At 40.5% G+C, this 144,179-nt stretch overlaps 2 protein-coding genes across 3 annotated transcripts; both read left to right on the top strand.

Annotated features, from left to right (window-relative positions):
- Positions 1-56,228: 56,228 nt before the first annotated feature.
- On the top strand, positions 56,229-116,736 carry OSBPL8 (oxysterol binding protein like 8). Of its 2 annotated transcripts, XM_059816250.1 has the most exons (23): positions 56,229-56,270; positions 61,756-61,792; positions 65,186-65,323; positions 87,082-87,152; positions 91,536-91,616; positions 92,473-92,574; positions 93,812-94,015; positions 98,574-98,658; positions 99,819-99,990; positions 103,623-103,857; positions 105,246-105,430; positions 106,208-106,289; positions 106,991-107,089; positions 107,530-107,626; positions 107,974-108,072; positions 109,527-109,624; positions 110,998-111,087; positions 111,667-111,803; positions 112,015-112,200; positions 114,687-114,774; positions 115,178-115,280; positions 115,886-115,991; positions 116,238-116,736. In XM_059816250.1, exons 1-23 carry the CDS (start codon positions 56,229-56,231, stop codon positions 116,371-116,373), a joined length of 2,673 nt encoding a protein of 890 aa, XP_059672233.1. In that variant the 3' UTR covers positions 116,374-116,736. The 2 variants fall into 2 exon arrangements, with proteins under 2 accessions (XP_059672233.1, XP_059672234.1); XM_059816251.1 differs by lacking the exons at positions 56,229-56,270; positions 61,756-61,792; positions 65,186-65,323 and adding an exon at positions 78,968-79,109.
- A 4,097-nt stretch (positions 116,737-120,833) lies between these two features.
- On the top strand, positions 120,834-123,081 carry BBS10 (Bardet-Biedl syndrome 10). The gene is made up of 2 exons (XM_059816148.1): positions 120,834-121,018; positions 121,098-123,081. Exons 1-2 carry the CDS (start codon positions 120,834-120,836, stop codon positions 123,052-123,054), a joined length of 2,142 nt encoding a protein of 713 aa, XP_059672131.1. The 3' UTR covers positions 123,055-123,081.
- The last annotated feature ends 21,098 nt before the right edge of the window (positions 123,082-144,179 follow it).

Here is a 144,179-nt window from a genome sequence, read left to right as displayed (position 1 = left end):
CATCCCCCCCATCCCAACACAAGAAACTATCCCCCGCAATTCTCCACTCCCCCTGCACCTTGCAGAGAGCTCGACTGTGCTTGCAGCTTCAGTTCTGAGCAACAGAGAGGATAGCTGGCCATCTTGCAGATACTTATGCCCAGAAGACACAGTGAATTCACTTTCACCCTTCCTCCTCCTCTTTATTCCCAGATTGCACAACAGTAAATTGCTTTTCATTTGCTGGGTCAGCTGCTCTGACAAACAAGTAGATGAAAATGGAGTCAAGGCTCTGCCCTCTGCCCAGCCACACATATCATATTAAGAACTTGAACATTCAGGTGTCAGGTCCTGGTGGCATCCTTAAGGTTGTACCTGAGTTTCTCATTTCCCAGCACAAGTATATGGCTTCAATCACAGTCTAACCGTGAGTCTAACCCTAATCTGCAGGGCTCTGAAGCCATTAATTCCTGCTGTCTGCCTGCCAGCTCCCAGAAGCACCAACACACAGCAGAAGGCTCCAAATGTTGCTCTTGCTGTCAGTGAAAGCAGCAAAATCTTCTGGGGCATATTAGTGCTGCTGTAGGTGAGAAGGCAACAGATGGAAAATAGGTTTAGAAGCTCTGGGGACATCTGTGATGCTCCAGGGACTGCAGATGGCTGGGAACAATCACAGTAAAAGCAGCAGTAAAATTATTCAGGGCCTCTTACCTTACTAGAGCCAAAAGAGCGACTTGGCCACCTTTTAAACAATGCCCATGACAGATGGTTGAATATCTATCTATTCAGAAGTTGCTAATACAGGGAAATATGATGGCAAACCCTGAATTCTGCTAATCCACAAATTCTAAACCTGCACAAAAGATACACAGTAAGGTTCACTCAGAAACCAAAAAGCATAAATAAAACCTACACATATGTAGAGATGAATTAGTACTTCCTTACCCTTATCTAAAATGGCTTATTAGAAGAACAAGAAAAATATGAGAGCTGATTTTTTAAGTGACTTTCTCTCTGTTTCCCTGACCTTGATTTTGAAAAGAATGCATGAATTCATGCAGAATCACACTGCATTCAATCCTCTCCTACTACCTTCATGAAGGGGGGAGAAAAAGTTCTTGAATCTCCATCTATTTTAAATTCTGCTTGTATTAAGAGAACAGAGACAGAAGCACTACCTTTCGTTGCAGGGTTGGGCTACAATTTGAGGAAGACACAGAAGCTGATAGGAGAGCAGGGGACAGTGCTCTACTTGCTGAGTTATGCCATCAATTCTAATGATTGACTTGCAAAATAGGACACCATATAAGAAAGGTGAAAGAACTAGACCCTGAAAAAAAAGTATTTGACCACATATTTCTGTAGTTGAAAAACATTTTATTTATTTATCATAAAAATCAAGCAACACAGAAAGAGATGACTTTGGCACAAGTTACATGAGTACCTGATAAATAGTTGCCGTTCCCAGTGGCTCAGGAAACCCTTCCAACCTGGGTTATTCTATGAAGTTTCTAAACCCTCAAACAACAATTTCAACAACAAAATGGAAATTACAGACAAATGTCTTGTATGATGAAGGACAGCTGTTCTTACTTTGCAGAGTTTCACCTCTCCAAACCCAGGTGTGTTCTGTGGTACTGTGACTCCTCATTTTGTGAGCGGAGATGAAAGAACTCCACTTAGGAAATTAGTGTAATGGTTTCAGTAGTTAAGTCAGAATAAAATAAGAATTTAAACACTTAAATCCACCTAATACAGTAGGAATATGTTAGAAAAAATGAAGATCTATCCTACTTCTACAGGTTACTCCTGCACATAGTTGTTTACAAGGAAGATAGTAGGCCTAAGTCTATTTTGCAACTTTAGATTTGTACCAGTACAGTTATAATGGCTGAACACCTTAAAATAAATAAAAATTTAAAAAAATCAAACCTACCTAATCTACCATTTTAACAAGAATGAGTGGTTATTGTTAGCAAACCCAAAATGCAGCATTTAGTAGAAGATGAGATCTCAGGAGTTATTTCGAAGTTTAGCTAAAAGAACATATTTAGATAAAGAGTTCATGCTTACAGTCCATCTTCCTAGCCATGATTCTAAGTCTTTATTGTACCTGAGCACCTAATAAAGACAAAGTAATAAAAAAAATACATCCTTATCTCTTGAGGGCATTGTACCCAATTTGCAGGTAGAAAGCTGAAAAGCTGACTGATGAGTGACTTGCCAAAAGACATACAGAGAATATCTGTATCGATGCCTGGAGTTTAAACCTTGCTGCCTTCCCTACCAGCTCCTTCACCACATAGTGGTGAATAAGAAATTAAGTAACACCTGTAGCAAAATTTTATTTCCTTACATTGTTTAAATAATTTACTAGAGTAAGTAACACAGCAAAGTATCATAAAAGCAGCCATATGGGGTCAGATCAAAGGTCTATCTAGCTCAGTATCCTACCTCCAGCAGTGGCTGAAAATAGATGTTGAGAAGTGTTGCACCCAGAAGGGTTCAGATCATTGGAAAAGTTCAGACTCAAAAGCTGAAATATCCTTCTACGCAGCACATTTTCTTATCTGATCTCCCTAAACGGCATGTCAATGCTATGTGGAAAAACTCTGTCCGTGGGCTTTCATACATATTATGGACAGGCTATGGCATTTCAGCTCTCATTTAAACCTGAGCTGCATGGACTACAGCTAGCAGTCCTGACAGGTAACTTCCAAATCTCTTCCAGCAGCTTTTGTTATCTACTGAACTCCTAACTCCACCAGATTTTTTGGGAATCTGCAAGTCAAAAAAGGCTGGAGATTGCTTCTTTCATTCTTCTTGCTGTTGCCTGTTTGTAGCTGAGAAAATCCTACCATCTGCTGGAGAGAAGAAAATATGCTCTGGTTCCTGCAGCTGTAACTATTCTTCATCATCCTGCACCTCTTGTGTTCGTTTCATCATTGTTTCAGCACCTTTTTTGTTTTAAGCAAGTTGATGGTTTAATTATCCTGTGTACACAACGATTTGGCTAAGTCATTTTGTGTGCTTACACATGCTGATATCTCAGATGTTCACTCTGTTCTATTCAGCAACTCCCACTGATGTTTCACAATGAGACAAACAGCCTCATAATAATTAGAAGCTTCATGGAGGAAAAAACCCCTTACTTCATATTTTTATTACTTCTTGAGGTATAAGGGGACTTAATCTAGTATGTTTCTGAAAAGCAGGCTTTTCATGCTGACTAGAACAGAATATAAGCAAATTAACCCAATAGTAGCACTCCAATCCAGTACAGTGCTTTACTTGTCACTTTTCAATTTCCCACTAGGTTACTCCTAGGAAGCAAGACTAACAATCCTACCCATGCCTTTGTCTGGGAACAGAAATTACTTGAGTCAGCTTTTCAAATCCTGGCCAATATTGCAGGTGGACTGAGCTGCTTGAGCAAAGCACTTGTCACAGCAGATACTTTTTCATACTTTAGAGGCCATCTAAGCATGAGAACAAAGAGAAGCCTCTGCACTCCATAACCTGCTGCAAGGTTTGCCCACCATTTCTTCTTAAAGCACACAGCAAATGCAGCCTTGACCCATGCACTACCTGTCCCTTGCAGCGAAAGGAATGCTGTGGAAGACTTAACGTGGTCTGACTGCTTTTGGGGAACAAGACATCTTACCCAGAATCCAGCTCTCCAGAATCTGTTTCAACATAGTTCAGGTTATCTGAAGAAAGAATACATTATGGCAACCCCCCTTGTCTGTGTTAATGCATTAAATTCCACAGCTTTATTAAAGAAAACAGAAGGCTGCCATATTTGCCATTCCTAGCACATGGTGTTTACATCCTACTTTAAACACAGGGCACGGGTTCTTACATGCAAGTATGCATACATGCCTACAAGTTTGTTCATGCATCCTGGCTCCAACTGCCAGGGGTTTCGTGGATGCACTGGTAGGAGCCAGAGCAATAGTTACGGCCCTCTTAGACTTTTCCAGTCGCACCATCCTGACTCCCACAGCAAGCCCAAGAGCAAAGACACCAGGAATGCATTCTCAGATGGGCCTTCTGGGGTCACTTGGAGCTTGGCTGTATCACAGACATTTATTCCAACTGTATCTGCGCATTTACCTATGTAAATCCTGATGGTATTTTCTCTTCCAGCTAACCCTAGCTTTTGTGCCACTATGCAGCATAACAAAAAACAGCAGGAAGCCAGGCAGACGGAGAAGTTTTTTCCCCCATTCTCCCTCAGTTTCACTACTTAGGCCCAAAATGTAACCCCAAAGTCTGACATACATCTATTTAGACTCCCAATTTTTAAACACTATTTATAATGACATATTATGCAAGAGTCTAAATTTTCTATGACTCTGTAAGTCACAGGTTTTTTTTTTAAAAATAATTTTATTCATTCTACCATGTGTATAGCAAGGAAACCAAAAGCAAAGTGACCCATATTTTAAACACTGTTATTCTGCTTTGGGTGTATGCAGTAACACCATCACAAGAAACAGAATGATTTATGGCCTAATACGTAGCTGTCTGCATTATGAAACAGTAAAACAAAAAAGAGCACATAAAAATCCAGGAAGGTAGCGAAAGTGTCTTTGATCTCATATATTATTTATCTTTTCAAGTACATAAACAAAACAGTAGGTTTCGCTCTGGATTCTGTGCATCTTATACCTAGAATAATAATACAAAACCCTGTAAAAGGACCCTTGTCTAACAAGCCAAAGTTCTTCCTATGAAAAGGCAAAAATCCATCCAGCCTACAGCTGGTCCTTGTTGGAGTGGGAGACGGACCCGGAGTAACGATGGAATCTCAATATGAGTATAGTCGTTCTCCCCTTTATTCAAGCTTATAGAGTATATATAGACAGATGCCAAGAACACGCGTCCGCAACAGTTGTATGATTGGCTTACAGCCTCTGTTCACGCGCCAGGGCGGCGAGTGAGATTGGTACAGTGCTCTTGTGCACGCACAAGAGCATTTCTCCTCTTCGCAGATGTAGCTCCTTCTTCTTGTTTACCATTCCACTGTCTCTTATCACAACAGGCTTTCAAGGACAGTTAACGGTTTCCTCTGAGCCTTCCCCCTCATCAGAGACTGGGTTGCTCATGGGAATCAGATCGTGTCCCTTGTTACTAAGCCATTCCTCCACAGGTCCCTCCTGGACAGCCAGCAAAAGTGAAAGAAAAGACGAGTTCCGCAGTATATCCAAAGACTGAATAATCTAACTCCAACAGATCATCGAGTTCCCAGGGAATTTTCTACGTCAGGAAAGTCAAGTGTAGCCGACAGGGAACGAGGGCTCTGGGAGATTTTATTATAAAGCTACAGCCTGGAGTGGTGGTTGCCTCCACTAATTTCTGTTCTGTGCAGTTAGAGCAATCCAGCAGTTAGCATAAACTTCAGCCTGACGAGAATGTGTTGGGTGTTAGGCAGGACATTTTTCTTGTTATAAGCTTATTTCCAGTGGTGTAGATTATAATTTCCTTCGTCATACAACCAGAAAGAAATATAATGCTGGAATCTTTTGATGCTTTAGGTTCTAATGGAACCTTCTCATCTGAAGCCACATATAGAGTTCAAAAAAAATGCTAGAAAAATATTTGTTTGCACCAAAATCTGTCCCTTGGTGTGTCTAAGGCAGGCTAAACAGGAACATCATAGATTTTCTCACGGAGTGTCAGAAAGCAACCTTGTAAATAATTTAAATTGCATATATCTAGTTATGAGATGCTACTGTATTGCAAGGAGATGCAGGAAAGATGTAGAAATAAAAAACCTGGAAGAATTAGAACAGCTAATTCTTATGATGTTTCAGTAACAAAGAGTGAGGATAGAAAATACATGCTAGAATCTTGTCTGCCTATTACTTCAGCTAAATTATAACTTAAGTTGGTTTATCTAATGTAACACCCCTATACAGACATCCATGTTATTTTATCAGTTATTTGTTTGGATAACCAGCTTGAGAAAAATCAACATAAAACAACTTAGGGCTGCCTACATATTGACCCGCACTGGTATAATTAAACAATTTCTAAAAATGTAATTGAATTCTGTGCATGGGTAAGACTTGAAATGTCTCACTGGGTAGTGCTTGATCAAAATAGCAAAAAATACCTCCGGGGAATCCACTGATATCACTGCCATCATTCTGGAAACCAAGTTTAGAGAAAAATGCATTTTTTCTCATAGGCTTCTGAATGAAATGACTGTAAGCATATCCTTGTTTTATAGCTGTTTCATAGCTCTTGCTCCTTGAGACACCTAGGAAACTCAACACCACTCAGGTTTATGCATGCAGGGCCACACATCCCCAAAAACTGACATTAGAACATCAGTGTTTGAGAAACACAGTAGGAGCCAGGAAATGACCAAGAGAAAGATGCCTGTGCTGATTAGTTTCATCGCCTGTGTGTGGCAAGATGCAGTCTTCACCCAGTACGATTACTCTTTCAGATCAGGACTCCTGCCTGACACAGCAGAAGAGGATAAGCAAACAATGAGCAACAGTAAGTAAACAACAGGTGCCCTCAGAGATCAAAACAGGGATATTTTTAAAGGTAACATATGCTAGTAATAACATTCAGACACTGGAAACATTCATTCAGTTTCCAAATCATGTTCAAAAGGTCACCATCATTAAAAATTTGTAAAGCTTTTTAAGTAGAAAAAATGCACCCATCAGCAGAAATGAGAATTCTCACCTGAGCCTATCCTTACCAAATCAACAAGTTAGAGTCACTATCTCTCACAGCCACTCTGCTTAGGCTTGCTCCATCTATAGGTGTCTTCCCCTCACCCTCAAGCTTTTTTCCTCCCAAGCCCTAAGGGTTTCTGGTTCACCCTATTTTTTTCCTATAGCCTTTTGTCTCTTACACTGCATCATCCCATAGTGGTCCCTGTCTGCAGCTGAGATGATTTTATGTTCTTCCTTCACCTGGTGTCCTGCACCCTCACCCCCAGTAAAAATTTCCTTGAACAAAACTCAACATGTAGCACAACCAATCTGCATTTAATGCCATTTATTCTAGATGTGATTGTAGAAATCCAAGCCAAAGCCCAAAATACTTAACAAGCAGCATGGAAATAGCTTCCTATTGCCATCAACAGAGTAAGAAGCTGTAAATTCTTTTTGTCTGACGGTATGTTATTTATAGTAAGCAGGCAAGCACAGGGGTGACTGCAAGTGACTCCAGGCCAAACAGAATGACGGTGAAATCTGTCAGGATATGAGGTCGTCATCACTCCCTCTCACTGTAAAGCACAGAAAAATAGGGAATGAGGATTTCCTGCCTAATACCCCAGGCTTTCAAATAGCCTGTTCTCTACCTTGATAAGAGTACAAAATAAAGCAGGCATTTCTTCCTGCAATGGAGCGATCAGCAAAATGCTGAGGCATGGGTTTTCCTGAGGGTTAAGTGCAGTGTCTTGTGCTTTTTGGCAAAACCCTTTGCAGTTTGGAATGAGTTTCGCTGCTACCTCCTAATGAGTTATAATGCCCAAGATGCTGAAAGAAATGGCAGGCAGATGGAGCTTGTGATTTATGCATCGTCGGGAACAGAGAATAAGAGTCTTTATAGGAGCCATCTGCAAGCTTTATACACTGATCCTACAGTCCATTCATTATATTTTGGCTTGACACCAACAAGAGGATCTTTCAGTACACAAGCAGCAGTGAACTATAGTGAAAGTGTAGCAAGATCAGTTGTAATGAAGATTTTAAGCTCCCTGGGAAGAGTAGCTTACCTCAGTCTTTTGCTGAAGAAGAAAGCTCCAGCAGAAGACACCCTAATGTATCGCTCCCAGACATACTAGTCTTTTCAGGGTGAAGTTTTCTTATGTTTGAGAAACAAAGTCATAAATCCTGGCATGCTTATCCTCTAACTTTCATCAAATCCTTTGACTTTCTACTTCAATATTTCCATCTATGAAAAAAGAGGATACTTTATTTATCTCATATAGATATCATGAGGACATTTTTATATTTCTATATTGCTTTTAACATGCAAAAGCACTCTACAGTGCATATTACTTTGAAAGGCCACCAGCCCACACTTTAGAACATATGAAGCACGTGTTTCAAACCTGTTTTCCTTATGCAAGGAAATCCATTTGTATGGATCCAAATTGTAGTAATTCAGACAAGTCTCACGCTGTACCAAAACACTGTGTTATTTACACTTGGAGGTCAGGTCTCCCTCCTATGAACAGACACTGTTCATGCTTTAGAAAATACTCAATTAAAAGTGAAATTAGAAAAAGATATAAACATTAGTTTTAATTTAACAGTGTGCTGATGTATTAGAACTAGAAAATAATAATCAAATGAGATCTTCTGAGTGCTCAGGAGTGTTTTAAGGTTCTTTCTGTCGATCCACACAGCATTGTCACGAAGGATGAGGAAAAGGCTGAGGTACTTAATGCCTTCTTTGCCTCAGTCTTTAACAGCCACACCGGGTATCCTCAGGGTATCCGTCCCCCTGAGCTGGATGACAGGGATGGAGGGCAAAATAGGCTCCCTGTGATCCAGGAGGAAGCAGTTAACGACCTGCTATGCCACCTGGACACTCATAAGTCTATGGGGCCTGATGGCATCCACCCAAGGGTGCTGAGGGAGCTGGCGGAGGAGCTTGCCAAGCCGCTCTCCATCATTTATCAACAGTCCTGGTCAACGGGGGAGGTCCCGGATGACTGGAGGCTTGCCAACGTGACGCCCATCTACAAGAAGGGTCGGAAGGAGGATCCGGGGAACTACAGGCCTGTCAGCCTGACCTCGGTGCCGGGGAAGGTTATGGAGAGGCTCATCTTGAGGGCGCTCACGGGACACGTGCAGGTTACCCAAGGGATCAGGCCAAGCCAGCACGGGTTCAGGAAAGGCAGGTCCTGCTTGACCAACCTGATCTCCTTCTATGACCAGGTGACCCGCCTAGTGGATGAGGGGAAGGCTGTTGATGTTGTCTACCTGGACTTCAGCAAAGCCTTTGACACTGTTCCCCACAGTATTCTCCTAGAGAAGCTGGCGGCCTGTGGTTTAGACAGGTACACTCTTCGCTGGGTAAAAAACTGGCTGGATGGCCGAGCCCAGAGGGTTGTGGTGAATGGAGTGAAATCCAGCTGGCGGCCGGTCACAAGCGGAGTCCCCCAGGGCTCGGTTTTGGGACCGGTCTTGTTTAATGTCTTCATTGATGATCTGGATGAGGGGATAGAGTGCTCGCTCAGCAAGTTTGCAGACGACACCAAGTTGGGAGGGAGTGTTGATCTGCTTGAGGGTAGGAAGGCTCTGCAGAGGGATCTGGACAGGCTGGATCGATGGGCTGAGGCCAACCGGATGAAGTTCAATAAGGCCAAGTGCCGGGTTCTACACTTCGGCCACAACAACCCCAGGCAACGCTACAGGCTTGGGGATGAGTGGCTGGAAAGTTCCCCTGCAGAAAAGGACCTGGGGGTGTTGATCGACAGCCGGCTGAATATGAGCCAGCAGTGTGCCCAGGTGGCCAAGAAGGCCAACGGCATCCTGGCTTGTATCAGAAATGGTGTGGCCAGCAGGAGCAGGGAGGTGATCGTGCCTCTGTACTCGGCTCTGGTGAGGCCGCACCTCGAATACTGTGTTCAGTTTTGGGCCCCTCACTACAAGAAGGATATTGAGGTGCTGGAGCGTGTCCAGAGAAGGGCGACGAAGCTGGTGAGGGGTCTGGAACACAAGACTTATGAGGAGCGGCTGAGGGAGCTGGGGTTGTTTAGCCTGGAGAAGAGGAGGCTGAGGGGAGACCTTATCGCTCTCTACAACTACCTGAAAGGGGGTTGCAGAGAGGTGGGTGTTGGTCTCTTCTCCCAAGTGACTAGTGACAGGACTAGAGGAAATGGCCTCAAGTTGCGACAGGGGAGGTTCAGGCTAGACATTAGGAAAAAGTTCTTCACTGAGAGAGTGGTGAAACACTGGAATAGGCTGCCCAGGGAGGTGGTAGAGTCACCCTCCCTGGAGGTATTCAAGGAGCGTGTGGATGTGGCATTGTGGGATGTAGCTTGATGGACATGGTGCTGTGTGGTGTTGGGTGGGTTGTGGCTTGTTATTGTTGTTGTGTGGCGTGGATTTTGTGGGTTTTTTTTTTTTTTTTTTCTTTTTCTTTCTTTTCTTTTGTGGGTTTTTTGATGTTGTGTGTTTTTTTTTTTGTGGTTTTTTTTTTTTTTTTTTTTTTTTTTTCCCCCAGGTTGGACTCGATGATCTTACAGGTCTTTTCCAACCGTACTGATTCTGTGATTCTGTGAAATTTGTCATGACATTCTTCCCAAAAAGTAGTTTCTTAATAACTACCTTTTTACATGGAAAAAGTATAAAGGGTAAAAAGAGTATAAAGGAGAAATCTCATGGCATTCAGATAAGGGTAAAATCCTGGCCCCACTGAATTTAATCAGGAGTTTGATAGGGCTCCTTTTTAGCACTCTGGGATGGAAAGTTTTGACAACATTCTTTTGTTATCCCTCAGACCCTGGCCCATGGATCTGGGTAAGGGTAAGCAATATGAAGTTCTGGACTTAAAATAGAAAGAGGACTATTGCGGTGCATCCATATGGCTCTTGAAAACTACAGGCTGGAAAGCACTGAAACACATGTGAAAATTTATCACAGACACATTTTGCCCCATAATTCAGTACACAAAGGGAGGGCCCAGAGCTAAAGCACCTCTTCACTGATGTAGACAAATCTTCAGTGATGTCTTGAAAAATCCTGAGTAAGCTGGGACAGTCTTGACATTGAGGAAATGAGTTCCAGGAAGTTTTGTCTAAATCTAGACATTGTGGCATTAAGATACCAACTTAGCAAGAAAAAAACCCAACATATACTTTTAGTACTAATGGCAAACTGCTTTTGAGATTGTCCTTCACCCGAGGTCTCTGCAAGTAATGCAAAAGAGGGAAAAAGCTTTGTGGCTCTGGGGCTTTAGATTAAGATCACTTAAGAAGGCAAGGCATTTTTCCAACCAGTCACCACCCTCACCCTAGTGTTTTCTGTAGTATGTGATTTGCAGAGATAGAAGAAAGCGGGTCATGCAAGAACTTCTCAAGAAAAAACTTAGGACTTCTGGGGACAAAAATAAACTTAGCTACCACTTGATTACATAATTTTTTACAAGTGAGTGCCCTAACAGGGGCAGAGTACCTGGAAGTATTCTGCCTTGATTTTGGTTTGCACCCCATGGAGCCATACATTGCAAAGAGGTTTAGTAAGAGGCAGTCTCTACCCCGTCATCAATAGGCTGGTGGCTGCTTTTAGCAAACACAGGAGTTGTACCTGATGGAAGACAGAGGAAGGTATTTAGAGGCGGAATCATGCAATTACACCTGGATTTGTTCTGGATGTAATTAGTAGCATTTCAGAATTTTTCAGTTTAAAATTTTTTAAAAGCAACATTTTCTTTTTAGAATTTTTTGCATGTATATGACTAGTGGTATCAACAATTCTACCAACAGCCTGCCTAGCCATTTTTGCAGTACTGTATAAACCCACAGATCTACCAGAAGAAAAAGGTGTTTAAGTCCTCTGTTACAGTTGGGGACATTGTGGGAGATGCTGCTGGGGACATGCAGCCCCAGGGAGGCCTGAGGGGAAGGAGTGAGAAGGGAAGAGTGGCAGACAGCAGCCATCACGCACCGACCACCACCTCCCCCTGGGATGACTGAGTGTGACCCGCAGGGAAACAGGGGACTAGGACAGGAGCAAGAGAGATGTTTGGCCAAAGTGGACCCTGGGGAAGGAAAGGTATTTCTTAAAGTGTTTAATTATGTTCTCTCTTTTTTTCACCCAATATCCAAATCAGTGATCAGAAGTTGGTGCTAACCGGCAGTAAATTAACTAAAAATTCCCTGAGTTGAGAGTGTTCTGCCTGTAACAGGATGAAGAGAAAAAACCCCAAACCCAGCCATCTCCCCTCCTTGCAATTCCTGGAAGTTCAGAACTGCTCCCCCCCCCCCCCCCCCTTTTTTTATTAATCCTACTAATGGGCTGGTTTTGCTGAGACTCACAGGTGGGGTACCTATCTGCAGTTAGTCTCTTCCCCTCCCACTTGTGCAGCCCTGACCTTCATTGTCCCACTGTCACACAGGCTCTCTCTGTTCCTCTCATTTGCTTTCAAGTCTCACCTCCACATTTTTTCTTCTGTGCCTATTCGTATGCCTCCTTCTGCTGTTGTTTTTTATTCTGTACTTCACAGCTGTATCATTTGTATGAAGTACTGCATGAACTGCAGGACAAAACACATTCTCCTAACAGGCAGTGCTCTTCCTAGGAGCATGGGGAGTGCTGGGGAAGGGGCAGGTGGTTTTAGTCCCACTCATAGTTACACTGCAATGATCACTCCACTGACTTAACAGAATCCTACCCATAAAGGCAGGATCATGCTCAGGACCACTACAATTTATTAGAAGTAATCATCTAGGTTCAGATTCAGCCAATTTTAGTGATGAGAAGCATTACTTAATGGAGTTATTTATTAACTTAAAACTTTCATGAAAAAAAATCAGGGAAATTCTGTTTTTCAGCTTTCTGAATGCAATAAGCTTGAATCTGCACCCATCCGCACTGGTGCAACTCAACCGGAAGAGGTGATTTCATTTCTGTGGTATAGAAGTATCACAGAGCAGAATTAGATCAGAAATACACACTGGAGAATAATGTAATAAAGTGTCCAACAGCAGTGGGGTTTTTAATCATATGTTTTCATGGCTATTGAAGACAACTGAAACTGTGCAAATGCTTTCTTTTAGCAAATAAACACCGTGCACAGGCTGGACTTCATGAAGTTGCCTTTACATAAGCAAGAAATGATTAATGAATGTTTTTTAACATTTCTATTGAACATAGTCACGTTTGTTCAAAACGAGGAATACTGTACTGTTGTTCTATGTGGGATTTTGTAGCTCCACCTGCCAGGCAGATATACCCAGTCTTCCTCTGTATCTTTTCCATTCCTCCCTCTCTTGGAAAATTTTTATTACTAGAAATTGGCTTCAGTTATGTTAGCAAAATACCTAAATTCAACAAAATAGTTAAGCAGATTGCAGCCTTCTTCCATCTTAGTTACCTAGGGCTAAATTAAGACTGGGGGATTCCTACATGTCTTCCTGTTTTCCATTGGACTTTGTTGTGGAGAAATTATTAAGCACTCTGAACTGTTATAAAGACTTAATAATTTACATTTATTTGCATCAGGGACATGTAATTCTCTCTGTTTTATATTAAGCATTTACTAAATCATTGCACCACATGACACAAAACTAATTTGAGAAAAAAACCCCAAACAATTCTTTAATTCCAACTGAAGTAAAAACCTCCAGTGAACTCTAGATGATTAACATCATTTTTAGTTTCCCTAAACCTTAAGCCAGCCCTATCCATTGCCAAGCAAAAGATGCTTCACCTAAACATGATCAAAACATAACTGCTGTAAAAGTCAGTAGGGACTAGAGAGAATTATATGCACAGAATTTGGAATGGAGCACAACTATGCAATGATTTCTTCTTTAAATCATTTGAAGACATTTCCTAACCAACTGAACATTAACTACTAGTCACTTGAAAAGTAATTGCTGGACACAATTCTGAAAGCAATTGGTCCTATTAGTCACTGACGATCTCTCTTTGAGTAGATACACCTTTAATATCAAACACATACAAAAGCAGTAGAAAAAAAAAAAATACTGATTCTAGCTTTCCTGTTTTCTCAAAAGAAAAATTACCCATACAGGCAAGCTGATTACCAAACAATACAGAGACTGATACTGCTGATTAACACAGCATAAGTATTACCCATTAGACCTACTACTATAATTAGCAATAATAACAACTCAGCTAAGAAAGGTCAGTTTGGAACCATCACTGAGGGACTAAACACTATCAACTTCCTGAATGCCTGATTTCCAGATATCACCTTGACCCACATGGATACCGAAATACCATTCATAAAGTAGGAGTTCCTTTCAGGAGGGAGTAGCATTTTTTGTCCTGTCAATAAACTTCATGGACCACCTTAGTAGCAAGAGCATTTAACAACTTCATTAGATTTTTGTATACTATTGGAAACTTTCAGAAGATTTTTGGTTTTAATCTGCTAGTCAGATGATTTAACTATGAATCTCAATGCCCTTTTTGGAAGGACTCTCTACTGAAGCTAAACAATAATTTCAATTTACAGCCTACTCCTGGACTCTCACTTGTTCAAAAATCTGTTTTTCACAGCGACACCTGCCCAGTATGCTACTTGTACAAGACTAATTTCATTTCAGTTTGGGTTGCTGCTTTCCATACTTTAAATTTAAAGACAAAGGAAAATTAAAGCCGGCATAACTATCACTACTAAAAAACTTTCACATTAGTTTCAATAGAGAACATGGAATTAAGGATACTACCATGTTACCTTTAACCCTTTTCTAAAACCCACAGGAGCCACTGACACCTTCTCTGTTTTTCAAACCAGAGCATTAAGGATAGATTGTATCCCTACCTTACAGATGTTGTGTTTAGACTGTATCTTCATACTTACTAAGGCATTACTAAATTTAAGACATATCACATAGACCTCCTCCAATTCAGAAAGTTCCTCAAATAGAGATTAGCGTAATTTGACATGATTTGTTCTGGTTTATTAAGGCCGGCTGTTGCTCATTACCTCGTTATCTTCCAGTGCTTACACATAAATAATTTAACCTTGTCTATTTCTGGGAAGTGAAATTGAGCTAAGTGTAATTCCCTTGGTTGTTGTCTTTTCCCTTTCCATCCTTTCAAAAATGGCCACTGTGATTTCCATTTTGCAGGCCTCTAGAATTCCCCTGATCCTTAATGATGTATATTACCTTCTGCAAATAAATAAAAGGCTCAGGTCTCCTGGACTGTGGCTCATGGGCAAGTTTCGTGACAACTGTACTCATACAGGTGAAACCTAAAAGGAAAAGACAGTTCAGATATTTCATGAGACAGAAATGCAGAGCCATCTAGGCAACTTGTAACTAGATCTGTAGACAGCAAGGTTACAGCAGAGAGGAATGACAAGAAGTTTCCTGTAGCTGGAGCAATGGTGAGTATACACATCATATTTCATTTGTGATGTTTATAGCTATTAAACATATGCCAAAACAAAGGGCATAGCTCTCAACTTATCAAGATCAGCCTGTCAAGGTCCAGATGTGAGATACTGGTCTTTAACATATCAAGAAAGTAACAAAAACATGGTGAAGAATGAAAAATAGCATTGCGTAACATGGAAAGGACCTAAAACACATGGGATTTGTTGCTTTTACATAGTTTTCTATGCGTCAGTCTTTCTTATGACAGAAATAAAGTGTCAGATAACACAAGGAGCTGTGTGGTACAAGAGCTAAAATAGATAGAATTGCCTGAGTTGCCTTTCCCTGATCAGAAAATGTTTCATGAGCTTCTGACAGGCTGGAGACCACACAATCATAACACACATTTGCAGAGGTGGATGGAGTCTTGATTCAGTTGCTCTACTGCTAAATAAAAATCTTAACAAGACTCTGAGACATGCCTGTGCTTTGCACTGAATTAATGAATGCTTGTCTGTGAGAGGAAAATCAAATGTGACAGTAGACTTTTTTTGGCAAAATCCCCCAAGCACTGACTGATTCACCCTGAACAGTGAATATATAAGTTTTGTTTTCAGTAATCACGTGCTAGACACCAAGCATTTACAAGCTAAATGAACTTAGCTGTCTACCAAGAAAATGAAGGAACTGAGACATGGTCAACCCTGCTTCAGGTTAAGATGAGGTCTGCAAATAGAATATGCTTTGAGGATTATGCATTAAGGAAATACAATATAAAGACATAAAACTACATAAAGGGTATGAATCAAGCTAGCCATCAAGGGTCAAGAGGGAGGCTTACAGCAAGACGCAAGCTTTAATTTGTGATCTGCTAAGGATCAATTGCAGTTGCTGCTTGAACTGAAGCCTTGATCTCAAAAGCCAGTCACAAGGGGACCATACCCATAGCTGTCATGGTCTAGCTGAATGGACTTACTTAGCCAGCTACTCATAATAGGTCTGAGAGAAGGGAGGGCCTGGACTCACTCTGAGTTAAAAGCACTCGCTTTTGCCCAAATGTAGGCCATAGAACGGTATTGCATCCAATATAGTAGACAGCTATTGAAAAAATAGGTGGAAAGAATCATCCCAGGGAACAAAAAGAACCACAAAAGGAGACTGACAAGAGAGCCTTGGTAAAAAGCCTATTATGGAGGGACCAGCAGATACTGCCCACTGACTTGAAAAGGGAACAGAAAGAAGCCTCACAGCTATGGAGGTCCCTTCCCCCTCCCATGAGTAGGTTATCTCCTTTTGGAAGAAAGGCTTATGACTTTTGAGTATGTTTTCTTCTATTTTGTATAAGAGTCCACAATGAGAAGGAAAACACAAAGAACATGTCAGCAAGAAGTTCTGGAAAAGAAGGTTCAACCTGGAGCACCTTGACCTCTATGTGCTCATCATGTCTTCCTTCCTTCCTGTAAAATTGACATGTGGTGGAGGAATTGCGCCAATGGGTTAGCCCCAGCCAGGAGCTCAGCACCACACAGCCGCTTGCTCACTCCCCCCCAGTGGGATGTGGAGAGAATCGGAAGGGTAAAAGTGAAAAAACTCATGGATTGAGATAAAGACAGTTTAATAGGTAAAGCAAAAGCTGTGTATGCAAGCAAAGCAAAATAAGCAATTCATTCACTTCTTCCCATCAGCAGACAGGTGTTCAGCCATGTCCAGGAAAGCAGGGCTCCATCATGCGGTCGCTTCAGAAGACAGACGCCATAACTCCTAATGTTCCCCCTCCCTCCTTTGACCCCCAGCTTTTATTGCAGAGTGTGATGTCTTATGGTGTGGGATATGCCTTGGTCAGTTGGGGTCAGCTGTCCCAGCTGTGTCCCCTCCCAACTTCTTGTGCACCCCAAGCCCACTCACTGGCAGGGCAGCGTGAGAAGCAGAAAAGGCCTTGACATTGTTTTAAGCACTACTCAGCAACAGCTAAAATATTGTTGTGTTATCAAGACTGTTTTGGTCACAAATCCAAAACATAGCCCCATTGGAGCTACTATGAAGAAAATTAACTCTCCCAGCCAAAACCGGTACACAATGGTGCTCCAGCAATCCCATAGATCTCTGTAAAAGATGCTGCCTTACACTCTTGACAAGCCATGCAAGTATGGAGTAAGTGCTGGACCACTTACATTTCTCCCACTCTAACATCCGACCACTTGGAGTCAGCGGGTGGCAGATAAGCAAGGGGCTTAACTGTAAGCTTTAAAAGAACAAACATTAGCATCAGATGGGAGTCCCTGATCACAGTATCCATCTGAAAACACAGGGATGACAGCAGTCAGGCAGGTGGGATAGTCTGTGCAGAAGACCACCACCATGTAGTCCTCCATGTGTGGTCCTGGCCACCAGCTTTTTTGTCATGGCTCATTGCCTTTACAATGAAATGGTGCTTCTGCAGTAAATGTTCTATGAAGAAATCCAGTTGTGATGGCCTGATCACTGTGATGATCCTGGTCCTGGACTAGCAGAAGACTGACACCACAAAGTCTTGACAAAAAAATACCCTTGGAAGCAGGGGAGTTGACTTTGACCAGACACTACAGATGCATGTGCAGCACCCGCAAGAATCCCATTCTGTCAGCATCGGCTAACAGGTTGAGAAGAATTTAGATTGATAGCAGCCTTACAGTTCAGCAACCCACTTTGGTTTTCTGTGATACCATTACAAGGACTAGAAGTTTCTCCCTCTGCAGTGAGTATCTCATATTTTAAGAACTTTGATTACTTCATTAGCGAGGATCTTTTTTGATTTCTCACTGAAAAACTCAGTTTACTTATTTAGATGGGGGCATGTGTGATATTAAACATTTAACTATTTTTAGGCAGAGGAAGAATTATTTACATTTCCACCTAGGAGCAACTGCCAATGATATGCAAGGGTGCAGAACCAGCCCCGTACTCTTCAACTGCAAAGTTCAGATCTGGATTCATTAATGCCCGTGTATTCTTGGCCTAACAGGTTCTGGTCAATATTGCTGTCGAGCAGATATATGCTAAAGAAGTGCACTGGGGCCTTTCACCTTCTCCCTCTTTGTTCCCTTCCTCCCCTTCAAGACCCTGGCCAGTCTGAACTTCCCAAAACAAAAACAAGTATTTCAAACCTGGGGAAGAGCTAGCCTGATGGTGGCCCTTAGGCCTGATGCATCTGGTATCTGCAGAGAGACTTATAATGAAGGGTTATGAAATGCATTATTTGCAAGGGTTATTTCAAACCCTGGAAAGTGCTGGCTTTCTATATGACATGAATATTTGACATCCTTTATGTACCTTTACCCTTTAGTACAAGAGTGGATGCATTTTTGTTACCCATTTCTTCACAATACTAAATACTAACACAAAGAGTTCTGAGGAAACTGACTGCAAAGGTATGTAAGGGAAGTAGCAGGTGAAACAGGTGCATTGGGTCTCCTTGCTGCCAAGAACTTCCTCTTAGGAGGATTACTGGATTAAAATCCTACTGATACAGCTAAATATAATCTTATCAATCTTAGTTCACTGTACATGAGAAATGTGAGGTTCTCTACACGGAAGTTGGAGGCTAAAAAGAGACATATGGGAAGAAGGAGCTTTTCCAAGACAGCAGAGGAGCTGATACAGCAGATATTTAAAGAGGACTTGTTAGACAAGAGCATACTGGAAACTGCAAAAACGACAAACCAGACCAGGGCTAAGAATACTTGAATACTGGGGATGCAAAAGAATAAAAATATGCTGGTGCTTGAAAAATGCCTGAGTTGAATTAAAAATCCTGTAACATCATCTCCTAAATAACTAAATATGATGCAGAAGAGCAGGACTGACATATTTCATAGAGAAAAGCTTAGATCTGAAGGAAGGAGGAATGTACATAATGGCATTCTAGAGTGCCAGTGCCTGTGACGGAATGAGTAGTTCTGGCATCTTATAAAATAAAAATGTGATCTAACAGTGGAGAAATAAGTTTGGAATTTTTTTTATGTTAGTCCAATGAGTGAATGGAGTAAATTATGGATTACTGTGTGCAAAAGTAATGTCATAAGGATAGCTGTCATAACTGTGAACAAACTGAAGACAATGAGAATTACTGTGATGTAAATTGGAAATACATCAGATACTTGTAACACAGCTTTTTGAATCAGAGTTGAAATGTTGCCATCTTGTTTCTAATTTCAATTAGTTCAACCACGCTGACTTCAAATCAGAAACTCAAACCATTATTAGTAATGTCAGTAGTTTTAAAATGTCAAAACATTTATTCTAAAATAACTATGTGTTACCAAACTCCATGATAAAGAGGGTACTACTAAACGTTGTCTTCTATCATGAACAATGTACTTACAACCAAATAATAACACATTTTAATTAAAATTTTAATTTTACTAATGTCGCAAAGCAGATAATTTCTCCAAAACAGAACAGGGCAACACAGTGAAGCAAGAAGTGTTCAGCGGCCGCAGAGCTGACTGCTCTACAAGCAGTGCTAACGCTCTCCTGCAGAGGGCAACGCAGGACCTCCGAAACTGGTTTTCTTTCCGTAAGAAGAGGCTAAAACCATTTTAGGTGAACATTCAACTAAAAAGCCTTTTGCTGTTCTGCCCAACCCCAGGTGCTTTTTAATTATAACCAAGTTTTGTTAATTATAACTAAAAGCCCAATTTTGAATTTTATTATAAAAATTTTTTTCACGCTAAGAACAAAAGCCTCAATTCTTTTTGAGATGTGGGAAGCTGAAACTTCCATGAAGAGCAAGAAAAGGGCAGCTTCCCTGAAAACATAATGCTGTTGATATCTTTCATAGCAATGTTTTTAATACAACATCTTTAGTTTATTTCTGCTCTTTTTTTTTCTTTCTAATTTTCAGAGCTATCTACACTTGCAGATGTAGCAGGAAGCTATAATATACACTTCAGAGAAACTGAAAAAAAAAAAAAGAGAGATACAGAAGGCTCCTTTGCCAGGACTGCATAATTCTCACTTTACTTCAGACCCTCCTGTTGCTTTTAGTCTTTCTCTATTTTCCTTTACCAGTAAAGCCCCATGTGGTATTTGTTACCACTAGATAATAAGATAACACCTAGCAGGATTACAATGAATAACCTTCTGGTGACTCTGCAAGTATGTTATCTGAGAATAATGCAAATTTCTTATCTCCTTTTCTGAACAGAACTTGTTTGTATTCCTATAGCATCTACAGGCCCTAATCATAGCCCACAAAGATACATAAAACCACAAAACAAAACACTCTACCATTTTGTCCTTCACCTTCAACTCTAAAGTACTATCTTGCTTTCTGAACATGCAGTAAAGAACACAGAAACTTAGGAAGGAACTGTGAGATGGTAGCACTGTCCTAAGCTCCCACACTCTAGCCTGCAGCTGAAGCTCATGTCTAGCATACAGCATATAGTTCTTCTGCTTACCATTTCACCCATCCTTTTGCAAGAGTTGAGTCAGGAAAGAGCAGCTGTAGGTAACTGAGGTGAAAGGCTTGCTTCAATATATTATTACAGATTTTATCCTGTCAGGAAAAAAGGGGGTAGATGAACTCTTTGAGGGTCCTGAGTGCACTAACAAGCCTTAGTGGCTCTGAGCAGCCTCACCTGCAGCTTGTTCTCACACCCATGGGCCCAGGAGCTCTATTTAAGCTCAGCCGTGGGTCTTCAGTTCTCACCTGAGCTGTATTAAAAGAGTACTGCTTTCCAGTTCAGTTGTGTCTGTACTATAGCAACTCCCAATCTGGGCCTCAACCTGTGGACTGACTTCCTAGCTTGACTTTAGTCTGGTCTTACTGCTGTGGCACTGCCTTGGTGGTTGCTGGACCTGATCTTAACCATGACTGAGGGAATTTGCTCCTGGCTTCACCTTGGACCTCTCTCTTCAACATGATACTGCCTTATGGACCCTTGGCTGAATGTAATCTCTGTCTCCAGGTCTGTTCTGCTTAGGTGCTGTGAGAGTGGGTGCTGAGGTCCCTGCCCTGCCAGCTAAGTTATCTACTTTGGCTCCCAGCTCACTTCCCCTTAGGGAACAATCCTTTTTTTGCTGCTCCTTGAGAACCTCAAACATCAGGTCCACCCTGAGGCTACCCGAATCCCTGCTATTTTAAAGGGGGTGGAAATATGCTCTAATGAAAAGCCTATTTCAAAGCTGGAACAGAGCTGCTCCCCTTTCACACAACAGTTTCCACATCCTTTTCCTGACGCTCACATTAATGGGGTTGGTAGCTGTAGCCTTCCTACAGGAAAAATAGATAATTCTTTCCCTGCGATCTGTGGGCCTCTTGTTGTTTTATACCTGGTTGCAGATACATACAATGCAGGCAAATGCTTTCCCTAGTCCATGTATTTGTGGTGACAAGTATTTCTTCCACCTGACAGCCGTAATGAGTGAGGTACAAATTCCTACTACTCATCAGTGCTCTGGGTCCTTAACTCTGAAAACATGATCCTTTGTGGTCATTTTCGCTATAAGAAGTCCTTTAATGCAAAATTTCTGACATAATTCAGCTTTGTGCAACCTATGAAAACATCAGCATTTATGTGATTCAGTTTAAGCCACTGTGAGCAGAGGCCTGAGCTTGTCTATAAACCATTGCTCTTTTGGTGTGCTGCCAGCCTCCCCCTTCTATCACAGACAGGAATACAGGAACTCTATAAAGCTAGGAAAGCGCTCTTAAGGAATGAGTAATAGGAGTATACTGGTGACCTCCAGGAGAAGCAAAAAGTGTAGTATGAATTCACCTGGCATACTCACCAAGTGAACCAATTCTCACCTGCCCACAACTGCCTGGTATCACACACTTTGTACATCTGAAGCTGTGACCCGTCCACGGGTGTTCAGCATGACTTGAAGAACTCCATGTTTTTTATGGAACTCTCAAAGTGTGAAAGTGAGAAATATGGTGTCCTTGAAAATAGCTTTAAAAGAATTGCTCTGCCATGTGGCAAGACATGAATGAGTCATGAATTGCACACATGAGCAGGACTGCCTCCCAAAGCTAGACTCAGTCCGCTTGCTAGAACACGACCAGTCTGTGAGTTAAACCTCTACAGTGAGAATGTCTGCATGTGTAACTCTTGTCAGGGTGCATTATCTCATTCCAGGGCCCTCCTTTGGGGAGAAATTTTGTTTAATTATAGAAGGCTGTGTACAAAGAAACGTCGTACCTAGTGGTGAAAACAAAATGGTTCTCTGTACTTTTCAACATTTTATACCTCATTGCTGAGAAGAAGTGGTGATCTTCCGCAGTCAGGAATATACACATATCTTTCTACAGAAGCATTAAAAAGAAAAAAGTACTGAGGAAAGAATACTCAGCCTTTTAATTAACTCAGCTTATTCAAGGAGCAGAATGAAAAGGTTGTGAGAGGAACATTAGCCCAAGATAATGGACTCCTAGCGACACCGCTACATAATTGAGGTACAACAGATAATTCTATGAAAAATAGATTGAGCTAGGCGGCTTATTTTCAGAGTTGGAAACATTAATCCTTCGACAACTTTCTGCGTCATTAGTTAGCAGGTCAGGGCTGAAGGTGCCAAAAGTTTTCTGAATGTACTGACAGTACTTTCCCTTGAAGTAAGTGGAAAGAAGATGCTCTCCATTTCCAAAAGTTATTCAGCATTTTGCAACTGTTGTCAGTGATGTCAAGTAGCAGGTGATGAAAACCTGAGGTACACAGTGATTTTATTTTGAATATGGTAACATATGTAAGCTGCTCACAGTGGTTTCGTATTACCAAGGACATGTTTAAAACTGCTAGGAGGGGGCACATTTTGAGATTAAAAAACCCCCCAAAGCGGGGTTCCCGTTGGTATGTTAATTGGTGACCATCTCTCTTGCTGATTTACGGGCATCGTTCACAGCAGATTTTATTTCCACTCTTAGTACTTTTTGGCTGCCTAAGTTATTTCTTAAAACCACACTTGATGATTAATACAATGCTGCCGTGCTATTTATGACTGTACTTTTTCCAGCACTCTGCGCAGTTCACAGTTTCTATTCGAAGGAGTCATGCCGCTTGAAAGAAAGGGGTTTTCTTTTCTAAGAAGTACAGCTCCAACACTGTGAACTTCAGCGGTCCCTCCCAGCGAGGCCTCCCTCCCAGTGTCCCCCAAATGTTCTGGTTTTGCCCGTCGGATTATACTGCGTCTTTTGTTCCCTGTGGAACGACCTCCGACCCTCGTTCCCCCCTCAGCCCAGCCACAGCTCCAGAGCCGTTACGCCTTCCGCAGCCTCCGCCCCATCACCTTTCTTCCTTTACCCCCCTGTACCGATCGGTAGCCCGCTCACCCGCCCCTGCAGTAAACCGCGTCCCACCCCCAGCGCCGTTTTCGTTCCGCCGTTCCACCACCTCCCCCGCCTTCAGGGGGCCGCCTCAGGCCCCCGCGCCCAGGCAGCGCTAACGGCCGCCCGCCGCGGGGGGCGCACGCGCCACCCCTCAGCCCAGGGGGCGGTCCCGCTGCTGGCCGCCGGCGGGGCGGGGCGCGCCTGCGCTCGCGCCCGCCGCGGCGGATGAGCGGATCAAGCGGCGACCGGGCGCCGCGTAGGGGGAGCGGGGCGCGCGCGCGCGCCTGAGGGAAGGAGCGGTAGGTGCCGCGCGCGGCAGGCGGAGCTCGCGGCGGGGAGGGGTCCCGGCCGCCGCCCACCCTCGCACCCGCACCCGGGCTGCCCCGCCCCGCCCTGCCTCGCCTCCCGCCGGACCTGGCTGCGGGGTGAGGTGAGAGAAAGCCCGGCGGGAACCGCCTCCCTGCCGGTGGGAGGGTGGGGGTCCCCCGCCCCGCCGGGCCCTGCGCCGGAGTCCCCGCCCGTGCCGCAGCGGCGGGTCCGGAGCGCGGGACAGCGCCGCAGCCGCCGCGGCCAGGGGCGCGGGGCGGTCGTGATGCCGTTCAGGTCCCCGCCGGTGCTGCGCTGCCGGCGGTGGCCGGAGGCGGTGGCCTGGCGTCACGGCGTGTCGCCGTGTGCCGCCTCCCCGCGGGCTGCTGGGCGGGAAGGGGCTTCTGGGACCCCCCCCAGGGTCTCCGGTAGCGGCTCGGCCTTGCTCCCAGCTGGGGGGGTGGTTGTTGCTGAGCTCCGGGACCGCTCCGCGCTGGCGGCGTCCGGGCGCTGGGAAGCGGAGCTCCCTCCCTGCACGCCGCAGTCGGGCTGGGTGGTGCGGCCGAGGCGTAGCGGTGTTTCAAAGCTCGGTTTTGTTGTTGACGGATAGCGCGCCTCCGTGGAGCCGTGCCTCTCGGCTTAGGACGTTTGAGCCGTTTCACGATCGACTTGTTTTTATTAATTGCCATGCTTACACCTTGGGCCCACGAGGATCCACAAGCCACGGTTTGAAAACAGTCGGGTTAAGTACCGAATGCAGTTAAAATTTAGCTCCTTTGATTGTCGGTAACCTCCTTCCCCTCGCACTGGGAAAATAATCTTCTGATGTAGCAATGCCCTGGGGAATGCAACCTAAATCCCTATTATTGTCACTAGTCTCTCATTGCTGCCAGCCGCTCTTCTATATCTTTATTAGCAGATCTTATAAATGCCTCAATTCCGAAAGAGTGCAATCACGTTTTGTCTAAAGGCATTTTGCTTAATGTACTCGGTGATAAATCAGATGAGCTTCAGACGTTGGCTTGAAATAATAGTTTTCGTAAATTGTGTGTTATAGAAATGCTATCTAGAATTCCTTTTCTGAAAGGAAGAAAGCCATCAATTCCTCTGTGTCACTGAAGACGTTTCTAACATGAGATATTGCTGCTTGTGAACTACTGTCCAAACAAAACAGAGTTCTTGGTACTGAGGACAGGAAACCTTTTAAAACTGCTGATTTTCATCTGGAAGTTTTCTTAACTTCAATCATTTCAACTTAATCACAAGAAACATAAATCTATTTGATCCACTAAGTATTACACAGTTGAGGCCCTGCTGATGCTTGTTTAATATCAACCTAATTTTTGAAGTTTTGAAAAGGCAGTAGTTGATACTGAGTTGTTAGTCCACAGCAAATGTTAGGGGCAGAAGGAGAGGTATGTATGGAGTGTTGCTCCCTGCTTCTCTTTGTTAGGTCTGTTCTTCAGTTGGTGAGAGTTTACAGTTGATACAATACTGGTCTTAAATGAAGGGGAAAAAAGGAGAAGAACGTGATTTCACTTGTCAGCTGTATAGTAGCTGTAGAAGAGACTGGTGAAATTCTCTGTGTGCTGTTTCACTTTAGAGTTCCCTGCAAACTTCTGAGGATGTTTGTTGTTTTAGACATGCACTAGTTTTTCATCAAAACTTCTGAGCTTTGAAGTAATTTGTTTTGTGAATATATGCCTTTCTAAAACTGCTACAGAGCCCTCCTTTCCAGAGGCTGATTTAATGCAGTCTGCTTCGAAATTGAAACTAGCTGCAAAGAGAGAGATGTGTGATTGTGGTCACTTGTGGGCTCTTTGGCTTCTTTTTTCTGTTGTTGTGGAGTTGTGAAGATGTTGTAAGTAAACTCAATTTGTCGAGACTGATATAGTTTAGACCTAGCAATGAATAGATCTTTTTCCTACTTTCATCATGGGTCAGGCAAAGACCTCCTTCTAAACATGCTGCTCTCTCAAATTACTTAAAAACTGACTTTTCAGTAAAGGGCCATCCAGCTTGTATTTCTGCCGCAAGCGTGAATTTGTGGGGTACTTCAGACTCTGTTTTATAAATGCTTGTTAAAGCTTGTTAACTTTGCAACATGAGAAAATTCCTCTTCATGTTGTAGGAGACAATGCTGGACTTACACACTTTTTACAGGGAACTGAAGCAGGACAGAAAGTTGGACTGATGTGCTCCTGTTCTTTCATTACTGCTTACTTTATTATCTTGGGAGTTTACTCCAAAGGGAAGTAAAATGCTGAAATTAATAGAAAGTAATTTTTGGGGAAAAGAGGTTTATTGAAGATTGCTTTTTTTAGATTGCAATTTTTTTTTAAATTCTGTTGAAGTGATCAAGAAGGGTCTTAGGTGATGCAGTACTTATCCTTTTTCTTTTGTCTGCTGTCATGCTTTCAACGAAATGTTTGTGCAATTACCTAGTACAAGGAACTATGCATGTCTTGTATTCTGTGAAGTTGTGTTCCAGCCCCCTCTCCGCCCAGTAAATCTTTGTATAGAGCACTCAGTCAAGTTTTAATAAACTGTCAAGTCAGTTATTAGGCTTTCATCTCTTCACTGACTACTGTTTTACCGCCTGCCCCCCTCTGCATTTCCCACATCTTCTGTTTCCTGAAGCCTGCAGGGGAGTTTTCTAAGGGTTTTTTCTCCCTTATCCTTCCCCGTGCTGTGAAATTTCTGTCACTTTAGGCTGTCAAATAACTTATCTGTTAGTCTCTTGGGTTTCTGTTTCAGAACAGAAAATGAATTTGTTAGTGGCATGCAATTTCTGCATATAGTTAAAACTTCCCAATGGGCCAAGCAGTGTGGTTTTGGTTTTTGTTTGGTTGTTTTTTTTAATGAATCTACATCAAGCTCTGGGTTACTCAAATTTATGATTAAACATGGAAGAGCAACTTCTAGTGTTCAATGAACCAGAGAATGTGAACAAAGACAGAGAAAGACCTTCAGTGAAAAAATAGTGACAGCTGTTTTCTGGGAAACAGGATAGTCTTACTAGCTAAAAGTGTGGGTTTTTCTTCTGTGTTTGTACTGCTTCTATCACATTGCACATACTGAAGTTGATGATTTTTTTCCCCAAACTGTAATGTGTAAATCTTGGTCGGGTAAATTGTGGTTCATAATACAAGTATGCTGTTAATGAAGCTCTTGCTTCTATGGCAGATGTACTGTTGAGGAGGAGGGGAGCAGTAGCTGAAAGCTTTTTGAGGTGGGTATTTATACAGTCCCTGTTCTTACAGGAAATGAAACAGCATAATTCTTCACCTAGGCTGTTTCGGTGAATTGATGAGGAAGTAAAATACTGCTTCTAAATGTCAAACAATTCAACAAACAAACAAAAAACCCCACAACAACAAAAAGGTTTTCCCAAAGGCTTTGATTAATTTTAGAGAACTGTTTCTGCATTTTGCTTGAGTGATTTCTTTTGCTGTTGTCTTATGTTTTGGGTAAAGTTGATAACCTCTCTGTTTAGCCTGTCAATAGTTTCCTTCCCTCCCTCTGCTGCCTACAGCTCTTCCACTAATACAGTGTGGAGAGTCATGCTCAGAGTTTACAGCTGGAGCGATGTAGTGGGCTTTGTAAGCCCCTTGCTTCTGTTGAAAACATGTGAGCAAATATTGAGACTAGTGTGACTTGCACAAGTTTTCTAGATGTTGGAAGGTCTAATTGTAACCAGAAAGTAGAAAAAATAAGTTGTTTACTTTGAAAAATTAACACTCACTTTCATGGTATTGGGAATTAGTAGAGGAGATATATTGTTGCTTTTTTGTGGATTTATTTTGACACTGGACTTGAAGAATCTGCATCATTTTGGGGATGTTTTTATAAATTAACTTCTGATCAAGGAGATCGTTTCTCCGCCTAAGAAACTCCATGAATTTAGACACAGTAGAAGCAGCTCTGTGTAGCTTTATCTTAAAACAAACACTTGGCCAGCTTGTGGGAACAGCAAGTTAAACGGTTTTCTGGTAATTTGTCTCAACTAATTCATTTTTGTAATTTCATACCATAGGAGAGAGACTTAGTGGAGCTTGATGTTTTGAGGACTGGCAATGACTTTTAAAAGGAAGGCGTATGTGCGGTGTTGAACCCCATAAACTGAGCGAGTGATATTTAGGAAACAGTGCTCATAATAGGGCACTGATTAGCAGCTGATACGTTAGTCAGAATTGTTTTATTCAAAGTAACTGGTTCTGGATTGTACACAGTTGAAATCCGGTGCAGTATTTTGCTATGTTTGTTATAAAACAGTGTTTTATTCCATCTGTACTCTACAACAAGAAAATCTGTTGCTGATGTAATGTATATAGTAGCATAAGAAGCCTCTTCAGAGCAGCTAAAACCGTTTGACAGATGGCAAGAGGCATTTGGGAAGCGAGATTTTCGTTTTGAGGAGCTAGCTTGGACTTCTGGTGTTAGGAGAGGAGTAAATAAAGCTCATTTTCTTCACACTCTTAATTGTGGATGTGAGGTTTTATCTCCATTTGTTTCCTCAGCACAGGGTGCAGCACTGGTCCTTCATCCACTAAAAATGCTACATCTGTCTCTTTGGAAATTCTTAAGGTTCCAGTGACTTTGACACAATATGGGAATGTGTGTATCTGATCTTGCTTTTTTTTTTTTTTTTATTCAATCATTCTTTCATCCAGTTGAAAGCATTCTCGTTGCATCTAAACTTGGGCTAGTTCATATGCTACATGTATGCTCATACGTTTTCTGGTGCAATAATCCTGTCACCCAGTGTTTGTGTTGTAGTACTGCAGAAGCTGTTAGTATGACTATTCAGTTGAGATAAGGGAAAACAGCTTGTTTCTTCCAGAGTTATCTTTTGCTTGTCTGCAAACAGAAGTCATAGTATTTTCAAGGTTATTTTAAAAGACCAGCAGGTTGCTTTTTAAAAGGCTTGGACTTGGAAGTGCAGCTGCATTACTGGTCATTTAAGCATGTGAAAAAATATTTTTATTGTATTTAGTGTTCTTGCACAACTTAGGGAAGCATGCATGTTATAGGTGACTCTTTTGATTGACGGTTTTGGCGATTTAACGAATTATGCATCAGAAGAAAATAGGTTGGTTTTAATATTCATGTGTTTAAAGCTGGTAGTAAGCAGGTGTCTAGTAAACTGAGTTGGGTACTTGACTGTGGCTTGGGCTTTACTTACCTTACGAATGCTTTATTTATCTTAGGAATAGCTTTAATAAATTAAAATATACTTTTCATCTCTCCTTTCCCCTCCAAAGTAACGAATAACACCTGTAAATGATTTACTTGGTTCTTCAAATGGCAGTAGCATCATTCCAAATCTGCCTTTGTCTCATGTACAGTAGGTCTTTTTCTAAGTACCTACAGAGGGCCTCATCTCATCTCAGTGGCTGGCATATTTTTCCTCAAAAACATGTTCTTTAGATGTTTTATTTCTTATAGATGATTTGGAGAGTTAAGGCAAACAGCTTATTATTTGTAACTAGATGATGCTACTTAGAAAGAGCATTATATTGTCGATATGAGATTTGTGTGGTAAATTATAGGTTCAGTTGGTGTCTAGTTCATGAATTATAAAAGATTACTGGCTGTATTCTAAAGGAGAGACGTGGCATTTTAAGATTCATGAAACACTTATTGACAAGTACACAGCAAATTGCTTTGCTTGAAATTTTACATGGATTTTTTCTAATTGCTATTAAGACATGTAGTAAAAAGGATGCTTTTACAGGCAAAGTGAGTACTATTTTAGGTAAAACATAGGCAGCGTTTGCTTAAGTACTGCAATGACTGATCTCATTTTTTTAGTTAATATATTTAGATTTTATGGTCTTGCAGTCTTTGTGAGTTTAAAAATAGTATGATGATGCTGTAAATCTGTGATTAGATACTCCTCAAGTGGCACTGAATTAAAAAACATGTTTACTTGAAAACTTAGCTTCCCTTGTCTAGTTGCAGTATAGTGGAAAAGATCACTCAGTATGAAGATATGTGGTGATGAATATAAGCTCTTTTCAGTACTAAATAGTGTATTTTTTCTGTATTCTTGCACGTTTAATTCTGATGTAAATACCTGCTTATGGGCCACTGTGTTTTCTTTGAAGTAGGCCATAGCATGGGAGAGCCTCCATGGTCTGTTTCTGCAGGTGATACAAATACTGTAGAGTGGATGCCTGGAGTTAGGGGAAAATACTGCTCTCAGTCACGCAAAACTTTTGAAATAAATCCCCGTCAGTTTGTCACCCCCTGCGCAAGCAGTTTCTTCCAGACCTGTCTTGGAGGTGGCTGCCTGAGTACTGCTTGCAGCATGCTCCTCCGTGCATGAGAAAGTGTGGTGGAAAGGAGCAGGGTAGGAGTCTTGTTCCTTGTGCGGTGGGACGCTGGCGCTGCCAAGAGGAGGAGGCAGTTTGTTCGCGGTGGAGGTTTTAGTGTAACTCTTTAATGCTGCATAAAGCAAATACTGTTCTTAAACACAGAAGGGATGGCTAGGATATTATTTAGATGTTAAACCAGTGAGTCTGCATACACTGCAGTTCGTTGTTTTGCAACTGTGCGAGTAGAATTCTGCAGCGCCATACTGTACCAGGAGAGTGGGTTTACCATTGTTTGTCACTGGAGAACTAGTCTAAGAGAAGGACTACAGCCTGAAAACAAATATTTAATGTGGCTGTAGAAGATCACCAGTCTCCTTCCTTGCGTGACTTTACCTTTGTCGATAACAGCTCCATTATAAGGCTTTTGATGTAAGCAGTTTCTTTTGCATAATTGAGAGCTCTCGTGATGTTTCTTTCAGTATTTTTTCCAGTGGAAAGCAATCACAAGAACAAGTTTATTCATGTCTCTGAACTGAACCAAGCCAGTTTAGATATCCATTTAGAGTGCTGCAATCGACTGCATAATGCATGGAAAATGTTTTGGTTGAAACAAATGTACTGTGACTTAATGCATATAATGCAGTGTATGTTACTTGAGTCTGAGTCCGAGTGTGAACGATTTAACTTTTTCTTCTCCCTAATCCCCATCCTCACATGTGTAGCATGAAAATGAGGCAGCTCATTTGCTTGATGGATTCATTTATTTCTTCTTTCTTAGGCAGTTTACCATTGGTGTATCTCCCAACTTGTAGACAGGCACAGATAATCTTTTTGCTTCTTGTATAGGAAGATGGCAGTAGTGCCGACTCCTTGCCTGCTGAATGTGAAGCTGCATTTGCGTGTGTGCTTTCCTGAACGCTGACTCTATGGAGTTACAACTGGGAGCTAGTCTAAATGTAATTTCTAGGAGTGATGCTGGGTGGACGTGGTGTGGATGCCTGGGGAGGCTTTGTTTCAGGCTTTGGTCATTTCCAGGTGAAGAGAGCCTGTGAAGTCAACCAAGTGCTATGGAAAGTGGACCTCTTTTCACCTGAGTTGGTGGATGTATAATTTCATTTATTTGGAATAAGTCACGTGCCCTGATATGACTAATGCCAGTGTTACCCTGTTTTTTCACAAGTCTTGGAAGCTGCTGCATTGCTCTTTTTGAGGGACTATTAGACACTCAAGATTACTGGATTTTTTTACAAATAAGACTAAGTAACTTTAAAAAAAGGATATGTACTTGAAACAACTTGATTTTATTAATGTATAGTCCATGTATAAATATGGAATACAGTATCTGAAGACATCAGGTTGGTAACTAAGGGAAGTATTAACTTTTTCTAATATACTAGTCCTACAAATACAGGAGTAGTCCTGAGTTGAAATGTTAACATGATGAAAACAACAAGAGTTGAAGAAAAGTGGCACAGCTATTGCTCCTTTCAGCAAACAATTTTTGAGTAATTACTAATATGTTTAATCCAAGTCTAGAGGAAACAAAGTTTGTATAGAAGCTGAAGCAGAATTAAAATAACAAAAAGCTTAAAAATGAGTTGTTGAAGACCTCAAATAATAGCTAGTCTGATTGGGAGGAAGAACTGCAGAGGAAAAGTTCTGTAGACTTGGGTCAGAAACAGGCATCAACTCAGTTTGAATTGTTACTAATAGCTCGGTTTCTTCCAGACAACATTGGCACATTAGAGGTAGTGTGCACCAGCTAAATTTCGTAAATGGTCTTTGCACTGTAAACCTGGGGCAAATGCAGTGAAAATTTGGCTTTGACTAGTCTCTGTGGGTTTGTTGCATACACTATATGGTTGACATACATTTATTCTGAGTATAGTATACTGGGTTCTATCTAATTTTGGATAACATTTTAAATTTTGCTTGTATGAGCTGTACAGTTGAGTAACTGGTTATGCTGTAGCAGAAGTTAATGTAGAAATGCTCTCTTCCCTTAATGCTCATTCTTCTTAATGCTTTCTTCCCCCTTTGGGAGGACTAGAGAGAGGTCTGTGCATGAGAAGAAGTCATTTAGGTGTTGTATTGGGGAGGCAAGATCCAAGGTCTACAAGAAGAAATTTCAGGATAGTGTTTAGAGTTGTGTGATTTCCAGCTCTCTAGATGCCTGACCATTAGTAATTCTCTGAATAAGGTGTGTGTTCTTCTGCGATTTCCATTTCTTATGGGGAGAGTTTACAATGCTCTGTGCTTCTCTGTGGTATTAACTCCCCCCCCCCCCCCCCCCCCCCCCATACTCTTGTGCAATTCAGGTCATGTCATGAAAGTTACGGTAATGTGGAGGAGGAGGGCAGAACGAGGATTGAGGAAGGCTGTTAAATTCTTAAATGAAGCAGCAGGTAGGATTAATTCGGTGTGACTGAACATCTGGCCGTACTTCTTGTAGCTTGACGTCTAACATACTTAAGGTGGATGTACTGTACACATCACTAATGGAGGAGTATCTTTTGTGAGTGAAGATGACTTGCATCACTTTCCTAACCTAATGGCATCTACTCTGGCAGTGTTGAGGTGGCCTTTTTGCTTCTCTTCCATCCATTTTTCTGTGTAAGCAGGATGGTGAGGGCCTTCTGCTTGTCAGTTTTATTGAGGAAAAAGCATCTGGGATTACTGTTTTTCCTTGTGATATATGACCTGTCTACTTTCTCCTGCAATTCCAGCTACACTACCTGTTCCAATTTCATTGGTTACTTACCATCTTTCTCCTGCCTTGGTCTCCTACACAGATCACAGTTAAATTGCTGCAGGGAATTTTCTGTCTCATTTCTTGTAACTCTAGGCACTGTCTGACTAATCATGGCTTTAGCTGTTTTCAGAAGATTATAGTTTTAAAAGAGGGCATGATCAAACCTTGTATTCCCTCCAGATAGCTCAGACACTGCGGAGGACTACTAGCTGGGGGAGGGGATTGGATTTTTTGGTTTTTTTGAAGCAATATGCTCGCCTATGTTATATATATATATATATGTTACTTGCAGTCCTTCATGTTACTTGCAGTCTCCTTAAGAGTCTTCTTGTATGGATAAGCAAAGCAACTTTGATTAATCTGTATGATGCAGATTGTAGGCTTTGAAGGTACCTCTTTGCTTTGATTAGTGCCTTTTAAAAAAAATAATCTAAATTGAGCCTGCACAATACATGAGAAGAAGCTGCAATTCTAAGCCAGTAATTCTAGCTTCAAAAATTACAGTAAAGATTTTGCTAGGCTGTCTATTATGACCTGTTAGAGGCTGAAAGATTCAGGTAACAGTACATACTTCCTGTACTGAAATTACAATTTTGTAATGTTTCTTTTGTGATCAAATGAAAATCTCATCAGTAATTAAAATGTAGTCTTTGCGATTGTAGAGAAGCCAATAAGCTAACACTTGAATCTTGGTTTGTATGCAGAGTTAAGGACCCCACACTTATCTACCTATGAAGATTTACTGCTTGCTGTTTTTAAAAACAGCGTCTTGATTCTTAGGGTTGTAGTTACACTTAACTGTCACTTAACCTGTGCTGCCTAGAAAAGGGACTGAATAAATCTTAATGCAAACAACTACATTAAAATACCACTGATAGAAAATCATCAGGGGAAAACACAGACCTAAGGCCTGTGATATTTACAAGCAAAAAAAACCCGCTACACAAATGCTGATCTAGTTGAATAACGCACAAAATTGCTGAGTGTAAGGAGAGGTTTTAAGATAGATTTTTTTTTTTTAAATCATCAACAAGAATGAATGTTCTCCCTTGATGAAAAAAGTTCTCCTTTCATTAAAAAAAAGCCTGCTGAGGCAAAGAAGCACTGAGTAGAAAGCTTATACATGCTAATCAAGGTAGAAGACAGAATGGAGAGCAATGAGCTGCCCTATAAAATGAGGGGAAAAACTGGTGGAAAAACAAACCTGAGAGAGTGTACAGATGCGTCTGTACCATGTCAACTACTTGAATTAAATATTAACTATACGTGCTTACTGTCAATGTTTTAAACAACAGTGCTTGGTATTCCTCTCTATGTGTAACAAGAATATTTTCTTTTAAGCTTAATAATCAGCTCCGTTTGGTTCTCAACTTGGAACAGGAAAACATGCTTTCTTTTTATGTAAACTAAGAACCGGTGTAAGGAAATGAGGCCTGTGGTGTGAGAGAGTTTGGTTTTGGGTGGTTCTGCTTTGTTTTTTTTTTTTAAATTTGTAGAAGACTTCTGTTCTGGTCACTGTCATCTCAGATAACAGGTTACAAATCATGCTACTTTGGTTTTCAGAGGCATGTTCTTCTTGAATTAAAACAAGCTTTAGTACTTTTTCCCCTGTTTTTGGCATATAAACAATAATTGTCTTCAGTAAACTTTAAAAAGTTGTCCTTGTATATCTTATTGTTGATTTTACTTTCTTCCCAAACAGAGCTTGATTTATATTGAAAAGAAGATTAAAGATCTGATAGGTGGTCATTATTTTCAAGCATAATAAATCAGTGAATGTATGTTGTAGCATTTATTGAGTATAAATATTTATTTTTTGTTGACAAAAAGTGACTGGAACAGAATTTTTATGCATAATTTTTGACTATGTATTTTATTAATTATCAAATTATATTTGATTCCTCTTTATGAAATGAAGAAAACTGTTTGCTTTTTGCTTATCTTAAGCCACTTTTCTCTGTGACTGACAGATTGTTTTTGTAAATAGAACCTGCTTAAGAACAGGACTTGTGGTATCTTGTACTGTAAATACACTGAAATAACTTCAGTTTTATTAGTTGTCATATAAGCAGCATAGATAGATCGGGGCATGAATGGAATTAAGGCAGAAGTCAATGTTCAGCTGTACTGTTTTGGTTGCTTTATTCTGTGAAAGCTTCCAAGTATCACCTGTAGTCTTTCGTTCAAAAAGAGAAGAAATTACTTATCTTTATCTCCTATATAGATTAAATATTTGCCCATAGGAAGCTCAGAAAAATATATTGCTCTACTTATCTTCCTGCATTGTAGTTCTTCTTTGTTCCCTTATGTGGATTTATTTCTGAACTCTGTTCCTTAATTATTCTGTATAGTAAGTTGTGGAGTTCTCCTTCATCTTATTACAGGTACAAGAATTCATTATGCCTCTGAAATTCTTACCAGCTTGACAATTCTCATGCTTTCAGTCTAACACATTTGTTCCTCAGCAGAACTTGCAACAGTAACTTGTGCATCAGGTTATTGGAGATCAGGCAGAAAAACTATACTACTGAATGGGTTAGTCTGCTTTTAGGAAAAGAGACAAGTAGCTCTTCTGTAACACTGTGGTCACTTGGTATTGCTGAGCAGCAGCGGGAGGCTCAGGCCTCTCAAACCTCCGGTTCTTCTGGGTTTTGTTTTTAATTTTAAAATTCAGGAAGCTAAGGCTTGTTGCCTTTGAAGTAAATAGTGTAAAGGGTACCTTGATTGTGTATTGTTTGTGAGAACTATAGACTAAAGACAATGAGTTTTTAATTTTTTTAAAAAATTCTGAATAGGGAGTATAGTCTAGCAGTTGACCTTTTGTGAAGTTAGCATGTACAAAAGCATTTGTGCTGGCAGGGATGGTAGAGGAAAGGGAAACTAGACTGATAGAGACCTGATGTTACTCTCAATGTATAGTGTCCAGAAGTGATAGCTGAAACATGTCTGATATTGCACATGAGTCTGGACTATATTCATTGTAGGCATGTTTGTAGACATTTTTGTGGGTTTAAAAAAATGCTTGTATTTCCAGTGTTTAACAATCAATTTCATTTCAACAGTGGGGTTTTTTTTAACTGTTAGTTTCTTGTAGGTGATTAAAATGTAAACTGCTTGCTTCGCAGGTATTTCTATCTTAAAAATGCGCAGACTTAAGAAGCTTGGGTTGTCTGTCTTGCAAGATGAGTAGCATCTGTGGTGATTCATACAGCTTTAAGGTGTTGGAGGAAGTATTGTAGAAGCCAGCTCCTGATTCATAGAATGATTTTCTGAATATAGTTTAGTGCCTTGATAGAGGTGCTGTTTGAATTTGAGCCTCTGTCTGTGAATTCTTGGATGGAGGGAAGGAAAAGAGGTGTTTTTTGGTTGATGTTTGGTTTTTTTGTCAGGGAGCAGCTGGTGTTTTCATGACTTGTAACTTGCTATAGCTGACCTTCTGCAGCAGGGCAGCCCAGACAGAAGAAATTATTCTACAATAGTGACAGAATTGCTAGACAAGTTTCATGTCGGTGAGAACTTGGAGAAGGACCTGAGTGAGGGAAGGTGTGTGTATGTTATAGGGGTTTTAACTTGTCATCTGAAAGCCCTCACTGAATCCTCACCCCCTTCTCCAGTATCAAGGGTCCCAGGAGTTGAGTCTTGGAGAAGAGATTCTATTACCACTTAAGGGTGTGGTAGGTGCAGTTTTCCAACTTCACTCAGCATCTGCCCTCTTCTTGTGACACAATGTTGCTGTTGCCATCCATATAGAATGAAAGCCTACTTTAGCTCGTGGGGCTTACTCTCCATTCTATTACAGGATCCCATTTGCTTGAAACTTATTCTGAGTTTTTAAAAAAAACAGAATTTTTTTATTTCCATGTTTGTCCTGTTGTAGCCATCTTTTAGACAATTGCTCTGTGTTATTAACTGTTTCAGTTATATTTTTCTGACACTTTTAAATGCCTTTTCTCCTTCCCAGCTTTATTCTCAGGTTTCTGCTTGGATAACCATGTTGTTCAGCATCACACACAGCTACCTTGCCTTACCGTCTTCTTCCATGTCCATAATAGTTTTACCTTTAGCTCCATGCACCTCTCTTCTTCTTTCACTTAAGCATATAGTAGCATATTTGTTTTTCTTCTTGGCTGCTGTCCTACCTGTCTTAGCAACTCAGAAACCTAGTAGCGTTCTTCTCTGTTCTGCTTTTCTTTACTTTCTCTGGAGAAAAATACAGGTGTTCACTGATTGGCGCTTGCCAACATACATGCATGTTTTGCTGTTGTGAAATTTTAAATGTCTCTGCTTGAATCCTGTGCATGGCAATCTTTGCTGCTTAACTTGCAAAGATCATGCTATTGTAACAGTGTGGGAGAAGCTGCAGTGCAGCTGCTTATGTCAGCAAGTGTCTCCTCCCCCCCCCCCCCCCCCCCCCCAAACAAATTGCTACAAGTGTAAGCTGTACAAGCAAAAATAGTAACACCCTACTCCTCCCAGTGCAGTGTCCAGGGAGGTTGTTATCAGTATAAATGTATCTTCTAGGACCAACACTTAAAGGAGCCCTGCTACTGATACTCTGGTGGAATGCAGTGATATCAGTCTGCTCTCCATTGCAGCCTTGGACTTTGTTATGTTCGCAGACTTAACGAAGATGCAGTGTTGTTGTGTGTTGGCTTCTGCTCCTCCTTAATCACCATTTCTGATGTCTCATGCCTATTGTAGTTCTCAGCAAATGTTTTGCTGAGTAGCAAAGACAGTAATTTTGATCTTAAGAGAAGCAGGCTGTCCTTCCTCATAGGAAATGGAGATGCTAGTCTTTTATAAATTTTGATTTGTGAGCAATACAAAGAGAAGCTTGCATGTTCCCTGTCCCGGGAGAACCTGTTTGAGCTAGTGTTTATGTACTTAGCTTTTGATGCATAATGAGGCTGACAGCTGGGAGAAAGTTTTTAGCTGGGGGAGCACTGAAATTGCTGTTGAGGTGATTTCTAAAACTATTGACTTGTTAGTGATTGAGCCGGTTTTCTACTCATGAAATAAATATGAACCCACCATGATGGTGGCGTGGAATATTTGTAGTTGTGCTCTTCATTCAATCTGCTTCTGACACATGCAGCAGAATCTGTAAGAGCTGTAGCAACAGGGTGTAGCATACTTCGCTTTTTGCAAAGAACTCCAGTTAAAATTTTAGGAAGAAAGGTAATTACAGGTCAAGGCAATATATACCTGAATGCATGTCACTTATATTTTCCAGCAGTGAGTGGTGGTCCATTTTTGTGAAGCTCATGCCATGTGTGTCATGAAGTGGACAAAGTCACCTTTCAGACAAATGTAACTGCTTCTGGGAGGTTCTGCATGGAAAGCATGTTGCTGAAAGACTAGAGCCATCTTAAAGAAAGGAGTTGGAGAGCTTAGTGTGAAACTTGGGCATTTGCTGTGCGAGCCAGTATTTTCTGGAAAGTCTGTGCCTTATTCAAGGTAAATTGGAAGCCCAGAGGATCCAGATGTACCCTGCTACATTAGAATAGCACTTTCTAGTCAGGAATTTGAGGTTATTATAGAAAACTTATTCTTATTTTGGTCAGCTGAAGTAAAATGTCTGAGTGTGCTCAAATCTCATACACAGGAACAGTTTATTGTGAGTCTGTGTTTTAAGGATGTTATCTCACCTGCAGTAACTTAAAATTTTTGTTTAATTGGCATTATGCTACATGTCTTTAGCTAGGCAGCTGAGAAGGGACCAAGGTTTTGTTTTTCAAGTTAATGCATCTTGCATACTTTCTTATTACATACGATATGTTCTCCAAATGCTTAAACTGACTTTACAGTATATTCTGTGTATTGCACTACTTAGCCCCAGGTTAAGGAAGAGAGCTGAGCTGTGTAAAATACTGCCATCTACAGCACAACCATGTGCAATAGCTGTCATGCGTAACTTGACAGCTATCAAGATAACTCCTTATATGAGTTAAATGCTTGAAATATGTCTTAACTTGACATGAAGATGATTCTGACTTCTAGCCACATAATAAAGGGGCTGTTTTCAAAATTAATAGCTGATTCAAGCTTGTCTAAATACCTGAAGCAGTTATATTGTGTATATTTGAAAAGAAATTTTAAAAATAAATAAAAAACCCCCACAAATTAATGCCACTCTGAACTCCAATAGTGAATGAATTAAGTTATACTAAGATATAACACGTAGATCACTGGAGACAAAATTCTCATGCTGAAACTGAGTATTAACTATAAAATGGTGATAATCAGGTCAAATTCACTAGAGAATCAGAAATCACTTTACCTACTTTTCTTTCTGTTGAAAAAGAAAAGTTGTGTTTCTACCTAGTGTTTTAACTGGAACAAAGCCCCATGAATTTATTTGCTCTGACACTAAACACTAATAATTACGATTAATATGAAGGAATAGATGCAACAAGAAACAATAAACACATCCAGATTTTTCTTCTGTTGTCACGATGTGACAGCCTCCTATACCAAATAGCATGGAAAAATTGTAATGTAATTAAAAGAGCAGAGTTTCATACCTGGTTTAAAATCTTTTAGTATAATATGAATTTCAAGCTCAAATGGGAAAGTGTGGAAACCAGGAATGATCGTAATTTACTTTTAAGCAAAGCTACAGAGTGTTTTTGGTCTGCACCTGTGACAGTATTTGTCACGCAAAATGGCTCTTGTTCAGAGTCTGGATACTCTGAAGGGCTCTTGTAAGTGGCTGGACATTGGTCTACTATCATCTTTTGTTCCTTTCATTATAGTCACACCCTTAAGTAATCTTCCATTCCCTTTGTTATTCAGTGGTGTGGTAATAGAATAACATTGTGATTGCCCCAGTTGCAACAAACCAAGGGGTTGAAAAGAACCCTGATCATCATCTAGAGATCCACATGCATCTGAATTTCATGGCAGGTCAACAAGATTTTTTTTTCTTTTGTAAGAGGAAATATGATACCCATTGCAAAGTTGCTAAAAATGTTTTTGTCTCAACAAGGAAGAAAAATTTCATGTTCAACAAAATGTTTTAGAAGTTCAGAACCATTTTTGATCAGTTTAGAGCACTTTGTGTGTCTAGACTGGAATGCTGCCACTCTTAGAGATATTCTTGAAAATGGGCAATTGTTTGCAGTTTTGTGGTGTAGTTTGTGGTGTGGTCGATTACAGAGATTATCTCCAAGGATACTCTACCACTTTTAAATGTGCTTTTATATTTTTTAATGAGGTTTTCAATATGTAGGCGTTTGGCTGTGAGGTCTGTCTGAAGCCTTACCTTGCAATTAAGTATTGTAGCCCAGGATTTACCATGCTTTTCACATCTAGGAAAGAAGCAGTTAGAGAGAAAAATGAGAATTCCAGGTCCATCTGCCAGTGTAGTTGTTCTGCTAATTTAAAAATGGCAACCATAGGAAAAAGAAGGTTTGGCAACATAAATTTTAAGTAGCTTTCCTTGTCAATAGTCAATCCAGAAGGCAGAATGAATAAGGGTACTTTACTGGGGGAGAACGAAGTTAAGCTCTGTGAATGTGAACTGTGCCGTGCAAGCTGAGAATGAATTCTGGCTGGTGTTGGTACGATTAATATCTATTGTTATAGATAAGCATGAAAAGGCAAAATCAAACTTCATAGCCTACCTATGTTAATGAAAATCGTAACCAAGAAAACTCTCCAAACCAAATGGTAGTTTAGAAAGCCAACATCGGTTTATTGCAGCGCTGGGTGCATGGGGGGGGGGATATATTTTTCTTCCTAGCATGCACACCCAGCTGAAATCATGACAAGTATTTAAACAGTTAACAAAGTTATGCCTACTGGTCCCACCCCTTAACTAACTATTGGTTAGTACCTTTCTTACTTCATCTTGAAGATACAGTTCTCTTTTAATTCACTACGCATGCTCAGAGAGTAGGGGGCTTATTTGGGTTGGGGGCTTTTCAAGCTAGGAGGTGTGGTTTTTAACATTATAACGAGGTAGGTCAGCCTTAGGACACCCATTTGGGGCATTTTACTGACTTTGCTGTTTGGTATGTAAATGATACCAAGTCTCAAGGTTGTATATCAGTCATTATCAGGAGACCCAGAAGCTTCTCCAAGGTGCTATATCTTAGTATATTGTTTACCTTGAGATAAACAACATCAACATAACCCAATACAGCCAGTCACCGCAGCCAGCCTGTTTCTAGGAAAACTAATGCATATTTCAGTTTATGTGACACAGGATCTTCTTAACTTATCTGTACAAAGTCTGCCCACAAGCGGTCTGTTCTTTGTATACAAGCTGAATTGTTTAAGTCTTTGGTATCACCTAGCTAATCTTTATCCTTTGTTTCTATGCCTATTTTTTTCTGTTAAACCTTCAGTTTTGTTAGGATCAGAGAGTTCCCTTCATCAAACTTAAATGTTTCAGGGTCTTCATGGAGAATTGAAGAATTCTTCAGTTCTTGTTAAAATGTGATTTGTTTATGAATTATGATTTTTACTAAAACAACTAACAGGTCCTTGAAGGTGTCTAAGGAGACAATTGTGCTTTGCTTTTTTTTTACTTGAATGCAGTATGCCATTCTCCATTCCCAAAGTGGATAGACTGCTTAGCATTTTAATTGGTTTTCAAGCTGAATTCAGCTTTAATGTTCAAAGCCAAAGACAGGGTTATGAAGTTAATTATACTTATCAACATTTGGAAACAGTCGATTCTCATTGTATGTGAAGAGTTGGCACAGTGCTTTTCTCATGGGGGGGGGGAGAGTGGCTTATTCATGATGTAACTGGAATGCTTGTGTACTTGGTTAGGTGGTTTTGATGGATAAGCTTCTCAGTTTTTACAGTTTGGTGGTTATAAATGGCATTGATATATCCAAGTGGCTATTCACTTAAAATCTGGATTTTATGAAGTTAATAGCACTCCTGGAGTTACCAGGTCTTAATTTCATATTCCATGTGTGTTGCAGACAATCTGGATATGAAGAAGCTTAAGTTATGAATGTCACAGACTTTCTAAAAGGTATCATGGGAGTGTAAAACGTGCTATTGCAGTAAGAACTACTAGCTTATCATATTTTTTCTCAAGTTGTGATTATTAGGAGAGGGCAGCTCATCCTCCTCTGAATTCCATTGAGGGCTGCAAAATGAAAGAACAAAATCCTTTCTTATGGGAGAGATTATGCATGCTCAGGTGTTTTTGAGAATAAGGGGCTCTGCACACCTGTTGCTTTCATTGAAATCAGTATCACATGTGCTTTTGCTTGACAATTTTGGAAAAAAAACCCAAACCAACAAACCTTTATTCTCCTACATGTTCATTATGAGACTTCTTGGAGTAATGAAAGCTTTTAAAAGTTAAAGCCTCTAGTTTTAAGTACAGTGTACCTGCTGAAGTTCACTGGTATATCTGTGACCACTGGTTTTGGATATTCAGTCTGGGCACTCAGTTAATAATGGATTGAAAATGCAGGACATGAGATGTCTCCAGTTGCCCCTTTTAGCATAGCAATGGTTGGAAACATGTAGTGCCAGTTATTCTTACAGCTACTCCTGCAAGAAATCTAAACAGGTACATTCAGTTTCCCTCCTTCTGACATACCAGTGTGGTGTGTGAAAATGAGCGTCAGAGATGGGATGTGCCCCAGGAAGTGGACGCTTGGCTGTGAGTAAGTTGGGGCATACATTTTTGTTCAGTTACAGCTCTGAGACCTGAGCTATTGCTGCCTAGCTCCATTTACATCATGAAGTATGGAAATTAGTGTTTCATTCTTTTCCTGAGTGCTAGGCTTTGAAATACGTGTGTAAGCTGCTTTCAAGGGAGTAAAATGTGTAGCGTGGTACTTAGAGGTGTAGCTAACTGCTGTGGCAGAGATACAGGGTATTGAATTGCTTTATGCTACTATTATCTTGGTAGTTAAGCTAGTGTTATCTTGGTATTGTGTGTGATTTTAAATATGAAAGTAAACTATAAAATGCTGTTGAACTGATAAGTCTTGTCAGTTTTGGTGACAATACTGGAATGAGGTAATGCTGTGAAGGGAAGGATGTAGTTTTTATCTTTTAAAAAATACATTCTCTCTTGGAAGTGTTCTTTCCCTCATTTAGTGTAAAAACACCAACTGAATTTGCTGGAGCTCACAAGCATTGCATCCTTCCTTCCAGGCATTTGTGTCTGTCTTCTGTCTGTCCCTGGGTTCCCAAACTGTGTGATGTCTCTCGCAACCTACACCATGCTGTTCTGACTTCCCTTAACTAGCTGAGTAGTGAGGGAATGGATAGAAGATGGTGGGGAAGCAGGATTCAAAACTTCGTATCACACAGTCCTATGGGATTGCACTGCTGAGAGGATACTGTTCACCTTAAATCACACGCTCAAGCTATCTGATGGCCCTGTTAACTTGTTTTATGGGAAAGAGAATTCCCAATACTTGAAGTAGACTGGGTGGAAGGGCAGGAGGAGGTGCCTTGTCCGTTCAGTATTTGTTTGGCCCTGAATGGAATAATTCTTTGTCCATGACACTAGTTTTTTTCTCTCCTTGTTTTCTTGTCTGAAACATTTCAGAGAACTTCCAAGGAAGTGTCAAGACTTTGTTTTCCTGGCTGTGCTGTATGAAGTGACCTTTACAACCACTCCCTGGTTGTGAAGGAACAGAACCCTATTATCCGAACCATGACACATACTTTTTTTTCTGCGTGAATGACTTCAGTATCTTCTCTATTGGTCCCTGAAGCAGAATGTTAAATGTACCCTGATAACGTGGGGTTCTTGCTACTGAGAATGTTGGTATCTCCTCACAATACCAGGAGCAAAAAGGATTCTACTCTTCAGAAATGGGATAGCTTTGGGAACAAATATGTTTAACTCCTGTGCTTGAGCACTGGCTTTGAGCTGTGAAAGGCTTGGCTTCTATTTTCAGCTCTGGCAAAAATTATTTTCATAAGTTGCTTGTTTATTGTTGCAAATAGTAACTTACATTAGGCAGTGATATTGAGCTGATTTCTGAGGGTTGTGAATTGCGGGTAAGTTGTCACTTGATGATGCTTGTATCTCTTCCATAGCTGCTTGTTGTGGCAGGCTAGGTGCTTCTCATCACCCACAGAAATGTCATGGGGCAGCATGTAATTTGTTGAATAGAAATGGGTGGGGAGACGACAGGTCTAGTACTAGGTCACTTGCCAAGTCTGTAATGTGACAATATTTTACAGTTCCTGTAGATCAGGTTATAGTCTTTAAATGCTCTTGGTTCATCCTGTTAAACTAAAAGCTATATGAGATTCTTGCAACAGTTCCAAATCAAAGTTACTCAGCAGTTATTCAGTAGCTTCAGAAAGATAAGTTTGGATGTTTAATGCTAAAAGCACTAGTCCTTGTTAAGCCTGTACAAAGGCTATTTGAAATATTTGTTCATGACTTAAAAAAAACCCACAAAAAATCCCCTCTTCCCAATACCCCCCATAAAAATCCAAAACAAACAAAAAAACCCAAACAAAAAACAACCCCCCAAAAAACCTGTGAAGATCCTGAATTGCAAACATGTAGAATAGCACTGACACCTAAAAAACCAGAATTTAGGTGCATCAGCTCATTTTAATTAGGCAAGCACTAACATGAAAAAACTAAACTTGGCATAAACAATGGAAATCTAAATTAGACTTTCTAAATGTTTTTAATAAACCATGATGTGTAAGCCAGATACTATCACTGCCTGTTTGAACCTGCTGCTACTTTAAGTTAGAATTTCTAGGGTTTTTCCCTATTGCAATAGGCTTCTCTGACCTTTTGTTCTTAAATTCTCTACAGATATCCTGTATCTTGAAATTATGGAAACTGCCTTCTAACACTAGCCAAAAGAAATACAAATGAAGGCCATCTCTTACGTCATCACCTCTATTTTAGTATCAAGAAGAGACACTGCTGCCAAGATAAGAAAACTAAATTATACAGGAGAATAAACATTAGGTTCTTGTTTGAAATATCCACCATGTTTAATAGAAAGTCCATTTCATAAAAACCTCTCAAACACAATATAACTGTATTGCAGCTAAGCACAGCTCGACTGAGACTTGTTTGTCTGTGTTAAGTTGTCTTTCATGCTTTTAATCTTAGAACTTGCATTGATTTTTCTATTTTATGTATCTCAGGTTAGAACAGAAATTAGGATTGTAGTTACTCTCTTAGCTGAGCCCCTGTCAAGTGTGTTCATGGTTCTTACAGGACCTAGAGAGGTAATCTTGGCTCTTACTTTGGTGAAACTAAGCCATTGGGGTATAGAAAAATTATTCTGTACTGGTAGGTCTTTGGGAGCTCTGGATGAGGAAAGATGGTCTATTTTATTCACTTCACATTAATTCTATTCCTCAACAGTGCTTGCTAACAAAAAAACTATGTTAGCACTGTTAGACCTTTGGAAGCCTGTAGTCTGGTGTTATTTTGAAATGATGGCTGTTAAATGGCATCACACTCAGAATTTGTATCCTTGTATTCTTCTTGGGCAGGTCTTAGTGAGTCACCTAAGTCACATTGTGAAGTTGTTTTTTTCAGGGCATGGAACCAACTGCCCCCCCGCCCCTTATGAAACTTAAGGTGTCCTTTCAACAGGTATGAAAATTTAAAAGAGCTGTTAAGGTGTATTTCACCTCTTTAAAATGAGTTAGCCATTCTTTTCAGTTCTGAGAAGCAGCGAAACACACAGTGCAAAGGAAAGATTAAAAACCTAGTAGAATTGCCACGTGGAAAATTCATCCTTTGCACTGGCTCGATCTTGAAGGTATATTATTCGTTTTTTGAATTTGGATTTCTTCTTTTTGTTGTAGATGTGCATTAAGATGATTCTCTTCCCCTTCAACTCTGGTCAACAGTAACTGTATATATTGCTTTGAACTTGAGAACCCTTGTCACATTTGAATCAAATTGAACTTGGTAGCATACAGATACAGAACAAAAGGATAGTTTGTACTCAAGGGAGTTTGCAGTCAAACACTGACAGTTACTGGTTGAGTTAAGAGATACAGTAAGAAAAATAAAGATCGGTATCTGCTTTGGTCAGTTATTGTAACTTCTGGGAAGGCTGTGGTGGAATCTCATGTGAGACCAAAAATCTGATGCTGTAGGTCACTTCTAGTCACCTCCTTACACATTTCTGCTCTTTTGAAGCTGTGTGGGTTTGGAGGTTTTATGGGGGGGTTGTTTTTTGAGTATGGTCTCTCCTACATATTTTGAGCTTTGACCTTTACGGCTGGGTGATTCAGAGGGTACATACACCCATGACCGTGGTATTAATTTGAATTTGCTTTAGTTGCTTTGGATCTGTGTCCATTGTCAAGCAATGTGCTGAGGAAGATTTGATCACTTCTGAGGAGGACAGTCATCCTATTCCTCCAGGTGTCTGTAACTCCTGCAAAGATTAGGGAGAGACAGTAGATGAGAAAACAGGGTAGCTCTCCTTAAGCAGAGGTTTGTGTAGTGTTTTGGACATGGACTTGGAAAAATGTTCTTGTCCATCCCCCAGCAGTAGAGACTTAAAACATAAATGGTATTGTAGCATAAGTAGTATGTGCTCTAATGTCTTAGATAGTTGCTTGGTATTCATACTAAAACTGCAAATTGTTTTTAAACTCTTAGTAACCAAAATGTTTTACAATGACTGTCTGACCAGGTACATATTCTGAAATTGTGACAAGCTGGAATCTTGCCTGTGTTTGCTTAAGTCAGCTCAGAGAGAAGTGATATAGAAAATGAACTGCAATAGCTTTTGATGTGGCAATGATCTGTCTGCATGATGGTGCCTATCTGTCCAAGCAAAGTCACTGCAGCTTCTGAGATAGCTTAAACTACTGTGAAGTTTCTGTAGCTTTTTACTTTATTTGCAATAGGTAAAGAGCGCTCATCTAGTCACATAACTTCATCTGGCAGTTGGTAATTAATTGATCTGCAATAGTATGATTACTTGCAATCATTATATATAATCTTAGAGTAGCTCTCTGAAACTTTATTCCTTATGAAGTCGATTGTATTCTTGACCTGCCTGTGAGACTTAAAATATTTCTGTATCTATGATTATATTACAACCAAGGTGTTTAGAGGGTTTCATCATTGAAGATAGTATTCTGCATCATTTGAAGTATTAAAGTAGACTTCAAGCATCACCTTCTTGAGGCTTTTTCAGCACAATGAGTTAGTTCTTATATGCCTAAAGTGTTTTTCATAGGCTTGAAATAGTAGGTGTCCTTTTTCTTTTTTTCCTTTTTAATGCTTTGACTCTGTATTTGACAGTAATGTCTATCAAGGGGAAAAGAGAAAAAATGTTCCCTTTAGGAAAAGCAAGGTTGGATTTCGTTTCGGAAAGTTCCATGCGGAGGAAGTCCAGATCTATCTCGTGTCTCCAGATGGCAAGTGATTCCACTTTGGCATCAGAAACGGAAGGAATTGTTCTGCCACCTATCCATCTTGTCTGTGGAAACATCTCTGCTGACTTATCTTACTTTTTCATTTCAGAAAAACCTTCAACAATAACATTGCTTTTCCTTTTGCCTCGACTTGAGACCTTCACTTCCTGCAGTAGTTTCCAATTAATGTTGGGCAAGTCTGTAGCTGTAGACATAGTCCATGCTTACACAGGTTGTTATGGTTGGAACAGAGGTGGGTTAAGAGGTGTCCCTCAGCTGTTCTTTACCACTGCTGTGGCAGATCTGCAAGAAGAAAGGCAGATGTAAAATCCCATGGCCTAGCTCAGTATAAATGATCTGCATTTTGAGAGTGTCTGTTTAAAATAATTTGCAATAGTGGGGGTCCCTCTGACAGAAGAGGGTTAGGGAGCACCTGTGCAAGCAGGCCTGCAGGCAGGTCTGAAAGGCAGCAGCTGCAGTGGGGAGGGTGGAGGCAAGGACCAGGTGTAGAGGACTAGTAATCTCTTAACCCCTTTCAGCTGTGTCACACTGCAACTTCATACAGCTGCCAGAATGAGAGATAAGAAGCCACAGGGAGTACCAGCTGGCCTTTCATCACAGAACAACTTCTTTTTTTTACTCTGAGATACTAATAGGAGCATCTTGGCTTCTAATGCAAACCTCTAGATAAACATGAGTTGACTAGATATATGGGGTGGGTGTGTGTGTGAGGCTATTAGTAGTACCTTTACAGTTGTGAAAGAAAAATTCTAATGCTGTTAGAAGAAAGGCAAGATACCCTGACTTTAAATTATTAAATTTGTCATCTTGCTTTTTTAAACCTTTTTTAGCTTGTCATCTTTGGGCAGGAAAAATACAAGGCCCAAATAGCGAATGTGCCCTTAAGTCACAGGGCGGAGTTCTGAAAGGAAAACAGTTTGCAATGTGTCTAACCACTTAGTTTGAGTACATCTTTTTTTTCTTCAAACGAAGGCTGTCATTGATCAGTTTAACCTTGTATAAGGTTCTGTAAAGTCAGTTTGGCATCCACTTGGTTGTTTTACTGGTTGGTACTGCAGCATCTTGAAATGTAAAAATAAAATGCTAGATTTGGCAATGTAAGGTTTGAGTAAATCTTCTTTCCCTACTTCATCACAACAAAGGAAAAAAAACCAAAACAAATAAAACTTCTGAATATTTTATGAAGCTTCATAGGTTCTCTCTGGTTCAAGCTTAAAGGTAAAAAAAAAAAAAATTAATGATTTATTGCCTCTTTTGTTCTTATGCTCAAAAGTTAGGCTGAGCCCTGGGTAAAATTGGCATGTGGAGGCAAAGTGGATAATGCTTCAGGTAACTGGGCACGCTTAGGTGAGGAAATAGCCCTTTTTACCATTAAGACCAACAACTTGTTTGAATCATGGGAGCAGTCTTGCGAAATATACATCATTGGGGAGCTTTGAAGTGCATTTCAATGGCCAAAGGGCTCCAGAACACTTGGAACTTGAGCTTTTTGAGAGGATGTTGGGTTTTCGTACCTGGAGGTGACTCTTACCACCCCTTCTGTACTCCTTCATTTTTATCAGGACAAGTTTGCCTGTGGGACACCTGTTTAAGGTAGTAATTACCAAGTTGCAGTGGGTATTCAGAAGTTTGCTATCCTTTTCTTGGCATTCGTTGCCATCTATCACTCTCAAAAGATAGCTGAGATATCTGCACTATGCTTCTACTTTTCAAGTTTTTTCTAGATGAGAGATGTTTTCAAGTCTTGTTCTTAAGCACTTCAACTTTCCTTGGTGTTTTTGGTGGTTTGGCCTTTTTTTTGTTTTTCCCTTCTGAAAACAGCAATACAGAAACAGAGGAAACAGCTTTCTTTGCATGTGGACTGTTTATTCAGGAAATGAGAAGGCAGGTGATGAAACTCAGCATGGAACGAAGTGTTTCATAAGGGTGTTTTTGGTGGCTGATGGCATTAAGTGATCACAGTATACTCAGGGAACATACGTGAGGCAGTTGTTGAATCTGGTTGTGGTTATACCTGTAGCAGATTTTTGAGCATTCAAACATTGCAGGTCAGAGTTAACATAACTATGCAGTCAGTCATCTATGACTTCTCCTATATTGTTACTGGTTTTGTCAAGCTCTCCTGTTTGGCCTAACTTCACAGTAGAAGGAATTGAGCCTAGAGATTTATTCAGCTCTCAAATTTATAGAATTGCAGAACAAAAACTCTTCCTAGTTTTTCCGAGTTCTTGTTAGCATGTGTGAGATGCTTAGTTTGAGAGTTGATGAAAATCTGTGATTTCTTTGTTTACTGGATCTTTTGCTGAATCATTTGACCCTGTTGGCTCCGCTCCATTTTCACTAGTAACTCAGCCTCAGTTCCCTCTTTCTTGGAACTGGTCTCAACAAACACGCAGTCTTTGGCATGCAGTGACATTATGTCATATGCAAGAAGCTGGCCTGATCTGTAGCTTGTTAATGAAATGTACTTCGTGTGTGGACTCATGAACTGAGAGAGATGATCTGTGGCCTCACACTACAACCAGGGGCTGTACTTCCTCTGGTGTACTGGATTCAGAGACCCTCGAAAGTAAGGCATGTACTTTGATTACCTTCTGTGCTATTGCTGCATGGAGCAAAGGGAAAGTGCCTTCACCCTGTCATATAATTGCTGAATGACACTTAGAGTATTTGAGAGCCTTAGTTTGATCATCCTAGTTAAATTTAGGATTTAACTTCCTTTCATCTCTTAAAACTCATCCCATCCCTGTTAGCTCTTAATTTTTATGAAACTTGTTGTTCCTTATATTTTTTAGCACTTAAATACCTTTCTCAAGGGTATTACCTTAAACTTCCTTATGGTCTTTGCTGAACTGAATGCACTGATAATCACACCTGAGAATTGCTTACCTAGGGGTCACCTGGTGATCCTGGCAGACAACAAGTTGAACATGAGCCAGCAATGTGCCCTTGCCACAAAGAAGGTGAGTGAGTCTAATGCATCCTTGGATGCATTAGACAGAGCATTGCCAGCAGGTCAAGGGTAGTGATCCTTCCCATCCACTCAGCGCTGGTGAGGCCACACCTTGAGTGCTGGGTCCAGTGAAGGGCCACGAAGATGATCAAGGGGCTGGATCATCTCTTGTATGAGGAAAGGCTGAGAGAGATGGGACTGTTCAGCTTGGAGAAGAGAAGGCTCAGGGGGATCTCATCAATGTGTATAAATAACTGAAAGGAGGGTGTAAAGGTGACAGAGCCAGGCTCTTCCCAGTGGTGCCCAGTGACAGGAAAAGAGGCAATGGGCACAAACTGAAATGTAGGAGGTTCCCTCTGAAGATCAGGAAATACTTATTTACTGTGAGGGTGACCAAACACCGTCACAGGTTGCCCAGAGAGGTTGTGTAGTCTTCATCCTTAGAGATACTCAAAAGCTGCCTAAACACCCTCCTGCAAAAGGGGGGTTGGACAAGATGACCTCTAGAAGTCCCTTCCTACCTCAACTATTCGTTATTCCTTGTGGAATAGCATTTCTCTGGTATTGTTGTGACTCTGCTTTCCAGCAAGGACTTAAGTGAATTTTTACCCTTCTTGATGCCACTGTAAACAACTAGGTTTCCTTTCTGCTACTGTGCCTCGCCTATGCTCGTTGCCACATTGATCTTTAAAGTCAATGTATTATACCTGTGTCATCTTAAAGAAATGTACAATATACTATTATCTGATACCTATCTTGGGCAATTTAAGTGCATTACCTTATTTTAGGCCTTAAGAAAAGCAGGCAGGCGTCCAGCAGAGCTTAGCAGGTCAGTTTTGGAGGTCAGAGCCCTGGAGAACTCTTCCCCTTTGGAAAGGCTGCATCAGCATACAGTAGCCATTTCACCTTGCACTTGGTGCACCCTGTTAGCAGGTCACAGGTGAGGCTGTATCTTGCCTATGAGGTGTGATGCTGGAGTGTAAGAAGGTGCTCTGATGCTATAACAGATCACAGAACAGTATCACAGTGCAAATGCCATATCTAATGACAGTAGGTGATAGTACTTAAGGAGAAAGCTAAAACCTGCCTATATAATAGAGTATGCAGGTGTTCAGGTAACTTGGTTCATCGATTAAACAGAAAACGTATTAGATTCAGGGGTCATCTCTACCACTTTCACTTTGTGGCTGCACCTTGGCTGAAATTCATGAACTCGTGGGGGGGGACAGTGAGGATACCGGAGGTAGCATAGCAAGCATCTTAGCCATGAGATCAAGCAAAGACTCTTGATGAAATTCTCCAAATTTAGTGAAGTGTTTGAACTTCTGTGGGAGAAGGGGAAGAAGAGTCCTTTTGTGTGTTGAATTATGGTTTTAATGTTAGAAACATACTTCCAATAGGGTATTACTGCCATGGAGTCAGGTTTAAACTCTCTAATATGCCTGGGTCAAGTTACATATTTGGTGAGGAGCCTTTCTTATGCTGGAGGAAAAAAGGGCTTGTCTTTCCCGATAACCCCTTTATTCAGTTAAATGAACATATCCCTACAATAAAAATTGTTATAATCTGGTTAACATATGGAATTTATAAGTCAATACAGAACACTGCCAAATCCACTTGTCTGTAAAGGTGTGAATAAAGGCATGCTGCCACAGACACTTCTGACACGGCCAAAGCATCTGGCTTCTGCTGCTTTTGCACTGTAACCTGTCCAACTACACCTCAGAGAGTATCATGTAATATTATAGAATCACAGAATCATTTAGGTTGGAAAAGACCTTTAAGATCATCAAGTGCAACCGTTAACCTAACATTACCCCGTCTACCACTAAACTGTGTCCCTAAGCACCTCATCCACATGTCTTTTGAATACTTCCAGGGATGGTGACTCAACCACCTCCCTGGGCAGCCTGTTCCAGTGCTTGATAACCATTTTGGTGAAGAAATTTTTCCAAATATCCAATCTAAACCTCCCCTGGTGCAACTTGAGGCCATTTCCTCTTGTCCTATTACTTGTCGCTTGGGAGAGGAGATGAACACCCACCCCTCTACAACCTCCTTTCAGGTAGTTGTAGAGAGCAATAAGGTCTCCCCTCAGCCTCCTCTTCTGCAGATTAAACAACCCCAGTTCCCTCAGCCGCTCCTCAGAAGACTTGTGCTCCAGACCCCTCACCAGCTTCGTCGCCCTTCTCTGGACACGCTCCAGCACATCAATGTCCTTCTTGGAGTGAGGGGCCCAAAACTGAACACAGTATTCAAGGTGTGGCCTCACCAGCGCCGAGTACAGGGGGATGATCACTTCCCTAGTCCTGCTGGCCACACTTTCTGATACAGGCCAGGATGCCGTTGGCCTTCTTGGCCACCTGGGCACACTGCTGGCTCATGTTCTGCTGGCTGTCGACCAACACCCCCAGGTCCTTTTCTGCAGGGCAGCTTTCCAGACAGTGGTCCCCAAGCCTGTAGCGTTGCATGGGGTTGTTGTAACCCAAGTGCAGGACGTGAGGCATACTCTTACAGCTTTTGAGATTTTTTTTTTTTTTTTGAAGTGTGGGTGTTAGGAAGAGGTAGGAAGTCACGTAAGACATTTGAGTACGCATATGTATAGATAGTTAGATAAAATTCGGTTCACACAGGGTAGTAGCTTTCATTGATGCATGCTGTCCTTTGCTTCGAAGAGACCCAAGCAGGATTTTCCTATTCTTAAGGTGCAGCTAGCTGAAAACCAGACTGGTACAAAATCTATCAATGGCTGATGCAATCTGCTAAAATAAATTAAGATGAAGTACAGATGTTAACAGCACAGGTTGTTGATCATGTGATAAGTAGGATGCATTTCTCTTCTACTTCAAATATATGCTGAGCCAATCACCCTAGATCCTCTTCACAGTTGGAGAGAAATAGCTTATTATATGGCATGATTTGTCCAATTGGTACAGCTGCTTTAAAATGAGGAATACCTTTCTACGTGCCTGTTTGTATCCATTGTTTATAAAAGGAACATAGGTGATTAGCTGGGATGCCATCATATAATTGTTTTCAAATAATTTCAGTTTGCGTGTGCCCTTCTGAACATTTAAACTCTTAAGAGTTGTGATTGTGAAGTAGGAAGATCTCTTAATTAAAGCCCCGAACGAACCAACCAGGCAGACAACCAAATTGCAAACACTTGTGAATTTGGAGAGAGCAGCAAAGGCATGTCATAAATCTCCTCCAAAAACTGAAAAGATGTTAATTTAATTTTGGGGTTGTGTCTTCAGATCTAATATAGCTGAAGTAGAAAAGAGCTCACTTACTCATGGAAGCACACCTCATAATAACCTGGCTGCATTTACAAATAAGTAAATAAATTGCCCTTCCCTACATTGATCAGAAAGTTGTTTCAAAGCCTTGGGGCTTGGATTGTTGGAAGCATTCTGTAATTTTCAAAATAAATCTGTTCTCCAGGTTTATACTTAATTTGACTTTTTGGCAATATCCTTTTGCTGAGAGATCCCTTTTCCCTTCTTGGTATTTATTTTGGCATATTTCAGAAGCAGTATTGTTCACTTTCAGCCTTTATTTTGCCAAGAAAGATATGCCAAGCTGGCTGTCTACTCATAAACTAACAATGTGGGGGAAGGTAGTCCTTGACCATTTCTGCAACTGCTTTACTCTGCATGTCTGTTCAAGCATGAGCAGGCAGAATTTTCTCCCTCCGTCTCCCAGATACCTTCTCTGCAGTCTTTGAGACCCTGCTGGATTATGAGTTTCCTGCGGACCATGGATGACCGTGACTGCTAAGAATTAGATATTAGGGTACCTGTCTGATGATACTACTCTTGAGACTGAGATAAGGAAGGATGTAGTGGCTGGGGTCACATGAACAAACAGAGGAGCAGAATACACTAGGAGTGTTGACAATAAAAATTAAGAGTTAAAAAATGTCTGTTAAAAATAGAGATGGGTTTGAAACTGTTCTAGAGTGAATGTTCCTGTGTCAGGAAAGATCTGTTTATTTGGATAACTGGGTATGGTTGCGAGTTTGTGTAACTAAAAAGGCTGACTAACTGCTTTAAATATCAGCGTATACATCTGTTTGCAATGCCACTCATTTTTCATCCTGTTTAAGAGAGTTTAGTGTTTCCATAAATTGAACATGTATGCAGCCTGGTGTTGCTGAATTGACTGCTAATAATAGAACCTAAAATGGGTGTGGAGGGGAGAGATGACAAGGAGCAGTCTCCAAGAGACATTACCCAATTCTGCATCCCCGTCACAGTGCCTGCCGCCTTGGGAAACAGAGCTTCTGGGGTGAATTCTTTTTTCTGTGGTAATGCCATCTTTCATTTTATTAATGCAAATTAATCGCTTATACTCATCTCCCTTCAGATGTCTGCTGTTTCTAATTTACATGAAAACATCTAGCTATACACTTCTCAGTTATGTGCCACCTTGGTAATTACTCAAGTACTTGAGTAAGATCCTCATTGGTTCTTTGAACTGAGTCATAGGGAGTTATAAACTTTGCAGTTTCTTTAGCACACAGTCTTTTTGTTAAACTTTTTATTAATGCTTCCTTTTTTGTTTTAGTGGCATATATTATGGTAACTTGCTGTCTTCCTTAAGGGTTTTTTAATTCTAACGTGCTTTACATAGTACAAGAACAAAAAATATGGTAATGAAAACATTGAAAGCAGTTGAACAAATGGTTGTTCTTTATAGTGAGATTTGTTTTCATGAGCATGTATTTCCTGAGGGAGGCTTTGAACCACAAGATCTTGTTGTGTACTCTCCCAGTCCTCTCCCTGCCCTTCTCCTGTCCTCCTGCACACAGGATGCTCCTCAGGCTCCCTGGAGGGGCTGTGATGCCTCCTCCCACCTCACCTCTCTGTCCTCTGTTAATCTGTTTCTGCTAAAGCTTGAGCTGAAGCCATAGCTTGATGTACATACTCTAAGCACAATATGCTAATACCATAGCTTAAAAGAAGTCACCATCTCCATGCTACCCCTGCTCTTGCACAAGTGTTGGTTTAGCAATCTGGTTTGTAACTTAGCTTCTTCCTGCCCCTTCACCCCACCCAAGACAAAAAGGAAAAAAAAAATCCTTGGGCTAATTCTCTGATCAAACACTTGCTCTCGCTGGAAGGAAGGGCAGTGTGAGCATGGCTTCATGGAGTGTAGGACCGCAGGGTTTTCTCCCTGTAGGATGCTGGCTTTACTGTTTTGAACAGGTCAGCTTACAGCCAGTCGTGTCTGCTTGTATCTTCTGCTGATGGGGACCTTGGAGAAAGAAGCAGACCAATGGACTGTAGATAGGCATCTCTGCAGGCATCCCATCCTGATCTGATTCCCTCTTCAAATCCATGAAATGAATGAACGGTTAAGACATGCTTTTTCCACCAAGTTTTCCTTGATTTCAGACTGTTTTCTTGACTCACTAGTGACTTCAAATGTCATGTGAATACTAAGTTTTATTTTAGCTTTCCTTCTCTAGCAAAAAAGTAAATAGGAAATGTCTAGAGAATGAGGCATTGCTTTCTGGCCGTGTGTGGTGACCACCAGCTGAGTGCCCGCTCTGCCACAGAGCTTGCGCAAATGATTTAATTTCTGTGTCTCTGTTCCACAGAGCAAAACGTGGCTGTTTCTGGAGTTATGCTGGGAAGCCCTAAACTCTGACTGCTCCAGAAAAGCTTTTACATACCAAAACAGCTTGTGTGCACACGTGCCTGCAGGACGGGAGTGGTATGCTGCTGGGGACTCTGGAACAAGGGGGAAATACAGGGCAAAAACTGTGGGTTTCTTTTTTTTTTTTTTTTTTTGGCTTGCGTTCTTCCAGCATAGCTCTTCCTTATTTCATGCAAGCATGGTTAAAAGTAAACACTTGCCTCTGTGAGTAGCTTTTGTTTTGGCCATTTTACTTGAAACTACCCTCTCCCTTCATTCCTAAAAGGTTGATTTTTTTTTTTTTTATGGGTAACGTGCATGTTTTGCAAGGAACTGTAATATACACAGTTTGCAATAGGAGACTATTTACCCTCTTAAAACATAGAGGAGAGAAAGTGTGTCTCTTTAGTGGATTTCAGATGTTGGGAGTGAATTATTGTATTTTTCTTCCCCACTCCAGGATCACGAGTAGCAGGATGGAAGAACTCTAACTGACGGAGAGACAGACAACACGCCCTTTCAGCATGGAGACCATTCCGATTAATGGGGAACTTGATAGAAATTCAGTGAGTAACTTAAATGTGGCTTCATGTAATCAGATGAATGTGAAGATGCTTTTGCAGGAAAAGGATTAAACAGCTTGAGTCTGTTCTAGTTTTGAGTCTGTTCTAGTTTTGTTTGAATTGATACTTTTCTGGTGAATGCATTTGGAATATCATGTAGTATCACCCATTATTTGCTAGATTGTCATGGCAAGAGGGCTGAATGTCAAGAAACATTCGGCTCTTGGATTTGATCCTTGGTGTCTGTTGAGTCCCAAAAGAAAAAGGTAGTCCTCTCATTCTTACTAATTGGGACTTTAACAGTTAGTGACTATGGAAAAAAGAAAAAAATAATGTATTTCTTGGTGGAATGAGGAGCTGAAAAGGCAGCAGGAGTGATAATTATATGTTATCAGCATAATTTCAGGTGTAAGAGTAGGTAACGTGCTGATTATAAAATTTCTGAAGTAGTGAAAATAGCAGCTCTTTCTTTCTAAGCACAATTTAAAACCAGGAAAGGCTATTGGGTACTATGACACTTAATCATCATCGTAATGTTGAAATTATTTAAGAATTTCATTTTTCCACAAGCGGTGTTGTATGGAAGCACTGTAATAGCTGAAGCAGGAAATGATTTTTAGTTTCCAAAGCTGCTTTCTGATACAAAGCACTGCCTCCCAGAGGCAAAATAGGATATTTTTTCTGTAACTGAGGTGAAGCTCAGGCTTAACACTTCATTACTGACCAACTTTATTTGTGATGGTTCAAGTACTACATGGAGCAATTAATTCGATCTAGTGTTTTATTACTGTTTTTATCTTAAGTGATGAGTTTGGAGATAAGCTATTTTGCAGTGCATTGGCTTTTTTCTGTAATAAACACATTCACTGGTTTGTTGTAGGGCCAGTGCATCTATATCCCAGGCGCAACTTACGATAAGTATCATCTGTCAACTGTGCAATAGGTTAATTTCTTTTTAAAAATCCTGTCAATTCAGTTGCTGTGCTCCTTGTTTCCTAAAATAAAAAAAAATTTGCCAGTTTACAAAAAACTTGAAAGTAACTTGATATGTGCTAGTTTTCTTTTTGTAACGTGCCTTCACAATAGCATAATTTTAAGAAGGTATCTTGAAATGAGGCTCTCTATGTTTTTCCAAGTCTGCTTCAGAACAATGCTGAGTGTAAGGATAGATTTGCCTTTCATCCTATGTGCTTAGGCACCTGAAGTGTCATCTCAGAATAATATTTTTTTTAACTGATGGTATATTGTGATTGTCTATTCTAAGCATTTCTTACCAAATATCATTTAGTGGGGTAATTGTCTATCTTAATTGCAATTACAATGTGAAGTTTTGTGTGTTGCACTACAGCTGGTAAAAACGTTTTTGAAAGCTTATCTGTGAGTCTAATATACTTGGTCTAGTGCACACCATAGTAAAATATTGAAACTGACATATTAAAAAAAAGGCAAGCATATATTTTAAGAGAGATTGGACCCAGTAATTCTGGAGACCTCGAGTGTATACAAATCCTGACACTTCCCAGAATTTTAAATTTTTTGAAGGGTCATGTTTGAGATCGTTCAGTATTCCAGACTTCTAGCTGCAGTCTGATTATTTTTTTTAAGTTCTATTTGTCTGATTAAAAGTCATTAAATACATGAGTTGCAAACATGCATGAAGAACACCGATCAACATTTTACTACACAGTGTAAGTCATTTGTGGGGTTTCTAGGAGGTACCTGCAAAAGCCCTTTTTAGAGATGTCAGCTTTCTAATGTGTTTTTGGCTTGCATGCAAAGAAAAACAGAGGAGGAGGTCATGGAACTTAACATTGTGGGCTTTTCTTTCCAGAATCAGTCTAGGGAAAAAAGTCTTACATGAAATGCTTTTCCTGTCTAATAACTAGTATACAGTGTAATAATTATATACAGTGTATATAAACTGTATCTGTATATAATATAATATATCTGTATATAAACTGTATCTGAACACAAAACAGATATAAACTGTATCTGAACACAAATTTTATGACAGTTCGGCAAACTATTTTTGTAGTCTGGCACCATTAAAGCAGTGCAAAATACTAGACTCTTTGGTTTGAGTTCTTGTTTGAGAACAGTCTTTGCCTATTTTTCTACAATATAATAGTTTAATTTAAACAAGCCTCGCTGCCCTGGAACTCAGAACATTACATGGGAATGTTTGGTGTAAACCATTCCTTCTCTAAATGATTTTTTTAGAAAACTTTCAGTTGGCTCTAATTTTTACCAAAACATGTATTTCATAAATACATTGCCTTTCATATAACTTTTACAGTCAGTCCTTGCTATTTAAATACATCAGCAGACATAAAAGTACCTTTTTTCCTTGAAGCATAGAATAGAGGTCCTTCTTACTGATTAGCTGTGCAGGTTGGGTTAGTGGTCCTGAATTTAAATGTAACATGATTAATCTTAGTGATTTATGCGTATTAGAGACTGCTCTCAGGAAAAGTCTGTCTTCAGAAGGGTGAAAACTCTAACTCGGCTTTAAAATATGCATTTATACTCCTATTAAGAATTTAGCTGTAGGTTTAGATTGTAAATCTAGTAAGTATTTTTAGCAAACTTATCTTTTGTAGTGTGAGATTCAGACATGGTAGCATGACACACATTTTTCCTTTTACCCTAATCTTCAACAGGAAAAGGATTTTGTTTTATAGGACAAGTTGGCAGATACAATTTTAGGTTTAGCAGCTGTTGTTACAAGCTTTATTTCCGAGAAATGAATGTCTAAAAATAGTACTTTTCTGAAGCACAGAGCTGCTTTTGTATGCAAATAGAATTATGGCTGCTGTCTCATGGGATGCTTTATATTGCTGGCTTTATACCTTAGTCTTAATCTAAAACCTTTTTGGGAGAAGGGCTAGGTTTTGTATGTTTTGGTAGGAACATTTTTAACTAAATCTGCCTCAGCAGAATCTAAGTCAACCACGTAGTGTTGAGAACCTCCCTTGTCAAAGCACTTTTTCTGTAATCTGTAATCAGAGTCATCAATTAAATAAATGTGAAAATAAGGGTAGGCTGTGTCTCTCGAAATAAGTGTATGTTGCTCTTAATTTTGTATATTTAGAATAAAAACTGTGGGAGGTGATGGACAGGAATGCCCTGAGGGCATTCTTTTCAGAGAAAACATTGAAATAGTAAAACTGTGGTGTTTTGTTCCCTTAGGGGTTTGAATCCCCGATCTGCAGTGATATGAATTGCAGATTATGGAGGTGCAATAGGCTATTGGAACACGAAGAGGTCTTTCTGGCAAAAGTAGTCTTATTTCAGTACCTTAACATCTTGCATCAATATTTAGAAATAGATATTCTGCAGGTTTTAGGTAAATACATAGGTCCACATAGTTCTAATGAAGCGAGGGGGTTGACCAGCAACAGAGGCAGTTTGGTGTATGAACAGAATGTCTTTAGGAGAAGATCAGGGACAGAGTTAGACAGTCTTGTGTTTCAGCCTCTGGTGTAGGAGCTGTTTGTACCAGTTCATAGGATTAACCATGCAATGCTAAAATATTTACATAAAAAGCCCCTGCGTCGTCTCGGGTGACAGGTTGCCCTGCTCTATGGTGTCATGTTGTGTCTTGGTCAAGGCTGCTTGAGAGGCAGGCAGTGAGACGGGACCTGCTGCTGTGCTTTTTCACTCTTTCTTCAATGCATAAGTATGCACTGTGAGTGAACATACTGTCTGAGTCTCAGAAACTTCTGATCCTATATGTCTGTTAACAATTTATTTTTCCAGTTCTCTTCTCTTGCTTCCCAACTTTTAGCGTGAAGTAAACCAGATCAGTGCTGAATAGTGGTGTTCCCAGTCCTTCAGTCGGTTGCTGGATCTCTGTACAGTTATCCTTTATCTTGCTCTCTTGTTAGTCACTATTCTCTTGAATCTAAAACCAGCACAGGGTAATACAGTTCCAGTCCAAACACAAAGTGTTTCCTAGTCTGCAGTATATTACCTGTACATTAAAAAGAAATACTTTGCCTTGAAAACTGTTGAATTCTTGAATGCGTTTCATGTCCTGGTACCTAAACCTGTGTGGTAAGTTCATGGGTTCCCTTAAGAGTGTTTCACTCTTTGACCTAAACCTAGTCTCTGACAGCAATAGAAGGTTGTTTACCAAGTGCACTTATAATTTATTTCAGCTTCTCTTGTTTAATCAAGTCCTTTTCCAGAAAGTGCAAAATTATGAAAGAAGAGTTCCCTTACTTTTCCAGTGATGTGTACTGCAATTGCAGTGTTCTTATTGCAGTATTTACATTTGCACATTGCAGTGTCAATTTAACACCCCTAAGCAGCTGTGAGGGATATAAAAATCTGTGTTTTGAGCTCAGGACTGTAAGACAAGACTCCTGCTTGCTAAGATTTTTATTTTTCTTTTTTGTTTCCTGATAACAGAGAGGCAAGATTGGATCCTCTTTAAAGCAGGGCAAGGATTTCTCTCCTTTATGGAGCAGAAGTTTTTTGTTTGGGGTACAGAAGATACAGCATGTCTGGATTTATTTTTATTTTTAAGGAGGAGGTGTTCATGCTGATCACTATGCTTGTTTTCTCCTCCTTTTCTGTTATTCATGAGTTTCAAAGGTAGTAAATACTTTAAGATCTAGGTGGAACTTATCCTACATCTGTACACGGCTGAGCACAGTGGGATCTTGGCCCCAGTTGTGGCCTTGGGTGGCAATGATTTATAAAAGATTCCAGGTCAAATGTCAGAAAGGAGTACAGACTATTACTATACTATACTCTCCTGTAGCGCCTGTATTTGATGCATTCAGTGGGACAGAGGTAATTTTTTATACAACTCGATCCTTTGGAAATACTTTGCTATAAAATGTCCCTTAAATTTAAAACCGCACTGATTGTCTTGCATCCTAAGCAATTCAAAATATTACCTGTGTTTGCAGATGAACTAAATCTGTGGCTTCTAAGTTTGTGTTTGTGTGCAAAAGCAGTTGGATTTGGGTCTGGCATTAGTGGGTGCTTGCACATTACTGATCGCTTAAAAGTTTCTGTCTTTCCAAAACACCTGTCTGGAAGTGGAGCCATTTTGGAAACAAATTTTGTATTATTTCAGCTTTCTTCAGAGCTTTAGTCTTCTGAAAACATTCCAGCTAAAAATTTCTTAAAATACATCATGTTTCAAGTCATATGAGCACTAAATTGCTGATGGAGAGGTTCCACTCAGAATTAGCAGTTGGGGCAGTTCCTGTTTACTAACCTTATACAATGATGGCTTCTAATAATGGCTTCTCTATAAGCATATTTGTCAGTTTTGTTGCTTCAACTTTTCCAAACTGCTAAGTCTCTTGAAATCTTGCCTTTGGTATTGAGGTGCGTGTTGTATTTTAGTTATAAACTAACACTGTTTTCATTGTCTTTCTTTCCTCCTGCTGCTGCTTTTGTGCACTTGCTTCTTCCTGGCCTGGATTTTTTTGTTTGCTGCTCTTCGTTCTTCAATTGTATGTGTACACAGCATCATGGTGATAACAGAGACTCTCATGGACCGTCAAGTAAGTGACTCCCCTCTCCTACAATATATTTGCATGTATGTTCATAATAGTTAGCCTATATCTTTCCATATAGGCTACTGGGCTAAATACCAGGTTTTCTTCTGTATTGTAATTGAGAAGCTGAAGTACAATGAAAATTTACTGTTGGAAAAGTATTTCACCTGGCATACTACTCATCTAAATGTTTCCCTACATTAAACTTCTTTTTTTGTGTGTGTGTGAAAAGTTTATTCTTCACCTCTCTCAGTTGTGGCTAGAAAAAAATAAATCTTGTAAATTGCTTATCTGGAAGAGAAGAAGATATATTTATCAGTTTGAAATGAAACCTTGAAATGTTGTTGTAGTATAGATAATAAAGACATGGAAATAATGGTTCAGAAACAGTTTTATTTTTGAGCTTATCTATTTATAGTGCTATATGGTTCACTTAATTTCAGTAAATTTATATCTTCAGAAATGAACAGGTGTATATACTGTAATACTCAAATAAGGATTGGATTGGTGATAGGGAAAACTTCAGTGTGTGTATATATGTGTGTGTACACAGCCAAAGACTTAGTAGTGCCATTGGTTCACAGGCATTAGTATGATCATATGATTAGCAGAATAATTTTGCCTGAGATTAAAAGTTTGCGTATGTGGGGAAGGGAGTGGTGCAGGCACAAATTCTTTTTGGTGAGAAATAAGTGCAGAAGCAATGGTCTTAGCTGATATTGCTTATTATAGACATTAAAAAATACTGCGGAATTGAATTATAATAAACCTTTTCCTCTATCTGATGTCCTTGTACTATTTTTAAGAATGTAGGCACTTTCACATGCTCTTTATAGAAACAGCAGAACTGGGAATCTGCCACTTCAGATTTTTTTTTTTTGTGGCTTTATCAGATTAAATAAATTGGCTGCAAAGACCCCAATTTGTGTTTCTTCTGATGCATGAATCTTAGTGACAAACTATGTATTAGTAATTTGATGGCTAGTATGAGGAAGTTGAACAAAGTATGTATTATCAACTCTAGTAGTTCTGTTGGTATTGAAATGTGCCCTCCAAAGAGTCGCGAGGAGGGTTTGATATTTACTAATTGAGGTTTCTTCTCTGAAATAACCCTCTACTCATCTTCAGGGAGGTAGATGGTATAGGTTTAAACTCAGTCAGGTAAAGGAAGGGAAGAATGGACGTTGTCTTCCTCTCGGATGAGTGCTCTGAAGCCTGAGTGAAAATCTATAAATAAATCACCACTTTGAGGCCTTTGAGTGGAAGGAATGGTTGGCAATGCTATTGTATGTCGTGTTGGACATATTGAGCATATGCCTACCAAATCCATCTTTCAAGTTGCGGAGTTGGAATGCGAAACCTAAGAAGAATTAGAATCATAGATTTGTTTGAGTTGGAAGGGACCTTTTAAAGTTCATCTGGTCCAAACCCCCTGCTGTGGGGAGGGACATCTTCCACTAGATCACATTGCTCAAAGCGCCATCCAGCCCGACCTTGATCACTTCCAGGGATGGGGCATCCACAACTTCTTTGGGGAACCTGTTCCAGTGTCTCACCATCCTCATCGTAAAAAAAGACTTCTTTCGTATGTCCAGTCTAAATCTATCCTCTTGCAGTTTAAAACCATTGCCCCTTCTCCTGTCACTACAGGCCTTGGTAAAAAGTATTTCTCAGTCTTTCTTATAAGCCCCCTATATATATTGAAAGGCTGCAATAAGGTCTCCCCAGAGCCTTCTCTTCTTCAGGCTGAACAACCCCAACTCTCTCACCTTTCTTCATAGGAGAGATGTTCCAGCCCTCTGATCATTTCCATAGGTGAGGTGTTCCTCAGGAACATTTTAAAAGAAGGGGCTGGCTGGGGGCATCCATGGAGCAAGGTGGGCTGTGAAATCCCATCCCTGTGAAGCTAAATGGCCAGTGGCTCTTCAAGAGCAGCTTTCAGCGAGTTGATTGAAAGTTGGTGCTACTTCAGTGCATCTGAAACTTTTTTAAAACAAGTGAGTATAGCTCACTGCCCTTGCAGAGACCCATTTTGTGCAAGCCTGTGAAGGAGCTGTTTTCTAGCCCCCTCTTATTTTTCATTTCAGATACCAGACCTTTTGTGGTCCAGTCCCTTCCCAAGACTTCAGCAACTGCCCTGCTGCCCCCTTTTCCCTTACTTGTAGCTGCAGGACAATAAAAAGCTAGTTTGGTGGTACTACAAGAAGAGCAAAGTCAGTCACTACTTCAAAGTATTGGCCTTCTGGCACTGACAGACTTGAAGCCTGAACTGGTAAAATGAGCTCTTTGCCTCCCTTATCCATCTCCTCATGCAATTTTCCTGAGCAGCAGTCTGCATAGGGTATAGTTTGTCTGGAGCAGAGCTTTAGATGGCTTATCAGATGTAGAAAAATAGCACAGGTGGGTATCCTGGCATCCTTGCGTTTTTCATAATGCCTTGTGTTTATGCTAGGCTTTGCTGAAAAAATGTTTCTGTTACTGTAATGATAATAGAAATAAAGCTACGAGGAGGGCCTCTGTACTTTGCAGATTCCATACAGAAAATAGAACTTGGTTTTTTTTACACTAGATCTTATGCTGAACTTTTAAAACTGTTTGAGGAAAGCTTGGGAACTCTTAAAATGAGCCATGTTGTAAGTTCCAGTCTTCTAGGTAGGCTCTTCTTTAGTAAGCATCTTTTGTTTCCCCCTCTGATCTGTTTTTGTCAGTATATCTACTTCCACAGGACAGATGTAACTGAGTCAGCCATTCTTCCACTATCAAAAAAGGTACAGTTTTGCTGTGTGCAGCTTAAGGAAATGTACAGACCCCATGAACAGGATGGCTGGCCAGGTGATCTTACAAATAGCTACAAGACATCAAACATCATCTTTCAGACTGATAAGGTTCAAGGAGAGTAACTCTTCTGCTTTAAACCTTTCCCTTGACAGAGTCTATACATGATCTTTATTAATAAGTTTATTAAGTTTCTTGTGATGTACGTACATATGTTCATCTTCGCTTTCTGGTATGGTGGCACAGCTTGATCTGGCAAACTGTTTCCTGGGTTGGCTGTGTTGTGGCTAGTTAAACCAAGAACTATCATAAAAGTAGCGAAGAAAGCAGGATTTCAGAAGTCAAGTAACAGCTCAGTGCTGTATCTGTATCCAGTAGTAGCCTTTCGTACCTCCTCATAGTTTTTGTTTTCATCTTCTGCCTCATGTCTTAGACCAGTCTTGTCGGCTCCTTTCTGCCATCCCCTCCAAAGCAAATCTCTGTTTGAAATCCTCATTTTCTAGAATGAAAAATTTTGCAAGACAGGATTTGAATACCAGTTTCATAAATAGCAGTGAAGTTGTTAATAGAAATCTATGCACAAGCACATAACATCATTGAATGAGCATCCATTTTGTATTTCAGCAGTGGTAACAAACAGCGATGAATCACAGCTTTTAACTCCAGGAAAAATGAGCCAGCGCCAGGGCAAAGAAGCCTATTTTACTCCAACGAAAGAGTTACTCCAACCATCTCTCAGCCCAGGAACTGCCCACAGCCATGGTAAGACAAAGCCATTTTTTACAGAGGTTTTAAAGAACTTAAATGCTGACATTAATTATCTGTTCCAAATGTTGGTTCAAACCCACTGCCTTTTACAGTAAAGAGGTAAGTAAGAAAGCATATTGAAATATTGTATGTAATTGTTTGTATCCTTATATGTTAATCTGAAAGAGAAAAAAATGCGTTACGTAGTGCACTACTTTATTAAAGCATGCCATGATGTGTGGGAGAACAGTCCATGTGATGTAAATCATCTGTGTGTAATCCTGTAACCAATGGTTACGTTAATGTCTCAGGTATTTAAGTTGTGTCTTTACGCAAAAGTGTTATGATATACCACCTCAAAAGTGTTACGATATACCACCTAAGCCTGGAACCTTTGTGTAAAGATCTTTTAACAATTACTTCTACTGAAAGATCCTTCTCTTTAGGAACGGGGCGGGGGGGAAAAAGTCACAGCACTACTTTTTGCCAGCTTTGAAACAGTCCCTCTGCTTTGCTAAGCGTATTGAAAACAAGCTCTCAGTGGATCCATGTGAACTGATTGGATGCAAAGTGAAGCTCATCAGTAGACCTGACATGTTGATAGTCTGTTTAAAAAAACAAAACCAAAAACCAAGCCATAGTTGCTTCCTTGTGCTTATTTGCATTTGAAACTGCTTGTGTTGTCCTATTGCCTAGGATATCATTAGACATGTTTGTTACAGTGTGTGGAGTCCTTAGTGAAAACTTCAGGGTTTTTTTATTAATTTCTCTCTCCTTTTACTCTTGGCAGCCATGCTAGTCATCTATACTTCCTTTAGTTCTTGCCATGAGTAGTGTTCCTGAGAATTTTTTTTTTTGTATGAGCCTCCCTAACTCCCATAGTTTGCTTTGTCAAAGCAAATTTTATTAGTCCGTCAGAGTAATAGAGGCAGTTTCTCACGTAATTTTGAATCATTTTCCTGTTTTCCCATTCAGTACCGTTCAGATAAGAAAAAAAACGTTGAAACCAAAGATAGTTGTTACCATGTGGAATCTGGTAGTCTTTTAGTGGATTTTAAGAATTATTATGGTAGTTTTTTCAGTGCTACCCACAGCTAGCTCTGGTATGTTTTTCTAAAAGCTCCTGTTACCTCACTGGAACAGCACTTGATGTTCTCTGGCTTGCGTTGTGCTTAATCTGAAATGATTTTCTGTAGAATATACATATATAACTTGTTCATAATTTTTATTATGTTTAAAGAAATTTTTGGTTATTCTCTCTATGCACTGTTTTGTATCCCTTACTAAACAAATGTTGTAGTTATATAAGTATATTTGAATATTGTAGTAAAGTCTTCCTTTTAACGTTGCTATGCCCACTACTTTGTAAAGGCAAATTGTTGTGCTTTTTTAAGGGCTTTCACTCACAGGAAAGCCATTAAAATGGGCTTGAAAATCACTAAGACTTGGTTGTACTGCATCAAACTCCTTGCAGGTATTAAGTCTTCTCTTCTGATTTTTTTCATCTGATTATTTCAGGGTGTATATAAGTGATTTTAAGCTGTTTAAATGTATCTGTGCCTTTTTTACCATCAGTCATCACTGACTTAGTCTTCTAGGAGCTCTATTAGAAATGAGGCAAGGAATGAAACAAGGAATTTGGCTTGTGGTCAATTTCATTAGTGAGAAGGTATCATGGGGGCTAGGCTTCAGCAACCTTTAATTACTAACTTCTAGCCTATCTGCAACTCGGGAGGTGCAGGTTTGATTTTTATGGAGGCACTTGACCCACATTTAGAAATTGGGTGGTTATTCTGTGGTAGTTATTCCTACAGGGAAATTACAGTGCTGGTGAAAATGTCAGCTTACTACATATGGAAGAGATGCTGTGCAAGCCTGAATAATACGAAGTAGAACAGAGTTTAAAGTGATGGAGTACTTGAGGCTGACTGTTGTAACTGAAATCTAATTATCAAAGGTCTTTACAATATACCTGTAGTATTGTATGATGAGAATATGCGGAAATATAGGAAGTGTTTAGTATTTAAAGTGTTTAGTATGTAAAGGCATTTAATATGAACTAAATGGAGACACTTTTAGTCACTGGCATCTGATGGGTAATGTAAATAAACAATTCAAAAGCATGCTAGGCGCAGGATAGAAGAGAATCAAAACAGAAAAATGTATGACACAGTCTACAAAGAACTGATTAAATGTATATGAAGGGGAGTTGTGACATGGGTACTTGGCTTTTGTCGCTGGACAGTTGGATGATGTTGGATGCTATTTGGCCACCATTTCCTAAGTTATGTTTCCTGCTGCCTGACTAAAAGACCCTGTGTAGCAAAGCCAGTTTTGTATAGAGCTTGTGGTTAAAAATAGATTAGTTGGAATGAAACGAAACCTGTGATGAGGCAGTCTTCAGAGCAACCAGCACTTTGGTGTCAGTGGGTAAACACTACCACATGTGCCAGATTCTTTGGCTGGCCAGCAGCAGTCCAGGCATGCTCAGTGCCCATCACTTGGAAAATCTACTAGAACAAGCTTGATTTGTGTCTTCAGCATGTGTTTTAGGTAAAATCCTTTAGGTAAAATCCTAATTACAAGTATTACAGATATGATTAAAAGTAGATGAGAACTTGAGTCTTAATATGAGGGAGTGGAGGTAAATATTTAACATCTCTTTGGGCCATTGGCTTCCTATTTAGAACCAAGGGTGAACTATGTAATGTGTCATTGTGAAGTTGTAAGTGGTAAGTATTTCATGATTTTAAGTGCTCCTGTGTATAAGTACTGGGTTTTCATTATGTAACCATAGCTCTGGATTTCAGAAAGCTTCTATGTTCCTGTACTTGGTTTCTTAGTTTAAAACATGACTTCTTCCTTGCTCCTTTCACTCTTGTGAGATGGAACTTAGTATATCGTCTGAGCCAGAGATGGGGATCTTCTTTTTAGAGCCCAGTGCAGATCTGTTTTATGAATGTAGAGTACAGCTTCATCTGGCAGCATCGTCTAGTGATTGTTCAGCAAAAGTCTGTTTATACTGTCATTGTTCTGCATAATGTTTGCAGGAAGAAGTTTCACCTTCTTATTTTACATAATGTTTTTGAGATTCTTGAGGATATGCTGTCCTTTATTCTGAGGCTGAAGACTAGCTTATCTTTTAGGCTACAGACTGGCCTTTAAAGGTGTGGAGCTCAGACTCACGTCCATAGAAAGCTTCAGTAAGGTTGTTTAACAGAAATGTATTAGAAAAACTGATGGTAGGGATTATGCTTGTTTATTATGCTCACCAGTTTACATAGCCAGTTCAGTATTTTAGTGTTGAAGGCTAACTCAGCTGTATATAGCATTGGTCCTGAGATGGACTTTTAATTATTGTGGATTTAATTTATTTCTACCTTGCCTATCATTAGTTAAATAGAGTGTCAGAGTAAGTCAAACCTGATCATAATGCTGCAGTTACAATTTGTTCTATAAAATAAATTTATTGAGCCTCCAAACGTCAGTGGCTTTAAGTTGGAGAATACCAGAATCGAAGTGCCATCTACTGCAAAAGCTGCTAACACTCGGATGTGTTGAGGTTCAAGAGCCATCAAAATAAACCTAGAAACTAGCTTTTTGCATCCACAGTGTGCAAGAAAGGATTTAATAAAGGCACTAAGTTGGCTTAACTAGACAACCTTTCATGTTCTGTGTGGTACCACCATTTCTAGAGAGCCAGCAATACAACTTTTAATGGGAGCTCTAAGCTCAACTACACAAAGGAAAGCTTTCCAATTATGGAGCTTCTCAGCATCGTAACTCAGGAACTCCTTGTGAAAGTGGCCTTGAGCAGCTCCACATTGAGTTGATTTTGAAAACTTTTACTGGTTTTCCTCACTTTTCATTGTATATGTTTAAGAAAGCAGTTTCTAGACTCTTTGACTCAACAGCTCACTCAAATGCATTACTTCGCTTCTCAAATCAGGGTGGGAAATGATCAAACAGGGATAAAGGTTTGGCAAGAATTTGCAAGATCAAACTTTCTGAAGGAAATTTTTCTTCTTTCCCCACATACAGTCTTTAATTCTAACTTTAGAAGTCTTTAACTGTCCTTTCATAACATCTGCCAAGTTAGTACTGTCTCTAACTTGTTAATGTTATATATTGTATGTGAATGTTGCCTTCAGGTATGTTTTCTGTTCAGATTGTGTTGGTTTTCTTCTGCCTTATCTACTAGGCAATGAAACCTTCCTACTTCTCCGTGCTTTGAACATGCTAAATGGTCGTACTGTGTTTTTTGCTAAATATTTTATTTAGAATTGTCAGACTTGGAATTGGACCTAAATTATTCAGTAGCCTTTTGATGGAAACTTTAATGGGTTTGGGGAGTTAGCTTCTGCTGTAAAGCTTTGCTTATGTTTGTGGGATGGTGTGTTTTCAGGTTCTAGTGAGGTAGCGTGGCCTTGCCAACTCACCAAGACCATGTTTTTCTAAGTGTAGTGCATATAGATGTTAGAACTGCTAAAACATCTTTCAATTCTAGCAGTTGACACATAGATTGAACAATGTTAATTTAGCTCATTTTCTGTGTTTGCACTCTTTAGTTAAAAATGTTATTAAACATTAGTGGGCAAACTACTAAACTTTTTTCAAGCTTATTTTTGGGTTTTTACTTTTTTTAACCTACCGTAAGTGTAACCAAAAAGAATCATTGACAAAACTATTTTATTATAGTTAAAAAATGAACATGAAAAATACCGAGTCCAAGACTGCTTTTTCAAAAGGTGTACAGCGGAACTCTGCTTGCTGATGTAAGCTGTTTACCTAGTTACACAAATTATCCCTGGTAAATTGGATTCTTGTAAATCTTGTTAACTCAGACTTACATCGGGATACTGCTTTATTTGTTTGATAAAATGGATTGATTTAGAAATAGTGATCACTTAAAATTTGGGAAAAAATCAGAAGTCTCCTCAGAGAGGGTTTTAAATATTTTCTAACTTACAAATATGCTGTTAAGACGTATTTCAAACTTTCTATAAAAACAGCATAAATGCTTAAATGATAATAAGCTGTACTTGTGGTAAAGAGAGAAATCTAGCTAAGATAGTAATATAAAATATTCTGTAATAGCATGTTTGAAAATGTCTGACTTCTCTTTTTTTACCAGTATTCATATTGTCTGTTTATGTCTTATGTTTATTTAACGAGAGTTTGGGCTGCTATTCTTTGTGTGCCTTTGAGTATATGTTACAAAGTATACATGATTAAATGCTTTTCTAGTTTTTCCACTTGCTAGTAATTTACATATATGTTTATTTGCTCAGGAGATAATCTCTGAGTTTATTTTTTAAGAGTATGAGAAGGTGAAAATCCATATAAAGAAGAATGGAAACCTCAACAACATTCATTATAGAAAGATTTTGCCATTTTAGATTTTTGTGACTTTGAATGAGGACTTCCGATTTACAAGTGGCATTAATGGTAGCATCATCCATACTTAAACAGGAACAAATGGCAGTGGTGCTTGTGTTGACAGTATTGTATTTGATACTTTAAGGCTGGCAACTCAGCAGGTAACGCATTACGATTTTGGAGCTCTAGTTTCTGTATTTCCTGTGGAGAACAGTGACCTGTGCAGATAAGCTTGATTAAGATAAGATTGACTGATTCAGCCCTCAGTATTTTTCCTATCTTTATCCAAAGCACTGATGAGATGCAGATGGGGTGAAAATGTGAGTAGTATCTGGGAAAAGTGTGTTAGGGTGATAAAGATTAAGGAGGAGATATTCTACAGTAATGTAAATCTTTGAGCTAAATTAACAGCATCTTGTCTTGTTTTGTTTTTTTTTTTAAGTCAGCTCATCAAGTAAAGGTAAGCAGTGAATGTGTGTGCCCAGAAGGAGCTTGAGATAAGAAACAGGCTCTGCCCTTCCTTTCCAGTAGAGTAGTAGTAGCTGTTAATTCAGTTTGCAATATGATGAAAATGTATTCTGTATTACATGACTGAGAAACAAAAGTGGCTTAGGTGCAGGGAGGTGGATTGACAGTAGAAGCAGAATTATAGGTTTGCCAGTAATGATGATGTTCACAATGAATAGGAGGAAGGAGAGGAGGTGGAGACTTAAGAGCATTTTTGGCTGTGCTGAGCTTGTATGAAAGGCTGTTTGCTCCAGACTAGACATCTAAAGGACATACTATGATTTTAATCTGTAGGATGCTGCATTTGGGGAGAAACTACAAATTTAACTATTTTTGCATGTGAGAAAAGCTGGAGAGTGAAAAATAGATGTTTTCAAGCACTAGGTCCTAAAGAACACTTACGAACTGCTGAAGGGATGAGATGCCTTCAGCATGATGGGACGATAATGACCAAGAAAATGCAAGACTTGGACACTGCTGTCTACCCGAGACAGCTAACACTTTAAAGGTGATTTGTTGTAGACCTGTACAACTTGCAGCCTTTAAAAAAGTTTTGTTTCAGGTGTTTGGCTCAGTTGACAGCAATGGCAGCACATTTTGTTTGTCCGGGTGGTAAGAAATATCTGGAGCTCCTGACTTGTCATCTCTGTTCTGGCTCACTCGTAGCCAGTGTGCAAGAAGCTCTGGAGATGTAGCACACATCTTCTTTCACCAGCTGTTAGGGGAGAGAGAGATTACTGTGGTCCAGTGGAAGGAAAGATGCAGCCCTCTGTCAGTGAACTCAAAGCCTTTTCAAAGTCCTAACAATTCTTCCTGAGATGGGCACTTGGCTTCAGTGTTTTGGCCAAGTTTCTGCTGGGAGGTTGTGAGAGCTTGTTCGTTCATGTGGGCGAACAAGACTGAAGCCGCAGCAGAGAGGCGCTGCGTTGGATCTGGAGAGAGAAATCCTGCATGCCTGTGGTTATAGCAGATGCATGCACTGAGCATGAGGGAGGCTGTAACTCCACTGGTAGAATACTGATCACTGCTTAAATGCCAGCCTCCTGCTTTTCTTTCAACTAGCACTTTCAGTGTGTTAATATTTCTTTTCAATAATGGTATTTGGCTTGCATAGGGTAAAATCTTGCCAATCTGTCTGGTTCCAAATCAATCTGTTTCCTGGGTAGTGGGGTTATATCTAATCTTTGATAATGATTTCTGTTTTTCTTTTCATGTTTCCTTTGATTTTACTCTCTACATCTAGACAGACTTAGTCATGGAAGGAACTTCATGCAGTCTCCTGTTTACCTCCACTATATCTGTCCTTTGAATACAGAAGCTAAAGAATGGCTAAATAATGTATCTTGACACAGTAAGAGCAACTTACTGCTAAGCAGGTCATGCTTTTTTACCTCAATTCATCTTTCCATAAGTCTGTTTCACTGTCTCAGCACTAGAGAAGAAATTACTAAAGGGCTTGTTGAGGCTCTCTGACAAGCTTTTTTTTTTTTTTGACACTTCCATATTAACAGTAAATATTACTTCTGAAGTCAGGCACTTTCTCTCTAGAGTAAGTGTGTCTAATGTCTTAGAAAAATGTTAATGCTTTTGCTTTCTCCTGCCACATGGGAATTCTGCTAAAACCTTGCAAGACCTGGCACTTGGAGAGTCATGGTCTCTCTTCCTGTATTCTTGGGAGGTGTTTTAATTTGTCTCGCCTTGTCTTTTGATGATGAGGAAGTATTTTGTAATCAGCAGTGTATAGAAGCCATGTGGCCTGGTTGTTCTTGAGGTAGTTCTGGATTAATAGCAGTTGTACTGCTGCAGGAACCTGACCCTAGTGACATGGATGGTCACTTTTAAGTTTTGTGATGGAGCGTACCTCATGGAGGTGAAGCTCCAGTTCTGCAAAATTACCTCTACAATTACCTGAAAGGGGGTTGCAGAGAGGTGGGTATTGGTCTCTTCTCCCAGGTGACTAGCGACAGGACAAGAGGAAATGGCCTCAAGTTGTGCCAGAGGAGGTTTAGGCTGGATGTTAGGAAAAATTTCTTTCCTGAGAGAGTGGTGAAGCCCTGGAATAGGCTGCCCAGGGAAGTGGTGGAGTCACCATCACTGGAGGTGTTCAAGGAACGTGTGGACGAGGCATTGTGGGACATGGTTTAGTGGGCATGGTGGTATTGGGTTGATGGTGGGACTTGATGATCTTACAGGTCTTTTCCAACCTTAGTGATTCTGTTATTCTGCAAAAACTGTGTAACTTATTTGGAATAGCTTTAGTGATGCTTGTCTCAAATGGGATATGAGTGAGGTTCTAGTCACAGTAATCAAGGAAGGAGTTTGACCCCTAAATAATCTGGTTTTAGCTTGTGTTACCAGACTGAATTTCTTGTGAAATGTTTTAAGTTCTGCTGTGTGTGGTTAGTCTCCTGAATCTATTATCTTGACCTCCTGCTTTCTTACTGTAATGCATACTCTGGCACATTCCTGTCTGCAAGTCATTGTGTGTTTATTAAAACTTGCCATTTCTGAAATGCTACTCCACCCAGTATTTGTGGCTTGGGTAAATTGTATGTACTCCTTTCTGTGTGGGTTATAGCTTTAGGAAAGCGTGGTACTGGGTTTGAAAGGCACAGCAGGGCTGATTACTGTGAAGCTTCTCGAGCAAGTTCTCTTTCTCCATGACAATCTCCGCAGAGCTGGCCTACTTGAACCTGAACTGTGACCTTAAGAATTTCATAAGGGCTGAGATGAAAACTGTTGAAACCTGAGCAGTGAGCAAGCCTATTTACTTTGGGTGGGAGGAGCTGAGCAGGAGTATTAGCAAGCGACAAGGTGCAGCCAAGTACAGTTGCCAAGAGAGCACTGGGAGCCTTAGTGTTCATTCACAACTGCTCTCAGGCGTGCCTCTGGAATTACTCCTCAGCTAAACTGCGCTCGACTTGGAAATGCCGGAGAACAGAAGAATATTTGGTGAAAGAAACTTGCCACTGTAAACTACTGACAGAACTTGTAGCGTCATGGTTCAGATGTCTTTTTTCTGAATCAAATATTGGTGTCTGAAGGCAAGTATACCTTTAATACCCTTTTTGTTAAATAGGAGAACACCACTTTCACTTAAAGTCCATGTGCAAAAATCAGGTGTTGGATAAAACTCATTTATAGGTAGGATAGTTTAGCAGTTTGCTTTTTCTGTTTTCTGTGTATCACGAAGAATGTATACTGCATGTAGAGAATTATTTATGACCTTTTCTTCTGTTGGACTGGGGGCAGAATTCTACTGGAAAACATAGCTTTGTTGAGATGTCAGGGCAAATTATTGTCAGACTTGAAGGGCAAGTCTGAAAAGCTTCTGTCTTCTCTGCTACACCATCAGTTTTCCTTCCTCCTTCTTCTCCCTTTAGCTTTCTTAGAGTTTGGTTTTAAAAGGGTTTTTAGTTTTCCTTGTATACCTCTAAGGGGAAAAGGAATATTTTTTTAATTTGCATCATTAGATATACTCTTAGTTGTATTATTGCATCATTATCAGTTTGTATAACATGTTCATTATTTTAAGATTCTAAAATCTACATAAAAAGGATTACTACATTTAAAACTCCTCAGGTGGATAGTTCAGAATATATTTAATTTGAGTTCAATTTCCATGCTTGGAATTGATACCTGTACAGTTCAGAGAGGTCTTTTTTGATAAGCCAATGTTTTTTTCAGCTGTAAATATTTTTTAATTGGAGAAATGTTTTAAAACTAAAACAGGGCTTGGTCAAAAATGTTTGTGCACTGTTGGAATTGCACATGTCTTCTATTTGCCTTTGTTTTTTGTACTGAGATTTAAGTTTCGCCCCAGGCAATATCCTGGAAGAATGTCTTAAGCACGGGATTATGATTTTTTTTTTTCAGCCAGCATTTACTACTGAAGAAGTCCTAATTGAGTAGCTGATATGAGAAATGCATTCTGTCCTTTAGAAAATGTATACAACAGATGAGTTTTCCTCCTCTAAAGAGGTGTTCAACAGATTGACTGAGAATGGATTCTCCCCACCCTCCCCCCAATAGAGGAACTAAATATTTCAGTCATGTTTTTTTCTTATCCCTACTGATTTAGATATTATATAAAACATAGAAACCAGGAGACTTTTTCTCCCTTTCAGTGGCATATTTAGTATAGTGCCTGCTTTCATAAAGTACTTAACTTTTGTTATGAGGGATCTTATTTTTTCATGTGCAGGTACACTGTGGCACACACCTGATGCATTTAGGCTAGAGTGCAGATACTTTCCTGTTTATGCAGGCTTTTCAGCTATGGCTGAATTCTGCAGCTGGACTTGGCTGTAGTTCTATTTGTGAGTATTTTGAAACTGTGTAAACTTCCAAGCTATGTATGTTAGTGCATTTTCTATCAATTATTAAAGCACTGGGAACTGATATCAAAAGGACAGAAGGCTTCCTGGGACATTAGTCTAAGGTGACCTAATGAATGACACTAATTCCAGTTTTATCAGTAGATTGGCCTATTCTGTCTGAATTTATTTCTGGGGAGGGGAGAATAGGAAAAAGGACTTTTTTTGTGCGTGTGTGTGTCTAATATATGGTGACTAATGAAGCACACTGTAACAAAGTGCATTGTCATGTACAGAACATGCAAATAAAAGAGCTTCCAACTACTTAAAAGTACCTCTGTGTCCTTTGAGGAAGCAAATTTATTGCAAGGAATTAAAAGGGCTTCTAAGAGCTTTGGGTGCTGAGTGTGCGGAGAGCAGAAACCCCTTTAATATCACAGGCTGATGCTCAAGAGTTACAATAAACTTTAGCCTAGAATCACACCATGGAGAAGAATGCTCATTTTTATTAAATGGTACAGATTCCTTTTGATCTAACAGCCTTGCAGTTGTGTGTCCAGCAATGTATACTGCTTTGAAGTAGTTGAAGCAAATGAGCATGTGTATACAAGTATTAGCAGGCATAATAAATCAGAAGCTGTTGAAAAGTTGGAGAACTAGTGAATTTTTACAGCCAAACCATGTAATTAACTGTTTTACCACTGCAGGTTTAAGTGAAATATGAAGATGACTTGGTGGGGGGGAGGGAGATGAAGGAGGAAGCTTAAATTAGATTTTTTCTTTTCCCCCTCCTTTGCGGTGGTGAGACAGTCATATTCTGGCAAAAGACACAGAGTCTGTTGAGTTAAAGGAGAAGGTACTTAGAATAGGTAGCTAACGGCTTCCTTTTTTGGGAGATAACATTTCATTTCCCCTCTCTGAAGCTATCTTTATTGAAATTCTTAATTTTGTCTACCCAAAGATTTTAATTTCACTTCTAAATGGAGAAAAGAGCATAGGAAGGAGAAAGACGTTTTTAATCTGTTCTCATTTATAGTTTGGCTACATGAACAGTGTCAAGGGACCTGAGAGACCATGGAGAGAAATAAGGGAAAAACATTCAGGATTACGTTGTTTCCTCAAACCCCTGGATGTCTAGCCACTTTTTAGTAAAATGAGCATAACGTGGCAGAGAAGGCTGTTGTGGAAGAACCTGGTAGGCTGGCAGAGTCATGCTTAGTAGTGGCTTCAGAACTGGCTGGCACAGCAGCTGGAGGCAGATGCAGACAAAGCGGTGTGGGTGGCTGATGGTGGAGCCTCCCTTTAGTCTGTGCGACCCTGCTGTTACTGTACAGGACATGGAAACGTCCTGATACCAGTGTCAGCAGAGTGTTCCAGGGCAGGGTCATAGCCCTGACTCTGAAACACGAGATAACAGATCCATTAACTGGGCAAGATAGGTCTGTAATGAGAGGATATAGTTCCTTCTGTGTGTAAGGGGAGTTTTTTTCCTCCAGCTTTCTTGTGATTAGAAAAAATGAAATGGGTATTCTGAAGAGATTTGGGCCAAGGTAGTTTGCTCTGTTTCATAGTGAAGAAGACAGATTTGGAGAAGTGATGTGGAACTCTGTTTATTTAAAAAAAAAAAATTAAGAAAAAAGTGGTGTTCTCCCTCCTTGCATTTTTCTACTCATTGCCCCACCATTCCATTGCTTACTTTTTTCAGCTGCTTTTTCTGTTCCTTCTGGGACATCGGGACAAGGACTGCTTCAGCTGAGGGAAGTATGAGACACAGTAATGGCTAAATGGAGACAGGCCTGAACACAAGACATGCTCATCCAGTTTCTCCCCCTCCCTGCGCCCAAGTGATTAGAGTTTTTAATTTCTTGTACAAGAGAAGTGAATGTTATGTATCACATATAACGGTTTTTATTGATGGCTCATATTTATTTTTTTCTGTTACATCTTTTTTCCTTGGCATGTATTGGGGCATTAGTCTGTTAAAAGGCATGAAGAAATTCTAGTGATTCATAGGATCCTGGAAGCTACTATGTTTCTTTACCAGAAAAATTACTTCCAGTGTTTTCTGTATGTGTCTTGGTGTATGTATCTATAGATACTAATGCACATACACTCTGCACAGTTAAAACCTTTCATAGGGGTTATAAAATACTTCAGTCTGCTGTATTACTCTTGAGCCAATATGGACTGAAATTACTGAGCTGCGAATAGTAAGTACACTTCTTTGCATAAGCAGCTGGAGTAAACAGTGTTATTTGAGGATTAATCAAATTCACACTACCATTGATTTAATTTGTGGGATGTGTTTCATATCCCACAAGAAGAGGAGACCTCTATTATGGAGTAAGGGAGAACACAAGTTCTTATTTTCAAGCCACTTCTTAGTGTCTTATTTTTCTGCTTTCCAGCAGAGTACATTTCAAAACATTTTATCAGAAATAAGGTGTGATGGGGAAAATGGGATCAGCAGAGAAGCACCAGACAGGAACAAAATTCCACATGTGGAAGAGGGTGGCCAGGCATGCTAGTCGTCAGGGCAAAGAAGCAGCTGATCAAATGAGCTTATTTGACTTTATTGTGGTAGCTATCAGCAAGAGCGGTTTGGATCAGCTGATTTCTAGTCTTGAAGTACAATTTACTGGGATTTTTTTTTTATGTTTGAAATTTAAGTTGGTTCATTTAAGTGTTCTATTCATTGCATAGAATATTTGGGGCATTAATAATAAAAAACACTTTTTGTGGGGCTTATTTTGTGCAACTCTTCCAGGAGTCAGGCTGGTTTGTAAATATAAACATGGCAGAGTCTTAGAGAAGAAAAAGCCATCACCTCACCTTTTAAATAAAAATAAGAAATGAAGATGTAGAAGCCATGGCAATCAGCTGATGAAAACTAGCTAGGTAAGTGCCTAAACAGGGAAGTTCTACATGGCTGCATAACACAAAACATCGATTGGCTCCCTTTTCAGATTCCTGTGGTGTACCACGATATCAAACAGGGAAGCCCCATAGCTCCCAAGTTGTGCTTTGTGGAATATAAATTTGGGACTTGAAAGACTGACACGAAAAAGAATTGATTTAATAAATCCTTAAAACCTATATAATCACCATTTTTGTGTGCTTAAAACGCAGAGCTGAGTAGGACCAAAACTGAGATGTAAAAAATGAGATGCAGTGTATTTGTGGAAAAGAGGAGCTGAAGCAAAGCCATTCTGCTGTAGGCATCCTAATGGGTTTGACGAGAGGAGTATAGTGTTGCTTGGCTTGCTGCTGATTTGGCAGCTTCTGTCTCTTCACTGCATTTTTCATGTGTGCCCTTCGTTTGTTTCTTTTTTTTCCTTTTGTATCTTACTCATCAGAATGTGAGGTAAAAGGCTGTTACTGCAACACTCTTGTTCCAACGAGCTAATGCTAACCAGCTTTCACAGAGAACATAATCCTTGCATAAACACCTTAACCCATGAAGGAAGAGGGTCCAGTGCGACGTAGGTTTTCTACATGTGCTGGGATTTCATCTGTGTTTTTTCCAAGAGCTGATGACCGAAAGCTTGTCCGGAATGCTTCATTTGGAGGATATAACGAACTCTCTCCTGCTTTACCAGGTTTGTTTTGGTCTTGCATTTCTTAAAACGTACAGAAGAGAATATAATTTCAACCTCAAATTTTTCAGCTTGAATAAAAATAATGTACTGAGATGTTGATAGAAATCAGAAAGAATATTGCTTGTGTGCATTTAGATAACAGCTCTTTGTAGTGGCAAGATTTGCAGATAGGCAAGTGAGTAAGTTATCTTACACCGCAGCAAATCCCTCTTTAAAAGGCATTTGTGTATTTGGTACTGACTGGAATATTTGTTTTGGTTGTTTGGCTTTTATGACTGAAGTTCTGTGATATGGTTTATAAATGCCTTCCTCCCTTGTACTTTCCGCTCCCCTCGCACACAATGGACTTGCTTTAAAATAGTAAGGTACAGCAGAAGGTTTTAATTTGGTTATAACTGCTGAAGAATCTGCATACTTGTCATCAGTGGTTTGACATAAATTGACAAGGTAGAATGAGTTAAGGCTAAAAGTATAGCCTTGTGTATTGGGTTTGTGTGGCAACGTTTTGGTAGCAGGGGGGGCTACAGGGGTGGCTTCTCTGAGAAGCTGCTAGAAACTTCCCCTGTGTCTGATAGAGCCAATACCAGCCGGCTCCAAGACAGACCTGCCACTGGTTAAGGCTGAGCTAATGAGCAACAGTGGTAGCACCTCTGGGATAACATATTTAATAAGGGGGGGGAAACTTGGAAAGGGCAGCTGGGGAAGAGAGGAGTGAGAATCTGTGAGAGAAACAACTCTGCATACACCAAGGTCGGTGAAGAAGGAGGGGGAGGAGGTGCTCCAGGCACAGGAGCAGAGATTCCCCTGCAGCCCGTGGTGAAGACCATGGTGAGGCAGGCTGTCCCCTGCAGCCCATGGAGGTCCACGGTGGAGCAGATATCCACCTGCAGCCCGTGGAGGACCCCATGCAGGACCCCATGCAGGAGCAGGTGGATGCCCGAAGGAGGCTGTGACCCTGTGGGAAGCCCACGCTGGAGCAGGCTCCTGGCAGGACCTGTGGACCCATGGAGAGAGGAGCCCACAGTGGAGCAGGTTTTCTGGCAGGACTTGTGACCCCGTGGGGGACCCACACTGGAGCAGTCTGTTCCTGAAGGACTGTACCCTGTGGAAGGGACCCATGCTGGAGCAGTTAGTGAAGAACTGCAGCCCGTGGGAAGGACCCACATTGGAGAACTGTGTCCCGTGGGAGGGACCCCATGCTGGAGCAGGGGAAGAGTGTGAGGAGGAAGAAGCGGCAGAAATGACGTGTGATGAACTGACCCCAACCCCCATTCCCCGTCCCCCTGCGCCGCTCAGGGGGAAGAGATAGAGAAAATCGGGAGTGAAGTTGAGCCCAGGAAGAAGGGAGGGGTGGGGGGAAGGTGTTTTTTTTTAAGATGTGGTTTTATTTCTCATTATCCTACTCTGATTTTGATTGGCAATAAATTAAACTAATTTCCCCAAGTCGTGTCTGTTTTGCCCATGATGGTAATTGGTGAGTGATCTCCCTATGTCCTTATCTCGACCTGCAAGCCTTTCCTCATATTGTCTCTCTCCTGTCCAGCTGAGGAAGGGGAGTGAGTGAGCGGCTGTGTGGTGATTAGTTGCCAGTTGGGACTAAACTACGACACCTTGCTAAACTCTGTAGTGCAAGATTTCAAAGACATTTAACATCAGAAAGGGCTTGAATCTCCTTTTGCTCAGATTTGTTGTCTCCTGAAAATCAGTACTGGAATATTGAAATGAATTTCTAGAGTTTTATTGTCCATAATGTGCCCTTCTGATACAGGTACCTGAATTTCAGCAGTTTACTTTAGGAAACTTAGATGCTTGAAAATGTGTTACAAGGTCACCTCTTCCTGAAAGGGGACATTGTAGAAATGGTACATTCTTACTAGAACTACTCTGTATATGTGATTTGTTTTGTGCATGCGCACATACGCACTTTGCGTAGTCCCATGGGGCCAGAACGCTGGGGGAGCGGGCAGGGAAATAAAACAGTTTTCACTTTTTATTGTATGCTTTCTGCAGAATGGCTCACTGAATTTGTAAGCCCTGGCTCTGAAGCCCTGTAAAACAGTTGGGGTGCGGAGTATGGGGGAGGTTGCAGGCTGGCGATTAGGGACCTCTTCGCATCACTGGCCGGTGCTGGCTTGCAGAATCAACGGAGCAGCATGTTCAGCCTCAGGCAGGTGGGGGCAGTTGCTTGGGACACCATGTTCTATTAAACTTCATGTTTTACCCTGTAACATTTCCTTTCACTCTGCTTCTGGAAATGATTAGCCTTCTACCAAGAATCTAACACAGAGTTTTATTCAATCTGCTCAGGAAATAAAGATCTCAAAGCTTGAAAGCATGGAGTTGGCAACTAGACAGATCCTCCCTACCTTTAAAATAAATGTGTGTAGTCTGGTAATTACTGAAACAAAAAGGGATTAGTTTCCTATTTGCTTCCTTCCTGTATAGAATTCTACATTAAAGGTGATCACTGTCCATAAGTGGACAATGAATGACTTCTTAAAATGCAGAACAAATGGAAAGCAGTTTTTAATGAAAAAAAAATCAAGTGCAAACATATAACTAAAAAACATTTTCTCTTCTGGAGTCTTCCATATATCTGAAGAATTTAAACAATATTAATACACTGGAATGTATACTCGTTCAGTTTGGTTTAAGCAAGGCATAGTTATTGCCTGCTTAAAAGATACTCAGGTATAGTTACATTGAAGACAATCTTTGGTTATTATTGTCTATTTTATATGGTGTTTGCGAAAGCAAATATGACTGTGAGAAAATACATAAAAGGACTTTGCTTTTCTGATTACTTCAGTTTCAAAATCCATGGAGGAATCTGAATTAGTTAGTATGGGGTTGTATTCTAAAAACTGGTTGTCAGCAAGCTTTTAAAAATCAATCAGTTAAAAAGACTGTTGTCTCTTGTGTTCAATTCTTTAAAAATATTTTTTTCCTTTTTTTCTCTGCTGTGTTTCTTATGTAACACCAGTATTGATATCTCCCACTAAGTATAGCTCATAGTTCTTCCAGAAGCATATAGTTTTCCAGCTCAATTATTCATTCCTCACATGCACACCAGTAATCAAATTGGGCTGTTCCTTGCTTTTCATTTGGAAGTCAGTAATATTGCTGCTTGCCTTGCTATTTGTGATCTTTTCATGCATTGCATTGCTTCTTTACTGGTTCTTCTGTTTGTTGGAAAAAAGCCTCCAGTGGATAGTAATTCTTTCTTTTTGGATAAAATAGATCTGACATTAAAAAGTAACATTTTTTTCTGATGTATCTTTCTTAGGTACCCTAACTGCAGATGGTATTTGTTGAGAGGTATAGAACCAGTATTTGAGATGTAGGAGCTGTTATGTGGTTGGTTGTTATGTGGTTTTTCCCTTCCCTCAAGATTGATTGAAGGAACAGATTGCAGGTGTGACTTTAAAGAATGATACCTGTGTTATGCTTCAAAATGACTAGTGACAGGACTAGAGGAAATGGCCTCAAGTTGCGCCAGGGGAGGTTCAGGCTGGATATTAGGAAAAAGTTCTTTACTGAGAGAGTAGTGAAACACTGGAATAGGCTGCCCAGGGAGGTGGTAGAGTCACCCTCCCTGGAGATATTCAAGGAGTGTGTAGATGTGGCATTGTGGGATGTAGCTTGATGGACATGGTGCTGTGTGGTGTTGGGTGTGTTGTGGCTTCTTGTTGTTGTATGGTGGGTTTTTGGTTTTTTTTTTTGTGTGGTTTTTTCTTTTTTTTTTTTCCCCAGGTTGGACTTGATGATCTTACAGGTCTTTTCCAACCGTAGTGATTCTGTGATTCTGTAAACGGTTTTAGGGTTTTTTTAATGTACCCTACCACAGACTTCATCCTACAGGTTCTTTAATACTAATCTTACAATGTATATACTACTCATTTTTTTTGTCAAAGACGATATTTTGGAGGATTTTTTTCTTTTGGTATTGACTGCATATTCCAGCTCAGTCTCTAAAGAAGCACTGTGTGATTATTTTTTTTTTTTTTTTTTTTAAATTTCATCAATGTTTTGCATGTATAGAGTTCTGGTTATTCCAGTTGCATGTAGTTGTCAGGCTCTTGCATCTGTCTGAAAGCTCATCAGAAGTTTTCACGTAGATTTCCGCCTGCAAGTTTTGGAAGGACTTGCCGAGTGCTCACAGTAGGAACGTACTAATGGACAGTTTTCCTTGGCTTCTAAGGTCTTATAATGAACTGTCGCTGACTGCACTGGGATTGGGATCAGCTTTCAAAGCCCGTGGGGCCTGTGATGTTAAGACAAGGAAGGTCACACTCGGAGAATGTCTGAGAAAGCAGACATAGTGCTGCTCTGAATACAATCCCTGATGTCCAGAACTGCTTTAGAGGCTACAGTAGTGGAGCTTGTGTTTAAAATAAAAATATTTTTTTTTAAATCTGCAAATGTCTTAAATAATACTAGGAGTACAGTCTGCAGCTCTGAAGGTTGATTCAAACGGCACTTGCTCGCTGTCTCCTAACTCTGAAGATTGCTTTCAGGATTTTAGGTAGAAAATGATACACAAATTCAAGAGATTTAATAGAGAGGAAGTTACAGAAAGGGTCTGTATCTTCAACACCTGAATTTCTGCATTGTGAAATGTGAGCTCAGGTTATCTTGTTGAAGACATTCATGACTGAATTACAGGATGGGAAACAGCAAGTAAGCTAAAATAGTAAGCCCAAAACCACTGCTGATAAAACACTGAAAAACTTGAAACACATTCTTTTTATTAGACCCTGCCTCTAGCCTCTCATACCCTGGCAGTTTCTGCTCCAGACACTGATTCAATGACATTTTGTGGTGCAATTTTCAGTACCTCTGGGGTGAAGAAAACTACAAAAAGAGAAATAACACAAAGCATCATTTAGAGGCGCAGTTTTTTTGGCTTTGCTGTTGTCTTTGTCAGAAATCCACAGAGAAATCTGTTCTTCATAATTGGTAGCAAGAAGGGAGAAAACAGTATTTCTTATTGTTGATTCTGTGAATATAATTGTTCTGTTATTGTTTCCTTCACCAGGTATTTCCATGGCAAAGTGTATATCGTCCTCAGCTTGGGCCCATTTATAGATTTTTCTGATGTTTCAGTACAAATTTCCCTGCAGGTATTAGTATCAAACTGTTCTTGTCAAAAGAAGTAAGACTGCTTATGGTATTGAGGTTTCTCCATCTTAATATCGTCTCCCTGGAAAACGTGTCCTTATAATGGCGTGAGGCTGTGTCTGGATCAGCACCTGAATTACGATTTTTTTTTTTTTTTAACATACATGTTAGCACATGCGGAGAAAAGCCTTCTGTCTGTATTCTGAGTGAGCTTATCGCTTCTACAGAGAGGGAAGATACAAGCAGGATGGTGTGGGATGTGAAGCTGAGTGTTTGGGTTTCTTCACAGACCGAGATGGAGCAGTACAAGGTGTTCCAGGGTCTGCAGCACTCTGACTTGGGTTTGCTAGCAAACTCCTCAGACAGCCCTTTGCTGTGCATGTGAGTAAGGAAAGGAAAAGCGAGTGTGGTGGCATGTTTATAAATTAGCAAGCACGCGCACCTTTCGGGCTGCAGACACTGGAAGCAAGGAGGTGAAATTCATGGAAACATGACTGAACTTTGGTCTTCGTGTCTGACTCTTGGGGACAGAGTAGTTCTTTCTGTTTTCATTTCTGCTTGGTGATACTGATGAAAAGCTTGTTTATGAAAATAAAAGTATATGTTTGTTAGATAAGGATATGTAAAGCCCTTAAAACTGTTGTGCTTTAGCAGGCAACCTGTGAATTATAGCTTCTCTTCTGTAAGAAAAATCCTGAGTTAGCACTTCCTTGTTGATTCCCATCACTAAGTCTTCTGTATGTGCCTATAAATAAGTAAGTAAAAACGGGAAAGCCATCAGAAAATGGCTGCATTACAATTTCAGTGGACCTTGGTTCCTAATGAGGGATTTCTTCTGAGTATGGGGGTGAGGAGAAACATGATTACTATGATTCTGGTGTGTGTTCGACTGCCTAAGACTGGCATCAAATCTAGTAACTTCTCAGTGAACTAAGACAGGTCTGTCCTCTAAGGCTTGAAGCAACCTTTGTTTTGTTTCAGCACCTGATGACTGGTGCTGTAGAAAAAGTGCTTTTGTATTTGGTGTTACGTAGGAAATGTGGTTTCTGGCCTCTGGATCATGACATGCCTTTTTGGTTTTTTCTGGATTCCCTAGTACTACAAATCTTCACCTGTCTAGGTACTTCTTCCTGGTGGTCAATTAGTCTTCTGCATTATGGGTTTTCAATAGCTGAACAAACCTGTCATGGATGTGTTGGAAGAAGTTCAAAAGGGTTTAATGAACTGTGCACAGAGGGGCTTCTATAAAGACATGTGAAGGTTTCTTTAAAGCCATGTAAGGTTTACTTTGTGTAAACATAACATGAAATATCATTGTATTGCAGTATATAACTTTAAAAAATCTGATATTAAAAAAGAATCTCTGCAAAAGATAATAAATCTAAACAAAAAAAACAGAAGACTGATTACCAGACCAAAACTAAGAGCAATCTCGGATTTCTCATGTAACCTGAAGACTGACCTAATGGCTCTGTAACTCAGTGAAAATTCCCAAGATGTTTATTTGTGATATATGAATCAGTTCTGTTTTATAGTTTCTGGGTATTGTAAGTTGTGGAAGGGTGAAGATACTAATTTAAAAAAAATTTAAAATCCTACACTGAACAAGTTGCAGAGAGTTAAAAAGTCTTTTAAAGCTTATTATTTCCCCACACATACACACAACGCCCGGAAGAATGTGAAATCAAACTGTTAATCTGATAAATCTTTTCATTGTAGAGATCTGAGTACCAGTTTCTATTTCAGAGTTCAGAACATGTTGAAAGGGAAGCTCGGAAGAGCTTTTGGTGTCCATTCATGCAATTTATCTGCCGAGGTAGTGCCCTCTGGTGGGCTAAAGCTCTCGGGTGCCACCGTCACAGCCGTGCAAGGCTTTTCAGCTGCGTGGATTATTCCTGAAATTCATGTATGACTTCATATTTATCTGCCTGCCATCTGGAGGGCATGCAAATGACGGCATTTTTACTTTCTCAGATAAATGCGTTGCGCAATTTGTTTTATTCCTGTTTATAAAAGCTTTATGCTACCACCAGCCTCTCCAAAGAAAATGGATCACTGAGATGTTCTGTCTCGTAACCAGAATAGATTATTTTACTTTAAGAGGATGTTAGGTTCTCAGTATATGTTTTGTGGCACATAGCAGCTGTGAAGCAGCACTAATGCCAGTTGTGACCCCCCTTTCCATTGTCACACATGTACTGGCTACAGCCATTGTCTCACTTTGCTTTTTGTATACTGGGCAAGCGTGGGCTTTGTACTGTGAGTCACTCACAGAAGGTAAATGTGGGATTTTGACGACTTTTAAGATAAAGCCTTGTAGTTATGCTTATGCAGCGTCAAGTTGAAAGTATAAATTCAAGGCTAAAGGAAGCAACCTTTTCCATTTTCTTGCAAAAAACTGACTGGTGATTTTAATCAGTGTTTTAGATTTGCTTTCATGCAGGTGGTATTTAACAATTATTTCTAGCTACAGAAGTGAACAAACCAAAAAAGGCTTTATGTAGTATTGTGCTCTATGCATGCATTTATGCATATATGGGAGAATGAGAAGATAAAAGGACAAAAGTTTTCACACCATATTTACCATTGGTCAGGTTATTGGATCAGGTGCAGCACCATCCAAATGCAGTGGACTGTTCTCACCCCTTAGTGGGTGCTACATTAGTTTATATTGTAGTAGCTGGTATGTTTTCAACTGATGTGATGGACTGGTATGTATACGTTGTTTGAAAATCCGATTTGCTTGCACTTTTTTATGCTAAACACAATTTGCAAATCTATTTCAAAGGCTAGCTCATATAAAATGTTAATGTCTTCAAATAATTTGCAACAGTGCTGTCTTTTCTTTAAGGTTTCGACAAAGGGAAGGACGATGTGTTGCAAAATAAAGAGGATACATCCCATTCTATGTCAAAAAGCAAGGTAAGGAAAGTAGCGTCCTAATCTGCCTTAAAAATGTCAGTGTGCAAAGGAGTTCTGCATTTTTAATTAAATGCAAATGTATTTAACTTTCGTTGTAGATAATCTTGAAGATTACTCTTCAGATTCAGCAATTAAATAAAGATTAAAGGGAATTTTTTAATGTAGTTCTCAGGATGACATCACATGAAAATCTACAGTTCAAATTAGTGAAAACAAAACATGGAGTCTTTTCACCGTCATCTTGGGGTGGGATGTTGCCTCGCCAAATGTAACGATGGATGGAGGCCATCTCTTGCCATGGAACAGAATTTAAAATCCTTTTAAGCTGTAGGTGAAGATGCTGTTCACTGAGCTGTAGCAAATCTTCTTATAAAAGTGTTAAGGAAACTGTAATGGGAGAAGGTTTAGTTTAATGTTTTAAATTGCCAGAGTAAAACATAGTTAAGTGTAATCTGTTGTCTTGTCTGTTGCAAGGGCTTCTGTACCTCAGAATTCAAGTATAAAGGCCCATTTTGTTGAGGCAATGAGTGCAAAGGAAGGCATGCTCAGTAGAATATTAAACTAGATGTAATTGCTATGCATGTTTATGCTTTCTGATAGTCTTGATAACAGAAATGGAAAAGGCAGGAGCCACGCAAATTCGTAATCATCATTGTGTAGTCCCAAGATAGAAGAGGCTCACTGAGATGCAGTGAAAACTGAGAACGTCCAAAGCGGATTTGGGAGATGGACACTGTAGTCACCAAAATCATAGCATCTTGAGGTGTCTAAACTTTAAAAAGGAAGAACACATGAACTACCCGAGCAACCAAAAAGACTCTTTTTATGTAGTGATCCCAGGTCTTTTGTCTCCAGAGCCGTGTTTTGTTTTGATCACAATTATTTACATGGGTAGTTTGCAATAGCATTCTTACTCAGAATAAAATGTTCTTTTCTGATGGTATTGAAATAGTAGGCGTGTGATGAGAGATTTGTGTGAAAAGTTATTGTAGTAGCATAGAGAAAAATCTACCATAGCTATCTTTTCCTTTCGCAAATCCTTTTAAATTTGTAGGTTACAGTTACAGAAGCTGTCCGTTTTAGAACATCATATAGGCCGCTATATGCAACCTTCTTTATTTGTTGTCCTATTGTAACTCTTGAAGTGCATGAACATTTTGGACAGCAAAAGTGCCTGGCATATCAATGCACTGAATTTTTATCTAGTGATTTTTATGTATTTAGAATGTGGAATTCCAGAAAAAAATATTTTCGATTAATGTCTTATAAAACAGGTGTCTCTTTCTCTTCAAGACATTAAAGATTAGAGGGAAAGACTGCATTTTACAGAGGGGGAAGTTGTGTATGGTTTGATCACTGAATGGAGTAGCTAAGTTTACTTGTTTTTCTTATTTAGGCATTGCTACAGGACAGAGTTTAAAGGCTTTAAATTACCTAGCTGTGTGGTTTTCTATTTTCTGCTAGGATGTCCACTGTTTTTTACAAAGGCAAATGTGGTAACAGACAAACAGATTGACAGGGCATAGCAGGCATGGACTGCTCTATAGAGGAAGGCGAGGACCTGAGCTTGAACACGGCTAGCTCCCAAGGGAAATGGGGGACACGCTGCCTTCTTGCTGCTTTTGCGCGCAGCTCTTGCCGTAGCACTCTGCTGCAAGGTTAGCACTGCAGTCTGTCAGAGCTGGCCCTGGGCACAGGCAGCCTCGCACCTAGGAGACAGAGGGATTGCACTTGAGGTCTTGACACAAATTTTTCTGTGATATTTCATGTGTCAGAGCCTTAAAGAGAAATGTTTAAGGATATTGAAGGAAATCAAAGTGACTTAAAGATTATAGTAACATTTCCCTGATTAAATGGTGTCATCAGAATTGCACTGGGGTGAGCAGGTTAGTTTCAGCAGCTCATGCTGCAGTTTTGTGGTGTGTAGCTAAGCATTTCAAGCTGTTGGTGTCTTACATCTGACTTGGAATCACAAAACTTTGCTTCTTTCAGCTTTACTGCATCCTAGAGCCTCACTTGTCAGGGAGATCAAGGAAGCATACTTCACCATCCAGCTTGCTTCTGATCAAAGTATTTATATCGGTCCAGAAACCTCTGAATAATTTTTGACTTGGAAATCAAGTTAATACTGTCTCTTTTAACTTGGATTTATTTCAGACTCTATTAATCATTTATCTTTGTCTATCCAGTTTGTTTTTTCTCTTCCTTACATTAATTTTTCTTGATTCTTATCTTTCCAGGATCTTAAGTCTTTTTATGCTTTGCCGTTACTTTTGTTTGTGTCTTTCAAAGATGAGACCGATATTCCTACTTTCCTAATACATATTTTTCTTCATCCGTATTTTTGCAATTACTGCATGTGAGGCTTGATAAGACTAGTGGTTCCTTTATAACCCACAAATAAACTTCAGGCTAACAGAAGATGGTAGCTGTCACAGCTGTGGAGGTGAAGTAGCAGCCCTTCTTTTCTAAGTAAGGGTGGAAAAGCGGTGATGAGACTCTGCTACTGAATGTAGCTCGCTGGGAGCTGCAGTAGGTTCTCTTAAAATATTTTCTTCTTTTAAATTTTGATCCCATCCACTTTGTGTGGATGTAACACTGAAGAAGTTACCAGCTTAAAAATATGTGAATCACTGATCTGTCTCATAATCCATTGGACAGGTAAATACTGACCTTTACTCAGTGTCATATTTGTGAGCTTTAAAACTGAAATACCGAGAAAATGGGTTTTTGTAACCTTGTGATACTTACTGGTTTGGGGCTTTTATATGCATGACCTTTAGATTGCATTAGCTTTCTCTTAGTGAGCAACTAGAATATTTATGAATGTTTTGCTTAAGTTCCTCCATTATAGCTTGCATAATGAGTTCATTACCTCTTCTTATGTGACAGTGATAAGCATTTTTCCCTCTTCTGTTATTACATTTAAAGTACTGTTTTTCCTTTAACTTCTAGACAGAGGAATTAAATTTCAAGTTGTATGCTTGTCTTAAAGCTAAATTTTGAGTATTAAGAACATATCTTTAAAACAAAATGAAGAGGTTTTCCTAAAAGGCGTCAAAGTAAGATCAAAGTTAAATTGCTTTGTTCCACTTGTAAATCTTTAATTTTTATTTCTTTGGTTTGAGCAACTTGTGTGTTAAGAAAAAGAGTGCTTAAGTGCACTGTTTTTATTATTGCAGTAAGTTTTCTCAAAGCTTGCATATTTTTTGACTGTCATGTTATGTTATTCCAAAATAGAAATATAGTGAATAGACTTTGCATTGTAGTCTGACATTTGAAATGACTCGTCAGAAAAGTTGAACGGCTTGAGAAGCCGTTTTCGTAAACTGTCCTTGAATTTACAGTTTAGGTTACATTGATTTTTCTTTTTTCTTTTTTTTTTTTGACTAGGCAGGAACTTTGGGTCCATTAGGCTTATATTTCAGTGCACAAAGAAATGCAACTCTTTGTAATTTATCTGAAGTTTATATATCCTGGATACCTACTCAGTGTTCTCTTACTTGCAGTAGGAATGACATGATAAATCTGTGGTAGACTCCACTTGGTGAATATTTGGTGGCTTGAGTTCTCTTTCAACTAGTAGGCAACAAATGTCAAGGAATAAACTTTGAACCTTACAAGATGTGGGGAGAGGCAGGAGGGAGAAATCATGTGGTGCTGAGGCAGCATATTGTCCTGCCACAGACAAGGGCTTGGGTTTCATGAACAAACCTGAGTCTCTTTTCCCTGTCAGTCACCACTGTGAGCGTCTTGAAGACGACTTGCAAAGTAATCAGAGCATGGGATTAGGGAGGAAGGAGCAGAACGAGTGCCATTAGTGCTCAGTTGCACTCTGATTTGTAGAGCACTGAATCCTAGCTTGAAGAGGCTGTATTTTCCTTCATGGGTCATGGGGTAAGTGCCTCTATAGCAATCCATTCGGAAGAGCTGTCCAGTTACGAATGAAGACAGTGGGATTTGTAAGTCATGGGAATGAGTCCTGTGTTTAAACACCAGCATTCTCCTAAAACCTTCTCTCTCTGCTAAAATAATGCCTAATTAGTCAAGACTGCAGCATATCAAGTAACAGGCTACATGCGCTAACTATTTACTGTATACAGTTCAGCTTCTTCTGGAGGAATCTCACATTTCTTTCCCATAAAACCCTTATGAAAAAAGACTACATAAATAGGAGGTGAACAGCTCATGTTACAAGTTGCGGTTTGTTGTTTTTGTTGTTGGGGGTTTTTTTAAGTGGAAGAAACAGTAGAGAAGTGAGTGGGAATGGGAACCTTACAAACATAACTGTGCACTTCAAACACTTTCTAAAGTGCTTGCAACAGTAATACATCCTTGTATCTATCATTGTCATTTATTTATGATGCGTTTTGTGAATTTCAGTCTGAATCCAAGCTTTTCAATGGCTCTGAGAAGGACATCTCTTTATCTTCAAGCAAACTTACAAAAAAAGAATCTCTCAAGGTGAATTAATTTCCAAGTAACTCCTCCTGGGCTATAAATGCATTCACATAGTTTTACCGTATTCTCTAATGAGATGACAAAGATGAGACCTATGGAACATTTAACTATTGTGAGAAGCTGTGGTGTTGATTCTCTTCAAATCTTGTTGTACTGTTACTTGAGTATGGGCTTCGATAATGCAGTATTTAAGATGGCACAAAATTATAGGATAACTCAGAGGATTATAGGATAATTCAGGTCAGCAGGGACCTCAGGACAGCTACATGCAATGAAATGACCAATTATCAAAGTTACAATATGCATGCAATACCTGTGGTTTTTCTGCAGCCTTCTTCCCCCTGTATTGTAACAAGACCAAACTCTGCTGTTTGGCAGTTATCATGTCAGGAGAAACATAAAATTATTTGCCTCTGAAAGAGGGAGATACATGGCTGCGAATTTCTACTGGAGAGGGAAAGTAATTGGTGTGTAAAGACTATTGATCAGATAATGTACCTGTGAATCTGAATCTAGCCCTGATTTGGTTTTGTACTTTACACCAGGAAAGAAGCGGCAGGAGGGGGTTGGTTTGTTTGTTTGGTTTTCCCCCTGTGATTCTAACAGTTTCAAAGTCCTCAGTCTTAAAAAACAAATTGCAGAAGAATCTGAAATTGGTTACGTTATAGCTGCTTTTGAAACAGAGCATGAAATAGTTGTTCACACCTTGAGGTCAAATACTGTGTTTTAAAGCTACTTCTCTGTATTGCAAATTGAATATAGCAGATTTTTCCTCCTCTTGTATTGATAGATGACTTTTTGTGCTCTGATTACTGACTTACGGCTGTGGCATTGTAAATTTTTTTATTATTATTTACAGGTTCAAAAGAAAAATTACAGAGAAGAAAAGAAGAGAGCTACAAAAGAATTACTTAGCACTATCACAGACCCGTCAGTTATTGTTATGGCTGACTGGTTGAAGGTCAGAATCCAAGTGTGAAACCTGAGTTGAAGATGAAGCAGCTGCTTGCTGCTTTCTGACCAGAATAGAAAAGGCTCAATCTTTTACTTGCTGTTAATGTTTTTCTACAAACACAGCAGCTACTAATTGCATCCCAGGGTCTCTGTGCTCAAATCCTAGGGGAATAATAGAGGAACCTAGCTCCCACTTACTGCAGTCACCATAGTCACATGCATCTTGTGTGTATAGCTGTTAACTTTAGATGAGTTGGCTTTACGATTCTTATTTTACCTTTTATTTTACATTTCGATTTGAAGCTCTGTTACATCCGTAACAATGGTGAAAATGGTTCAGTCACATTAGTTATTTGAATACAGCTTCCTTTGTGTATTTCTGGTAATTTCCCTTTCCTCTCTTAAGAACTAACTGTCCTTTAATACTGGTACAGAAGGTGAGGAATTAATTTCTCAAAGATAGCAGTCAGTGTCATCAGCAGTAGTGCAGTTTATATATTTGTATATAATTCCTTAAATTTGTAAATATATTCCTTGGGAATTGTACCAAAAAAAAAGATCTGTTACCCATTTTTCTAGTTAGCTCCAAACAATAGCTTGTCTGGAAGAAGTTTCTTCAGTTTTTGCAAAAATCAATGTAAACAGGATAAAACATTGCTCAGAGATCAGGTTGACATTCAGTCCTACAGACACAGAAGTAATTAAAATCCAGAGTTGATGGAATTGATGCAAGCAGTCTAATCAGATGTGCAAATTCAGGGACTTGAAAGGATCTTATTTCACATATGGGATGAAGCTAACAGCTGTTATAAGAGGTTTTATCTTAGAAATTCAAATATATCTGAGTTACTTTGTGAAAATCCTTTTTTTCTTATCAGGCGTCTGCCCTGTCTTCAGAGGAGCTATGTTTCCAAAGATTATCCTGTCTTCATGTTAGTGATAAAATATGTACCAGATAGGAAAATTCATTAAGGTTTCAGGTGAATTGTCATACTTCCCATATCTGGATGTGTGTATACCCATTTGTGGAATAAGTATTCATCAAGAAAGAATAGAATAATGAGCATTGAAACTGTACCTTTGTATTGTCTTTGATAAACGTGGATAAACTTTTGATAGACCTGATAAACTTTGCTTGAAATAAAACCTAATAATTTCAATTCTAATTTTCCCTTTTGTTAAGGGGGATGGATGGTTTCGGTATTGGCTTCACTGAGATATAACTGTAACTATTTATCTTCTAGATTCGTGGTACCTTGAAAAGCTGGACCAAACTGTGGTGTGTACTGAAACCAGGAGTGTTGCTTGTTTACAAAACCCCCAAAAATGGCCAGTGGGTAGGAACAGTGCTCCTGAACGCCTGTGAACTCATTGAGAGGCCTTCTAAGAAAGATGGCTTTTGTTTCAAACTTTTTCATCCTTTGGAGCAGTCCATATGGGCTATAAAGGTTAGTGGTAGCATATACGGTTCTTAACAGATGACTAGCATTAGCCAGCTATGAGTAAAGACAACCTTAATGAAAAGCTGAACTGCATTTTCTTTTATAACTTTAATGGTTTGTTTATTCTGAATATAAGCCTTCAACATCTAGTCCTCTTCATCACAAAAAGTATTTCATTTATGCTGCTCTGTATAATGAAATAGCTTCAGAAGTGTGGTGTGCAGAGGGTTGCCATTTAAGAGGTTCATGCCATCACTGGCAATCATGTAAACAGAAGGAATGGGTGTATAACATTGTATTTTACATCCATCGAATTTGAGAAATTAAGGAGGGAAGTGATTTGCCAAAATGAAAGAGTTGAGATGTGTTATAAACATTTCTTGGCTTCCAACCCTATGTTCATGTAATAAAATGTCAGCCTAGTTCAGTTTGCTTGTAGGACTAGAAATTCACATTACTTCCTTGTGCAATAATAGCTTATATTGCAACTTGTTAGCCAATTGTGTTCCTTATTGGCTACAAAGATACATGTTTTCCTTCAGTTCTGATGTCTGTTTGCTTTGTTATACATGGCATAGTATTGTGAGCAGCCTTTATCTGTAAGTGTTAAAAAGCACAGTGTGTTCTGCACAGTAAAGGTTTATTTCAATTTCTTGTAAGAATCTTTAATGTTTGCTATTACTCATTGTTTACACTCTAGTAAACAAACTAACGTAGTCCATGTTTTGTGTTTGCATATGGAGAGGGGGTGTGGAAGCACAGCACAAGTGAACATATTTACCTCCTGAAATGACAGCTTGCTTTAGATGAAATTACTGTACAATATTAGGACCCATGTCATAATAAATTAATTATGCCCTCTGCAACATACTTTTTAAGATAGGTACTAATTGTGAGATTGTATCTTCTGAATCTTAAATGGATATAGATGTAGTGTCACATCTGTAGAATATGGCTCACTGATTTTTGTCTCCTTTATCTCGGACTGGGAAATTAGTCAGCTAGTATAATTCCTGGTGTTCGTTTGTGGTCTTTCTGAATTGTTATCATTATCAATGTTATCTAAATTTACCAAACTTAGATCAAATCTTTTGTAGTTGCTTTTGAATGACTTTATTTTCATACTGCTTAGGAGGACTTCTCACTAATTAGTGGTGATCTCACATTTGCAGAACATAAACTTCATATCCTTTTTCAAAGCTATAGGGTTTGTTGTTAATGTGCTTTAATTATTTATGATCATGTATACATGCATTGCAAAGTGATGGCCTGTCTGCAGAAGATCACATATCAGTCTTATACTTCTTTATTGCTTGGCAATGAGAAATGGATTTGTTTGTTTTTTTAACTAGATATTTAGAATTTAGAGGACATGTCCCACCAGATTTTTACTTTTTTAAGGTAGGTCAAATTTTGAACCTGAACAAGTTGATATTGTCCATTCTAAATGTGCTGAGAGCTGGAGTGGCGTTTGTTCATTTTGGTATGGCTATTTGCAGTTGAGAATTACTGGATTTAATTAGATGAAAGGCCTTGAAGTTTGAAACCTTTTTCTGCCGTGTTTACCTAGTCAATTATAATGTCCTAGTTACAGATTTATTGAGGCAAACTTTCATAAGCGTAATAGCAACTGATTTACAGAGTAGATTTACCAGAATGAGCCTTGTTTGCAGTCAGTGCAGGAAGATGACATTGCAAGAAGCATTTACACAGGTATAAGTACTGCAGGAGATTTTCTCACTTGAACACACTTCCCATAGTGTGTCCTTCTGGCAGACTGCAAATTCTCTTCTGCTGTAGTTTGTGGCCAGTCACTTCACAAGCTCCCTGTTGCTGTGGTCTTTGATGTTCCTCCCGTGCTCTGAGGTAGCTGATGCACTGTACCTTGTTCTGTCTTCTTCATGTGCTCGGTCCTGATGCTATTTCAGTTTTCTAAAATTAATAACTAGAAAAGTTACTGCAAATAATTTTTTGTGAGTAAATGTAGTCAAGAGTGACTGCTTATCAGTTTTTATTGCTTTCTCTGAATATTCATGGCGATTGAGTTTTATTGGTGTGAATATTCTGTAGGATGTAAACATCAAAGTTTTTTTAATCTAGTGGAATTTTTAACTTGCCCATTACTTTGTGTTGGAGTAGTTATACCATCATTCTGTCAGGAACAGAGACAGTTCAAATAAAGTCACCTAACAAATGGAAACTAATGTCTCTCTTGTATGGAGCACGAACATACTGAAAATTGATTTTGAAACCCCAGTGAGTGATATCAAAGAAAAATGTCCAGTGCTTTTGCAACAGTAGTCAATTACAGGACATCAAGATTCACAAACAGTTATTCCAAAATAAGTCAACCTACTTAAATGTTCGCTGCAAATAATTCATTCTGTTTTAATCAATGTATTGTCAAAGCACCTAGGGCAGTATAGCTTTCTTGCATTAAAAAAACCCCACCAGAACCACACTTTATCTCTAAATTATAGTTGTTTGGTACAGAATAAGTAAGTAGTGTACCCTGCATGCCCACAGTATAACCCTAAAGGGGAGATCTCATGAGCAGTGGTCTGCCGTTAGTCTCTGTCCTGTGACCTGAGAGTTTCAAGGACTTGTGATGACTGAGGCCTTTGCATGGCACTGGTGCACCCACGGTGCTGTGGTCCCCTCTGTGCAGCGCCCCAGCACCTCTTCCACCCCTGCGTGGTGCTGCACTGTGCCCTGGTGCTCTCCCCTCGCCGGGGCCCAGTGAGAGTGAGACGTCTTCCCTGCCTGCCCGCCCTCGGGGCGAGGAGTGCTCATGCATGGAGTTGTCCCTCCTGGTTCTCCTTACCGGCTAACTCTTAATCCCCACGTTGCCACTTTACCAAAGACTTTTTGTAGGCACACCTTTCCCCTTGCTCAGAGGGGGACTGAGGTTTGGACTCTTGTTTCTAACACCCAAGTTGCTGTTACTCCATACTGGCTATTCGGGAGTTTCTGAACATCATTTACACCAGCACTAGCTTGCCTGTATTGGTATTTAAGGGCCACCAAGACTCCTCGTTACCCACCTCTCGCCCTCAGAAACGTTCTGGCTGTTTCATTTGCTTGCTTCTAAACTATCTGCCTTTATCTGCTTTTGCTCAAAACTTCTGCTGGCTTTCCAATTCCCTCTTCTAAGCCTTGTACTGGCTTTTCATTAGGCTTCTCTGGGGGAAATCAGTGAAGACCAAAACGTGTGAACTTATCAGTTAGGCAGGCTTAACCCAGCTTTCGACGATAGCTTCAAGTATGTTTAATACAGCCCTCTTTGCCTATCAGTTGTCTTAAAGTTACCATAGGTAAACTTTTTTTGAAGGGGCTTTAAAATGATTGGTTAGCATTTTATTCCAAAATGAAAGCTTGATGGAAATGGAAAGGTCTTTTGGATTTTTTTAATTTTTTTTTTTAATTTGGAATGTGAAGAACTTCATAGTGAAAATTAAACTTTGGCATTTGACATCCTCTGTGTCCCTTTTGGTTGAACGTAATGTTATGGTGTCCTGCTGATACCCTTTATAGAGAGACTTAAGCATCTAAATTACTTTTATGGACCTGGGCATCATCTTGGTTTTTGTCTTACTTAAATGACAAGCCTACAGTTAGGCACCTATTTTGTGGAATTGACTACTGGATAGGTAGAGGGGTTGAAGGGGAAGGAGGGAGGGAGAAAGGATGAGTGGGTTTCTATAGCAATACATAGTGTTTAGGTGGGAGAGGTTAATTTCATTTTATTTAAATATCGATTGACTCATCTGTCTTCTGAAGACAGGCAAAAATCGTGCAGTTCTGGAGCATAGAATGCTGCTGAGACACCAAACACGTTGTCATGTAAAATAAGCATGAAGTGGATCACTGAAGAAGGCCGCCCGTTCTCTGCAAGGGTTTGGCTTGCCGTTGTGTCTCTCTATGCTATGAACCGTAGCATCCTTGTAGGAATTGAGAGGAACCTTTGCTCTCATCAAGAATGAATGGGACTGGAGGGGAAAGAGCTAGTTGCTGTACAAATGTGGGATCTTCTACTAGGCAGCATTTTTTGTAAATCAACTCTCTTAAACCACCCCACAGGCATGTCTTTGTTTTGCTTGCTTTCAGTCTTACCTCTTCAGCTGAAATACTGAGCTGAAGAGGAATAGCTTGCCCCTTGTGATCTCTCTACACCGATCTGCAGGAATCCCCGGACAGTGAGGATGGCTCCCCTGTGGCGTTCCTTTTGATGCTTTTGTCATCTTGCTATAAGTAGCATCAGCAGAGCATTTCCAAGTTACTATGCCAGATCTGATTAACAAAAAAAACCCACCAAAAATCATTTGAATCCCAAAGACCATTCTTTTTAAAGTGGGGTTGAATTGGGAGCTATATTTAAAATGAAGTCTTTGAAGAAGAAATCCAGTAAAAGAGGGCTGTCCATCTTTCCATTCATGTCTTCATTAGATGTTGCTGAGTGACAGTAAATAGCCCTGCAGTGTGTCAGCTTGTTATTACATTGAATGATAAACTGTAAAACCGCATTAAAATCTTTGATGCTGTTGCTTGTTTTGTGTATTTCAAGGGTCCCAAAGGTGAAGCAGTTGGTTCTATAACTCAGCCATTGCCCAGCAGTTATTTGATCATCCGAGCTGCTTCAGAATCAGATGGTAAATAGATATTTCGGTGTTTTTCCGCAGTGACAGCAGTTAGTTATTAGAAAGACATGGTTTCAGTTGTCTTACCATGTCTATTACAGCACTGTGATTGCAGTTTAATCATTGTTAAGGTTCTCCCTTAACTTAGTGCATTCAAGTGTGTTGGTACTAGTAGTTTTTCATGTTATTAAAGGAAAATTTTGACCTGAAGAAACTGTCATTGAATTCCTTGCAGTTGCCTTGCATTGGCTGAGCAGAGGAGGGGGAAGGGTTTATTTCAGATTTAACTATATTAGTGTATGTCTAAATATTCAAACTAGTGCCTTTCTGAAGTGCTTATATGGACATGCTTTTTTCCTAATGGAAGCATTTGTGTATTACAAAGTGCAGCAGTTGTACAGAGTTCTAGTAGTAAAAATTCCCTCAAAATACAGTTTTGTAACACCCTTCATCACTAGGAAGGTGGTAGTCAATATCAGTGCAACCATCTTCAAAGGTTACAATCTAGAAACAAAATTTAAGACTGTTGTGTAACCTTTCTAGCAGCTGCTTTCCTTCTACTGGTTAATTAAGCATACCCCTGCAGACTTTAAAAATAGGACCCTGTTCGCCTTCTGTATTGAAAAATGGATTAGATACCTGAAAATGAAGAAATAAGGAGCAAAAGAACACACAAATTTGTGTAGTTACTTTTTACCAAAAAAACCTAGAATATCTGCTATTTTGTATTGAAATGGCATTTATATGCTGTCATTATAGCTCCTTTTCCACATTGTTATTGTATTATATGAGCAAATTTTGCCAACTGATGCAGTTACTTAGTCTTCAAAACTAGAGCAGGGCAGCAGGCAACTTTGGAGGAATTCAAGTCAGGGCCTGGATGGAACCATACTTGCACTAAGGAAGAAATGCTGGAATGTGCTCAAACAGAATCATGATTTACATTGCTTGTACTACCCTGAAGCATCCCTTGTGCCAGAGCTGGGTAGTTGTGAGTTGTTTTTATGTCACCACCAGATTTAAAATCCAGTGCATGTTAACATGGAGCAACTCTGAAGTATGTCTTCAAAGGCAATGTAAGCAGACCCAAAAGGATTGTGAAATTAGGAAATGGAAGTTGTATAATTCAGTCAAATCCTTAATTTTTAGTCTAATAATACATTTGTCTTTAGGCAGGTGTTGGATGGATGCTTTGGAGCTGGCACTGAAATGCTCAAGTCTGCTTAAACGTACAATGATTAGAGAAGGTAAAGAACATGATTTGAACTCTTCAGCAGACAGTACTCACGTCTCTCTCTATGGTCTGCTTCGTGCTAACAACTTGCACAGTGGAGAAAACCTACCGTAAGTGAATTAATTACTAAATCTGATTGTCCTTTTGGCAGGACCTTGTAGTGATAACTTCTCCACAGGGAGACTCTCTTTCTAAGGTTGCAGTTCTTTTTGGTCCTAAATTCTCTTTATGTGCCTTATTTGCACTGTGGTTTATATTGTACGTGGATAAAATGAAAAAACCTTTTTTCAAGCAAAGTGGATACCGAGGAAAGTTTGGCCCAAGGAATTCAAAGTTGAGTATCACATCAGAAAGTTTAAGTACTCAGTTAAACTGTTAAAGTTTTAATTTTTTGTATCTTGAAGTTGGTCTCTCTTGTTAGCTTCACCTGAAAATAAGAAGTTTAGTACCTGTGACAAAAGTTGGTAGATGTAAATGCAAGTTCCTGTTCTTTGGTTAAAGAAATGAATAATTCTATTGTTATTTAAAAGGTTTCAGCGTATCTCAGCTTTCAATCATCAGATGGATAAATAATGAATGATTCAGTCACCCTATTATTATATTAAATTAAATGCACAGAAGTTGAAATTATCTGGTATCACCTGGTATCTAATGTCTGAGTGCCCTTGAGTAACTCCCTGTTTCTTTCATAGAATCATAGAATTGTTTAGATTGGAAGAGACCTTTAAGATCATTGAGTCCAACAGTAAAGCTAACGCTGCCAAGTCCACCACTAAACCATGTCCCTAAGCGCCTCATCCACATGTCTTTTAACTACCTTCGGCGATGGTGACTCGACCACCTCCCTGGGCAGCCCATTCCAATGTCTGGCAACCCTTTCAGTGAAGAAGTTTTTCCAAATATCCAATCTAAACCTCCCCTGGTGCAACTTGAGGCCATTTCCTCTTGTCCTATCACTTGTCACTTGGCAGAAGAGACCAACACCCACCTCTCTGCAACCCCCTTTCAGGTAGTTGTAGAGAGCGATGAGGTCTCCCCTCAGCCTCCTCTTCTCCAGGCTAAACAACCCCAGCTCTCTCAACCGCTTCTCATAAGACTTGTGCTCCAGACCCCTCACCAGCTTCGTTGCCCTCCTCTGGAAGTATTTCAATAAATACTTTCAGCCAGGTTTTTGGGAGCATAAGGTTTTGTGGAAATACATTATTGAATAAGCATGGTGAATGAATGGTGTTTTCAAATGCTTCAATTGTGGTACGAAAGTGCATTAGAAAATATAAAAATTTAGTCCTTTATTTGAAATAACTGGGTCTGAAGCTTGTGCGATGCACAGTTTCTCTCAGTAATCTTTTACCAATTCAGTGTACCTTCAGGTGGATGTAAATTTATATCAAATAATCCCTCCCACCCATGAAGATTTAGCTGTCCATCTGTCTTTTCTGGGTGGGCAGGAATTTTGTACTGCTGTTAAAAATATGCTCCTGTATTTGAGACAGAAGACCTGGACTGGGAGAAATGCAATTCTTTCTGGCATAGATACTCTGAGAAAAGCACAGAAAAGGCAAATTATTTTCCCCATCCCAGATTCAAGGCCCTATCCAGATGAACAAGCAGGCTTAGCTACAGTTTTGCTCCTTCCATTGTCTCATGGAAACAATAAAACTGCTGTGTACAATTCAGCTGGAGATCTGTACTCATGAATAGCAGTTTAGTATCAGCAGCTGGCCCAGATTACAATCACAGCAATCAGCTACAACTGTTAAGTCTAATTAAGACTAATGGTTTAATTAAGTAGATATTTGGATATAGCATATTCTAAGAGTATTCAGTGTGCGTAACTATCTAAGCAATAAAACCACAGGCCTAGTTTTAATGGGGTTGGCAGGAGAGGGAGAAGAAAGGTGAAAGCAGTTTTAGCTTCAACTGAGAGCTAGCTTTTTTAAGTACATTAATAGCAAGAGGACGTCCAAGTAAAACATTGGACCAATACTTGTTGAAGATGGTAATCTGAAAAATAGGGACACTGAAATTGTAAGAGACCAGTTGTATCAGCTGAATTTCATGGGGCCTGATGGCATTCATCCCAGAGTACTGAAAGAGTTAGTGGATGTTATGGCAGGACCCCTCTTGATCATCTACCAAAGGTCTTGGGAGTCTGGGGAGGTCCCCGCTGACTGGAAGCTAGCCAACATTATTGCAATTTACAAGAAGGGCATGAGGGAAGACCCAGGAAACTACAGACCTGTTCATCTAACCTCAGTACCTGGAAAAATTATGGAGAAGATCATACTGGCTACTATTGAAAGACATTTAAAGAACAACGCAATCATCGGGCACAGTCAACATGGGTTCACAAAGGGAAAGTCCTGTTTAACTAAATTGATATCCTTTACGATAAGGTCATCCGCCTAGTGGATGAAGGGAAGGTCGTGGATGTAGTTTTTCTGGATTTTAGTAAGGCTTTTAATACTGTCCCTCACAGCATTGTTCCGGACAAGTTGTCCAGCTGTGAGATGAGTAGGTTCACGTGCGCTGGGTGAAGAACTGGCTGAAGGGCAGGGCTCAAAGGGATGTAGTGAGTGGGGCTGCATCTGGCTGGTCACCAATGGTGTTCCTCAGGGCTCAATCCTAGCGCCTGTTCTGTTCAGTATTTTTTTATATGATCTGGATGCAGGAGTTCAGTGCACCATTAGCAAGTTTGCTGATGATATCAAACTGGGAGGTGATGTTGACTCTCTCAAGGTATGTGAGAGGGCTTGCAGAGGGATCTAGATAGATTCGAGCATTGGGCAGTCATGAATGGCATGAAATTTAACAAGAACAAATGTCGGCTTCTGCATCTGGGACAGAGCTAGACCCAAGTATAAATTGGGAGGGGAGTGGTTGGAGAGCAGCCCCATAGAAAGGGGTCTGGGGGTGCTGGCTGACCGTAGACGCAGTATGTGGTATACCCTGGCAGCCGAGAGGGCAAACTGCATCCTGGGGTGCATCAAACACAGCATAACCAGCCAGTTGAAAGAGGTGATGATCCCGCTGTATTCAGCGTTGGTGTGGCGTCACCTTGAGTACTGCGTGCAGTTCTGGGCCCTGCAATTTAAGAAGGATGTGAAGGTCCTTGGATGCATCCAGAGGAGGGCAACAAAGATGGTGAAGGGGCTGGAAGGCACATCCTACAAGGAGCGGCTGAGGACTCTGGGTTTGTCTAGTTTGGAGAAAAGGAGGCTGAGGGGTGACCTCATTGCTCTCTCCAGCTTCCTGAGGAGGGGGAGGTGCTGAGCTCTCTTCCCTGGTATCCAGTGGTAAGATGCGTGGGAATGGTTCAAAGATGCGCCAGGGGAGGTTTAGACTGGACGTTAGGAAGCATTTCTTTACTGAGAGGGTGGTCAAACACTGGAACAGGCTTCCTAGAAAGGTGGTTGATTCCCCAAGCCTGTCAGTGTTTAAGAGGCATTTGGACAATGCCCTTAATAACATGCTTTAACTGTTGGTCCGCCCTGAGGTGGTCAGGCAGTTGGACTAGGAGACCATTGTAGGTCCCTTCCAATGGAATTATTCTAAACTTGGTGCATTCAACAATTCAGTGAGAAGAGTACATCCTGTATGTTTCCAGCAAAGCTAGTTTGACATTGCTGCCAGATCAGGCTTGGTATTGGCAATTTTAGTGTGTATTTTATTAAGATCCTGGTTTGGAAACATGAAATTACTGTGTGAAGTTGAAGATTCATTTAGCCTTTATTTTTTGTAGGTTAAATGACAGTGAAATTGAAAGGCATCACTTTAAAGATCAAGATATGTACTCTGACAAATCTGATAAGGAAAATGACCATGACCACGAGGAATCTGATAACGATGGATTGGGGAAAAGTGAAGAAAGCGATAGCGACACATCGGAGCGACAGGATGATTCTTACGTCGATCCAGAACCAATTGATATCAAGGAAACTACTTATTTAGAGCAGAGTCATGAAGAACTTGGGGAGGTAAACGTGCTGTTGATGTAGTGAGGGAGCAGCATCTCCAAACAGAAAGCAGATACTTCAGTGGTCAGACTACCCTTGAAAGCTGACCTGCAGCATTGGCTTTCATATTTTCAGCAATAATGGGGGGAAAAGTTCTGTTCACCCATGTTCTGCTCTGCTTTGCCACTCTTGTGTACGAGGTTGTGACAGAGATAATGAGATTATCTGGAATATTGCTCAGACAGAAGGTGCTCAGTTTGAAAGGGCTACGTGCAGCAGAAGTGGACCATATCAACCCATCCTTTTGTTGTTATTTCTGGGTTTTTTTAACTTATTCCTGTTTTTTTCTTCAAGTAAAAATCTTCAAGTTGAAGATTTTGATGCAAGCTGACACCTTGTTTTTTCTACTGCAAGAGAGGAGTTAAGCAGCCATGGGGTCTGCAGAATTCAGTGGAAGGCTTGCTGTGTTTCTGATGTCACCTTGCATTCTAATATGATGCCCCAGAGCTGCTATTCCACTTCTGCAGGTTGTCTTACATATCTACAGAGGCAAATATGATAGCTATTTTTGTGTCTTACTTGCTATAAAGATACCAAAAAAAACTTAGTAACAAAAATTGAGATGAGCTTTTTCACAAATCTCCCCTTTCTTCTCAAGTGCTATGAGATTTTTTCATATCTATGGGACATAAATACTTTGTGCTTTATTGCTTTCTAGTATTGTTTCTAGAAGAAGCAGTAGTTTAAGAAAAGTTGAGGAGTTTTAAGTTGACAATAAATTCTTGAGTATGTGTTTTAGAACTGTTCTGGAAAGAGGGATGCTTTTCCTACAACCTTTTCTTTTGATTTTCGAAACAGTAAGGAAGAGTATCTCCCCTCTTCTTGGACAGAAAGGATCATATTGGAGTGTGGCTGCTGGTTTTGTTCACTTACTTCTAAGTAGGGGTTTTCTTTAAGGAAAACCACTGATACTGTTGACTTGGTCAAGGCAGTGAAAAGTATAAATGTGGCAGCTTTCATGGTGGGGAAAAGGGTAGAATGAACAGCCCTTTGCAGTACAAGTCCTGCACATGACAACACAGGGTAATGTACTCAATGCCTAGGAAAGGACTAAGGGAGGATTTCTGAACAACATTCTACCTCAAGTTTTTCTGGTTTAAGGCTGATGAAAACAAATGCAGTTTTTAATGCTGAATAGTATATCTATCATACTTCATTAAAGATGTATCGTAAGTGTATTTAGAGAAGCTTAATTGTGCTCCCATAGTTGCTTCAGCTTCTCCGAGTTGTTCCTTTTAAGTATCCATTTTCCGTTCTCATTGCATCCTTAGAATGTGTTGTCCTGTCTTCTGGAGGATTATTTTCTTTCTCCTTTCTCCTTTCTGTAAGCAGTTTTTTATTCATCCTAGGCAGGGGAGGCTGCTCAGACAGAAGTAGTGTCAGAAGAAAACAAAAGTCTGATCTGGACACTGCTGAAGCAAGTCCGGCCAGGAATGGACTTGTCTAAGGTTGTACTGCCTACCTTTATCTTGGAACCTCGTTCTTTCCTGGACAAGCTGTCTGACTACTACTACCATGCAGACTTTCTGTCCGAGTGAGTCAATCCTATCTCTGGTTTTCGTTCTTTTAATTTTTAAACTAAAATGGGATAACAGTGTATACTGAAACATTTGATCCGATCTCCTTGAACAACATTGTAGACTGCTTTGAGTTTGAATGTTTGTCTGACAATGTATCAGTCATCAGATATCCTTGTTTTCTGAAAGCTAACTGCCTGAGAGCTCATATGGTACATCTTGAAGTCTGGCCTCTCTTAGTAATAGCAATTGTGTTGCAGACGTTTCTGGTTTAGCTTCTGGAGACTGATTAGAAGACTTCTCAAAATTAGTTCAAATTTTTTTTCTCTAAGAGGTATATTTAAAATGGTAAAACAGTACCAGTTAACCTTTTTAATACAGTGTTAAGTTCCATTCAGATTTATAGTTGCCTGCTCAACTGTAGCTAATAAATTAAAGACTAAATTGAAATATTATTCAGCTGTAAGTTCTGTACGTGAGTAGGCCAGTTCTCTAAAGTAGTACCTTTTATAAATGGAAGAACTTCAGTGGGGGTGGGACAGGATTTAATGTTGCAAAGAACAGACTCAGTTATGGAAATACCACTTCTGATTTCTTGTTTGATTTCCATTTTCAGACAACTATTTGAAAACTTTGAAATTGATGCAATAAAGGCTGAAAGTTTTACAGTGCTGCAAATCACAAACCCTTTGCTTTAGTGAACTCCTAGGTACAAGATATATCACAACAACTGATAAAGTGTTATAACTGAAACAATACTGATATTTGCTCTGTGTGTTCTGCTTGTTTCATAGAGCTGCTCTTGAAGAGAACGCTTACAACCGCATGAAAAAAGTAGTGAAGTGGTATTTGTCAGGATTCTACAAAAAGCCAAAGGTGCCCTCTCACATATTATTTTGTCTTTACTTTAGTCATTGTGTCTAGTTTGAAGGTTTAGGGATGTGCTGGAGTAAGTTTTTGTTTTTAAATTACATTGTTACGTATTCTTTTAAAAGTAAGGTTAGGTACTCATTATTTATGCAAATACATTGTGGACCTTTTTGGTTCCTAGCCATGCTTAAAATAGCCTGTATTCAATTGGGGTTTTTTTTCCCCTTGGAGTAGAAATTGAACTAAACATATTGTGATAAGTTTGAGCCAGTTCTATGTTTACCATTCTTCAGTGATAACATGCTGCAGTTGGAGGAGTAGTATTTCCACTACTTCATTTAGCTTTACACTAAATACTCTTTACAGTCATGTTGGTGGGAAACAGTATTGAAAGAAGAAAGTACTTGCTACCTAATTTCAGAGAAAAGGTCTGTAATAATTCTCCTACAAAAATTCTTATCTTCTGTTGGTCCTTATGTGTAGCCTGGAATAGTTTAGCAGATATACTAAATCTATGCTGATTTCCTTAGAATGAAGAGCAGAGTAAGTGAGCATAATACTCAAATGATGAAATCAAGTACATTGTGCTTCAGCATATATATTACGATTTTCTGTGCCTGTGTCTTACTTTATCAGTCTGTCACTGAAGATATTTGTAAGTTCTGTACCTGCATTGTATGGTTACTCTCTGTTCTGTTTCTTTTTAGGGACTAAAAAAGCCATACAATCCTATACTTGGTGAGACTTTCCGATGCATGTGGATTCATCCAAGGACGAATAGCAAGACTTTTTACATTGCAGAACAGGTAGCTTCAATAACCAGCACAAATATTTTGAAGAAAAAGAAATATATTGCATTTTTGTGCTAGGCAAATGATGTGGCGGTTTCAGAAAATGTATTTAAGTCTATGGATAGTATCCTAAAAGCTCTCCTGATGAGCATAGGTTCTTTTACAGATATCTCTTTTAGTGTGTCATCTTAGAGAGACAGAAAGGTGTTTCCAGCATTTCTGTTTCCTCTTCTTCCAGTAAAAGACAGGTGCTAATTTTCTTTACTCTTGAAATTCAGTAAGAATGTTTGCTTGATCTTTATCTTTAAAGATTATAGTCACATTTTACATATATTAACTGTATTCTATTATGTGCAGCTTAAATTTTGCATTCTGTCATTATTAGCTCAAGGTTTATACTATGATGCAATTTTTTTTAATTTTTTTTTTTAAACTATGTGGTTTTTTTGCAACAGGTATCCCATCATCCTCCAATATCTGCCTTCTATGTTAGCAACCGCAAGGATGGTTTTTGCCTTAGTGGTAGCATTCTGGCCAAATCCAAATTCTATGGTAAGTAATGTTGGTTTTGTTGTTGTTGTACCTTCATTGAGGAGTGTAAAATTGGTGCAAATGAGTTGTGTTTTGTGGATGAAAGAAGGCTGTTAGAAGAATCAGGAATTTAATCATTGTGTTATCCATTCCTTACAAATTTTTGCTACTGGTCTTTGGAATATTAATTTCTGCTTTTGGAGTATTTTAATTTTTAATTGGAGATGTGTATTATAGTGGCTTCACTAGACAGGGGGGATTGCATTGCTAAATATACTGATGTTCTTAATTTTATTGCTCAGTTATTAGGAAATGTTGACTGTTGTCTTGCAAGGTGAGAAATGTGATTTTCTGTCTTTGAATTTCAGGGAATTCTTTATCTGCCATACTAGATGGAGAAGGACGGCTAACATTCCTAAATAGGGGAGAAGATTATGTAATGACAATGCCATATGCTCATTGTAAAGGTAGTGGGTTTTTTCATTCTCTAGATGGCAAAGTTATGAGAACAGAAGTTTATTATTCTAAATAGTTCATTATTCTAACTAGTATACTATATTGGCTTCAAGCTTGTCATCCGAGAAGAGTGTTCTGAATGTTGGCAACACTGGTGGCTCTAGGCTTCTACATATTTTATCAGGAGAAAAATACATGTATTGTTTAAGCAATGATCTATTTTTTGGCACAGAAAAAAAAAATTTTCATAGATAGTAAGAGCACGTACATAGCTATCTGTCATTACATGACAGTAATTTACTGTTTGAGTTGGTTTTTTTTAAAGAACAGTTTTGAGCTTTTGCAGTATTTTCCTATTCTAAACATAAAAGCCAATGTAGTAGCTACACCTCACTGTGTGCTCTGAGTGTAAATCATGACCATTTCTCTTTAGTTTCAGTATGGTAAACCAGTCAGTAGTTTGTAAAGCTTTCTGGAAGCTTTGTAGTAGTACAAAATACATTGCAGAGTTGCTGATTTTTAAACTGTTACTTATTCAGGTATACCTACCCATATATTCTCTTTCAGAAGCCTTATAGTCAGCAACTATAATATTTTCTTCATTTGAGAGGTGTGAAAATGAATTGGCAGAATTAAATAATTCGGCATTTGTTTGGTAGGCTCTTCTCTTCCCATTGTTCATGGATGTTTTTAATACTCTGTTGTATTTTTTTTTTGTATGGCTTCGGTGACAAATAATACTTAACAATTAAAAAGCACATAACATACACGCTTTAAAGTCAAACAGGAAGGAGAACTAGTGTGACTAATAAAGCTGTTAGGGAGAAAGGTAGAATAATATGCAGGGAAGGAGAATGTGCATGGTGAAAAAAACGTATTTGCACATGGATCCACTGTATGTAAAATATATTCAGTGTTAAAAAAGCTGGAATTGCAGAGGGAAAGACAGTGACCATGGGAAGGAAAGTGTTTTCAGCATTGTCAACCTTGTACTTCCAGAAGTCTTTAGAGAGGTGATCAGTGTTGTCTTATCTTGGTTGTCCATGACTGTCTTCACCTGTGGTCTGACTATACATACTGCTTCTGTTGAAGTGAAGTTTTTCTTTGCTCTCTTTGTCATAGTTATTTTCCTGTCTTTATTTAACCTCAAAAGCTTCCCTCCTCCAATCATCTTCAATAAGACTAAATAGCACCCTCGCTAGAGCCAGCAGCATACGCTGCCAAAGATAGGTCCTAATAAACTGTTTTTCCCGCTTATTTGTAATTCACTTAGATCTTTTTGCTTCTGTTTGGGTTATCTTATTTGACAGAAAAATCATGCTCATCATTAGGAAGGGTCATCTGAAAAGATGATTTTTTCCTCTGGCACAGACATGCTTACTCTAGGAAATGTGCCCAAAGAACTTAGCGTTTTTGTCTTGCTCAGTTATAAACATTGACTTTAGCTGCTTTTTTTCTCTTGCAGGAATTCTTTATGGCACAATGACCTTAGAGCTTGGGGGAACAGTCAATATCACCTGTGAGAAAACTGGCTACAGTGCAACAATTGAATTCAAACTCAAGGTTAGCAAATAGTGTGAGTGGGCACAAGGAGGAGAATGAGCATACTGCTAATTTAAAAAAAAAAAAAAAAAGGTCACTCCTTAGATATGATCTGATGTAATATGGAATTGCCTTTCTGGAAATGGAGCAATTTTCATTTTAACTGCTACATATCCAGCTATGTATATCTAGAAAAGTGATTATTTAAAAAAAAAAAAAAACCAAAAAACTGTCATCTCTCTTTTTAATGTATTTTTCTGGGTCCAAAGGTGTTGGCTGAAACTTACATTGCTGTCTTCATCTCTGGGGATAAGAGATGCAAACATATTGCTAGTTGTATGAATCTTAAGAACAGCTCTAGTGGGGGAAAAAAAAAACGGTCTGTCTTATCTCCAGCAGTGGCAACAGTGTGTGTCTAGGAAAGTGTAAGAACAGGGGCAGTGTTTAGTGATCTGATCAGTGGTTCAGTTATTTTGTGTATTGTTAATATACCTTGGTGATTTTTAATTCTCTAAAAATGTTCAGGGTCTTTTTAAACTCCTGGAGAGCCCTTGGAGGAGAACTCAGACCCAGGTTCCCCCTTCCATCCTGCATAAAATTTAAGTTGCTCATAACACCTCAAATAAAGACAATGCAAAGGCTTTGGCTAACATTTATATCAGCCTAATGTCCAGTGATAAGCAACAGTTTACATGGACTATTTTTGGCAGCTGTGCTTGCTGTAGGAACACCTCCCCACTCACAAAAGCTAAACTAAGGTTTCTAAACTACTTAAGAGATGGCTTGCACTTCTGAAAAATACATTTGCCATCTTTGAGGAAGAAACTGATTTAAAGCTTAACAAACAGTTGTTAAGGAGAAGTGTGCAGATGGAGAGGGAAAACTGTAATAAGTTGAAATTACAGGGGAAACATGGAAGTTAGGCGGCTGTGTTAATTGATACTTTGCCTTGTCAGCCCACAGGATACACATGCAGACTATCAAAAAAGCCGAAGAAAATCCCTGGCAATCATTTTTGTTGTTGCTTGTGCAAGAGTTAATCTCTAGTAACAAATGGTCCTTGGCAAAGTGGTGAAATTAGTGTAGCAAATGACTGTTTCCTCCAAGATATCATAGTGTCACTGTTTTCTGCATTATTTTCTGTTTTCCTTCCACATTTCTTAGAAAATGCTTTTGCTCAGCAAATCTTTTATGAAAACACAGCATGAGAGAAGAAATTACTGTGGTTTTAGACTTGTTTTGGGGATTAAATAGGCAGAATTTATAATATTAAAAGCCATCAGGGTTGTTTACGTCGCATTTCATAAATGCACTTTTTTCTTTAACACTAAACATAAATGCAAAAATAATTTGCTATTAAAACAAACATGAAAGAATTTCTTTTTGTTTTGCAGCCTTTTTTGGGTAACAATGACAGTGTTAACCAAATATCAGGGAAAATTAAGCTTGGCAAAGAAGTTCTGGCTATTTTGGAGGGCCACTGGGTAAGTTAGTGAGTGATGGTATTTTATAAATTCTGGCTGATAGTTGAGACAGATGCAAATAGCACTTAGTTACAAAAAAGACTCAAGTTTAAAAAAAAAAAGAGTTGATTCAGTACCACTTCTGTATAAAGTATCTCTTTATAGTTAGCTCTCAAGAAAGTAATCAACATAGTGTTATTTGCAACTGTTAAAAGGTGGAAGAGTTGTGTACGTTTGAGTAGTTCGTGAAGAAAATACATTTCAACTTGTGAAATGTTTTAATGTATGTGTTAGTACTATGGAGAATTGTTATGGCATCAGCATGAAATGTTTAAACTTGTTTCAGTTCTGGTGAGATGATACTGGCACTGCTGGTTTTTGGACCTGGTAATGGTTCCATTGCATCTCTGTTCCAAGTCAGAACTAGCACAGAGTGCAGAAATTGAATTTTAAGGTTAACATATCTAATTATCCTTAACTATGAGCATCCAAAAGAAAGGAAATTCTCATTACAAAAAAAATTGTTTGTTCCTCCCTTTTGTGTTATTTTGGCACTCTGAGATTATTACAATTAAGGTAACTGATTTATATATGTCACAGGACAGTGAAGTTACTATTAGTGACAAGAAGACAGATGTTTCAGAGATGTTCTGGAACCCAACATCTGATATCAAGCAGCGTAGATTACCAAGATACACAGTGAAGTTTGAAGAGCAAGATGACTTTGAGTCAGAGAAGTAAGTTCACTTTAGAACCATGTATAACTATTTTGACAAAATAAAACTCATCATCTTCTCCAAACTTGATGGAAATCTAGGTAAAACATATATTACAACATGGTAATGTTCTGTTTAGAGGTTGGTCCATTTACTTAGCGTATAATTAAGGAAATGTTTGCAGTTATTTCTGTCAACCAGATTATAACTCTTTATATTGCTCGTTTGTCAGGCTTTGGCAACAAGTGACAAGAGCAATAAATAATAAAGACCAAACAGAAGCTACTCAAGAGAAGTATGTTCTGGAAGAAGCTCAGAGAAAGAGTGCTAAAGAGAGGAAACTTAAGGGTGAAGAGTGGACATGCAAGCTGTTCGATCAGGATTCAGTCACAGGAGAATGGCACTACAAATATGCCGAGTGAGTCCTGAGCTTGTAACAAAAACTGCTTGTAAAATTCTTGGTAGTGTTGCTGAGCATCTTCCTGTGGTTTCAGGAGCAAAAGAACTCTCATATATAGCTGAGTTCAAACCCGTGAAATACGCAATGCTAGTCAATATTCTTATTTATGTATTTTAATTAAAATGCTTAATTTTTTAGCTGAAGTTGGTTGGCCCTTTTAGTGTTGAAAAGGCAATGATTGCTAATGCAGCAAGCCGTGTTTCATGCAACCATTGCAATGGGCTTTTTCTTTTTTATCTTTATGGTTATGTGCCTCTACAAACCCGTGCTATGTTCTAGAGTTTCTTGGACATGGTGCTTTGGGATGTATTGTGCTCCTTTCCCCTTGCCCCAGACTGACCAGAGCAGCTACACAGATTTTCCCAGACTGGAAAATATCATACATACAGGCATACCAACTGGAAATCAGAAAAGCCTGTGCTTAGTTGAACTGAGCTATTTAATTTGTTACATGTTAGAATAACAGGTTTACAGCAATGGTTAATGCTGGGACCAGGTGGCTCTGCTCAGCTGTCAAATATGCCCTGCGCACAGGAGTGTCTGTGATCTATTTGTGTGATGATCTGGATCAGAAGATGAAGATGTAGCTGTCTCACTGCTGGGACACATTCTGTGTTCTCACCGACGCTTGCAAGAATCAGCTTGGAGCTGAGTCCTTTACTAGTCATGCTTTTCACAGAACACCCACTTTCTGCTGATTCTTTTTCAATACCTAGCATGCTTCTATATTGCCAGGGATTGTAAAAGTAAAATATCCAAAGATGATACGCTCTGAGTTAAGTAATTCTGAAGCCATGAATGCTGGAAGTATATTCCCATGGCTAAACCTGGAAACCCTTCACCTTTCTGTACAAGAATGGCAATATTGGGGCAGTGGCCTAAATGTATGTATAGGGAAGAGTACAAGAATAGTAAGTACTCTTCATGTCTCCAGCAGATTTGCAACTCAAAGGTTTCCTGGAACCAAGCAGGGATTCTGTGTATTTAGCAGCGCTCAGTAGATTTCTTTTCCATGAATTTTCTTGGTTTCCTCATAAGTCTCTGCAGACTTTTACCACCCAAAACATCCTGCAGCAGGGAATTCCCCAGCTAGACTAAATGCTCTGTGAAACACTCTCTCTTGGTTTGAACCTTCTAGTGCTGTTGATGCCTCATCCTGTTGGAAAAGTTGTGAATAGTCCAGCTGAATTGACTGCCCATACTGTTAAATCCTGTTTAAAAGCATCAGGAAAAGTACTGCACTTTAAATCTGTTAGACTATCCCCTGCAGCTTTAAGATTTATTTTGTTAATCTGCGTGGTTTCTTGTGTCATTGACGCCTTATGGTTCAAGGATGTGCCATGGAAATCTTACTACATAATAGAAAGTAGTCTGTGCTGTCAGCAGTCCCTGGAAGAAACTTTTGTCTTCTTTTACGCAGTAATGCCAGCTCACTACCTCATCCATGTAGAGAGCAGTCTTTTAAGCTTACTTTGAAAGCTGTGGCATTTGTTAAAGTATCTGGATTATGGATTTAGGCATCTGGATTACAGATACAAAAGACCTTTGGAAGAGCAATGCCGCCTTCTTACCCAGTTACCTTAGATGACATTTGATTCAAGTCAAGGTTAAGCTAAGATGTAAATGCAGGTCTATCTTCACAACATTTGAAACAGCTACAACTGTTTTAAAAGGCATACAGGAGGAGATGAAAGGAAATCCATGCTTAATCTGCTCTCACTAAAGCTGTGCATCAGAACGATCTTCATGCAGCTGACTTGCAGTTTCTGTCCTGAAAAGGCTGTAATCAGTGGGGATGTTGGTTTTTGCTTTTGGCTGCTTGTTGTTCTCCAGTGAGCTCTGTGTCTTTTGCTTTATTTCTATTTTTTTTTAAATTCTATGTCAACCTGTACTTGGAAAAGCACTCTTAAAAAATCAGAACAAGCAAACTGTGCACAGCTCATCAGTGCCTCTTGAAACCAGTCTTGATTACTATTAGCCACTTCGGGATGAAAGCAGGTTTGAGGTGACTGATTCTTAACCTCTCCTTCCTAGGCATCTTTTAAAAGAAAAAACAAGTAACAATCCAAAATAATAATAATTTTTTGAAATCCTCTAATTTCTGTGTAGTTCTAGAATAACAACTGTGCATTAAGAAGAAAACCTTTCCATGTTTGGCAAATACATATCTCTAGTCAGATAATTTCATAATTGTATTGTTGGTTAATACAACAGCTTGTACACTTATCAGCTGCTGGGGGGTTTGACCTGGACATGAAGTTTATTTTTGGCTTTCTTGGCCCTTCAGTCTAGGACTGGTCTACAGGTGGAAGATAGGATCACTTATTCCATGTCTGAATTCTACATAGGGAGAGAGAGCTCTAACCTGTTCATAGCGAATTGTTTCTAAGCAAGGAAATATTTAAATCACTGTGGTATTAATCAATTGTATTCACTTTGTCTAGTACCAGACCATGGGACCCTTTGAATGATATGATCCAATTTGAAAAAGATGGCACCATCCAAACAAAAGTTCGACATCGGACACCAATGGTATGTTCCAGTTCTGTTAGTAGGTGCAGCAAGATCCAAGGACTTTTATATATTGCATTATGTGTATAAAGGTCATGAAAGCATTGGGAGCGATGGGAAATACTGTTGTTATCCTACTAACATGTAGTTTACCCAGTCCATAGTCTTTCACTTCTGTGTTACATCCTAAGCGGTAGAGATGACTTGATTGGATAGGAATATAAAATATGCAAACTTGAACTCAACAGTTTAATGTGTATTTTCCCTTAAATGGGAAGATGCACAAACTTCAGGCTGCTTATACGTCAAAAATTTTAACTTGGACTTTTATTAGGTATTGTGCTTTTAACTATTACTGTTAGAATGTGCTGGTTTGCTACAGTTCTGGTTCTCTGGAAATAATTCATAAATTTATCAATTGTAGGTTAATGTTCCAAAGATCAAACGAAAGCCAGCCAGTCAGAAGAAAGGGGAGTGTGGTTTCTCATCCCCAGAGCCTGATAACCAGGATTCCTCTGGAAGTGAAGGTAGGAAAAGATACATTTGCATACAGAAACAATAAATTTATTTGACAGTGAAACAGAGTTCTGTAGTCACACATACTCTTCTTACCTTGATGTTTGTATTATGAAATAATGCATGCTTTAGATCACAGTTTTATCCAGTGTGAAGCACATTCTGGAAAAACAAGAGAAGCAGAATGGCTTATGGTTTTAATTGCAAACTTTCCTGTCCCTTTAAACTTCAGTATGTAGTGTAGGTAGGCTTAAGTGCTGCACACATTTAGTATCTGGGGAAAAAATTGTGTTCGTAGTAAACTCTCTTTTCTTTCTCAAAATAAGGTGAATCGTTTCAATTTGTAGATCAGTACGTTGCTAGAAGGCAGATTGTTGTTGATAGTGCTTGAAGAAATTAAACAATACAGTGTGTGTCTTAAGATACTTCAAGTGCTTACCTTGCACCTTCTGTGCTATAGGCGACTCTGAAATAAAGCTTTAGTTCTCAATAGAAGCTCAGTTAGAAAACTTTCTCCTCATTTTTGCAACTGGTTGAGTTTGTCATTAGTACTTTGTTCCTTTTTTGACTTAGCAGTCACTTCTGTGAATTACATCTGGCTTTTGTATCTTTCTAGCACAACTTCTGAAGCATAATACAAGAATAAGGAAAAAAGGGGCAGACCTTGGTGAACTGCAGAGTGCCATTGAATCTATAAAGGAAACACAAGAAGACATTAAGAGGTAATGCTAAGTAAAATGGTTTAGCGAATACTAGTTTTCTAGCTTTTTTTTTCCTTGGAGGCTGGTATGTATGTTTCTGCTTTAGAGCCTTGATGTCTTAAAACTACTCTTCTTCCCAGATGTTGATTGCTCAATGTTGTTTCATAATTTTTCTCAAAAGCTGTCTTCTGTAGGCAGTCCTAACATACTAGAAAATGCCAAATTGTTTAGATTGTAATTTACAGCATATTATTTTCTATCTTACAGAGACATTATGGCTCTACGAAATAGAGTCACTTCTAATTCACCACCTGTGGACTACCATTTCTTGCAGTTTAAGCACTATGTCTTCATTTTACTGGTGGTTCTGCTGCAGCTTGTCATTAATTTCTTGTTCAAATAGGAAGTGTGAACAAGGGCCTTTCTGAACTGGAATGATCGAACTGTTACTGGGGACCGTATTTTAGGTTGGACTTTAAATGATGCAATATTATCTAAAAGAGGCCTGTAGCAACAACTTACAGAACTTTGCCTCAGCGTCCATGGTTCAGACTCATACTCCTGTCTACCCAGTTGAAGTAAGAATTGTGTAAGTGCCAGTACACTCTTGCTCCTGATGTGTGCCTCTGTCTCGCAGACATACGACATCAGCCTTGTGTTTTATATTACGTCATATGCTGTACTGATGAATCTTCACCACAGAACAGATGAAGTTAAAAATTCAGAGGTCAAACCCGATAGGCAGGATGTGATTCCTGTTATGATAGAATGATAAATGAGTATACTTTGTTACATTTAAACTTACCATTTTTGTAACAAAGGAACTTTTGAAGTAGCCAACAGTTTTTGTAAATGGCATTGGGTGTTTGGAAGTAAACTTTTGTTTAAGGTCAAACAAATACATTATTATACAATGATCATGAGTGTTAGGAACTGGCAAGTAAAAAGCTGAAGTCTTTGGGAATTCTGCAATGTAATGTCCTTGATTTGTTTTGGAAGTATGACAGTTTTTATCCTGAATTACTATAGTGGCTTGTAAGCCAGCTGTTTTATTTTTATAGTTTTAAAACTCCAAATTCTTCATAAAAACATTCCTGCATCTGCTGTACAGAGCACATTTTTAACAGTACAGCACCCGGGAAGGTACTGTCTTGGTCCACTCTCTGTCATGAACTGCAAATGTCAAGGATTTATGGTATGTTTGTAAGTCTTGATACATCTACAGCTTTGAATTTACATTTGTGTATGGCTGTGTCACAGTAAGCAGATTGACTACTGATGCCAGGACTCTTTCTTATTTTTGAAACAAAATGTGAAGATGCAAAGGTGTGCTTAGTATGTAGCTTGAGTTGAACCTCCCAAAAGGCAGACAATGTAGAACAGAATTCGGGCACCACCATGAGTTCGCTTGCAAATGAAAACATGTGTGTTTACAAGGGGAAAGTCTTCAGAAATTGTCGGATGGCTAACACCACGCACATCCTAAATCTTTGTTAAATTTCTCCTTACTGCAGTATATGCTACCTAACAGAACATACGGATGCACCTATTCATTGTGCTGTAGCCATACAAATTGATGTGAAGCTTAAGTTTAAATTTAAAACCAAGTTTTCTAACATTTTTATTTGAAGAAATATATGCATGTATAGCACTTGTAAAACTCCAGCAAAAAAATTTAGTGCCACTGTTTTATCTGGTGAATTCCTTATGCCCGTCAAGCGTACCAGGTCAAAAAGGGGCTGTAGTATTGTACAGGTACTCTCAGTAACCCAGATGAGACAACAGGAGGATGAGCGGCACAATGCAAAGGGCAGCCAAGTTTGTTTTCAGAGGATACTCCCGGGAAACCAAATCCATCCTGGGCAGTGGAACGGTTCAAGGGTCACTTTTGGCTTTTTGCCATGGCCCGCTTATCCCTCTGCCTTGGGCAGCCTCCCTGACTCTCCAGGTGATACGCCTTTCTGTTCTGCATCAGTCTCACCCAGTATTTAGTAAAAATACTATTTACTCATTGTTTGTCAGTCTAGCTCATACATCCCTGTGGTTGACATCTTCACACACCTCCCCTTCTCTTTTACCCTTTCCCCTTCTTTGGGCCTCAGCTACATAAAAAGTTTATTGCTTAAGCAGTCAACTTCAGCTTATTTTCTTACAGCTTCATATTAGCATAATTTGGCCTTGAATCATTTTCTGGAATGTGGTACCTTAACCAAAGTGATCTTGTATATGTGGGCAAGACCAAACTTGATTGGACTTCTATTATTATCTACAGCTGATGAGGTAAAATTTGTGAATACACAAAGTCCCTCACTGTTTAAAGATTTTTTTTAAAAAAATCCCTAAGTTAAGTCTCTAAACCGAAACTGAAGTTGTTAGCCATGTGTAAAATGGCATAAAGAAAGCAGAATATAGTAGCATTAATTTAATGTTATCAGCCTGGGAATTTGGCCATTCATTATCACATTCAGATGTCAAAGCTCCACGTGTCTTAAGATCCATTACAAGCCTTTAAGCATACTCTGTACATGGGAGTAATACAAGAGGAAATGAGTGAGAATTTGGGCAATAACTTCAATCCCCGAAAATAATACTCTGCTAAATTTGTGGTGCTGAAACTCTTGATTGATAGTTACAGGCTTTTATCTCCCTTGTAAATAGAAATGTCCTTCTGCCCTTTCATGTTGATTTTTTTTTTTTTTAAATCACTTCTATTCAAATCAGTGAATAACACAGTCTGCATGTATTTTTACACAGACTGCATGGTAGTAAGTGTGGATCTGACCCAGCCAGCTGGCTGGCAGCACAGTGTTGGACAATGTCAGGCTAAACAGATAACTCCGTATCTGAAATTCATGCTCAGCTCAAGATAAGTAAAAGACTTGAACAAAGCGAGACAAAATGCCTGTGCTTCTTTTCCTTTTCAACTTATTTTTTAGAGTTTAATTCTGTTGTAAAAGCGGTTTTAGTGCTGGTCCGGAAGGTAAAGGATCTATGATGAAACTTTTTGAAAAGTAAAATTGCAGACTTCTGCTTGACTGTATGATTAGATAATGTAAATTCTAGAAAGTACATTGAAAACCTAGTAATTCCTATTTTGCTGGGGTTTGTATGGTGTTCCCTCATGTGAATAGAACAAAGAAATTTCTTGCCTGATTTTTACAGTACAGCTGGTCACAGGCGTGTATGAAGCCTTTTCTTTAGCGCATCACCATTGTCCTGTTTAACCATGACGTGTAGCTGATCTTGAATATTAATGTACTTAAGACTGAGCTCTGCACATAGTTATAAAAATTGATTGTACAGTTTGCAGATGTTTGAGCGCTGTGGCCTCCTACTAGTTTTTAAAGTTTAAAACAGCACTTGTTTTCACATTAGATCTACAAATCTTGTTTTGTTTGGGTTTTTTCTTGTACAGGAACTGTTTTCAGAATTTGTTAACCATGTGGTTTTGTTGCTTTGGTTTTCTTTTTTCAAATGCACTCTAAGCCTTAAATTTGCCATTTAAGGTACAGATTGCCTAGTTAGGTACAGATGACCTAAGGTAAGAAAAAATAAATATGCCACGTGAAATGTAGGAAGTATCAGTTTCAGCAGTAGATGATGATTCTTGCATTTCACATGTTGATTCCTTTAAATAGTTGACATTACTTAATAAGGGTATAGCCTGGTTGTCCGTTGCCCCCCCCCCCCCATTAAATCTCATAAATTATTTGAAAGGTTGCCCCATAAAATGTAGTGATGGTGGTTTCTTCCTTTTTTTGTTTGTTGTTCGTTGCCCTCCTGTGCCTTTGGGAATTATTTTTTTTTGGCTAGACTGATATTTTTGAAACAGACTGGATTCAATGTTTCGTAGTTTCTTAAAGTCTATTACTTCACCGCTGTTTGTGTAAATAACATATAACAAGGATTCTGTACATCTGTAAGTTTTAATTACTGTTACTTCCAGGGTATCCTCAAATCACAGAAAATTTAGCAGATATTCAAGTATTGTAAACAGTGCCTTTTTGATGGGTTTCTTGCTGTTCCGAGACGTGTAAAGAAGATTTGTCAAGTTGTGCCATATGTAACATCTGACCTTTTGTGAGGGTATTTGTGTTTGAAAACTAACTTTCCTGCTTAGTCAGACTCTGAGGAAAAAAAACAACTATTAAAACACATTAAATTATTCCCTCTTCTGCCTGGTAAGCCATGAGTGGAGGATTTATGGCGTTTGATACAATGAAGCTGCACTCCTTTGTTTGTGGTATTACAGAAATAGCCATAACAAAATTACCCCCTCCCAGACAGATTATTTCGGCTATTCATCCTTAAGGTAACTGAAGCAGGGCCAGGACCGAGGGGGTAGGCCCCTGGCTGCCGCTCCTGTAGCTTTTCCCGGGGCGCTGCCCTCTGTCAGGGGCCGATGACACACGTTCCTGTCCAGGCCTTTTGTTTGACCAAGTGGGAAAATCAGTCTTCACGACACAGAGCCCGTCTCTGGTGATTTGTTTCTGCTCGGTCGCCGCCGTTCCCGCGCTGTACGTCACCCGGGCTCGCCGTTTGTTGAAGGGATTTGAACTGTTACCGGGCGGCGGAAGCGGGTCACCCCCGGGCTGGGGGCCGGCCCTGCCGCGCCGCCTGCCGCACCCAATAAAGACGTGTCGCACCTCTGCCCCGCTCCGCTCTCTGCGCCGCTCCCCCGGCTCGGCCGGCTCCGGGTTCCCCCCCGCCGCGCGGGCCTCCCCTCACGGCGTCGCCCAAGTCCCCGCGCATGCGCGCGCCCCCCTCAGCCATTGGTCCGAGCGGTGTGCGTGACGTTACCCTGCAACTCCGCCCATGCGCGCTGCTCGCGGAAGGGGCGTGGCGTGGCGGGCGGCGGTTGCTATGGCGTCGCGGCGGGAGCTGGGGCGGCTGGCGCAGGAGGCGGCGGCGCTGGCGGGCGCGGTGCGCGGCGCCCTGGGGCCGCGGGGCGGGCGGGCACTGCTGGTGCGGCCCACCGGCGAGGCGCTGCTCACGCGGGACGGGCGGCGCCTGCTGGAGGCGCTCACCCTGGAGCCGCCGACGGCCAGGTAGCGCGGGGCGGGCGGGCGGGCGGGCTGGGGAGGCCGGGGGGGGCGCGGTTCCGCCTAATCGCTCGTGTGCCCGCAGGGTGATGGCGGCCTGCGCCTGCAGCCACCGCGCCGCGACGGGGGACGGCGCCAAGACGTTCGTGGTGCTGCTGGCCGGCGTGCTGGGCGGCCTGCGGGCGGCGGGCGGCGGCGGCCTGCGGCGGGCGCTGCGGGCCTTCGAGGCGCAGGTGCTGGAGCGGGCCGTGGCGCGGGGCCTGCGGGGGCACCTTCTGTCGGCTCTCCCCGGGTGGGAGGCGGAGGCGGAGCGGGGCGCCCTGGAGGCGCTGCTGGAGGCCTATCTGGGCGGCCGGCTGGGGCCGGGCGAGCGGCGGTGCCTAGCGCGGCTCTGCTGCGAGTACTGCCGCCGCTGCGCCCCGGCCGCCGCCCCCCGCCAGCAGGTGCTGCGGCTCCTCGGCCGCCGCTTCGCGGAGCTGCACGCCGCCGTGGCCGGCCTCCCTGTGGCGAGCTCCAGGGTCCTGCCGGGCCTCGTCCTCCGCAGGGACTTCGCGGCCTACTGCCCGGCGGGTGGGGACCTGCGGGCCGTGCTCGTCACCGAGCCGCTCCGGCCCACCCTCTCGGCCCCCGGCGTCGAGTTTGTCGTCGGCTCCGAGGGTCAGTATCAGGCCTCCCTGCGCTGGATCTCGAGGAGGACAGAAGCCTTAATGAAACACTTGCAGAGCAACAACATTAAGCTGCTGCTGTCGAGCGTCAAGCAAGACGAAGTAGTTATCTACTATGCAAAATTATACGGTGTATCTGTGGTAGATTGCTTATCGTCAGAGGAAATGGCCCTTATCCGTGAAATCACAGAAGTCTCGCCTTACGCACCTTTTGGTGACGACGTACACAGAGAAATCACTGAAGCTGCAGTGGCAACGTTTTGTCAGCCCTTGCTGCTTGGATCAAAGAGATGCGTTCACATTGGCTTCACCAGTGTGTGTGCCTTTCAGCCCCATTGCCTAATTCTTTGTGGGCCGGTCGATGGTGTTAATGAGCAACATGCTGCTGCTTTGCAAGGGGCATTTACAATGCTGCAGCAGCTGTTCAAAAGAGTTGATCAGAGGGAGGAATGCAAAGCAGAAGGAGGAAGCCAGAAAGAAGTCACAGATGTTTGCAGCTGGCATTCTTCAGCTACTCAGAAGCAACTCATAATAGAAAATACTTCTTGTAACAGTAATCAGGTTTCTGAACAACAGCTGAAAACACACAGGGATGAAATAGAGACACAAATTGTAGACCCTGACTTGCAGGAAAGTGAAAATCTAGCATGTGTGCAAACAGACTTGCAAATACCTTCAAATCCCACCTCAGACATCAAAGAATTCAATCTTGCCACTGAAGGAGATGGCTCTTCAAGAGACTTACAGAAACTGTATGCAAAATGCGAGCATCCGGGTGACGTGCATGACAGCTATAAAAGTGATTCACTTGTGGACAATCAAAAGAACTACAGCACTGCTGTATCAGCAGCAGATAATGCTGATACAGTCACTGAGTGTGAACGCCTAGATGTTGGCAAAGATCTAGAGAAAATAAGTTGCAATGTAGTTCCATTTAAACATGAAAAGAGTTGTGTAAGTATCACACAGAATTATTCCAACTCCCTCATAGAACCAGGATCAGTTTTGCCAGTAGGAGGTTACTTCGAAATCCTGTTACATTATTACATTCTGTACTATGCAAAACGGTTTCAGCCCTCAGAGGTAACTGTTGTATCTAGTGTTGTTGCTGATGCTTTGCTAAGTATTCCTAAGTCCTTATACAGGACAACAGAACAAAACAGCTTTACCAAATTCTATCTCAAAGCTACAAACGCACTCAGAAAAAATCAGCCACTGCCTATGAATGAGAAAGGCTTAGAATCAGTGTATTGCAAATACCAGTTAGTCATTTCAGTTCTTCATTGTGTTACAGAGCTTCTCTCCATAGATTTAATAATTGGTGTTAAGCAGCCACTGCAAAAAATTGAGGATAATGACTCAGAAGATGACTTCTGAAATCATTAATAAAGAATGTTTTGAGTATGTGTTTTCCTGTGTCTTTTTGTCAAATGGATGTGTCTCAAAATGCAGCGCTAGAGACTAAAAGACATCTTTTTGGGCCCAGAGACCTAATGTACTTCTTTCCTCGTAGAAGACAAGGAAGAAAAATGCTGCCCAGGTGAGATTTGTGGAAAACTGGGTTATGAACGGCACAAACTTGAAGTTTCAAACATGAGAAGGTGTAGCTGATTTCTACTGCAGAAGATCTGCAATGCCTTCTCCATCCACATGCAGAGGATCATGTGTACGTTCTAGCCAAGGGTGAACTTTGCCTCTTTTGGAGGTTTGAGTATATATGCAAGTTAGATGTGATTAGTTTTCCTGGCATGTTAAAAGTTGATGGTATGACACAAGCCACTGAACTTGCAAGTTGTAAGCAAGGGGTTTTTTTAGCCTTCATAATAGGCTGGATTGAATGTTACTTTAAATAAAAATATTTTTGTATATATTGTGGTTTTGAATATAATGGGAAAAATATAACCGTTGTTAGCCTGTTCAGTGCTGGGACAGGCAGTGGTAGGCCACTGCAGTGTATCCCAATGAAGAATTTTCTCGTTTGATAGGAGTGGTGACATTTTTATTTTCCACTGAGTTCACTTCAGTCAAACTAGTAGAATTAAGAATAATTTCATATTGTGACTGGCTGGCATTTGCTCTGGCAAATTAGTTTATGTGGCATTACTTAGTACAACTATTTTAACTATACTGGATTGAGTGGTGCTGCTGCTATAAAAGGCTGTGTAATCATGCAAAAAAGCTACACAGGCAATAATGCAGTTTTGCATGAAAAACCTGAGACAATGTTTCAGTTCACACTTTGATCATTCCAGATTTTATTCTGGGTTTTCTGTTTTGGGGTTAGTGTTTTTAATTCTTTCCTCCCTGCCCCCCCTGAGGATTTTCACCCTAATTTGATTTGCTTTAAACTCAGTGTCACCTGGGTGTCAATATATCTCCTTTTCTGCTGTGTCTTAAAAGCTTCTGGTTTGATGTGGGAGGTTTTGAGTAACTGAACAGCTGCAGCTGATAACAGTGTCATTGCTAGTATTGCGTAATACTTAAGAGTAACTGCATTTTTTTTTTTAATCTGCCATTAAATAAAATTTAGCAAGGATATTTAAAATCATAGGCCCAAATCATATTTATCTGCTATACCTGAGATGATTACACTGGAAATCAGATTTTTTTTCCCATTAATTTATGCGGTTGCTTTCCCTTTTTCAGCTTCTGTGGAAGAGTCTGTCTACCAAAGTTCTTTCACGTATTTTGGCAGCCGTGCTTTGTTTGACTACAACTTTCTGTTGGCAATTTATATGTATTCTTGGTAAAATAAAATATTGTAATTTTTTTTTTCCCTGACTAATACACTCTTACAGACATCTGCATATGAAAAACAGTGAAACTCAGTGTTCACTAGAGTGATTTCTTTAGTAAAGGACTAGGGACAGTAATTTTTTTTTAGAATCATTTTTGGTGTGTGCAGAGGTGGGGGAGAATTAAACACAGAGAAGAGGAAAGAAAATCATATTCTTGCTTGTTACCACATGCTTTCAGTAGCTGCTTAATGTGACAGGTCCAGAATGAGCGAAGAGAAATCTCTGTTGTGGAAGAGCTGGTGTTTCAGACCTGCGTGCCCTGCTTGTCCGGACAGCCTTGGGGCCACTTGGGAGCTTCCGTCAGCCGTGGCGTTTCAGCAGGCACTTGGGTTCTCCATTTTAAATTTGTAATGAGCTGCCGAGACAGTTTTGCTCTTTCACAAGTTTCTGCATATTGTCTTCAAACTGCTGACCAACTTGCTGGCCAAAGATTAATGATTTGCTTCGAGGTAGTCTAACAACAGCAGCTCAGAGCACATGAAGCCTGGCAGCAGTGGGGGTTGTCTGCAGAAGCCGCTTTTGTGTTCTGAAGCTAGGTGTTCTCTAAATACAGGTAAAATAAAGAGAATACTGTATCATTTCACATTATTTTATACCATTTGCACATCTGCACACTTTCAGATTTACTGCAGTTCCTTGAAAAAGGTTAAACCAAAAATATTTTGTTATGTGAATGGCTTTCTGGCTGTTTGATTTAAATTGTGTCATTCCTATTGAGAAGAAGAAAGTCCAAAAATTTTATGATATACAAACCTCTATTTTGGTATGCCCGAGATACAAGGGAGACTTTAAAAATGACAATTACATAAAACTTCTTTTTCTGACCTGTTTCGGGTGAAACCTCTCAAATCTGAAGGCTCATGGGGTCAGATGCTGTATTTCAGTGACTTCTCTGTCCTTTCACACTTTGTGAATGGTAAGTTTTCCCTTTTGAACTACTGATTCCTTGTTTTGTGTGGAGAGCTGAGAACATGGCATGCCTTTCCCTTGGAGAGGAATGTCCCCTCTTTGTCCTGGACTGCTGGGGTGATGCTTTTTCAGGACATGGCTGTTTGGATTCCAGTCCTGGAGTCTAAGCACATTATGAGATGTGCACCAGCTCAAGGAAAAGAAAGGTGTTAACTTAGCCTTTGGGGAGAAGAGCAGATTTACTTCTGGATTCAGCTCTCTTATCTTTAGGAGTCTCCTCCAGTAATTAGCCCGGAAGACCTAATCTTAGAAAATACTTTGGGATCACTGGTGTCCCAGCTGCTCTTCAAGCGACAGGCTGTTCGTAGCCCTGAGAAGCGGCGGCAGCCTGCATTCCAGCCTGCGGCTCAGGTGCTGTCAGTGCAGTTTCTCCTCTGCTGATGTTTCTGACCTGCCTCAGCAGCTGCCCCCCAGTTGCAGAGGCTGTGGTTACCCAGTCACCCTACTTGGGCTGTTACTGCTTGTTGGTACCTAAGCCTTAGGTATGCAATTATTCATGGCATCTTGCAGCTATCCCAAATTTTAAAGCTATATATAAATGTTACTTGTCCTTTGACAGGCAGCATAGGGACGATTCTCAGAGTGATCTCTTGACATAGTGGCAGGGGCAAAGGGGTTACCTGGGGCAGTGCGGAAGAATATGTTTACTCAGTCAAAAGCTCAGGGAGCGGTATGTTTGGGCACGCGCTAAGGTCGTAAAAGCCTATGGGTTTTTCTTCTTGCACTGTTTCCCAGAGATTATTTCTATTTGTGCTATTATTCTATTATTTTTATGTTTCTAAATATGGATTGGCCTTCACACAAAGTGAAAGTCAGGTGCACGTGGGTATGTGTGTGGGCTCAGGTCCAAACTCGAAATACAATATAAAGTACAAGGATACTGGGGTTAATAGCCTAAGATTAAGAGAATGAGTTTAGAAAAATCTTGACGTTTAACTCTCCTTTCTACAGCCCCTGGCAAACCTATATTCTACCTCACATGAAATTCATCAGAATATTTTAAAGGCGCTCACCCCAGCCTCAAGGAATGTAGGTGTATTTTAAGCAAGGTAATCCCTTTTGTCAGGTAGCAGATTCACATATACAGGCAGGTAGTTTCTTTTTTCTATGTTAAAAAAACCCCGGTTTTAAGATGCATGTGTGGTAATGTGTAGTGAGACTAGATTGAAACTGCATCCTGCACACAGCTCTTGAGAATGGGAATAATCTGTTTACATGACAAGGACACACCGTTTCTATTTGTTGATTTGGGTGCGAGTGGAGTCTCAACAGACTTTTACAGGTGCTGGGACTGCACCGAGACAGCCTCCGCTCCCCAGCGCTCCTCCAGCTGCCTTTGCCCATTGCCTGACCCCAGCAGCTCACCGCTCAGCACCTTCCTCGGGCCCTTGTCATTGATCTCCGGCCACACCAGCTCCCAGTTTGCCAAATGGGTATTGCTTAACTTCTTAGGTGGAAGTTACGCAACCTAAATATGGCCTTGTATTTTCATCCATGCTTGGTTGATTACTGACTTCTAGCCTTTTTGGCAGCTATACAGAGAGTATCGCTAACAGGAACCAGTCGCAACAAAGAATATTACTCTGTTGTGTCACAAATCACACACTACTGAATCACGTGTGCAAGAGGGAGTAGGGGAATGCAATATTTTGTTTAGGAGCATAACTGTATAGTGGCATAACTCTGGTAATTTTATATTGGTTTTATTGTTACCTTTATAACAGTCTTCTTCCAGAGTCTACAGGTGGGTGATTAATCATACCACGAGAGAATATTAAGGAAGATTAAATTCTTCACTTGCATGTAGCTCCTGGACTTCACTAGAATTGCATTCATCTGAGCCTGTACTTATTTTGCTTTTTGTTATGTGTCAAATCTGCTATTAGTGGTAGAGACTTCCATTTTTGATTACTAAATTTATTTCTATGCTTGTTTATGTTCATCTGTCCCCTTGTGTCTTTTTGGTGAGGTTCTTTTAAATTTCATGTTGAGAGAGAAACTATTTCAATGTCCAGATGTGAAAATCTCTTTAGTTTAATTACCTTGAAATCTAAGAAACCGGGGTTTTGTCACCAGTAAAACCAAAGGTTAAATACTTGCTTTATTTACTATCACATTTATTGCATTATTACTATTAAGACTGAAGAAATCAAGAGAGTAATGTCTGAATTTATAAACAGTAGCTTTGGAAATGTGTTGGCTGTAATTAACACGATTATAACTTTGCAGTAGCATTTTGTGTAAAAGGCGTCATTTGTATTCTGTTAATGAAATTAGAAATAGATGTTTGGATCTAGGATTATACAAATTACTTCCCTCTGAGAATATTAAACTAATAATCACTTCCAGGAATGAGAAATTTAATTTTAGCATTCCAAAACTAAAAGTAACAATAGCAAAAATGTAATAGATTTAATATATAGTAGCTCCTTCTTTATTATATGATTCAACAGAAGACTAGACTCTGGAAGCAATGCTTATTCCTGTGATAGATAGAGCAGTGCACTGTTTTTAAAAACAGTCCTGGCAAAAAGAACACAAAACAGTTTTCTGTAGGAAAACCATTCCTGCTGGTTCAGCAGACAGTTTATTTCTCATGAAATCACCAGCAGGTAAAAGAACTGTTACACTGAGGCTTTGGTTTGGTGCGGGATTAAGGGCACATCAGTGATATTGCTTCCTGTGTGGCTGCGTCCTAAGCCACCTACAGCAGAGCTCACTATAAAAGATAATATTTCTATTTAAGGTATTTATAAAAAGGTATTGTTTTACCAAACAATATTTTGTTCTTATTTTGAGATTCCCAGTAAAACAATCCAGCATGGTGATCTTTCTTTCGGTAATAATCATGACCTACTTTCAGTGGGTGTCTTCATTTTCCAGGCAAAGCATCTGATTAAGTATTACCTTAAAATGTAAATGCAGAGAGTGAACACATGGCAGGGATTTCTCTGTGCATGTGGGGAAAAGGCAGCTCCAGATGAGAGTTACATCCGTTGAGATTTTAACATTAGACTTGATACATGTCCGGTCTCATGTATGAGGATTATATTGAGGCTTTTGGAGCAATGAAAGTCATTGTAGAAACCGCTGGATTATATTCACAGGGCAAATAAACTGCATGGGATCCATTTCCTAAACCCAGAAATACTCTGAGGCTCCTTATTACTGTTGCAGTACTGAAAAGAGTACAGAATAGTTACATAGTACTGCAAAAAATTTAATCTGTTATCAGTGTTGACTGTATTGGAGATGTTTATTGGCATACGGGTTTTTTAATGTACTGGTTTTAGGAGTACAATCCTGAGGACCAGTGCCCTGCTGCAGGGCTGCTCCTGCCGTTCCTGTCGGTACCGGGGGTAGCTCTGCCCCTGCGCTCTGGCAGTCGTCTGTTGCCTCCCTTTTCAGCTTTTCTAGTACATGTAGCTTCACGTAATCTGTTGTTTCAGTGTGACTAGGGTGTTTTTAATTCATAGAACAAAATAAAGGGCAGCTTATTTAATTTCATGATTGATGAATTTGTGTATGTGAAAACTTTCTTCATAACTTACACACCTAAAAAGAAAAGTTTAGAACTGTGGTACTGTAAAGACAATTTTTCGTAAGAAGTACCTAGTAATTCCCATTACAAAAGTCAGGTTTTAGGACTTGTAATGCAGCCTGGATGCTCTCGCTTCCCACACTGTACAGGGAGTGGCTGCTTCCTTCTGGTTTACCTGGGAAATGTTGGCCAAGCAGTTCAATTGTTTCCAGAAAAAAAATCAGAACAGATACTTTGTTTTGCCTTCATTTTGTAAGATTGATCTTTTATTTGAGATTCTTTGCAATCCCTTTGCTTCACTGCTGGGAGCACAGTTCTCTATTTCTTCTCTACTAAGAGAGCTGGAAGGAGATATGAATCAGGGAGCAAAAAAAATCTGAACCCAAATCCTCTACTTTGTGTCCTGGGTCTCCAAAATAACATGCTGCTGGGCTGCCTCCTCACTGGCTTCACTCTGGTGACACTTACGCACTGAAAAATACAAAAGCTGCTCAGTCACATATAAGAGGGGTCCTGCTGTGCCAAGCTTAGATGTGATCCAGTTCAGCTTACTGTAGTGTTTATGGATTAATTTGGGCAGCTCAGGAAACTTTGCAAGCTGCGATGTAGGTAAGTGGAGGGGTTTTGTGGCATTTCCAAACAACCGGTGCTTATAATACAGCAAGTATTGGAAATTACGTTCCCTGTAATAGAAGACATTTTTATCACCTTGCAGAATTCTTTAGTGAGACACATTTTAAGCCTTGGGGTTATTAGCAAGTATTATCAGCACCATTTTGTTCTAGGACTCCCCTCTATTTCAAAAGTTTGCACCCTTGACCGTAATCATAAGTATTGCAGAAGACATATGGCTTGGATCTGTGAAGAGGAGCCAGTCTCTAATCAAGCAGAAAGCAGGAAATTTTCTCCTCCTCTTTCATTGCTTCTACTCTCTGCTTGACTGTAGAGCTCATGAGACAGTGTAATAACAGTAATAACTCCATAGGTGTGTGGGTGGAGAGAAGGAGGACAAGAATAAGAGATGACAGGAGGTAAGAAGACCCAGTTCAAAAGGAAGAGAGGAGGAAAGATGAAGGTTGAATGGTGAATAGAGCATAGAAAAGGACTGTCACGTAGAAGGAAGAATGTAGAGTCTCAGATACACGATGGGAAGAAGCAGCCCCAGCTTCCACATGTCCCTCCCTGGAGAGGCAGTAGCAAAGGGAAGACATTAAGTTCTGCTCACCCCTTGGAAGAGTGGCAAAAGATGGTTGCCAAATGGAAAAAAAAAAATCCATGAAACTGATTTTCTCCTGTGCTGGTGTAGGACAGTAGCTCCCTCGGGAAGCATTAGGAGCCGTGGACACAGGCTGTCTGCATATCCCAAGGCAGTCTGGGCTGTAAACTTGGGACAGCCTGAGATAACGATTCACATTTCTGTTCCTGAAGTTCAAAGAGTCTCGGGGTAGGTGCAGAAATTACGGGGTGTGGATTACATTTATTTAGATAGCACATCTTGCCCTCACTGGCCTGAGCCTCTGGAATGTGCTTTGATCCTGAGGTACTTCCAGGATACAGACTGGAGTCATCAGTAATACTGTGTTTTGCTCCCCAGCCTCAGTGGCGAGGGGTTCTGGGCTTGAGCTCGTGTCGTTACTTGTGCCTGGGGAATACTGCGCAAGTTCATGTTACAGGTCATGCAGTGAATAGCACGGGATTGTGACGGGAAGCTGCTGGGTTTACTGCTTTGAAAATAATTGTACAAACTCTTACTGAAGTCATAAATTACCACCTGATAAATTTGCTATCTGCTAGGCCTTAGATAATTAATCTAAATTTGCATGTTTTAAAGCGTAGAAAGCCTGTCTAGGACCTCTAAGCTTATTTTCGTAGTGAAATGTAACAGAAGTTCAGTGGTTTTAGCCTCCTTATTGAATTGTAGGGAAAAATGAATTTTCTTGTATCATTCTGAATTCTCATAAGACTGAAAAGTTTCAAGAGAAACAATTATTCTAAAAATCATAGATTTCCAGCATCTCAAATACCAGTCTCTTATTGCTAATGTCTTTTTTGTTTAATAGCTAGCACTGATGACCACAAAAAGGGTCTAGCCCCACTGAAAAGAGCTGGTTTCTACTTCTGCATATTCAGACCCCAAACCTCTAATCCAAACGTATTCAAGTGATTGTAGACAGAAGATACTGAATTTACAGGGTACCAGACCAGTAAAATTAATTACCTAGTACTTTAGAGCAGAAGATGATTGATACTAGTTTTTTTTCTAATTAATAATTCTCATTGTTTTTCCCCCTAAAAAAAAAAATAATGGTTGAAATAAAATGCATGAACAAGATTATAGATTGTTCACTTGCTATTGTATTTGAATATTTGAGTTTTAACCATTCATTCTGTGGTGTCTCTAGGGTTTTGTAAATATGATTAATATCTGATTTTAAAAACTTTTTATTGATTCAGTACCTGCCTGACTTTGACTGTAACATTTTAGCTGCAAATTATAATAAAATAAATAATAAATAACAAATAATAAATAATAAATAAAATAATAAAATTATTTATAATAAAAAGATGGCAAACATCTCTGAATATCTTGAAAATCTATGACTGTGAAGCATTGGGGAAGAACAGCGAATTTTGTCTTCTGGAGTTCTATAACAATGTATGCCTGAGGTTAGGAATGGGTCCCAAACCAGCAGCATCTGCAAACTGTGTTTAGTATCTCATAAATTGTACAGCTTTTTAACAATTTTACCTTTACATTTTGGCACTGCTCAGGTTTATAACAAAGTCTAAATCTATATTGAAATGCAGAGAAATAAATTTCTCATCATTATTCCCCCTGGATTCCTGTTGTCAGAATGAGTGGGTGTTAACGTCAGAAGGTAGAATAAATGTTACTGCCTTGAAATGCTTCCTTTGCAGCTCCTAATATTTTTGCACTTGTCATTATGAGCTTTCTAGATGCTCCAGTTTTGAGCTTGGAATAAATTTGTTCCACTCGTAAAAACACACCCATCTGTAGGAATGAATGTGTGCGTGTGCCTTTCTTTAATTTCTGTAATGTGACATGTATTTTCCCTCACTAATTTTCCTCCCTTGCACTGTTTTGAGGTGCCATGTGACACTGGCCATTATTTATCCATATTTTTTCCTCAAGGTTGAGAGTTGTTACATTTGGTTAAAATCTTAGATGCCAGAATTTCTCTTGACTTACTACTTATCTGTTCACATATATTTTAATCACCCTGTTCAAAAATTATTTTAATGTAAGAGTCATTGAATGATTCAATAGAGAACAGCAGATATGAATATTTAATTTAAAGAAGGCAAGTGCTGAGGACTTTTCAAACTTTTCATAGTAACAAACAGCACAGGATTAATATCTTAGAGTTGATGATAAGTGGATTGTCCTAAAATGGTTTTCATTTACGAGAAATTTCTAGGATGACTTTATAGTTGGACAGTATCACCATATAATTAGTTTGCTGCTATTGGTATAATTAGTGAGTGCAACAGTAATAGAGCAACCTACATTTCTTGTAAAAATAACTAACCAACAGTTGGTCTTCTGCAGGAATAGCTGTTAAATATCACGGGGTAAAGATATCAGCTAGAGGAGGAGGCAGAGGTTAAGACCCCAGGGTTTTATCATTGCTGGCACTGATTTACTGCAAAGGCTGGAGTAAGTCACTTAATGCCTGTATGATTAATTTTTCATCATGAGATAGTAGTGGGCTTCATAATCATAAAGGTTTCAGGACGTGCTTTAAATCTCTGGGAATCCAAAAATGGATGCAGATGCAATCATCGTGTGTTAAAAAAAATAAATACAATGTATTGGATGTCCTGTCAGTTTCTCAATTATCTTTTTATAAAGTGTGGAAAACTGTTTTTACCAGGATTGCAGATACTGTATATTTTATTCTGCCTTTTACCCCTGACTACTGCAGGAAGAGTGAGGTGTTAATGAGGAAGCAGCCACCGTTTCCTACCTTCCTTTCCCTTCTAATACAAGAAAAACTCCCTCGCATATTAAGGATCTCTGCATGCAGTACGATGAAATGTTTAAAATGCAGTGGGTTTCACGAGCCCGTCCCTTTCCCTTGATGCAGCCATGCATTTGTTCCTCTGTTTCCCTGAGCCATTGCACGTGCCTTGAACTCCAAGCAGCTCGGAAGAAGTGGTAACCAGAATACCTGGCATAGCCCAGCCGGGACAGGCAGCGGTGACTTCCAGAAGGTGCAAAGAGGAGCCCCGTGTCCGCCGGCTGAGCCAGCCTTCAAGGGGGAGCTGCCTCACCCCTGGAGCTGGCTGGAGGAGGGGTGTGCTTCGCCTTTCTCCCTGTGAGCACTGCAGACACCTGTCCCTGTGATTATTACGTACACCAAGCACCGGGGTCCAAAAAAATCCTCAGGCTCCTAAAAAGAAGTACAGGCAGAAGGTATTGCCTGCGTTACAGGCAACTAACTCTGCCCCTCGCCTGAAGTACCAGGCAGGTGCACGCTGGCGGTGCAGCGCGGTGCAGCCGTGCCCACCCTGGTCCGGCCTGCGGGGCCCGGCACAGCCCTGGCAGGGTGTTAGCGCGGTCCGGGGAGCAGCGTGGCCGTCCCTGAGCAGCCAGCGCCACGCTGACGCGCTTGTGCTGAGGCCTGTGGGGATGGCACGGAGCTGGATCGAGGCGCTAGAAAAGTCAGCGAACCTGGAGGTTTTGGCCTTGGCCTCCACACCTGGATGAGGTGCTTGGGACTTTGTCAGAAAGCATGCCTGGGAGCAGAAGTTTATGAGCCTTGAGGTGCTCTGTGGGTTCCCACCTCAGCTGAACAGACCGTCTAACTACCAGCCTTCTGCTCCTCGCCACCTGGGTTGACAAAGGGATGTTTCTGCACGCAGTCCCTGGGCGGCCCTGAGCTGTTCAGCCCGTGCCTAACAGACCCCAGCAGCACCGGGTTCAGCCCAAAGTCCCTTGCGAAGGTTGAGGGGGTCCAGGTGTCCAACCTGACAGCTGATGGCACAGCACGGCCATTTGCCTGCAGTGTGAGCCTCACCGGAGCCCATCACCGCCCACAGAAATGCTATAAGGAGCGGGTTCAGTGCCTCATGGCTTTTTTGTCTAAACCTTCACGCTCGCCATCTAAAGACGCCAGTATTCACTCACAGCCGAGTAAAGAATAACGTTACTTTTGGAGAGCCAGTTGGTGGGACACTGGCCTCAGGGGCACTACGCAGCATCTTTGAGGCTGTGTGACTGCGTTTCCTCGGCCTGCACGACTGTCCAGAGCTCCAGCATGGCGTGTGTGTGGTATGATGGTGTCCAGTTCAATTATATGACCTTCTCCATAGCCAACCAACTAGGAGTCTGGTCATACAGCCTGGCACTGGCTCTGTCTCCTAAGAGCAATGGAGGAAAGGTGAATGGAAAACCACTGCATGGGAAGCTCTGTCTCTTCTTCCCCTACAGCCATATCTTTTGATTTATTAGTTCCTTAATCCAAGTCCAGGTCTAATTTTTGAGGGAACAACACATGCCGAATTGTTGTCTAGTGTGCCATTTGGTTTGCTATGAGAGAAACTTAAGTGTGCAGTGGACAATCCATGTAACGTTGGATGATTATACTAGAATAAAACATATAGAGACAGAGACCATTTAGTGGGTTATGCGTGTCACATAATTCCAAGGTGTGCTTCTGTTAATCATTAACACAGGTAAAAATGTCTTGCGATTCTCCTTTGACTGCTAAACTTTAAAGATCTTCATGAAATAGTCTTCATTTTGGAAAACTTATTACTGCCATTAAAATAGTGAGTCCAACACCTACATATTTCTCATTTATCCATGGAATTTTGCTTCTTTCTCCTTAGATATTGGAGATCGCATTTTTTAAAAGACTAGAAGCTTTGTGTTTACACTAGTAACAGGTCCAACCCAAATTTCTAAGTCAAAATAAGATACTTATCTGGGATCCTAATCCACAGTTTTTCAATTTCAATGCATCAGCCCTAATGTACACAGGAGAAAAGCAATTTTGCTCAGATTTTGTCCCACTGGGCCAAAAACAATCTTTTTTTTTGGGGGGTGAGGGGGGTGGTGGTGTATGAGATATGATTTGGGTTGCTTGGGAAACAGCTGTATTAATACCTAATTCACAGGATGCCACTTTTACAGCAATTCTTTTACTCTGAATGTGTAGAGTATTGCGTGTTTATTCACGGACTTGGATATATTAGGTGTAGTCAGGTTGTTATGATGTTCTGATTTTGAACTTTAATTTCCACAGGTACCTTGACAGAGCAAACTAGCAGCAAGGAAAAGGACAGAGAGGTATGATTGTATTAAAAAGCTGACTAATTATCCTGAAGGTTGTATGGGAAAGTCAGAGAGAACTGAATCATGTGCCATTAGCAACTGAAACCCTCATTTTCTGTTAAAAAAAAGGTTGATGTGTATTGTTGCTCGTAAAACAAGCAACAGACTTTGGTTAAAATCTGACTGCTGCTGCAAAGGAGATGATTGACTGGAGAACCACAACCACACCAGTGTGCGGGTGACATTAAATGTCAGAGCATTGATGAAACTGGGAAGGAAGGGAAGGGTTTTTTTGGCTTTGCCTGGCCCAGGAGGGACAGACTGGTCTCATGCCCTGGGTTGCACGTAGCTGGAAAGCTGCCTTGCCTTACTGCCTGCTGAAAGAAGTTACTTGGAGTGATTTGTCCTAATAAATAAAAATCAAATTCCAGAGCGCAAATGGAAAAGATACAGTGTACAGTCCTGGAGCCTAACCCCCCCTGCGTATTTGCTGAAAAGGAAACCTCTTTTAGGTTTTACATTTTGTAAATTTCTTTCCTAAAGTCAAGGTATTCCACAGAACGTGGGTTCCCGCAGGACGGAGGTTTGAAGGGTTCAGGTTTATGAGACAAAGGGCAGTTGGGAAGGGCTGATCCTGAACTCAGTAGAGCGGGTGAAATGCTTGCATCGACTCCACAAATTTGAATTCAGACGGTAAGTGATGTGAAACAGGAATAGGAACAGGGGATTGGACTGAGGGAAGCTATTTGCATTTGTCTCTGGTTTCACTGAGAGCATCATGCTTGTTTAGTGAGCCAGGGATATCTGCTGTCTGCAAGGCGATGACTCCCAGTTCCTGCTGAGGGAGGAGCCAGAGCTGCAGGAGCCAGAATTGGCCATCTTCCAGAGGCGAGCTACCAGCACTCCTCGTGATGTGGCAGCCTTCTGTGCCGAGGTTGGCAGTCTCTCTTTGACTGCTGCGTGCAGCTCTAGAAAACCTTCTAAAGAAGAGAATTTTTTAAAAAGAAGCAACGCTTAGTATTAGTAACAAGACCAGATGTTGACCTCAGATGCCATGTCTGCTTCAGGTATCCTGGATGCTCTTCAATGCCTTATGCAAAAGCAGTTTAGGCACATTTATACCAAATGAACCTCTCTACCTCTTTTTTACTCCAGATGAAGGGAAGCCTCTTTCTTTTCTCTTTCCCTGGAGGGCTTTCTTCCTATCCCAGACACTGCATCGCAGCATGTGATACCACATAAAGTTTGTGCGTGCTCCCCATGTTGTTCTGCTTGAAATGTCACCAAGTGATGATGGAGGAACCAGGAGCCCCGAGAGGCTTTGCAGGCATTTACTTGGGAGGTGTCAACCAACAGGAAAAAGTCTGGAGAGCCCCTTGGGCTGAGCTAGTAGTCCTGCTGTTACCTTCTGGTACCCTTCTTCCTGTCCCCTTCCTTCTTTATTGTTAATATATTTTTGTAAACTGCTTCCCAGCAGCTCTCACTGAAGCATCTGGTCTCCTCCAGGCTGCTTCTTGCTCCTGGTTCCTTCAGTTCTTTGAGGCTGAGAGGAAAACCAGCTCCAAAGCATGGAATAACATGGCATTTTTGGTGATGGACAGGGTTTGGATTTTCAGGTTTTTTAATCCCTGCTTGTCTCCAGATTTTAGCTGTGAGGGTATGTGCCCCCTGGATTTATCTTAGGCCAGCTGGGTCAGAGGGAGCCATGAGCTCTCCCTATTTCTCATGGCAGTTATGCAGTAATCTAGATTTTGGATGTAAGAGAGAGGCAGACTGTAGTGCTCAGTGTTTCATAGCTGTCTAGGCAGGCTGCCTTTCAGTTCACATTAGCTCCCTGTAAGACAGACTGGCACAGCTCTGTCTACAGCTAATATCGCTGATGGGATGGGGTGGGAGGGCGAAGAGCACGTCACGCAGTCAGAAATTTGCCTAATGCTCCCTACTAAATACAAGCCAAGAAAGGCTCATCTTCCTGATGATTGCATAGCAGGCAATTGCACATAAAAGCACGCTGTTAAAACTTACCTGTGTATGTTGTGTCCCCCGGTGACTTTGTCCACTTTTCCACTTGTTTTGTGTACAGCATTTATTTAGTGCTTTTTACTAAAGGGTGGTCTCAGTGCAGTTGGCGGTCACAAGAAACAGCAGAGGAGAAAGTTCCTTCCATAGGAAAGCCACGGATTAAACATAATGGCTCTCCTGGAAGAGGCAGTAGTTGATGCTGAAGCATTTCAACTTTCTTCATTTGCTAATGCTGTAAAAGTTGGCAGCTCTTTAAATTGATGATGGCCCTCTAAATTCATCAAGCTTTTACTTTTTTTTGAAATAAGTAATCCATCAGAATGGCAAAGTACCTTTGGAAAAAAAGGCATTGTGATATTGAGTTTGTCTAGAAGTTGCAGAGAAAAACACAGCCTATCTGTTAATTGTTTTACTTCAATGCCTTTGCTGATATTGAGAGCTTAGAAGAGCTCAATACTGATTTCAATTATTTGGGTATAAATCCAGAAAATGACAGTGGAGTTGGTCCAGATTTACATAAGTATAAATGAGATTTTAAGAAATGTCTGCATAGTTTCCTTTCAGGCTTTAGATCTAATTATCTTAATTAGCCTCTCAATTCAAGGGTCTAATTTCTACCATGGTTAATGAATTCCACTTATACTTGGTGACTGAATTATCTTGCCATTATTTAGGGAATATTCTAAAGACTCCTAATGAGAAAAATAGCCTCAAAGTCCTCCAGCTTTGTTTTTCCAAGTATAAAGACTAAACATAGTGTGTGTCCCCCAGAAAATGTGAGTGACAGGGATTAGTAATTCATGAACGACATGGCCCATTTACAGTCCTAACAGTAAGGAATTCACCGTGGCATAGAGAACATCAAACAAAACATCTTGGTTGACTTTCATGCATTTAAAACAATGAGGAATAAAGGCTTAACCCAGGCTAAAACTGCAAATGCTCCCTGGGTTTAGTTAACGCTGATGAAAATACTGAATAACAGCTAAGAACTAAGCTGAAAACTGAATTTTAAAAAGCTGAAAAATAATGAATAAAAGCCCCAAAGTATTAAAAGTTGTACTTGAAAATGAAGTTGTGTTCTGTGAGAAGGCTGTCATTTGCTCAAAGAAGTCTTTTAGAAAGTCCTCCCCAAACCCATGGCTTGTATCTGATTGTCTGTGTTTTAAATCCCTGCCAGCCCATTTTGAGAGATAGCACACTGTCACTATGAGCAGCCCTTTGAGTCTACAGTGTTTATTAGCAGTTGATCATTTTCACGTGGTTTTCTTTTAAAATAGATCTCAGTGCTGGGTTGCAGGGTCCCCAGTTCCTCAAGACTCATTTAGGAAGGGATGCCCTTGCGTTTTAAGCTTGACGCCCTGGGCAGGGATGGAAAGGAGAGCAGAGCAGTGCTCCTAAGCAAAGTGACTGTGTCCCACGTGTTACCGGCAGAGGAAGGTGGACTTGTGTGGCAGCTGCTGGAGGGGCTCCAGGCCGTCAAGGTGATGGTGGGGGCTCTGAGCGAGGATGGCAGAGCATGCTCCAAACCCCTGTGGAGGGACATGACACCAGGCAGACACTACCACGTCATGCAGCACTCAAGTGCTGCAACCGCCTTCACGCCTTGCTATCTGTATAGTACTCCTGCAGTGCCAGCAAAGGAGCAGCAAGCTTCAAATGTCCTGAAATGATCAGGTAAGCTACTGGATCGAATAATCTTTAAATGATCAGCATACCTCCAGATCTGGAGAGGCATACTGAAAGCCTGTTTTTTGCTGTGTTGCCATAAAGTAGTGGGGTAGCTTGAGCAGGAATTGCTACCCTTCCCAACAGAGATAACGTGAATTATCCAACAAAAGCACTCCTACTCACCGTCTTAAAATATTGCACGTTGTAGCCTCAGAACTGGCCCTTTCCCTAATTACCGCCTCGTTTTGTTCTCCCCAACCAGCTTCTTAGAGCACAACCTGCTATTTAAGCCTTCCTCCATGCATGACTTCAATCCAGTCTTTTTCTAATGTCAGGCTTCTGGAAAAGGTGAAGTTGGTCCAGCTGCACCTCCAATAGCTGTGAGTAGGAGAAGGTATTTGCTGGTTTCTGTTCCCTTATGGAAATAACCCAACTCCTTGGAGCAGATTTGCAACAGTGCCTTTGAGCTTCATTGTGTACCTCTGCTTTACCTCAGGTATAAATCAACCACAGCAGGCATTTGCTGCCTGCTATACTACAAAACATCAGATATTATCCATAAGTGCTGCACACAATTTTGCGGCAGTTCAGTAAACAGCGTACATGGCTGCTGTGCTCCGAGTGAGTCAGAGCCCTAGAAATGAGCTGTTACTACACAGCAGGGTATAAAGTAGACCTTTCTTTACTCAGCCGAAACACATAAAACAACTTATTGCTAGAAATATTTCTCTCTCTGGCCTTTTCTTCACTGCAAAAAGAGGTACATTCCTAATGGCTGTTAGAGATCCAAACCGCAAGCATATTAAAATATCTGCCTTGTTTATTTGTGGCATTTTAATCTGCCAGCTCCTGTGATGCTAATACAAATAAAAAAGGCACCTTTTCCCTAGCGTGGTTTTGTTCTTGGTGTATCCAGTGCAGCAGCTTTATCTCTGGAAAACCCAAAAGCCATCTTTTTGCATTACTTTTTTTTAACCCATTAGGAAAAAATCTTTATGTTTCTTGTGCTGGAATCTGCTAATAATCCTGCGCCTGTATGCCCTGCTGAAGAAAATGGCATAGGGTGAAAACCTTTCCTGGCTCGGCCGGCGTCAGGAGCTGGGCCTGAGGGAGGAGTTAAGCTGGCAATGCGGCCACCGATCCCTGGTGGCACAGCTGGCTCCGGCCGGATGCCAACCCCGGTTTTCCCCCTGTTTCACCATGTGTGGGCTGACCAGAAAGCAGCTGGTATGACGGGCATTTGATTTGTGGCTGTGCCACAGTAACCCTTGCCATTAGAAAAGCACAAGGATGGGTTTGCTGCTGAAATCTCCAGCCTTTCCTGTGGTTAAGCCCTGGATTAAGCAGTAGGAGCCTCCTCCAGTAGGTGTGAAAGGTGTAATAAATGCAAAGTGGATTCCAACTGTATTTGTGATGGCTGACAGCAGAAGCCTCACTGTGCCTCACCTTCCCACCCAGTTCCCTGTCTCCTGATGTTCCTGTCTCCCCCTGCCCAGCCTGCTGCTGGATCCCATCCCTGCCTGACCCCACAGCCAGCCACTTGAGCCCTCCTAGCCGCCTCTCAGAGCCCCTGAAGCAAAACATCGCTGGTCTTACACATCACTACCCAAAGCTTCTGTTGCACCATGCAAACAATGTTCCCCCAGTCTTTAGCCCCACCTGCCATTTTCTTCCTCTTCTTCTTTGGAGATAGAAGGGCTACAGTAATGGCAAGAAGAGGACAGCTTCTAGTAATTTTCCTTAATGGAGTTGTGCCTCTTGTGTACTGCCTCAGTTCAGCGCGGCACAAACAAGCAGAGAAGTCCCGGCAGCCCCAGCCGTGACCCGCCCGTGTCCTGCAGTACCCCTGCAGACAGAGGGAAGGCTGCCAGTCCAGCCCGTTCATTTTGTTGGCAAATGAGAAACAAACCTAAATCCTCAAGCGAAGAAGCTGGGGAGGGCTGAAGGGGACCCTGAGATTGCTCACTTGTACGAGAGACTCCTCTACGAGCTGGTTAGCTGTAGGCAAGCCCACAGTGCTCGCTGGCGTGGCTCTTGTGTGCTGCTCTCTGCCTTGTCACCTGCTGACACACGGATCCAGCAGGGACGGCGGGCGCTCGGATAATTGTGGCGTTGCTGAGGAAAAGCTTCATCAGGGGATGTAGCCTAGGGTTAGATCCAGAGGGGGTTCCGATGAAAGAGCTGCAGGTACACCGAGTTGTCTCTGTGCTTGCCGCATACTGAAACCTCTTAACTTAGTGAGTTGAGGATCAATGCCCCTTGTCATTCCCTTCTCCTGCTGGAGTCCCTGTTTGTCTTGGACATCAGTGTCTTCTGGGTCTCTCTGGTACAGCTCTGTAACCCAGCACACAGCAGCTGGATTTTTGGTAGTAATGAAACTTTTTTTTTTTAATCATAGTTACTCATTTATTCTAGGCTTTTTGTCTATTCCTCCTCCTTGAGCACGTATTTTCAGGCACTTATTCTCCTCCCCACTCTCTAATGAAAGATGTCTGTAGGGCCACTTTCTCACCATGTCTAAAGAAAGGTTTGTCCTTTTTACATTATTTTTAATTGCCACCACTGGCCTTATCCTGGGTGAGTCTGTCTACTTGGTTTTTGAACCAAGATCAAAACCCTTGGGTTTTGCCCCCTGAGGCAACATGTTTCTAATGCAGTGGTGAGTTGAGTGAAGACCCACTTCCTCTGATTTACATTAACCAGAGTGGCAGGTCACTTTCTGTATGTCCAGGGATTTTATAGACCTCATACCCCTTCCTCTCCTTCATTTCTCATTTCCAAGCAGAAGAATCTCGTCTTTCTCATACAAAGCCTTTTTATGTCTTTATGTTTATCCCCCCTCACCTTTTTCTTTATATTTTCTATCCGTGCTACATAGATATGTATATACATTTAAAAGAACTGATTGGAACAGTGCATGATACCTAAGGCATGCACATGCTCAGGCTTCTTACAATCATAGAATGGTATTTCCTCTTCTCCTCGCCCCTGACATTGCTTCCCTTGTGACTGGCACTTACCTCTGAGCTGGCACCTTGTGATTCCCAGTGCGTTTGAGGTCTGAGCCAGTGAGTGGCAGGAGAACACAGAGAAGGCAGTGTCTGTGATTGTCCAGCTTTGCTGCTAGGCAGTCCCGGCACTCGGCTGTTTTATCACCTTACAGAGAGGAAGGAACAGAAATGTCACACACGGTCCCTTGTCCTTGTGCTCTCAGGGAGGAGTACAGTCCAGACGAGCTTGTGACATGACAGCAAAGTCCTTCTGGTCCATATGGGATAGGGGAACGTGCAATCTGGGTAGGAGCCAACTAGTGCTGCCAGGCCCAGCTCTTTGATTGCATCTTGAAACGATTAGGGTGCTGAGGAAAAACTGGTATCTGCTGATGAGCGGTGCTGCCATTACGCTCTATGAGCGTAACTACGCAGCCTGGCTTGGCAGGGTGGGCTGTGCAGGCGGGAGCACTGCTCCTCCAAGCCCTGAGCCGCAGGCACTGCCCGTGTGCCTGAGGAGCGCCGCCTCTGTGCTGGCAGCCTGGCTTCTTCCCACCTGACCTGCCTAACCCACGAAGTCTGTGGGGTAAAAACACCCCGGCTAACAGGACAAACCAAGACTGAGCAGCTCAGTGACAAGGATTTGTCATCGCTGTAATACCGAGCTGGCAGGCAACCTTTTGCAGAGCAGGTTGTTTCCCAGGAATAGCCAACGTTTGCTTGCAGCGCTAGTAGAGTGTGAGCTGAGCCAGTATGGTGCCTGTCCTCCCAACCTCTGCGCCTCTGGACGGATTGGTTTGCGGTGATAATTGTGCCTTGTACAAAGCTCTTATTTAAAAGGACTGTATTCTCCCCAGCCTGCCCCTTCAACCAAGCCCTCTCTGAGCATTTGTGGGACACCTTGACTCCTACTAAATGCTACCACTTCAAGTGTTTCAAGAAGGCTTTGCCGTGAAGATCTGGGATGCCTTTGGCTCCCTCAACAGCTCCTGGGCTGAGCGAGATGCCTCTGAAGAGTTGCTTTGTGCCCCACGAGCTGAATCACCCCTTGAGGGGTCCCCCTCTTACCCCAACACGGGGAGGTTATGAATTCCTCCTAGCTGCATGTTCGATGCCTGGCAGTAGGTGGGATAAATCCAGGCTCTTTCCGAGTGCCAGAGAGAGAAGGGTCCCATCCCTTTTGGCACAAGGCCAGGCACTGGATTCTTCCAGAGAAAAATAAATCTTTGGGGCTAATTAACAGCTCCGTTGCGCTAGCACAAATCTGCCAGAGTCATTAGAACAAAGTAGCAAACTGAAAGGACAGTCACTCGTCTTATTCTGGGGGAGGAGAAAGTCTCTGGAGAATTTTTTTCTTAATCTTATTTCTTTCCCTTTCAATTTTAATTTAAGCCTTTTCTCAACAAATAAAGCCTTCCAAATAAAATTTGCTCTGTGTGAACAAATCACTGTCATGCTTTTTCTCCCTTGCCTTTAAGAAATGTTATAGGATGAACAATGTTGCCCATGTTGAATAAATAGAAAATAATGAAGAAAATGAAGTGAAATAAGTGAATCTTGCTATCCATTTTCAGCTGAGATGACTGTAAGACAGAGGCAGGAGTCATGAGCTATCAGCTGTGTGTGGCCTGCAACCAAAAAATCTCCCTGAAAAGTGGGAGCCAGCTTCACGTGCCTCACCTGCACGCAGGCAGCAGGCTCAACAGTTCCAAAAACCAAGGACTTATCTTTTAAAATCAGACAAGAGGAGAAAATGCAGATCCATTTCCCTTGCCGTGGAGGTAGCTGCTGGCACAGCTGCTGCAGGGGAATCATGCAAAGCTCAGCAGTAAGGCAAACTCCAAGAAAACTCTGAGCCTATTACTTAGCTAACTCCTGCATGAGCAATTGGCATCAGGCTGGCAAGAGGGCAACGGTAAGAGAGGAATGGCAGACTGCCTGGCTTAATTCTGAGGGTTTTGTTTGGGGCTTTTTTGTTTGTTTTTTTTTTTGTTTTCATCTGGGCTGCTTATACTTTTTTTCTCTTTTCCTTTTTTTTTTTGCCTTGTGCACCTATGGCTCTTTTTCTCTGTCCTTCTCTCCTTACTTCACCCATCCCTGGGACGACAAGCAGATGTTATGCTCTGTCAGCTCATCCACTGCAATGATTTTTTCATCCCATGAAACCGAACCTGGAATAAAGCTTTGGGAGAGCTGACCCTGGAGGAGCG

This window comes from Gavia stellata, chromosome 4 (genome assembly GCF_030936135.1).
Source record: "Gavia stellata isolate bGavSte3 chromosome 4, bGavSte3.hap2, whole genome shotgun sequence".
Classification (NCBI taxonomy): Eukaryota; Metazoa; Chordata; class Aves; order Gaviiformes; family Gaviidae; genus Gavia; species Gavia stellata.
This window is presented reverse-complemented; position numbering and strand designations above follow the sequence as displayed.

What these genes read in the sequence shown, in the direction of transcription:
- BBS10 (XM_059816148.1), top strand. Translation starts at nt 120,834, where the DNA reads ATGGCGTCGCGGCGGGAGCTGGGGCGGCTGGCGCAGGAGGCGGCGGCG. An exon ending in CTGGAGCCGCCGACGGCCAG is followed by an intron (nt 121,019 to 121,097) that starts GTAGCGCGGGGC and finishes GTGTGCCCGCAG; the next exon opens with GGTGATGGCGGCCTGCGCCT.
- OSBPL8 (XM_059816250.1), top strand. Translation starts at nt 56,229, where the DNA reads ATGGAGACCATTCCGATTAATGGGGAACTTGATAGAAATTCA. An exon ending in GATGACTTTGAGTCAGAGAA is followed by an intron (nt 111,804 to 112,014) that starts GTAAGTTCACTT and finishes CTCGTTTGTCAG; the next exon opens with GCTTTGGCAACAAGTGACAA. An exon ending in GGATTCCTCTGGAAGTGAAG is followed by an intron (nt 115,281 to 115,885) that starts GTAGGAAAAGAT and finishes GTATCTTTCTAG; the next exon opens with CACAACTTCTGAAGCATAAT.